Source organism: Diadema setosum, chromosome 17 (assembly GCF_964275005.1).
Source record: "Diadema setosum chromosome 17, eeDiaSeto1, whole genome shotgun sequence".
Lineage (NCBI taxonomy): Eukaryota > Metazoa > Echinodermata > Echinoidea > Diadematoida > Diadematidae > Diadema > Diadema setosum.
The window spans coordinates 16,937,467-17,055,771 of NC_092701.1; the positions used below are offsets into that span (position 1 = coordinate 16,937,467).

Sequence of the window (118,305 nt, forward strand, 5' to 3'; positions counted from 1 at the left end):
CTTTGAAGCGAAACAAAATATAGCCAACATCAAAATGAATCTTCATATTGCTAGGCAAGACGGCAGCGTGAAACCCAAATCCATCAAAGGCACAAAAATTAATGCACCTGCGGAATTCTTTTCTATACATCAATAGAAAACTGACACATTAATGTTTGAATAATTACAGCCAGTTGGAACTCCATCTCTCAAAATCTCTTTGATCAGTCCCTGTGGTAGCCTCTTTTCTAATGTACAGTGTATCAACAGAATTCTTCCAGAATAGCAAATTTACATATTACACCAACCAATCACGACTAAGGAAAAGAATTTGACCTGAGGTCATAACAAAGTACCAATGGGAAGTTAAAAAAAAAAGGTGAGCATGAGCTGGACTTGAACATGAATGGGAACAGAACAAAAGGACCATGAGGTGTGGAGGTGAGTGGAAGTTAAAGAGAGTTTTGGGATGTAATAGACACATGGAAGAGGGAACAGGAAAGTGGTCGTGTAAATGAAAAATAAGCCGAATGTGGAGAATTAATCAGGAGCATGTGTGGAAAGTAAACTATAATTATGAAAAGCTAAAGAGAACCGAGTTAAATCTACATGTAATATACAAGCTTTTATTTCTCAGACAAATTATTAACACTCTCACGCTATTTTTCAATCTCTATACAGAGCCGCGCAAGCTTTCAATGAAGCAGGGGAGAGAGCGAAAAAGAGGAGAGAAGTCGAAAATGTCACCGAAAATGAATCGGGTAAGTTTTTTTTTTTTTTTTTTTTTTTTTTTTAAATTATCATTATTTTAATTGACTGGAGAGTGGATGTGTGTGTGTGTGTGTGTGTGTGTGTGTGTGTTTGCGTGCGTGTTAGTGTCTGCATTGCAAAGTATCAAAGCATCAAAGTATCACTATGTGTGATACTTTGACACATGCAATGTCATGCAGTTTTGACAACAACAGACTTTGGAGAGGGATGTAATATAGATCGCATGGCGAGAGAAACAAGAGTTTGGCAACGAACTGCACATGGATGAACCGAGGTTCCATCGAGCCAATTAAATGCGTCACAGCTTGAAAAGATGGCTTGTTAGAAACCGATTTGTTGTCGCATTGTACGTCAGTAGAATGGTTGATTTATTCCAAATAACGCACTCGTATAAACCTTCGTGGGAAAATTCAATCATTTTAATCGCTTATGCTCTATCAATTTTGAATCATAGGTGATTATAAACGAGATCTCGTCGCTGGATGGCAATAATCGTAAAGAAAGGGAGATAAATCTAGCGACAATGCGCCTAATACATACTTTATTTCAAGTCTGTATAATTCATCGACTAGGGGCGCGAAAGGTTTCAAATGCACAGAGGACGTGGGAAAATAGACGGTTTGTGAAGAGGACTAAAATCATTCCAAAGCTGCAAGAGCTGGCTTCTGTTTTGTCCATTTTCTCAATTCGTAAGAGAGGCAGTACACTTATCTTGCATTTAAATCTATATTTCCTTTGTAAGAACAAAGAATGAAACGGCCTCCAGACGCCAGGAGAACCGATTTGAGCGCTTCACCGATTTCTTCCTTTACACCACAAAATCTAATCGTCCTTCTACTTTTGGTAGTGTAGTATACGGCGAGGATTACTGTGTTGAGTTGGCTCGTGGCAGTGTGGGAGGAACTGCGAAGCTCCTTGGAGGATCGAAAAACAATAGCGCATAGTCCGTCAAAACGACTTCCAACTTTAATTTCAACGGTACTAAGGGACTTGCCAAATATTGATATGAATATGACTCAGAAGCCGTGGCATATTTCATCCTTTCCCCAAACATTAAACATATTTTTGATACTCTATCTTGCATTAGATATCACGTAACCAAACCGGCTGAGGTATCTATCAGATAGAGCGCGTGCTATTATGAGACAGTCAGTCTCGTTACGTCATTGATTATCTGACATCACCCAATTTCCTAGTTCATAATGCTCTTATGGGACGTCACTTGTTATTAATCGTAGAGACGGATTGGAAAGTTAGTATGCTGCCATATCTATCCCTGATAAAGTCTTTTTGCTGGCCTAAGTTCACTGACCTTTTTCTGACACTATTCGAAAAACAATGAGACTACTAGGGCGTTTGAGGCGTCACCTCACATCGGGACGGTATCTCCTATACGCACCCTAATTATACGATTATTGAAGAATCGATCGGTCACCTGTCCAATGCTTCATACTAAAACCTGTAACATCCAAGAGTCCATGCTTGTGTTATAAAGGTACATTCTACCGTTTCGAGAATTTGTGTTAAATAGTCCACAATGCCTCATTGAGTGCGTTCATCGATACATAGAAAGCGTACGATAAAGTTACGTAATAAAGCTGTATAGAAAGCCCAAGTCGTTTCTTTGGAGCGGTTTGAGGAGCAGGTGCCAAAACATCGATTTTGCTTCCATATCAATATGTGCTTACAAGCATACTACTTGAGCACAGTAAACCTATGGTGACCCATGTTTAATGTTGATATGACTTTGATTACAATATTCAGAAATTCAAATGCACCAAACATTTCTGTGCTCAAGCTGAGCCACTTGTTAAGTTCGATGTCTTTAAGTTCCTTTGCAGTGCATAAAGACATGACACCAAATTTCGCACTTTATAAGGATACTAAAATCACGAAATTGTTTTATATTTCTATTACGCATTATTAATCATAAAATGACTTGGCATTTACATCATAATTGTCAAGATCGCAAAACGAGCATTAAATGACAAGTCCACCTTCATATACATATGGATTGAGTGAATGCAGCAATATTAGGAGAACACATCATTGAAAGTTTGGGGGAAATCGGACAATCCGTTCAAAAGTTATGAATTTTTAAAGTATCTGCACAGTCACTGCTGGATGAGAAGACTACTACAGTGTATGATGTCACATGCGTACAACGCTATAAGGAAAATATAGAGAATTTCACAAAATTTTGCTTTTTGAAAAAGGTGTACATTTCCTCGACTCGTCACTGACGTATGTTGAGGGTAAAGTTATTCCCCCTTGCCTTCTGAAAGAGGGAAGTTTAGTGTATTTTTTATTATGCGAGAAAAGTGAAAATATGTTGAATTTTCTTTGTATTTTCTTTCTATCGTTGTACACATGTGACATCACAAGCTGTAGTAGTCTTCTCATCCAGCAGTGACTAAGCAGAAACTTTAAAAATTCATAACTTTTAAACAGATTGCAGGGGCGGATCCAGGAATTCCGTAAAGAGGGGGCGTGTAAGGGGGGGGGGGGCGCACGCACCCCTCCCCCCCCCATTTTTTTCTTTTTATTTCTTTTGTTTCAACAAAAAATAAAGGGGGGGGGGGGCGTGCGCCGGTTGCGGTCCTCCCTGGGTCCGCCCCTGGATTGTCCGATTTTCCTCAAACTCTTGCTGATGTGTTCTATTAATACATGCTGCATTCATTCAATCCACATGTCTATGAAGGTGAACTTGTCCTTTAATTTCTAGGGGCTAACGTTATCGACTGATGTATTTTTCCAATTAATCGCACGAAATAATGATTTTCTTGACACTTACGGAGGAAAACTTCCTCTTTCGACAAATTACTATGCACATAAGGTTAGAGAATACGTTGACGTTTGTCCTACATGGTTCGTTGTTTACTGTGTTGAATGTCCGAGGTCCAATGAACGCAGTAAATAATTATGTCTAGTTCTTGAAACTGATGATAGACCTTTTCGGTTTGGGTGAAGGGCTGTGGTATATACACATTGTACCTAACAATAATTTATATAAGGCATACCAATGTACTTGACTCATTGCATAACCTATTGAATCATCTTTTCTTCTTATTTTGGAAGTCCCCCATCCTCCAGTTATCGCCGACATTAAAACCGGATGTCTACAACTGTATACGCTGTTTTAGAAGACATACAACTTCCCCCTTTTTTTCCCGAGTCACATTTTCTCTACTTGCTCTTGCAAATGTTTGCAAAGGGATTTGAAAAAAAAAAGTTTTCGAGCCCACAGCAAACAAAGACTGCAAACAAGAATAACAATACCGGAACACATCCAAGAACCTCTAAACGCTATGCATTCATGACTGTGACGACGGTACTTGCTTTGTGCAATTATTGGTTGTTTACCATGATCGTTATGCGACAATTACTGTAAGCCGTTATTGTGAAAAACAGATGGTAGATGTATCTTGAAGATTCCATTACAGAGAACGAAAGAGAAGACACATTCCAGAACGTGACGAATAAGGACTTCAATGAATTTCACGTCTGTATCGATTTTTGAATGAACCCTTCAGTCTTGTAAATACCACTTGATATGGGCAGACATTGTGGAACACGAACATTGTCTTTTGAGTAGTAAAGCTTTTACACGCGTTCCGAGAGTGACAGGTGCAAGTCCTTGCCTGACATTTAGGAACTTAGAACTATGCCTGTGAACATGAATGTCGTTTTAACAATGTATAGTACTCGATATTGATTGAAGACTTTTCGTTGTGTGCATGGTCATGTAAAACATTACCTATCTTAATCATTTCACCATGATCTGCATGCAGCGAGTTCAAAATACAAAAGAAAACTAAACAATAGAAGTGTAGTTTAGCTTTATAGGAACAGAATGAGATTAAAGCGACACTTACCAAATTTAACGCTAATTATCGGAATAAGACATAGTTTCGACTCCAAATGAAACATTAAATACTTGAAATTTGGATATGTGCATAAGTCAGCAGTATTTGTATTCACGTTGTTCGTTTGTTTTGTATGTGCATGGGTATGTGTATTTGCACGTGTAGATCCGCGTTCATTTGGCGTATGCCTTTTCTTAAATTTCACTTCGATGTGCTCCCAGCCGAGAGGGAGAGTTTATCCCAAGAGGTCTCATGAATATTTATCCATTACATTGTAAATCATATGAATTTCCTTACAAAGATGTGTCTGCACAATTGGCTGCTTGCATGAAATGATTGTGAATAAGATGAATTGTCACTGAAATATAAGGGATGTATGTGCTTTGAATTGGGGCAGCGAATGAAAGTAAACTGTAAAAAAAAAAATTAATACATTTATAACAACAAAAATGAGAAAATACGCTGGAGCACCCTTTACATTTAGTGGAGTTCTTTATTTCAAAAATCAAATATGCCATATTAAAACGTAGAAAGCTAACGTACGCAAATGTGTGCATTATTGCGAAATGTAATATTTTGAGATGACCTCTAATTATTATTCATTCAATTTCATTAATTTCGATTTGCGCGTTACAATACCGAAGAAGAATGTTTGACATCCCATTGTAATGTTGTAGAACCCAAATTTGTGTTTGTACAGGTTACTATACTGCATCTATAATACCCCCTGTTGTATCTTCTATTTTACCCTAGACGCCAATGGCAATGCAGCTCAGCCGGTATTCATCACAGAAGACAATTCAAACGACACGGGAGTGACGTCCGAGAAACAGAACGAGAAACCGGCCGTTCTGGCGAACGGTACAGGCGAGCAAAATGGCGTTTTACCCGAGGAACATTCAGAGGAGAGGGACGAGATCGCTGATAGAGTCACAAAGATTCAAAGGTTAGGAAACTTTGCTAGTAACTGCACATGGATTATGTCAGTCACTGCGTCACGTGACAAGTACTCATCACAACTAAAACATATCGGCACCCTAACATCAACATAATAAAACCTGCCTTAACGGCTACCTGTCTTTTACGGCTACGAAAATGTCCCTATACTACATTGTCTTAACCGGCCACTTTTTTCGTCTACCTTGGGTGTTCACAATAGACAGGTTAACTGTTCATATATATATATATATATATATATATATATATATATATATATATATATATATATATATATATATATACATTCTTAATGATAGTGATCATTATTTCAGGAATCGATTTCTAAAACCGCGCTCTTTTTGTTGAATTTCGAATGATGGATTGCCTTGTAATTATTTCTGCAGATTATTACACGACACACAAACACTACTCTATCGATTTTTACAATGGAGTATGACAACCTTGACAATAGATTTCCCTCTGTCTGTTGCCTAACTCATTAACCGTTATGGATCATCACTGCAAGTTCCTAATTGAATATACTGCATGCGTTCTCCGTCGATGTAACACACGCGAGTAATTAATCTACACTGTATTTGCCTCTCTCTCTCTACACAATGTTGTGTGATATATGAAAATGGCCATGAATTTTGTCACCAGTAACATCTATAACATGATTCTATTGTTGAAAATGCCCATGTTCTATTTTACATAGCATTGCTTTGTGATGTTGGATAAGAGCGCTCCTCAGCTAGACGCTATCACGTTGCCATAGTGACAAGACTCAATTTAGATGATTGGATGTGCATCAATGAATTTGTCCCTCACAGAACAGACTGCATAAAGTAATGCGCAAGCTATGATAATGTAGATGCAATGCTAAGTTATTTTCTGGCTATGGCACGATGGTATGCCAGTTTGACGATGATACATTCCTGAATAGGATGCCTTTCAGGGGAATGACTGGATATTTTATGGAGAGGAAATGTCAACGGTATTTGTGTAAAAACTAATCGTCACCAGCTCTAAAGAGGTACCTGTACATGTTACTGAGAGAATTACTGTGTATTCTGGGTTAATTGCCGAACGTCATCCATATTATCAGTGACGAATGACTTGTTGTGGAAACGGCGACATGAAGTGTCATAGGAAACTGGTGCACTAATGCATTAACATGGTTCAATAACTGACACCGGACGCCAGTAATGTATTACACTCGCATAATATAGTTATAAAGAAAACACTGTTTGTCTTGTTTCAACAAACCTGCATCACATTTGTGCCAACGTTTCGAATTCAGATGCAGCGCCTGTGCTTTGCGCGAGACATTCTCCAAGACACTGATGTTGTCCAATTTCAGGATGTGTTTGTTTTTGGTTTGGTTGAGAGAGTTTGGCTGTCGTCTGGGTCTTCAATTACCGAAATTGTTCAGCAAGCAAGCGAGAACCGAGCTGAACTAGAACTTGATAGATGTCGCAGCCTTGACTTTCTGCGCGAATCGATGCGCAGATCAATCAACGTCTTATTGACAATTTCTCGTCCCTCTGTGAACACTTGGTGATGATGTTTATGGCAACAGATACCGCCATCGCTAAACTTCATCCTACTTCTCGTCAGCTTCGCCACAGCTCTTGCCACTGCCATTACTACCATAGCTACCATATTTACCATTACTTGCAGCAACAACAAATGGTCGCACCATCACATCTTCATAATCTCTTACTTATCCCCAGCCATCGTTACCATTACCAACACGGCACCGCTCCTCCTTTCCAATCATCCAGCCAACTGTTCATCACACGCACCACCGAAAAAGCCACAACCATTGTAACGTCCCTCAACAAGAACAACTTCCTTCCCACAACAGCTGCCACCACAACACTCGCCATCAACTCTTCTATTTCTGCTACCAGTTGTAGGCCTACCAGCAATAACCCCAACAGTTTACTCACTGTCATCCTAAGTTCATTAACGCGACCAGTTTCCTTGCATCCACTGCGGAATAACCACTTTTTCATCATTCATCGCACCATTTCAACCACCATCACCACCACTGAAACAATAATCATCAATCCCTGACATACATATATATCCAACCATTGCTTTGACCAGGGAGGCGAATCCCTGCTTTGACTGATAGTACACTGTTTTTGCTCCTTTTTGAACGGTTGTTAGGTGATTGTGCCTCTGTTGCTATGACGCGTCGTTCACAGTGGACTGATTTTGAATTTTATCTCTACAGTGTGTTTCGCGGCTTCCAAGACAGGAAATTACTCCAGAAACAAAATGACATGGCCATCAAGATCCAGAGGTAAGTCAAATAATAATTCGTGTTATATACTTTTAAATATCTATGTTATAGACGACATGAATACAATATTTCGTTTCATTTTGCTTTTCTCTCTTTGTTTTTTTTTCTTTGAAATCCAATAAAATGCACTATTCTTATTTTCCCCATGCACTTTTGTCTTTTAAACTGTTGAAAAGTCTTTTTAAGTGCAAAGCATATCTGGGAAGTTGCTGTGATACACAAATTAATTTCTCTTTCTTCTCTATCTGTTGGCAAAAAAGAAGAAGCTTATACGCGCATTCTTACGATTTCATAACAATACAATTCATATTAATGACAAAAAAAAAAAAATCAACAACTATGGAATCATTTACCTATTCCTTTCCCACTGAGTATTAAATAGATGAAATTCGTAATGTAAAAAAAAAGTGTTCTTCATCAGTGGTATATGTTTGTTTGTTGTTTGTTATTCTCTTCATTGTTATCATGTTGTACATGTAAATATTTTCATTTTCCACTTTTTTTTTTGAAGCGCAATGAGCACCGAGAGATGGACCTGTGTGCTGTACAGATATAGCCACTATTATTGTTATTGTAATTATTCTTTTATTATTATTATCATTATTATTAGTTTATTATTATTGTTGTTTTTATAGTTATCGTTATCATTAGTATTACCATCATCATTGTTATTAAATATGGTATTCATCACTATAATTAACTTTTCACATTTTTTTTTTTTAAATCAGGCAATTTCGCCGTCATCGCTCCTCAATCAGTACCGAGGGTGATATATCAAGGACCGTGACACCAGCTCCCACCAAACTACCTCCCATCGCTCCCTCGGTACCAGACTTCGATCACAAACCAGTTAAGAAACTAACCAAAGAGGAACAAATGAAATGTAAGTGATATTTCAAATATTGATTGCCCAATAAACCATGTCTGTTATTTTGACAAATGAGTAAAAAACAAGAACCGTAAGAACATGAAGAAACGTATATCATCAAATAATCATTAATGATTAATCTAGGAGCGAGGAATAGATATGTTTTGTCCTACAAATATTCATTTATAGATGTCACAGCTATGTGTGTGAATTATGCACAAGTGTGTAGAGGAAACTCTATCCTCAGTAATCAATAGTATGGTATAATCAAGAAGGTACTCGTACCTCTTTGGTATGATATCACGGTATGTTCATTGATGTATAGATTAGATATACAACGCGTAGGCCTATATGATGGTTCATGTTTTTACATTGCTTGTACAACTGTCAAAGCGTCAGCTTTGGTGGAAGAGATTTACAATTAACCAAAACGGATTGTTTAATTTACAGTATACAATATAAAGGTATAGTTGGCATCATCCTATATGTCAGCATTTTGTTGTTGTTGTTGTTGTTGTTGTTGTTGTTGGTAGTGGTTTTTAAGGGAGGTTAGGTAAAGTGAACTGCAGAGAAATATTGTTCCTCCATTATGTAACATTAAATGTGATGTGACTTTTTGGTGTACTGTTTCCTCACTGCAGTATTAGCGGAGAGAAAGGAACAGAGAAGGACACGAGCAAGGGCGTGGCGTGACAAGGCGGGTTTGGAGGCAGATAAGAAGGAATTCAAAATTGAAATCGGTATGTTTGCTAAGGTCAGAACTTAATCCTAATATGTGTATAGGCCTACATGGATGAATTCAAAAACAAGAACATTATATTGAGAACACTGGGGTTCCAACGATGAAACCTCTGATACGATTTTGATTGATTTGTTTGGGCTATTCAGGACTTTTGGTGTCATGGGCACAGACATTTATTTGTTTATTTTTTCGTAAGAGGTGGCTCCTGCTTCCTCTTTCTAAACACACGCTGAAAACTACGGAGATTTGCAGTCGAAAGAGTGACCGTGCGATCTTTATGGACAGATATGAAAGGTCAGGTATATGCATGTGCAACGTAATGAGGTTTGTCAGGAACAATTTGACTTGCGGTAGGATGATTAAATACGATCTCTCATCGTGAAACACGTTTGAAAAGGCATCATGTTTTCTCCTTGTTGATATCATCGAATGTGCAACAGCATGATTGTTAAAGTGTTCAACATACATATTGTATTTCTGTATAGCAGTATTTAAAGATGAAGTTTCTGGAAATATAATACACGTGCATGTGAATTGAGTAAATGAAGCAATATTAGTTAAACACAATGGAGAAAATCTGTCATCCGATGAAAAGTTATCAATTCTTAAAGTTTCGATGCCGCCAATTCGGCTGGACGAGAAGATTATAACAGTTCTTGATGTAACTGCAGAATAACGACATATAGTAAATGTAAGGAGAATTTAGAAAAAAAAATCTAATTTCAAATGAAAAGCACACATTGTTTTGACTTGTTACTGACAGTATGTTAAGGGTAATATTTTCCCCTTCATTCTTAAGAGGTACGCCACTTTATAATCTTTCATTATGCTAGAAAAATTACATTTTAAAAATTCTCTTTATATTCTCTTTATATCTTTTATCACTTGTGACATCACAACGGACTGTTGTAGTCTTCTCATCCAGCGTTAATTGGTGGCAACAAAACTTTAAAAATTCACAACTTTTCAACGGATTGTTTAATTCTCCTCAAACTTTCTTTGATGTGTTTCACTAGTTAATAATACTGTATTCACCCTAACCACATCGAGGAACTTCCTTTGCGAATCGTGTTAAAAAAAAAAAAACAACTCTGGCCACTTTGTATTAATAACTATATAGAAGCACTGTCATTTGCAGCGTTAAACTTAATCAAAAGATATTCCATTATCTATAATGCCCATAAACACAAAATGCATGCCAACTCCACCTCATAAATGTTTAGTGGCCCATCATAGCACATATCAAATTGTGAAGATTGATTCAAAATTAATGTCTGAGCATGCCATGCTGCTCCCGTATCTCAAAATGTTAATTGCATGCTAAAAGTCAGTTCCTTTGTGGAAATTGACCAGCGGATAGTGTTGAAGCTTTGTTTGTCGATTCCATGGCAACTAAAAAACAGACCCCATGTTTCTTTATCACTCTTCGAATGTGGCACAATGTTGCATGGAAAAGAGCAGCTTTGTGTCGACGCCATAGCGCATTTCATTTTGCTAGAGATACGTGCGATGATGAATGCGAGCGTGCATTAACAATATTGTGGAGTACAAACAAAGCACATCGACCGCCAGACATAATAATTGAAATCTATCAATGATGAATACCACTGCGTAAGAGAGAGAGAGAGAAGGTTGGAGACAATTAGAAAGTTGCATAGAGGAAGAGCTGGAAAACTTGTGAAATGAAAATATTCTAAAATGATATATAGACATAGGCGAAAGTTAATAGCGGATGATGGCGATGATGATGATGAATATGATACAAAAGAAAAATAAAGGCAATTGTGGCGATGGAACGAACGACATATCAAGGGAAAGGAATGTAGATAACTGGTGAATATTCATTGTACGGATTAGCACGTGGTAGGATAAATAGAAAAAAAATTGTCCATATTCTTTTTATTTTATTTTTTTCACAGTCATCAGTATCAATTTATTCAATCATGTTCCATGGCACCTACAAATTATTATGCAGACCTGATGTGGAATTGTGGTGCAAAAGTAGATCTGCGTTGTGATGTGTCAGTACACATAAACACATACAAAAAGTCCAACATGTACATCTAGAACAGATACTAGTAGTACCGTACTGGATTTGTGGGCGATTTTCTACCTGTGTGGTTGATGTATATTTCTATACATTAGTTGGCGTTTCTGCATTTGGGTTCCACTAGGGTAATTTTCCCACTATGTAGTACAATAGTGCATTCCCGAGTATGGATCCCGATGTGGGCAGCGAATGAGAAACGAAGAACCAGGATAGCTGCCGATCGGTTTTTCACTGTTCCGCATTGATCATGCCATGCTTTATGTCACTTTTTTCCCGTTTCAGGCACGAAAACGAAACAGGAGTTTGGTGTTTTTCAGTCCGAAATCACGGAGTTGCAGTGGTACGCAGAACAGCAGCTGGAGATCACAGAGTGCGGTGGACCGGACTACCAGCCTCCCAGGGTACTGGTACGTACAGAACATTGGGTCTGTTCGCCCTTCCCTGGTATCTCATGCCTGTACCAGCTATTGGGCCTATGATTATATAAAAGCACGTACGCACACAGAGATCATTCATATACAAGTAATATAAGTTACAAGCATACACAGGAAAGGGAGAGGGAGACACCCGAAATAAAAATATACGTATAATATTAATGTTCAAGACCTACATTTCTTTTTCATTAAAAAAATAATTGGAAAGAGTTATAATAATGATAATGTGCCCTTCGTCTCTGAAAATCATAAAATTGTTTGAAGACTGATTATTTATTTTTTTTTTGAAGACTGATTATTTGATTATTGCTTACACACATTCGTATATTAATTTTTCATTCCAGCTCATTTCATCCAATGTTCCAAAAGCTGACATGCTACAAGCGACGGCGCATGAAAAGGGTGTTCTTGTCTTCAACTACGTAAGTAGAAAAGTGGATTTCCTCCAATTAAATATCATATTATAGATATGCATTCTTGTTTAACGAGTGGTAATCGCGATCATTGTTGTTTTTTACTCCACAGGATAAGTAGACAGCTGTTCTTGAAATGTGTATTGATAGGTTTCGTGATGTACTTGTTTTGAGTGGTTTCATGCTCCGACCAACAGAAACACTACAGGATAGTTCAGTTTCGTCATATTGTTTGCATTGCTTTGAATACAGCAGCGCACATGCTGTTTGGTACTTTTTTGATGTAGGGCCTACCGTGCAAAATCACATGCTGAGGGTAATAAATGCAATTTAGATTTAATATTTAGTGGATGGATGTGTCATAATATCTGCGAAGGGCTGGTACCTTTATTCATTCAATAAATCAACTTTGCATATGCCAGAGGCTGAACTGCAAATGATTTGTCAAAATATGATGTGGCTATAGCATTCGAAAAAAAAATACTGTACATAAGTAAATCAAACAAAATAAAGTACAATTCAATATCAAATTAAGTATAGTCTAGACGGGAAAAGAAATTGTAAAAGTATGAATGCGATGAGTACTACGTACACTAAACCACTTTTTTTGTGTGTGTCTTTTGTTTTCTTTTCAGGATTTCAATAACGATACATTCGACGCATTATTAGGTGAGTTGCAGTATTACAATCAAGACTATTCAAAGGGTTGTTTCATCATAACTATAATTATCATGGTAATGAAAGTTGAAATGATTGTAGTTAACAATGTAATAACAGAAGACAGGGAAACAACCAAGAAGCTGATAACGCAAAAGTCTTTTATGAGCTAGCAAATTTATTTATGAAATGGGCCCCAGGTAGGCTATCCCGGAGTTGATCTTTATTCATTATCCCAAAGATTGATGTACATGACGTATCCTAACTATGCCTGTTCCGTTTCTATTCCCGGAACTTGAGCGATCTGGAAATTGTATATGCACCGGTATTTCAATACATGATATTTATTTTTATATCTTCCTTTCTGTTAGATACCGATCTCTATTTCTGGAAGAGATCGGTGAAAATCACAATAGAATGAACTAGCTCTATTCAGGACGATTCGATAAAAGTGATAGCACCGTCACAAATACATACTTTGATAATCAATTATAATGTAATTTTGGATTCTCTTATGGCAACCCACACATATTTCGAAAAGATGTAATGATGTAAACTATTAATGACTGTCATGTTTGTATCTTTTCCCAGATGCCATCAGGGTAAACCTACAAGCTTACCGACAAGGTTGCAAAGCAAGATCATTGTGCATATATGCTTCGGTGAGATCTCAATGTCAGGATTAAAGAAGCTTTGATTTCAGTCTAGGCATATTCATTTTTTTTTCAAGAAAACATATGAGATTATTTATAGTGCATTCAATTTCTCCAAAGCCTCAATTTACAACAAGTGTTCTTCATAAATATGAAAGCCAAGACAAAGCACTGTTTTGATAAAGAATACCAGTACAATGACGTTCAAAAAAAAAAAAAAAAAAAAGAGCCGTCGGAATAGGTAAACTAACACTTTTCTCTGTATTCGTTATCTTAAACCTCATTTCCAATTATATAAAAAGCAAATCAACTTATAATTTCATTCAGTTCACTGAAAGAGCATATCAAAGTGATACATGCATCTCCATTGCAGATTAAGCATTAAGTATATATAAGTAACAGAAGGCCATTGATGGTTGATTCTTTCCCCGTATTTTTCCTATGATTAGGGTGGGCCGGGATATCTGTATATACTAAAGAAGAAAGTTCTGACAACGGCGAAACTGAAGAAGGAAAGCGAAGCCGACCAAGTGAGGTAAGAAATCAACAAACAAACAAACACACGGACATTGTTGTGCCTTTTATATTTCGTTATTGTAAAGTGTTACAATGTGATTTTATTTTGTATGCAAAGTACTTCATATTTTCTGCCAGAACTGAAACGAAGTCATTAGGTTTCGCCAATTTTGTCAATCTTCAAGCGAAAAAAGTAGCTGAATATGTGTCTGAAAACTACAGAGGTTGTGTCCATTATTAAGTAGAATCGTATTCATATCATTTAGAGTGTTTGTAGCTGCCTGTCAAATTGTATTATTTGACTTTATATATTATAGGTTGTGTGACATTTATTGGTAGCTAAATGTTGATAAGTGATTGAAATTTCTTTGTGGAAAAATATGTTTCGATTTATTATCAAAGAAGTAGGGGCCTACTGATGTTGATACTTCGTGTGGCTTGATACCATATTATTACATTACTACATTTTTAGCTCACCTGAGCCAAAGGCTCAAGTGAGCTATTGCGATCGCCCTTCGTCCGGCGTCCGGCGTGCGTCGTGCGTCGTCCGTCGTGCGTAAACTTTTTACATTTTCATCTTCTTCTTGAAAACCCCATGACTGATTTCCATCAAACTTGGCAGGTAGCATCCCTAGGGGGTTAGGAACTCAATTTGTTAAAATGGGCACCATGCCCCACCCAAGGGGCCCCCAGGGGGACCCAATCCCCTCAAAATTAAGGAATCTGTAAAAATTTTCTTCTCGAGAACCAGAAGTGATAGAGCTAAGTTAATACTATGAGTTAGTACATTGATGACTGTAGTTTCAAGTTTGTTCATGGCAGAATCAGGGGTGCCCCCCTTGGGACCCAGGGGAGGGGGGTGGGGAGCGGTCCTAATGGGGCCTAAATTGTACATTTTCATCTTCTTCTTGAGAACCCCATGACCCATTTTCACCAAACTTGGCAGGTAGCATCCCTAGGGGGTTAGTATCTTAATTTGTTAAAATGGGCACCATGCCCCACCCAGGAGGCCCCCAGGGGCCCCAAACCCCCCAAAATGAAGAAATCTTTAAAAATCTTCTCTAGAATCAAGAAGTTATAGAACTAAGATAATACTATGAGTGAGTACATTAATGACTGTAGTTTCAAGTTTGTTCATAGCAGATCCAGGGGTGCCCCTCTTGGGGGCGGGGGGGGGGGGGGAGGTACAAATGGGGGCCTGAATTGTACATTTTCATCTTCTTCCTGAAAACCTCATGATTGATTTTCGTCAAACTTGGCAGGTAGCATCCCTAGGGGGTCAGGATCTCAATTTATCAAAATGGGCACCATGCCCCCAGGGGCCCCCAATCTCCCTAAATTAAGGAATCTTAAAAAATTTGGGCCCTTTTTTTTATTGTACATTTTCATCTTCTACTTGAGAATGCCTGGTCAAATTTTAGTAGAGCTGTGAATAATTTAGTTTAGTGACTGCGTGAAAGGTGAACTTGCGATACTCAGGTGAGCGCTAGACCCGCGGGTCTCTTGTTTCTTTTATTCTAAAAAATATATTTCGAAGATATCGCCGTGTGAAGTAAAGGTTACCCTGTATGTATGAAACCTCATATCAAATTTGTAGGTTTTGGAAGGAGGTGGGTAAGATGATGAGTCGAATCAACCCGGAGGACACGGTGATTCATATCATGGGATGCAACCTCCTTGGCAGTGAGAGTGGCTTGCAGGTAAGCACCGTGATAATATTTGTCAGCCCTCCCGATTACTCACCCCCCCCCCCCCCCATATGCAGTCCGCGCAATATTGTCGGTCTATGTTCACTTGTCGAGGTGATTGATTCCACTGGCTTCATTAAGTGTAGTTCAGTGACACACTCTGTACATCCATTTTGAAATGCAAATGACAGCAGTAAATGCATGACGCATTATTAGCACGACATTTGTCACCTGGTTCTGCAAGCTAAAAAGTCTAAGAAGATCATATTTCTTGTGTCCATGCGGTACTCTTTATTGCAAGTATTTACGTATTGACGTAAGTGTTGTTAACCAACGACACAAGTCATGTGATACCTGAGCATATATCGCTCATTATTGCACGACACACAATCATGACCGGAAATTAAGGTATGAAGCAATGTCCATCAGTCTCATTGTAACACCTCTCCTCGATAATCATACAAATCCAGCTCAGAGTAAGTGATTTATGTCTATCATGAAGACAACTGAGTAGCTATGTCTTGTACTGTAAATCACGCAGTTTCCAAGTGAAGAGATCATCTGATTTTGTGCTCGATTCACACCGCTATCTCTTGCAGATTGCCAGTCTTACTCGTCAGCTGGCACAGTGCACTCCCGTTATAACAAACATGGCTATGACGAAACACTCAGTATAACGAAGTAAAAATTGTCTGCATATCTTTGTATACTTTATTGTTCGGCCCCAACGAAATTTTGATATGAAGAAAGAACACTGTCTGTGCTGAGGATTTCGTTATAACAGGAATCCCCTGCTAGCATATTATGAAAACTTATCTCGAATGATTTGGGTTTTTTTTAAGCTAATTTTATACAAGAACGTGATACTGGTTTACCGTTCTTCACACTGAGGTACCGAGCTACCTTCAGGAACTATTCTATTAGTATAAATACAAAGCAACTAGATTTCTCCGTTCATCCACTGCTCATACCCTTCGAGTTCCCCGGACCCATCATTCATGGGGCAACACAGCTTTCACTCAGTCTGGCTCTTCTGTCTGGAACTCATTGCCTTTGAAACTATATTAAGAATGAAGACCTCTTTCCCTCTGTTCAAAAAAGAGCTCAAATCTTTTTTGTTCCAGTAACGTTGTGCTTTCTTTCAATTGTGGTCTGTTCGTGAATAAAGCAATGTGAGAGGAGGTCTTACCTTTCTGCACCAGGAGTGCAACTGTGTGATAGACATGGTGCATTAAAGACTCGATTATCATTATTATTATTATCATTATTATTATTATTATTATTATTATTATTATTATTATTATTGTTATTATTATTATTATTATTATTATTATTATTATTGCTATTATTATTATTGTTATTATTATTATCATTATTATTATTATTGTTATTATTATTATCATTATTATTATTACTGTTATTATTATTCTTATCATTATTATTATTATTATTATTATCATCATTATTTATCAAAATTTGACTTTCTACAGCTGTTTGACTACTTGGAGGACATCATGCGGCCAAATATCGTGCGGTTCGAGTCCCCATTGGAACTCACCGGTGAAGGTAAAATTTTCTCTTTAGTCACTCGACAAGACATACCCAATGTATAACAATTTTTGACCTCGAAGTAAAGACGGTTACAGCTCGTTATTCCGAAGGTTCGTTATTCCGAAGGCTCTTTATTCCTAAGATTCGTTATTCCGAAGGTTCCTTGTTCCGAATTTCATTTTCGGATTAACCAATCTTCGGAATAACGAACCTTCGGAATATAACGCCACAAATTTTCGGATTAACGAACCCTTTTTCGTTTTCGGATTAACGAACCTCTAGGTATAGGGAATTGCGTGTTTCGGATTAACGACCCTTCGGCATAACGACCCTTCGGAATAGCAAACCTTCGGAATAACGAACAGCACCCGTAAAGACTGATACCTCGGGAGAAAGTTAACATGATAAGGCAAAGGCAAATAAAAGAGATTATTAACATGCAGAACAAAAGTGAAATCTTTCAAAATTCTTTCGTTCCGCGGTATGTACGTCACTAATGAGGCGCTATGTAGAAGCTAAATTCAAGAACTTCCCAGTCAGATTTCAGGGCATGACCAACAAGGAGTAGAACATTCTTATTTACTTAAGAGAAGCCTAACATCCTTATTTAGGCCTACTTAAGAGAAGCCTACATCTCAAGAGTATACATTACAAACTGACACTTGTACAAACCCAAGAACATTGATGTTTTGGATGAGCATGAACAATATTCCGAAAGAAAACTGCATTTGAATCACTTGCTTTATGGTACAGGTGCCGAAATGATCAGCTCGTACTTCAGCCCTGTCAAGTACCGCCTGTGGAAGTCGACCAAGTACTCGAAGTCTGAGATGAAGCTTCCACCGTCAATGAGGTGATGCTTGGATGGACATCAAAGAGCCAAGAATAACAGAATCTCCGATCCTGCCATGGGTTTGATCAAACGATATGCCTTACAAGTCTAGACAAAGGAACTATATACTAGCAGTCTCGAAATAGCAAGAGATATTGAAAGAAAATTGATGTATATAATGCATACTTTCTGTGTTACAGAGTACAGTGTGGAGGGGAGGGGGGGGGGGGGGAGAGTATTGGAAAATTTTCTAGTTTTCCCGCCAATAATCCATTAACCTTATGGAAGGTTGAATGGCGTAGGTGGCAGCGGCTGTGCGCCGCCTTCTGTCTCGAGATCCAGGAACATTCTGTTCGCAAAAGGTGAACTGATGAATTAAAATTGAGGAGATATCTGGTAATTTATAGCCAGAACTCTTCGAGCACAATCTATAAGACTGGAATGAGATTCCGACAATTTATTATGCAAGAAACGTACAATGATCTCGATAGTATACAAAACATAACTTAGCTAAGGTTTCTTGGATAACATGATAGAGTCTACTTACATGACGTATTCTTCTTAGTAGAGACCGTCCTCCTCCTCCTCGTCTTCGCAGGGTTGGGTATCCATTGCCATTAGATACCATGCTGGTATTAAAATCTCCCCGTGCTTGTTACAGGGAAATTGCTCGAGGTCCGGTATGTGGGCCCCGATGACACCAGAAAACGCTATATACCCTTCGGTTATCTCGTCCAATTTACTGTTGGGGGAGGGAGTCCTCTCGGTTGGCGCTGAGGGAGGGGATTTTTTCTGGTAGCGATGACGGTGGGCTTCTCTAAGGTGGCGATGACGGTATGTTTTTCTTAGGTGGCGTGGACGATTTAGGGGTGCGGATGCTCCCTTCCCCGAGGATCCACTAGATAAGTTAGACGCTTCCATGATTAAGGAGTTCTGGCAAACTATCAAGTTGGTTTGTAATGGTTTCGGTTGTTTTCCTTAATTGCATAGCCGGTGACACCCTTTGTTTTGCACTCCAGGTGAGAAGCGAGTATTGGAAAATTTTCTGGTTTTCCCGCCAATAACCCATTAACCTTATGGGGTGTTGAATGGCGTAGGTGGCAGAGGTTGTACGCCGCCCTCTGTCCCGAGATCCAGGAACATTCTGTTCGCAAAAGATGAACTGATGAATTAAAATCGAGGAGATGTCTGGTAATGTATAGCCAGAGCTCTTAGAGCAGTTACCAGTACGTGACTCGGCATGGTGTGTCGCATGTTCGAGAAGTATATAACTGACCTTAACTGCGTTAAGTTCAATCTTGGAACAATTCCGTGAAGATGAAGGTTCAGATCTCGTCTTTCGACTTGTTCAGATCGATCTTATCCCTCATCCTCTATTGGGCTGTCTTTTCTGTAAATAAAGGAGGAAGGGCAGTAGAATTGGCATTTTGTCGGTCTTGCAGGGTAGCTTCAAGTTCCGTAGTAGTGATGTGTATTCTGACATCTGGTCACTATCACTATTTCAGACCATGAATGGTTGGATAGAATTTGTTGGATCGCCCCCAACAAAGGCTTGAGTAATTTTGTGCCCATCTTCTTACACCTCTTTCAGATTCCTCTCCTTCTCCTCCTTTGCCCCTTTCAGTTTCCCATATCATAGGGATTGGGTGTGTGTGGGGGAGGGCTGGTTCTATTAAATCGAAATTCAGCTCCCGAACACAGTTTGGTGTTTGACGTTCTAACACCGCTGTCTTGTAGGTCGTCGTACAAGCAGGGATGCGAGACGTTCTCTCACCTCTCTGCTGCAACAGAATTCGACACCTCCTGCACCCTCTTCTTCCCCGGCCTTGTTCTCCTCCATTACTACCTATCTTCCCTATATCCCTTATTACGGGTATATGAGGTATCTTTGGGTTGTTTGAGGTTTGAACAGAGCATCGCAATCTAACTCCCGAACAGAGTTAAAGGGACTGTACAGTACTGGTTGAGGTGGGGATTCATGTTTTGAACATTCGTGAGATAATGAGAAACCTCTTATGAAATATGAAAGAGCATGTAATCTTAAGAAGGATTCAACGTTTATTTGATGAAAATTGGTTTTCAAATGGCTGAGATATCCAAAAAAGTGCTAATAAGAAAAGGCGACAGGCCACGCCTTTTATTAAGATCTCTTTGTTTCACCTTGTTTTTGGATGCCTCGGCCATTTCAAAACCGATTTTCATCAAACAAACTTTTGATACCCCTTAGAATTGTATACTCTTTGACATCTCATAGAGTGGTTTCTGAATATCTCGCAAAACGTTAAAAGCTAAATCCTCACCTCAACCAGAACTGTACACACCATTTAAGGATGAATTTTTTCTTCGTTGGCGTTCATCCTGGTGACATGGTGTGATGAATCGAGGCGATTTGTATTTCTTACACCCTCTTTTACCTCTTCTTCGTGTTCTCCTCCTCGCGAGGAAGGAAAGAAGGGGCTGGCTCTAACAAGTTGAACTGAAGCTCTTCCCCTCCCTCTCCTCGCCCCAATCACCATTTCCCCTACATCCCTTACCACAGGTATGGGGCATGAGGGGGAAAGGGCTGGCTCAAAGAAATCATCAAAGTTTGACTCCCTCACGCAGCTTGGTGTAAACTCTACACCGCTCTCGAGCTCCAGCTTGTTCGTTTATTATGGGTTAATAATCATAATGAAAGCCACATCATTGATATAATGCTGCATCTGACCGGCGAGATGCTCGTAATGAGCTCTGTGTTTGTCACCAGCAAGAGCTCTTACCAACTTCTTGTTTAAAAGAACTAGCGGGAGAATATCGTCCTTTATGGTAAATATGGAATGGCCGGCCGTTCTCCCAGTTGAGATAACCACTGCCTCCAAATCCACCTTGACAGAAGGCAGAAAATAAAGGAACTCCCGTTCATCGTAGTATAGTGCCATGATAATACACGGAAAGTACCGATTGAATTCTGCTTTCGTTAAGTCCGCTAGAAGGACTATTCCACTCAGCGCGTCTGGATCTGTTACAGCAAAGACAAAGCACCGAAATATAAACGGGTAAACTAACTTAAATAAGACGTATTCCTGTTCGGTATTTTCATCCCGGATTCTTTTTATTTGCTTAGTTTGTTCGTAGGATGGGCAGAAGGTGCAGAAAACGTATACCATCGTGATTTGCTTCCCTATATATATATATATATATATATATATATATATATATATATATATATATATATATATACAGTATGTCTCAAAAAAATTACAATCAGATTTTTGCATTGATTACACCCAATATGATTAAACTGTCTAAATGCTACTTCAGAGTCTTAAAATATAAAATCTTAGCTCTATTAGTTGCAGAAAACCCCATTCAATTTGGTTAAGCGGTCACAGAGAAATATGGATTGTTGTAAAGCATGTCATGAGTATGATTCTTCCAAGTTTAGCACTTCGATGCTCTTGTGTGTGAGTACAATAGACAGAACTTGGAGGGAAGAGATTTCTGACATCCTCTACAAAACTCTTCATTTCTCTTTGCCACTGAAACAAATCGAATGGGGTTTCCTGTAAGATGCGGGCAATGAGTTATAGTTTCATACCCTTAATTTGTATTTAGATTAATTCACTATTTTTAAAGATATCAGTGCGGAGGGTCCCGTTGTATTTTTTTTTTTTTTTTTTTTTTTTGGGGGGGGGGGGGGGGACATACGGTATATATAATAGCGTACCTGTGCTTTGGCATTTTGTCCGCTACCAGCGGTTTCACGCTGCGGCGATTTTCACGCAGACTTGACTTTCAAAGTGGTGTGCTTCTGTGTTTTGCTATAAGTTTTTTTTTTTTTTTTTGCTATAAGTTAGGACCTTTTGTTGGTAGACTTCTGAAGCTCATCAGCAAACACTCCCCCAAAGGGCACAAACTGAACCCAATATTTAATAAGAACCCGATAAAAGTGAGCTACAGCTGTATGATAAACATAGATGCAGTCATAAAATCCCACAACCAAAAGAGTTATCAGTCATTTCAAGTCACATGACGACGGAACCCAAACCCAAATGCAACAGCCGCCAAAAAGACCAATGCCCGCTGAGGGGAAGATGCATGGAAACGGCTCTTCAGCTTAAGACATGACAAGGTGGAAAAATGTTGCAACGGACTGGCGGGGAGTACATTCAAAGATAGATACGGACACCATGTTAAATCGAGCAAGCATGAAAAAAATACAAAAATGACACCCAGCTCTCAAAGTACATCTGGAGCCTGAAAGACAAAACATGCAAATTTCACACTAACGTGGGGCACCTTTCCCCTCCCCCCCCCCCCTCCTCCACACACAAACTGGATTATTCAAGTTGTTCGCTTGAGCTGTTCAAGACGTTTTGTGGCCATAGCTCTATTTTACATCTTGAGTGATTTCACAAGTACAATTTGTCCATTTCATCGTAATGAACTTACATTATACTTCAAGATTTGTCATTAAGATTCTTCTGTTCGTCTTATTTTTTTCCTTGTAACCTCTTGGTCTTTTTTATTATAGTGCTTACACACACACGTATCTTCATTAATTTTCTTACTCAGGATCATTTGAGAGTGTGTGAATGCGTGTTGGCAAAATATGTCAGGTTTCTTCGGATAGTGTGTGAAAATAACACACCAAACATTTCTCAGTTTACAACTGCTAATTGGTCTTTCATTTGTTTTATACACAGCGCACATTGCCTGTGCCATAGATTGGGACCTTGTTCCCAATTGCCTCAATATCTGCGATATGCAAGATACATTTCAGCAGGGTTTAACATTTATGGTGACCCAGTTGCCCGAGACCACTACACATTGGTGTCGGGCAACCAAATTTATCTTTGGGTGATCCGGGGCCCCGTTTTATCAAAAGATAAAATCGATTTTAAAATTTCCTTACCACACAGGCTGCCATACACTTACAGTTGAAATCAAATATATAATCAATTTTAACTCTTCGTAAAACAGGGCCCCGATCGCGCAACCAAGATTAAAGAAAGGATTGCTACTTTTGCTACTCATATTGCTACTTATACTGGGGCACCAAATTTTCTGGATTTTAGTGGCAGATGATCACATATGTAACATGTTTATCTATGTAACAGCAGCAGGTATATTAAAAAAAAAAAAAGAATGCAAATTATTGCATTTTCGTAACCATCAATCAACCTCTGGCGAAACTAGAATTCGGGTGAAGATGTTTGAATGGAGTGAAAACTGTGATATTCGTAGCTTCGAACCTTCTGTATCCCTTGCCAGTAAATATTGCGGGTCATGTGAAAGATATGACTTTTAAAAAAGATATGAATGATATCTTATTGGATCATTATTACCATGCCATGACCTTGTTCACATTGTTGTATTTGTATGTTGTGTACATAATATCTGTTTGTCAAAATACTTCTATCAAAATGTCAGAGCTGATAATAAAATGAATATTTTCAGTACCTCAGCTGTCTCTATTGTGTCACATTTTGTTTAATACCCTAAAGGATTAGTGAGGAGTATCAATGTAGCCTACACACTACATTCCAGTCATGTAGCTGATGGCGTGACGGGTCTGTTTTACACGTACACAGCATGAACTAAACACATATGTAGCTCGGTACACATAAGTTTGGTTGAGACTTAACTTTAGATTTCTAACATTTTTTTTTCTTTTTGTGAGATAATGATAAATCTCTTACGAAATATGAAAGAGCATGTAATTCCAAGAGGGATTCAACATTTATTTGATCAAAATTGGTTTTGAAATGGCCAAGACCAAAGCAGAGCAATTCTAATAAAAGGTGGGACCCACCATTTATTAGGATCGCTTTGTTTCACTTTGCTTTTTGATGTTCCGGCCATTCCGAAACCGATTTTTATCTAATAAACTCTGAATTCCACTTCGAATGATATGCTCGGTATTATGTCATACGTGATTTCTTGGTATCTTGTTAAAAGTTAAAAGCCAAATCCTCATCTCCACCAATACATGTACTACATGTATACCATTATGCCACACACTTGGGTGTTTGATACGGGAAGCACATTATTTACTACAGGAAAATGTGTTGCACAATCCCTCCCTCTCTCCCTCTCACTCACTCAAACACACACACACACACACATACCAGCAATAGGTACATTATGGGAGTACCCCGTTGTTTTCTCCCATAAGCAAATAGTCCCATAATGTGATTTTTACCTCCTAGTGTCTGACTCAAGAAAGTGAAACAGAAGATAAAACCCCCACAGTATACCTCTTGATCATCCACTTTACCACATTGTAAAAATCTGTCATGCACAATAAATGCACTCACAAAATGCACTATCAATAATATGGGGTCTTACCCCTGCTGTCCAGTGTGTGTGTGTGTTGTGTGAGAGAGTGTGTGTGTGTGTGTGTGTGTGCGCGCACGCATGTGCGTGCGTTACCTCTTATGAAATACAATATAATGTAAATATATGAAAGAAAATGTAATTCTTAGAGGAATCTATTTGATAAAAATGTATTAATTGATGAATTTACTAATTTGATGAAAATTGGTCTTGAAATGGCTGAGATATCCAAAGAAGAAATCCTAGTAAAATGTGACAGGCACGACTTTATTAGGATCTCTTTGGTTTTCTCTCGTTTTTGGATATCTCAGTCATTTCAAATCCTATTTTCATCTAATAAACTTTCAATTCTCCATAAGAATTGTACGCTCTTCCTTCAATATTTCAGAATGGTTTCTAAATATCTCACAAAAAGCTGGATCCTCACCTAAACCAATACTATACCATCCCTTTATTGTGTACCATGCAGAAACAATACATGTAAATGAAATGAAATGTTCTAACAGATACACACTTAAAACGAAACATAAACTGCGTGTGACATGACACATGAAGGGTATTTTATGTGTGTGGTAGTGTACTATGTGTGAGTGTGTGTGTGTGTCATGTAGAAATGAAATCTCTCACCACAGCCATATATCATGTTACACAACATCATCACTGACAGTAACCACCATGTTATGACTCTCTACAACCATTTTTTTGCTATAATGATGCAAGACTTTGTTTTATTGAGAGCCTATTCCACCTTAACTCACACTGGCAACTATGGAGACACAGAGATTAAACGGAAAGAGCCTATGGATTGAGTGAGTGAAAACTGGCTGATATACAGAGCCGTACAATTACCAGCAAACCTGTGACCTTGATTAGCTAAGAGTCATTGTATCTTTCCAACAAATGAAAAACAAAAGCATCAACAGCGTACACCTGCCAGGTATAGATCATCACACACACACACAAACAAACAATATCACAGTTCATAAATCTGGGGTTTAAGTACAAATTTGTGTCAATAGTACGAGTCAATGTAAAGTGCGCTGAAATGCAGTACCGAATTGCGTGTTAACCATGTGTGTAAGTGATTTATCATATGAAGTACAAGAGCAAGTTACTTTTGTGGTGATCATTATATTGTGAATAGTATTCAATAATAAGAAAACACTATTTCAGCTTATTTTAACTTTTAGATAACAAGGAATAGGGCCACGCAGTACAACTTCTTGAGCCCCAAGTGATATCCAGAGTGCATACACTATGTAAATTACATACAACTGAACCATGAAAATCAGGGTTAAGTTTTTCTTGCTACTTTTGGTTATTATACAAGGTGCTCAAATAAGGTTTTTTTTTCTTCTTCTTTTTTTGCTTTGTTTTCATGATGCATGCACATTATACATACTACCACCTATGCTAACTTTCACAAGACAACTACAGCACTCTCTCCTAGACTAGCTTATGTTGTTCTTATCTCATTCCACAAGGTTAAGTTTAGTATTAGTACTCATCAAGAATACACAATGTTCCACCACAACCTGATCCCAGTTCACTCTGAGATCTCTACAAATAACATACATGGGCACGCCAATGAGTCCACTATGCAACAGATTTCATGGAAATAACTTCCCACAGACTGTAAAATCGGATAAAATTAAAGGGCCATACACGGCCCAAATTCCATGTAAATTCTTCTCTGGTCAGGTGTGTACATCCCTGCCAAAGAAAACTAAACCTAAAATACAGTGCATCAATACATATGAAGAATACACATCAACCTGAATACACACAATGGCTCTGTAGCATATTACACGGATAATTTTCCTGAAGTGCATGGCTGACATACATAGAGCAGCACAAAACAAGGAATACATAAACATGGTCTGAATGAACTTAATGAATACATTTGATAACTGCTAATGACTTCTTTCAATGAGTCCTGATTTGCATGAATTATAATTCGCTCTGATATTTTGCTCAGTTTACTTTCAATTGATAACATTTTTATATCAAAAAGCAGTGACGACTTGCATCATTTTGCCTGAAATTCTTCAACACAGCATATCATAGAAGCTATCCATATCACAACTCGACATTTATTGACATGGTTGGTGTCGGGCCAGAGTGCTTGAATCTAGGGTCCCACTCTAGTTTTTATGACATCATTACAAACCACACCCACATAGTCTCATCACCACAGCAACCACATCCACTGCTTGGTATAATTTTTAGCTGTATAAACAGTATCATAAAAGACACTATAACATGAGGCTCTTATATATTCAGCAAAACCTAAGACACAGAGATTTTGATTTACTGGTTTTCACACAACACTTCAGAAGAGTTGTGGATATCTGGAAATCTACCTAGGCATAGCCAGTGTGGTCTACATAGAAAAGGTGGAATTCTGACAGGAAAAAAACAAAACAAAGCAAGACATTCCAGGAAACTACTGAAGCACAGAAAGGAAGATAGACGACAAGCCGTTCAGTGTTGTGTGCTGCCATTTTCATCTTCGATACATATTTTGGGATTTCTGGTCTTTTTTTTTAATGCTTTCACATAAGGATGATTTCACGATTTTTTTTTTGCCTTTGAAGGTAATTCCATTGAAATGAAGTTTGTTAAAGTTCTCAAACATCATGTAGACAAATGCTTATCTAATTTGACAGGGTTAGTGTTTTGTCTCGTACATCTTTTGCAATTGTTTACAATTCCTAAGGTGAATGAGTAGACTGGATAGATATGATGCTAGGATGATTTTTAATCTATAGATATCAGCACAAGATTGGAGGCCAGTATAATCCCGGTTTTCCTACACTAAACTTATGAACACAATTCATAATACTTTTAGTCAGTTTCTCGAAGATGTAAATGGCAGTGCTGGAAACGCTCCCACAACAACAGACCAATCAAGAGTTTTTGGCCACAACTGGTGTGTGCTGGTCTGAACTTATTGTCTCTTACACAACTACACCATGATCTTGGAAAAGATAAAAACCCCACCCTGGCCATCACTGCTACCCTCGGGAAGGTGCAGGGATTGGGAGGGTGGGGTACTAGTTCTGGAACATGTTGTTGGTGAATTTGACGTAGTCCAATGCCCCCGGGACCTCTCTCCCCTTGCTGTCCTTGTATGGTTCCATTCGTAAGATACAGTACTCTGCCAAGTCGGTTTGAAGATTCTGTGATGTACAAAGAAATCATAAAAACTCTGACATATAACAACAACCCTTCAAACGCAAGCGAGCAATTATCAGAAATAGAAACTTGGCATCAGTCATCTCGATCTCAAAGACATGTGACCAATAACAAGCCTTCAATGGCTTTTCTTGCAAAAGTGTAATTTACAGGAAACAAAAACACTTTAAACTCATGATAATCATCACTAATATATCATTTTATATCCAATTTATCATGAATATTGATACCAATAGTAACATACACAAATGTGACAGTCTCCATGAGTAACAGAGGAAATTATGATACTGACTTTTCTTTATAAGTTCATCTGGGTATGACAAATACAGCTGTGACCAACATCCCTGTTCAGCGATAACATTTGTGCCTGTGATATTCTATGACTTTTCTCGCCTGTCTATGGGAGGGATCATCATGAACTGCAACCACTGTGTGATTTACTCTAGCTGGTATCTGTTCAATTCAATTTTAACTATGAAGTGGGGTTTCTTGTTTTAAGGCCAATAAAAAAAAAATGGTCTGTGCAAATAACAAATCTTTAATCTGCATGAAGGGGGATATATATACACATTCCCTGTTGATTAATTGTCCCTACAGTTGTGACATTATCAACTTGTTATACAAAAACAGGGTGAATAAGCATATACAAATGAGATGAATTCATGCAACATAAAACATACAACAACAAAATAGAGTACAGATGTAAGAAGTTCAATAGAGGTGATTTGACAAACGGAATGGTCCAGTAAGCATCGTCATTGGGGAAATAAACAAAACACACTTTTTAATTCAAATTCATGAAATTCTTCCATCGAGAGGTTGTTTTTATGACAAATTGCCCTACATCGACGTAAATAAGCACTGAACTGATCAGTGTTTTAGTAGTAGCCATGATGAAAGAAATCATGGGCGTATGTACTGACATCAACGTACTGACATCTAATAACAGACATCGACATACTTTACATCGATGTAGGGCAATTTGTCAATCAGTGGCATAAAAAACACTTCTTAATGTTCAGGAGAGCCATAAAATGTGGCAGCAACAGCACTGTAACAAATGGGATTGCGTTTCCTTTGACATGCCTTGGGGGCCTCATGCATGTTGTATTGACAGCTGTATTGACAGCTAGGACTTGAATTACCCGATTATCTCACAATTAATTCCAAAAAAGTGATTGTCATCAAAATCTAAGACACAAGATTTTGTCACCCAGTGATGATATGGAGTGTTATAAGGTGAGAAAAGTTGAGATAACCCTCTGCATGCTACATTAATAATCACCTTTTATTACACCCATTGATGATATGTGTGAAATATGTGCACATTCACAACTCAATGGCAAAGAAAGGGTTAACAGACTCACAGCATAGAGCTCTTGCTTGGTGACATAGGGCTTGCCCTCGGCACTGAGAGCCCTGAAAGCATTCTCAATCTCATCCTTGGATTGGACGTTCTCCGTCTCTCGGCTGATCATGAATGACATGTACTCCTGGAGACTCACAAAGCCATCCCTGGAAGAGGACAAAACAGATTCGAAGTTTCATGGAAAAAAAAAAGTTGACATAGGAAAGCTCTCTTCATATGGCTATAATACATGGCAGCATACTGAACCTGTTGAGGACGGTTTGATTTTGCTACAACACGCATTTCCCAGAGACGATTGCCCGAGTATACTCGGGACTTGTCCTCGAAGGGTTACTATACACCTGTTTTAAGCAACATCCGATACCAATCAATAAAATCTGAACCACTACGTGCATGAATTTCTTGGCAAAAAAAAAAAGAAAATGAAAAAAGGAGCTAATATTGTGTGGTTAGGACGCACACGTCTTGTAGCTCACATCATATCCCAAACATAGCTTGGCTTGCTTTTTATTTTGATATGACACACAATGTGATTTGAATGTGGCTTTGGGACTATTAACCCGTTGAGGACGGGGTGATTTTGCTCCAACACACATTTCCCATAGACAACTGTCCGAGTATACTCAGGACTTATCCTCAACGGGTTAATCATCATTTCTACTGAGGAGAAAAGGAAGGTACTCATCAATTATCCACTTTCACTCAATACTGGACTATAAACCACAGGTCTAAGGAAATACTGCCGTTGACGCAACTGAGACATAAATGGAGGGAGAGGGCGCCCTCACCTGTTGGGATCGACGATGTCGAGGATGGAGAGGAAGACGGGTTCCTCTTGACCCTCTTCCACCATGGGCAGGTCATAGCCCAGTGACCGCAGGCAGGACTTGAACTCTGTGTGGTCAAGCTTGCCAGATTTGTCCTTGTCGAAATGCCTAGGGAGGAAAAGAGAAATGGGTGGATATTAGGGTAAATCGGCAAGTTGGGCACAGAAGATATCTGGAAACAAGACATAAGTAAAGCAGCTTCATAAATATATACCTGCTTAAACTGTCAACCAGGGTTGCATTCTTATTGGCTAACAGGATTTTGTCTTGTCAAAGAGGTTCAAACATTTAAAGTTACTTATGAAGTGTGTTCCAATTCTTGAAGCTAATAAGGTTTAAGAGTTTCCTAATCTCACAATGAATTTAGACAGTCATATTTCTTTCTATCTTTCTTTCATAGAATGGCAAAAAGATTGGAACGCTCTGACAAGTAATATTACACAGATTAAAAATTCTGATACATTGAAGTCACGCTCCAGCGTCACCTCCGTTGTGATTAGCTGCACATCACACCACAGTGCTGAGTGATACTCTATCCAGGGTTTTTCATGCATATTCAATCCAGATCCAGATCCGGAAAAGAAACATGTTTTACAATCAATTCGTAACAGATTGGCACACCATGGACCATTGAATGTTTTGACAGACTACAGAGAACAAAAACGAAAGAGGGACATGGCTTTAAACATTCATTGATAAGATTGTGCCAAGTTTACATTTCAACATTGAAATCATATACAGAATCCTGACTGTCCACTTCAACATCCACTACATTAACAGCCATCCATAAAATTTAAAGAGCAGGTTGGAAGCCTGGTAGGGGAATCTTACTTGAACATCATGCTGAACTCCTTGAGGGACTCCTCACTGACTCCTGTGGTGTTCCTGCAAGGAAGAGACAACAAGGTTGACAGTGTTACCACTTGTTGTTACACATTGCTTGTTACAGTCCGATGTTACTCATTCCCCACTGTCCACTTTGGTTACTTAGTAAAATTGCACCGAGGGTAATAGAAATGATGATGCTAGTTGATAGGACACATAAATTCTTCACAGTGAGATATCTATGCAGAATCACCCCACCATTGACCTTGTCTCAAGAAAAAACAACAGCAACAAAAATAAAAAACATTGCTCATACGAATTAGGTATGGCAGCAAACATAGAAATATACAGGTCAGTTGAAAAATATACAAGGCATATTATATGAATATATTTATGTTCATAATAGAAAAAAAAAAAGGCTTCTCTTTCCTGTAACTATATATAACACATATATAAATGAGAATAACAAGACTGCTGAAAGGATTACCAAAGACTTACGCTAGTCCATTTCCCACTTACCTGGCTTGGATCTGTTGTTCCAAGTTGTGAGTCATACGCATACCAAGCTGGTCTAGCTGGTCCCACTGTTGGGCCAGTCCCACGGTGGAGTGTTCCGTGTACCTGTGGATGTCCATCAAGACAGCAACATCATTACCATGTCATGACATGGATGACGTCATATTGTGATTTCATCCCACTAGACTGATAAATCTGACACTACATGTAAATAATCAAATGCAGACAAAGCTAGAATGACCATTTAAAAGATGCCAACTTATGGATAGGTTTTTACATTACCCAGCATCATCTAGAATGAATACAGGTATGTGGCGTGCACGAGTACTATGTTATACACTTACATAACACACTACTACCTGCGTACTTGTACTGGGGGCTGTTTCAGACGATATAGGGAGCTCTATGATCTTGACACTTCTTTAAACTATATCAAATACTGAAATTTGTCACAATGTGGAAAAGTTTGGGGCTGGACTGTTTCTAAAATCTATGCTGATGCAACATAAATACACTTGCTCCTAAAAAAAAAAAGAAGGCCTAATTTACACTTGGAATGTGATTTAATGTACAATAACATGAAGAGCTCCCTTTAAAGATCTGCATTCCCTCATTTTTAAAAACAAGTCTTTAAGTCATTAAGACCTTTGCTGAAAAAGGAAAAAAAAAACATGAACAAGACTAAACAAAACAATCCAGGCACTCACAGGAAAAAAAAAAAGAAATCTTGTGAGGTATTCACTGATTTTGACGACAAATTGTAACAGGAGTAGCACTTCACAACCTTAATTTCATCTATTTTTGCCACACTACTAACCGGTTGTCTAGAATGAGGCGTTCTTCCATCTTGGCTCCAAGGTCTTCAATCTTCTTCAGGGTGCTCTTTTGTGCTCTCACTTCATTGATCTTAGCCTGAGAGAGAAGTAAAAAACAATTTAAATCATTAAATCATACGATCACTGATACAAAACATAGGAGAGACAAACTAATACCTTACACTACCAAGTATCGTTTGCTATTTCCAATGTTGATAATTGAAATGCTGATTATGTCAACACACATATATGCAAAAATACAAAACAACAAACAAACAAACAAACATTGAGGTGGTGTACAAGCTCAATGATCATTGATGTATGACCACTATTTGGATCCTCTTTTCTTCTCCCAGTACAGGGGATCCTCATTTTAATGAGGTGCTCTGTACAACTTACATTTCCTCATTATACCAGGTAACTCATAGTGTCAGGGATAAAAACAAACAAATATAAAAGGAGAGGGACCTGCTAAATGACCTCAATGTATCAGGTATCTCGCTACAACTATATATCCAATCTTGCTATAATGAAGTTTTACTGTATTGGCGATACAGAAGACCTGTGACCTCACTACATGTCAGCTTTACTATAGATTCATTATGCACTCCAGGACACTCTCATTGAAGGTCATGATGCATACTCTGTAACAAGTGGGGTTCTCACCTTGAGAGCTTCCAGCTGGGACTCCAAGTTTCCAGACTCCTCCACCATAGCCACCCTGTACAATGACACATGAGGAAACAATGAAAATAGGATCGTGCACCACTCTCACCTCACAGTGCTCATTCCAAGGACCACATGCTCTTGTGTTGCATTCACTATCCACAATGCATGCTTGTCAGTGTTACAACAGCCACGTGTGGTTTGCAGTTTAATCTCAGTCCATGGTGTAAATCACAATGTAGGACCAACCCTGAACACTGTTTGTATCAGTGACGTTAATATCAATACAGGCATTCATGGATCAATAGGAAGACCATGGTACATGTTTGGCTGATTGAAAGTGAGAATCGACAACCAGACTATGATTTCAACAGTTAGTACTATGTTAGTCAGATGGCAAATAAAACTTTGGCAGTTTTAAATTTGTGATACAGGTGTCATTGAAATTATGTTTGAAAAAAATATTTAAAAAAATAAAAATCGGTATTACATCTCATGTGAATTGAAAATGATTTTACTCCAACCCTTTCAAAAGGCAGTAAAAATACAAGACTGTATGCACATTGCCTTGTGAGCACATACTGGTACATACAACTAGTGGAATCAGAATCATGGCAAGGTATCCAGTATCTACTATACTTATACTATATCATAAAGCCACATCAAGTGAGACATAGCTGAATATCAGGGTACTATGATCTAACATGAGTAGTTAGTACAATCAGCTACAAGAATGTGACTAGCATGACAAATTAAGTGGCAGTTTGATGTCCCGCTGTACTCTGTGTAAAAACAAACACCTACATCCATAACTATCAAATCAGTGTTTAAACATACATGACAAGATTAAATTCTAAAGGGACATGATGGTGTAATCCTGGGCACCTGCTGTCACTGTCAAAATCAAAACTGAAGACAATGTTAGTGGTGTTAAGACTTGCAGGCAAGTGGTGATTGTTGCAGTCTCCTGTTGATGTTAACAAAGTTGCCGAGTTAATGACATAAGACAAATTGTTGGTCTGCCTTCAAAGTTAAGCAAAGCAAACCATGCTTTAGAAGCAGACCTCGGAGAAGCTGGTTAGAATGCAGAGGAATCCAAGAAACAATGTTAGATGAATGGAGGAAGAATACAAGAAGGAATATTGATAGAGTCTTTTACCAGGCAGGTAGGGAGGGAGTGAGAGGAAGGCTGGGGAGGGGGGGGGGGGGGAACAATGCCAGATGAATGAAGGCAGAAGGGAGGACTAGTCTTTTACCAGGTAGGTAGAGAGGGAGTGATTGGCAAACTGGAGGGAAGTAGGAAGGATGGGTAGACCAAAAACAATGATGGAAATCAAGATGCAAGAAAAACAAATGAAAGTGATCATGTCACAAGCAGCAGTTTCAAAGGAACTTCAAAGAAATTTTGTTATCTAACATCCATGCCATGCAGACAGGTAGTGTAAGTTTGATAATCTGCTCTGCTGCTATCAGGGACACAAAGTGTGATGAAAACCATATCTATCTTCACAAGGCAACTAAAGAAGGGATTGTGCCATAATATTAATTTGTATTTTGATGGAGGATTAGGTGAAAGCAAGCATTCTTTGATGGTTTATTGGAAGATCTGCTGGACGGAGAAATCTGAACTTTGAAATCTCCAATTCTTCTGTTACAAAAGGGTCAGTGGTTGTGAAACCTAACACCAGCACAAATCATGAGCGCTATCGCTAGCACATTGTCCATGGATTTGTCTACGGGCTTGCCTACATTTAAAGCAGATATATCATCCATTCTGTAAGCAGTTACTAAATCTACTGAAGAATTATTTCTCATAGCATTCAGAGCTTAGGGGAGGGAACAGAGAACTCTAGTCGGAATGCATTCATTGAAAAGAAACCAGAGTGCACTGCAAGATGCAAGAAGGGTGCAGAAGAAAGCAATGCTCTATTAACCGCCCAAAGATGATCTCCTTGCTGTTGATGGCATTTTAGGGGGTTTGACAAGATTTATCCAGGAGAAAGATGTGACCGACAGGCCCAAGTGAAGGAGGAGGAACCCCGTCGTCATGACGACAGATGTTGGAAGAACAGAGCAAGAGAACATTAGTGATGAGCACACCCAAAACCAATATATTTCCAGCATATTATATAGATAGGATGTTGAATGAATATACTGTAGCCATAAATACCACACAATATGCATACAGTTAGGTAATTGTAAATTGGTGTCACTCTCATGTGACTTGTGACTGAAGAAAGATGTCACTTGGAACATATGTGTACACACTCAACAGTCATTGACTTCCTTTGCACTGATATTTTCATACTTAGAAACTACTCAGGGAGAAATCTAAATACATATGGTTTTTATAAGCTTAACAAATTTTACAAGTATCCATGAAGAATACAACAAGTTTCCAGAAAGAAAAAAAATTGCAGACTAGCATCATCATTCAACCTAAAGAGAGGACATGTGTCATTATGTGACCATGATAAACAAGGTTCCTAGTCACTTCATAGCATACAACAGGCCGAAATATCAATATACAAACAAAGGGAAAATATTCCTTGCAATTTCTATCCTGGGGATTCCCTCCTTTTCAAAGCACTTACCATATTCCTATACAAACAAAAGATTATTGTAACATTAAAATTGGTAAAATCCCTTTCACACAACAAACATGCAGATAATTCTCATCCCACAATACTGGAGTGCACTGGGTCTTTGAAATCTCTATTACATCAACTAAAATACATGTATACTGACCCGTAAGGCAAATTTCTACCTAACTCAACTTGTGTGATGCCATCCATGAATTCCACAACAGATTTAAAAAAAAAAAAAAAAAAAAAAAAAAAAAAAAAAATCTGTTGGGGGAAAAACTGTGGTCCCATTCCCAGATAGAGAGGTAATATTTCTTGACACACATATAGTCATGGCTAAATGATGCCCACCCAATTCACTACATGAAAAATATTCTTTTCCTCAATCCTACCCCTACTACCCCCTCCCCCCTGAGGGAAAGAAATTAGATAGGAAGGCAAGATTTCTAAACCCACCTGGTCTCCGTGATCCATTGGTGGAAGGCGTTGGCCTGCTGGGCAAAGCGCTTCCTCAGCTTGTCATTCTCCTCCTGTCTCTCCATCTCTCGGTTCAGTTCCACCTCACGCTCCTTGATGATCTTCTGCAGGTTCCGCCAGGTCTCTTCAAGAGCTTCCATGGTGAACCATGTGTATCTGCAAAAAGGAATTAAAGGAGAAACAAAAAGAGAGTTAAATCTTTCACTGACAGGTCAGACTGTGCAAAAAGAGCATAAGAGGTGGTATACTGCTCTCCTGATAGCCATCATTGATCTAATTATACATGCATCACTGCATACACTGACATTACTGACTTTGTTTTCAAGTTCATCTCTCATGCAACTTCATGATCATGTTTATTAAATAATACACAGTGCATCTGACCTTGCATCAAACATTACTCAAATGCTAACCAATCCAGATATTGAAAACCAGCTATAGTATCATTCTCAACAGACTGTTCTAAAAGGTGGTTTTTCACAGGGATACATTTTATGATCTTTGCCATTAATGTGATCAAAAAGTCTTCAATGCAGTACGAAGGACTAGCTTCACTTACGGGTTAGAAGTGACGTTGTAGCTCTTGATCTGCTTGTCGAGAGCAGCTAGCTGCTTCAGGTCATTCTGGGCACTGCTCAGGGAGGCAGTGAAAGCATCATGGGCTTCCTTCAGGGCCTGGATCTCCTCCACCGAGTTACATCTTACTGGGTCTGTCAGGTCCTCCTCTGCATTCTCAAACCAGGAGTTGAAGGCCGATGCCTTCTTGGCAAAGAGGAGGAAGAGGTCCTCCACCTCGCGGTACTGCTCCTGGGCTCGCAGGAGACGCTGGCGACGATTGTTTGAATCCGACAGCAGCTTCTCCCAGCGGTTCATGAGGTTGGCATGGCGCTGCTGGATGGCTGGGGTCTGGGCGTGGTTGGCAGCCACCAGCTGGTCCTTGAGGGAAGTGATCTGCATGATTCCTTCCTTCTCAAAGGCCTGGAGACCAGCATCAAAGGTTTCCTGCTTGGTCAGAAGGGTCTGGACTGATGACAGGTCGCGGCCGTAGTCATCAGAGCGGGCAAAGCTCTCCTTCTCACCAATCCAGGATTCGACAACATCCGCCTTCCAGATGAACTGGAGGAAGGCGGAGTTGTCATCAAGGTTAGCCTTGCGGCGCTTGGCAGCCTCTTCGAGCTCCTCCAGTTTGCGCTGGAGAGCATCGTTGCGCTGTGAGATAGCCTCAGCATTGTGGTTGAGTGCATCGATCAGCTTGTCACCCTGCGCCTTGATGTCAGCAACTCTGTCGCGATGGACGGCGAAGTCTGACTCGAATGCCTTGTGTTTTTTCAGGAGACCTTGCACAGCAGCCAGGGTGTCACCATAGTCCTCGCTGGACAACAGGTTCATCTTCTCATTGAACCAGGCTTCCTCCTCCTCGATGCCAGCCAGGAACTCTTGGTAGGCAAGGGAGTCATCCAGTTTGCGACCACGGTTGTCAGCCAGCTGCTTGAGCTCATCCCAGTTGGTGGCGAGCTGATCCAGGCGCTGTTGGACTTCCTCCCTGTTCAGTCCAACGTCCTGCATGAGAGACCTTCCTGCATCTTGTACTGCCTGGATGGCAGGCTCATGGCTGACAATCTCTGCTTCCAAACGCTTGTGCTTCTTGCGCAGGTTCTGCACGCCTGTCAGTTCACGTCCGTAGTCGTCCGAGCTAGTCAGGAGCTTCTTTTCCTTGATCCATGACTCTTCATCATCGATATCGCGGAAGAACTGATAGACGCGGTGGGATTCGTTCAGCTTCCCGCGGCGTTCAACGGCCAGCGTCTTGATGCGGTCATACCTCTCATTGATGCTATCCTTGGTCTGGCGCATGCTCTCGGGATCAAAGTGACCCGCCTCAATGAAGGCATCAGCCTGGTTGTTCAGGACTTGGATTCGGTCTTCATGGGCTGTGATGTCATCCTCCAGGAGCTGGTGCTTCTTGATCAGGTTGGTAACGGAGGTGAGATCACGGCCAACATCCTCTGAGGCCAGGGCGTTCTCCATCTCACCCAGCCAGAAGTTGATGTCCTTGATGCTGATGTGGAATGTCTGCTGCTTGTTGGCTTCCTTCAGCTTGAGGGCCTTCTCAGCGGATCGTTGGACGAGGTACTCCCACTGATCGCCGATGCCAACAATGCGGGCCTGCACAGCCTCCTCAGTACCAGCACACTGGTTGTTGTCAATCAATCCTGGGGAGATCAACATAACATTTCAATGTCAATACTAACATATTACCATGACAGCTCATATTATACATGCCAGATTGCAACAAATACCCCATCTACTTTACGCAGCATAAATACATTTAAAACGAAACTGAAAGGAATCATGGACACTGGGATTCCTGAATTGAGATAAGCAAAAACACAACCTCTTATAATATTACTTTAAAATCATGCATGCACTAAATTAAGGGGCTAAATTTGCTCTACAAATACGGACATACTCACACAAATAGTAAAGTGCAGAGTCACGTATTGTGTATCAATGGATTCCCCACAAGGTGCAACACTACGTCATTAGAGTAAACCACAACAATCCTGAGCTAATAGAGGCAGAGTATGACCTCACAGAGACGGTACACACATCGCATTATACTGAGAGCCGTCACAAACTCTCTGCCTTAGACGGGCGTTGGCATCACAGCCCAAACAGGATGTTCCTGATTTGAGATTGGGAGACGTGACTTAGTGACACAGCTTCCTAGCTCGTAATTAGTGACTCAATTGTGTCATTATTGGACAACAGAGGGCTCTCTTTATGTCAAGTCTCCTCCATCAAAAGAATTCATCTTGCACATCTCTTCTATTTTCACTTCGATCTCAGACTTTGACCCTTATTTTAATGTTGATAGTGAACTTACTTGGAGCATGAACTTTAACCTCTACCATACCTTGGTCAATAATTTGCTGAAAGGCTTTTGAAAGTTGCCACTCCACTGACATGCCATATATCTAACTGTCAATAACTAATTGTTACCCTCTAAAATCAGCCTTCACATGGAACTGCAATATTTTCAACATGGATGGGTTTGTCTCTTACTTACTGTACAGCTTAGTTCCTAAAAGACTGTTGGCCAAATCCTATTCAAAATATGTTAACCGAGATATACCTCTAGCACTGACATGTAATGTATTTGCATAAAAAGCAAAAGAGAGAAGAAAAGACGAAAATGACAAACAGTAGGGCAGCAATTTATAAAACTTGTCAGTCACTGATATATGTTTAAAGCTACTGCAATCCTTTCATCTGATTGGTTGAGAGTAAATTCCTCGGTGAAAAATCACTGACAAAACACTTGATGAAACGCCCCCACTGGACTCACTCTGTCCAACAGCCATGATGGCCTGGATGCGTTCAGCGTTGGCGGCCACCTCAGCCTCAAAGGCCTGGTGCTTCTGGTGCTTGCTCTGGATGTTGCTGGGGTCCAGGTAGGACTCATCCGTAGCCACCTGGATCTTCTCTGTGATCCAAGCCTCCACCTCATCAGCATCACGGCTGAACTGTTGCAGGGTGTGGGACTCGCCCAGCTTGGATCGTTTCTCGATGAGGGCGGCCTTCAGAGAGTGCCAGCTGTTTATGACAGACAAAAAGCACCGTCAAGAGTGCTATGTCAGTTTTAGTTCACTTCATTTATTCATTTTCAAAAATGTAAAAAAAAAAAAAAATATTTACATATATACATATTAAATGTACAAAGCATATCATGATAATAAAAACAGCAATATACATATTCTAAATATGTCAAAATATAGAATAATCAAAATATAACAGGTTGTAAGGCCAAGATGCATGATATTTTACTTAATTATGCTGAAAATTGATATAATGGTTATGAGTATATGCAACTAGTGTCCAAACAAATGATTAGAAGCATTAATTTACTGCAGTCAAATCTATGTGATTCCAAAAGCATGGTTGGATCAGCCAAGCCCAAGTAGGACTTAATAAAAATTGTTTGTTCACTTGATACATGGAAAGGAGTAGGGTCTTTAGGAGTTATGTAAAATGAAAGCTCCATGTCTTCTCAAAGAAAATTGTTATGCCAGTAAGTCTATGACAAACTTCTCATTCCTACAAAGATGCATACTCTCTTTGATCTTCCATTTCTTTACATTCACAGATTTTATACCATACAATCTTTCATAACATTGCAAAATATTAGTTAAGATTGTGACATTTTCATCCCCCCCCCTTCATGCAAGCAATAGCAAATTCACTCTGCATCTAAATGAGAAATTGATTGCTTGATATTGTGTCTATTTCCTAAATTGAGAGTAATCTCCAAATTACCACTGTAAAAGTGAACAGTTTTATGAGAATAATTTTTCATGGTCAACAATGTTGAACAATCAAAACATTAGATAGTGTTGCACATAACGAGCATAAAAGTAAGCATGCTTATATTTTCATGCTCAAAAATTTTTATGCCATAAAGATTTCCACTTCTAACAATAATTCTATGTTGAGAATCAATGACAATGGGAGTGAATTTCTAGAGGTGGGTCTGGAGATGATGGTCCTCACCGAGCCAGGATCTGGTCCCTCTTGTCGCCAATGGCCGGAGAGTCGTAGTGGTCGTTGTTGATGAGCTGCTGAGCAAAGGATTCGATGGCGTTGATCTTCTGCTCCTGGAGGGTGATGGCCTTATCGAAGTCCTCGTGCTTCTTGATCAGGGCCTCCACACTATCCAGGGAGTCGGTCAGTCCCTCGCTGGCCAGGAACGCCTCTCGGGCTGCCATCCAGGCCTCGGCTTGCTCACAGTCGCGAAGGAACAACTGGAGAGAAGTGAGGATGCAAGAAGGCAGCATGATAATGAAGGCTGATTCTAACATTGCAGTAAACCATACATGGATGGTAACTTGAATAAGAAAAAAAGTTCCGATGGGGCCAGCATGGCAGAGTGGTTGAGATTCCTGACTTTCAATACGAGGACCAGAGTTTGAATCCAGTCAGTGCTTACGTCCTTGGAAAAGATGTTTTTACTCACTATGTCCCTCTTGACCCAAGTGTATAAATGGGTACCTTGCAACACTAGGGTAATAATAATGGCAGGGCCCTCTGGTAGATCAGTGGTAACACTCATCAAGAGCCTACCCTGTATAAAGAAGACCATATTGTTATTACTCGAGTATCACACTGTGCTGGACACTGTAACTTTTTTTTTTTTTTAAACCGCCACACAGGATTAAAACAATGAATAAAATAAAGTAGCAATTTTCAAAGAATAATGTTTCTATGAAGACCTAAGTAATGTCAAGAGACTATGTACCACTGAGCAAGCATGGCAAAAGCATGTGGCTACATCACATTATTAGAAAAAGTTCCCATGCAAGTGGTAAAGAGATTTCATCAGAAATTTAGACTTGAAATTCAAATTCACCTGTAGTTCCAAGCACTGGTCAAGCTTGTGCCTACGGTCGTTCCAAGACCTGCCGAGAGAGAGAAAGAAAGAGGGGGAGGGGGAGGAGATTAAGCCAGAGAGAGAAAAAAAAAGAGGTTAATTTGGCTAACATTGAATCCATGTTACTTTCTCATAAGACATACATTTTACAGAATCTCACAGAGTGATTTCAGAAACTAGCATGTGAAGTTATTGGCATATTCTGTTAAACATCTACATCAATTCAATTTGACATAGCACATTATTTTAATCACTGCATACTGTGGACTCATCTTTAGATAAATCAAACCTTTCATACTTGTCTGACAACTCAGTGCAGAGAGATCACAATGCTAATGTAACTATAGCAACAAGTATTTATATCAACGATGCATTTCAAGAATAGCCTAATGTTTAATACTGCCTTGAGGTAAAATTTTGATATCTGAGACACATTGCACAGAGTGTCATGACCTGTGGCCTGCAATGATTACTATCTCAGAGTACAGTCCTCAAATCTGAGACATACTGCACTTCATTTCATTTTATTACGTCACGGCACCGGGCTAAGCATTCGGGACCTCCAGTCCGACAAGGAGCAATGCATGTGTATTGAGTGAATCCCTCCTTCATCACAATATCAAACCAACCTGAGAAGTGAACAAGGTGTGAGCCAACTTACGATTCTAAGTCCTCTCTCTCCTTGGCCAGAACGTCCAGTTTCTCCTGGATCTCAGGGGCAGCGTAGTGGTCATTCTTGATCAGCTGCTGACCGAAGGCCTCAAAGGCCTGGAAAGTGCCTGCCTTGGCATCCATCTCTGTATGCAGCTCCTGAGAGTGGACAGCGGACAACATATTTTGACCATCACTGTCCCACAATACAACTTCCTTGCAATTAATCCATCTAGATGTCTGAATGTACCGTACCAACTGCACCTCATTTCTATGGAGAATTTTCATCAATACACTTCATGGTTTAAAGCAAAAATACTAATGCTTGTCCTGTCAGTGCAAGAATACCTTGTGAATCTGCTGCTGATTTCAGGGCATAGGCATCATAACAAATTAAAAGAGTGTAGAGTTTCACGTTACAAGTCGATGAGCAAAGCATACAACACAAGCAATCCATTGGAGAAATGGTGGTGGTTGTGGTACCGATATTGATTATTTCCTTTTTGTGGACAGAGAATATTACTTATCATAGGCATTCCATTCACTCAGAGGGTTTGTTGCTGTTTTTTCCCCCTCAAACCCACAAAGATTGACACTTTATTGGAATCCTGCAATTACAATGTCTGGAGTGGAACAGAGCAAAATTAATATACCTTGGACAATAAATGCTGTTTCTTTGCCTCTATGAGTACCCCTGTCAATTTACAACAGAAACAAGGGCCATTCTGAGTATCTAGCAAGAGGTGATTTCAAATGGCAACCCAGTGAACCGCTTCCATGAGCAGAAGAACTCACCTGGTGGCGCTCTAACAACGCCTCGGCTCCTGTCACATCTTTGGCGAGCTCATCGCTGGCCACGAGTGTCTTCATGCCGTTGATCCAGGACATGAGGTCACGGAAGTCGCTGAGGAACCGCTGCAGGTCATAGGAGTCCATCAGCTTGTCCTTGCGGCCGTTGGCCTTTTTTGGGAATCAAACAATGTGAATAATGTTTACCGCATATAGTCTTCATGAGCAATGAGTAACTTCTTACAAGAATACTGTAAACATTGATCTTTTTGAAATGTGATGAAGAAAACATCCATGTATTCTTTTGGTCTTGGAAGAAAATTCATATAAATGTGAGCTTTCACCAGTGCATTCTTTTATAATAGGCTCATTTTCATTCACCAGTATACTGTATATGCCATATATGTAGCAAGTCTTCATTTTTGCGAATTGGGACTTCCCGGTGATTTCTCGAGTGGTTTAATTCGCGATCATGGAGTACTGTACTGAACGGAGAAATGTATACGTGTGTATCACATTCATATCAGGGATCAGAGTCATTATTTTGGCATGTCTTTAATTTCACGACTAGCACCTGACTCGTGAAATTCGCGAAAATAAAAACCTTGCGAAATATTCAGCATATACAGTAGTGCATTTTCATGAAGAACTGCACATACTCTATGCAAGCATTTATCAATTCAATACCTCAACTGTATTTAGTTCTTTTTCCTCCTTAGCTTCCGACAAGCTAGGAACACATTCAGTATTTCCATTCTGAGCTGGTTAAGGTCTCTTACCCTGTCTTGCAGGTTGTTCCAGGCCTCGTCAATCTCGGCCCTCTTGGCCACAATGGGTTCCTCTTGGTCAGGGTGGGTCTGGACCAGACGGTCAGCAGTCTCATCAAGAGCTTGGACCTGTGGGAAGAGTGATAGTACAGACAACATGAAGCAGCTACCAGATAAGGGACACTATTAGTATCCTCAATACTAGCTCTTTGTGCATTAAACATAAGGTATATTACAACAACCCATTGACTTTCATTACCACACTGCTGATAATCATATCATAATCTGACACCTCTAAAAGGTAAACTTTTTCAAAGTTGAACATGAACCTGACTTTCTTTGTGAAAATTCCCACCGAAGGGAATGAATTATTTTAAGATGAATATCTGTCTTACTCCTCATAGTAGTCCTTACGCATGATTACCATTATCACAAAAGCAAACATGTCATGAGCAACTGGTTCCACCAATACTGTAGAAGTGGATATCTTTGTGTGAGTAATTTTTTGTGCTTGGCTGGGAAAGTTGAATTTCACAAATTTTATTCCCACAGACTCAAGACATTAATTAGTGGTACAAACGCATACATGGGAAGCAAAGATATTAGTTTACATTTATATTCGTGCTAGTATCTGGTCGCACAAAATGTGCAAAAAAAAATTCTACTTTTACAGTGACACTTGGAAAAATGAGCTTGGCACAAACCTGTTTGCCGAGGGCATTGAGGTCCCTCTCGAGTCCCTGGTGCTTGCGCTGCAAGGCCTGCACACTGTGGAGGTCATGGCCAAAGTTCTCTGTGTTCAGAGCTTTGTTCTTGTCATCAATCCAATCCTTGGTCTCGTCAGCATCACTGTACACAACAGGGTAGACAGAGGAAAATAATGTTTAACTATTTACACAAAGGAACACAGATGCACACAGCATAAAAAATTCATCAGAAAACAAATTATAACACACTGACTGTTTCATAGCAGAGAGTTTGAAAAGAGTCAAAGTAAAATCATGCACAAGTCACAGTTGTGAAATCACAAGGAGGATGTATCACAATTTATATACTAAAAAAACAAGACATATCAAAAACAAGTCATTTTTATCTAGGATAAGTGAATGTCAAACAGAGATTGCCCAGAGCTCATGTCCAGAGAGAAGGCAAAAGGAACCTTTGTATAAAATATTCTCAAACTGAAAATTGAAGTTTCTGGATCTTCCTTTAAACGTCTAACGATGTGGTGCTTACCGGAAGAAGCGCTGGACCTCATGGGCTGTACCAAGACTCTCACTTCTCTCATCAGTGAGCTTCTGCAGACCCTGCCATTCTGTGTTCAGATCCTGTCAAACAAAGCATAAGAGAAATCCTGATACATGGATGCAGCAGTAAAATGTATGAGCTTCATTCAGCTTCATTTCCAGGAAGTAAATTGGCAACTTCATGAGAGAAATCTGTGCCCCGATCAGTGTGTTATAGTACTTCATGTGCCCATATTTGTCCTGTTAAATTGTACAATCGCCAAATTGGTAGTGCTCAGAGAGAGCGCACAAGAATATTATCTCTAGTTTTAGTTGGGACCGATGTGTCATTTTCCGGTAAAACGTCATGATTTCCACGAGCAAAGTGGCCAACATTTCGAAGGTACCTTCACGTTCCCTGCTGTTACAGGATTTCCTTTTTCATTTGTATTTTAGGGATATCTCCTGTGTTTCAGGCGCTAGCAACAAGTCACAAACGATAAATCGTGGTGACAAATCACATTACAAACCCTCTTGATTACTGCATTTTCGTTCTTATTTTGAAATCATGCTTACCTACCTAATTGGGCCTCTTTTTTTTTTTTTCAAGGTGATGACAGGTTGTTTGTTCGATTTTTTTTGGGGGGGTTGGGTTAGTCAATATGTTGATTTTTGTATCATAAAGAGAAGGAAGCATGGGATATACACAATGCAATGCTGAACGAAAAGGAAATTATCTCACCAACATCTGGCGTAGGTACGACCGAGTAAAAAAAAAAATTAACAAAATGGAAAAAATGTATTTGTTCTCCATTATTTGGTTGTTTGTTACATTTTCTTTGTTTGGTAATGGTGCGTTATATTGCCCCCTTTTTTGTTAAAAATCAGCAAAGCAACAGAAAAGAAATAATCAAAGCAACTAAAGTACAGTGTAGTTCTTACTTTGCCATTGTTTTTTTTTTTTTTTATGGTGGTGGTGGTGTTAGTTGTACGTACGTATGGTTTGTCAATGCGAAAATAAATTAAGGTTCATTATCCGAAACATGCAAATTCCTACAGCTAGCTGATGATGTTCGTTAATGTGAAAAGAAAATATGATGAGGTAAAAAATGAATTTAATTCGCAGTTCAACAGCTATAATTTCTATGCGTGGTGTTTATTATTCCGAAAACAAAATCAATAACCCGACCGTTCATTTTCTGAATCCGAAACATGCAAATTACAAGTAACATGGTTTTCTTTTTTCTTTTTTTAATCGAGCAGTCACCAGTGGCGGATAATTCAGAAAAGAAATAATATGGAATGGAGGAGAAATAATAAAAGCAGGAAATTATGGAATGCTGCACAGTGGCATTGGTCCGACGGTCCCTGACCAGTAAAAATCACTGTCAGACCAGTACCTTTTTCAGGAATGGACCAGTAAAACATGGAAAACCTGGGTACCTACTGGTCCGACAGACAGGTCAGACCAGTAGAAAAAAATCGGTGAGTGTGCAGCCCTGAAATACGTGATTCTGAGTTTGATAATGTTTACTTACTTATCAGGCAGTGGGAGACACTTCAGAAAAGAAATAAAGAAAAGAGGAGAAATAACCTTACTTGAGGTCAAGTTATTGAAAGAAATATAGAATCATAACCATACATTGTACCTGGAAGTGGTCTTGCCTGGGGTCTTCCGACTTGAGCCAGCTTCGAAACATTATTTCCCTGTTCATTCCCCCAGACACAAGACTGCTTATAACCTCCAGGAATGCACCACCGCGTGCAGTTTCTGGTCTCTACCCTGCCCCCTCTCCCTTCTCCACGTCTGGCACCTTGCCATTGTCGAATCTTCTTCTTTCGTTTCTTTTTTTTTTTTTTTTTTTTTGTCAATATGGTGTTCACACGTAGTCACCCTTCTCCTGACTGCGCATTTTTTGCTTGTTTGTTTCTTTTTTTCCCTAAATTCTCATTGCGCTCTACACATGGAGCATGTGCCAGTCACCTGCAGACAGGTTACCACGAGCAGAAAATGGCAGGCAGTTTCTTCTGCTATCACTACTTTTACTGCCTTTGTCACCACTTTTTTTTTCTCTCTCTCTCTCTCTCACACAGCTGAATACCTTAAAATGTGAAAAATAGGTCATAAAGTACACTCAAATGGTTTCAACACTCAAACAAAATACTGAAAACATTTCAAGCTATATCAAGCTTAGACTAAGAAATCTATAAACTGCATTATCACTTCAGCACAGCACAAAACCTTTAGAATGAATGAATCCAACTCACATTGACTTTCTGGACGACAATGTCAGCTTCTGGCACCTTCTCCAGATCCAATGTCTCCAGGATGGTGTTTATCTCCAGGAGACGAGTCTCGTTGGCCTTCAAGTCCTAGAATAAGACAGGAAAAGCATAAGTGAGTACAGATCTTCCACACATATCATTCTAATATCTAGGAACGATTTCTACATGAGAATATATCTGCTCTAGATAGCCAGGTCCTCTTGAGAGGCTCATGTGGCATACAGTGTATATGTACAGAAGTATTAAACCTTAAAATCAGTAGGGAAGTCACTAGAAGCTAGTTGTCTCAGATGGCAAAATGAATAGCTCCTGAAACATTCTTTAAATCTACTGGAGTATTCGATGAAACCTCATTGCTATTCTTTGTTATGATAAATAGGAAATCTGCAGTTTATCATATGAATTGTAATTGCAAGAGTGAGAAAACCTTCACCGTACATAAACATTGTTTAATTATTTAAAAACATAATTTTTGTGCATCACTGGAAGAGGACACTACAAGTATGCTTATAATTTATGGTATCTCTGTCAACCAGCACATAATCATTTCTTGATGTACTGTCTAAATTATAACTAATGCAGAAGACTTCAGACTTCACTATACACAATGACTTTATTCCTACAGTGACAATATTAATTTGATGTCTCTCTCATTCTATGTTAGTTGTTGATACACAAATAGGATGCATTCTACAAGTTGTTTCCAAGGAAGAAAAACAGAAATTGCCAACAAAGTTTTCCCCTTGAAAACAATTCAGCATCAAATCAAATTTGCCTCCATGGAATTGCAGTTTGCAATTCCCCACAAGAACAATGAGGCATTTGTTTAGAAAAAAAAACCTGCGTTACATGGTCTAACCCTGGCTAGATGATGTTTTGAAAGCTAGTTTCCAAACTAGTATCCCAAAGTAAATCCTTAGGCAAGAATGAAAAATGGATGTTTGGATGTTAAGAATTAAATTCACCACTAAGTTTCTAGAATATAATGAAAAACAAACAAAGGAAGTTACTTCACATAATATGAAGACATTAATTGGTATTAAATCTGTATTAATCTGTTGAGGATGAACCGACTTTGATATAACACAGATTTCCTATAGACACCTGCCCAAGTATACTCGGGACTAATCTTCAACGGGTTACAACTACAATGAAGTGACGGCAGGGAAGTTCACATGAATTATGAATAACTTCTATTGATTTTCTTTTAAAAAATGGTTCCTACGATTCAAACTGGAAATGTGAATCAAAGGATTTGATTCCTAAGGCCTTAAAGATATTGCTTCTGAGGAGGCAGGGGTGGGGGGGGGGGGGATTAGCAAATAAATTACATGGCACTCCATGGTAGGAGTGTTAAATTATCTTGTGTGTTTAGAGCTCTGTCTGATCTCTGGATGTGAAGAGTGGAGCAACCATTTTGCTCCCTAGGAACCAATGATTTAGGAGGTCTCTTAAATGAAAGGCCAAGAGGGAACAGATGGAATGAAAGCCTGCATGGGAATTAGGTTCGCTCTGCTTACGCTGGTAAGAGGGACTGTGTGGCTTTATAGCCACAGCTTTCAACAGCTGAGGCAAGGTGTAGAAACTACACAGATATCAATATGTGGTGCTATATGGCTGTAATGAGGATCATGTAACACTGAATACCTACCTGTTGCATCCTATTATTCTTGACTGTCAATATCTGAAACTATACATATACACAACATTGCATCAACTAATTGGTCAACTTTGTCTTTCTTTCTTCTTTTTTTTTTTTGGGGGGGGGGAGGAGTTTTGTTTGTTTGTTTGTTTTGTTTTGTTTTGTTTTTAACTGTATTTTCCATATTTGTCAGATTCATTCATACTGCTAAATTTGAGGGTTTTTTTTTTCACACAAAAAAACACCTATTATCCTCCAGCTCACTCTATTTGCTTTCTCTAGGTATCCCAGTGCACAGATACTTGTATAGTGATATGTGTTATGCAAGAAATCTACATTATAAATATCAGAATTTCTGTCATTACTATGCTTTGAAATTGCATGAATTCCCAAAACTAGTACTGAAAAGCCTAGAATTCATGGGGAAAAGATGTTTAAGAACATGTTCATTGTGAAAACTCCTTAAACTTTCCATGGAGCTTTACTGTGCATTAGTGTTACAGGACGCAAATAATTGGCAACTTTGTGAGAATGAGATGGAGGCGACATACAATTGTTGATGGCATATGCATCACAGCCATTTCTCTACCCACACAGCTCTGCCTTAAACATTCTACATGAGTTCTGACCATATATGCTTCCAATGTATATTACCATTTTTAAAAAATCTTTCTCTCTTTGCCTCAGAGAGCAGTGCAGTGCTACATTTGAGGCATTCTAGACCAAAATGCACAGGTAAAGAAGCTTGACCATGGGAACCCACTACGAGAAGAGATGTATCAGAGGAAGCTACTAACCTTCTGGAAGTCATCAAACTTCTTCTGCAAGACCTCCACCTGTTCCAAGTCATCGCCGACCTCCTGGCTCTCCACAGCAGCCGCCTGGACTCCCAGAGAAACGGGGATGGAGAAATCAGTGAACATTGCTGGTAAAAATATGGCAGAGTTAAAGGGTCACAAGACTTCACCTATACTAGAATTATGTGCTATATTCGGTGCGCTTATTTCTCTAAATTTCTCTACAGTAGTTCTAGGTCGAAACAGATATGATGGGAAATGAGCAGAATTTGAGGGATAATAGTCAAGGTGATAATCAACATGTATTTTGTTTCATACAGTCACGTTAACTATTACCTCTTGCTAGTAAATAAATCTTTAAGCATTGAGTAACTGTGATATTTTCATCCAGTGAATGCCATGTTATTTGCATGATATAAATACATCTTGAGACTCGACATGAAACTCCCATTGTGTTCCCCAGTCTCCATACGAGAGTTCATTGGAACCCCCCCCCCCCCCATCACATCACTTCAAAATTTCTGCTAAAAGTTTACTGACCTTGTCATGGACCCACTGGATGAGTTCGTTGGCCTCTCTGACCAGAGAGTGACGCTTTACCGACTCCTCTAGGGCCTCCTTGCGGTCAGCAGCCTTGTCCAGCAAAGATTGGTATCTGATAGATGAGAGATAAGTATCATACCTCACACATAACATATCATGGCTGGTGTTTGTTTGTTTTTGGTTTTTTTTTTCAGATTAACAACAAAGATCGTCTGTCTCAATCTTTACATGCCATACAACACCCACCTCTTCATTAATCTTGGTAAAATATTGCTGTAACTGAAAAAAATATAAAGCAAGGAAATAAAGGAACCGTGAAAGTAAGTGAGGCTCTAAGTTATAACTATCTTGAGTTTCATATGAGGTCTTCACTGTCTCCAGTTAACTTCACACAGAAGTTCTTCCAACTACTGACAATTAATTAAACCCCTGTTCATCATGTCAGTAGTGTAGTACCATTCACCTACAGCAGGCCTTGTGCTTCGATATACAGTAATTGTACAAAACAAACAAATTTCAGTCTACTATAGTAGGCTGACACATGCAACTACACTGTAGGCAACTACTCGTTGGGTTGTGTTGCACATGAAAACATCCTGGAGATTGGCAGTCGAGGGTGCAAGACAAACCAAAAGGATCATATGTCACTTTTCACTACATTATATGATGATGTCTACCTAAAGAAAACATGTCCTGACATACACTTATGAGTGCATGTACACATTCCTTACATCTTAAAGTGCTGGACACGAATATGTGACCCGCTACAACAAAAGGATCCGAAAGTCGGGGGAGGACAATTTTCTGAAAATGGCATGACATAATTCCCCTACTCTTCTACTTTAATTTCATATATAACACAACTCATAAAAGTACTTGGTTGCGAGATATCGGTAATTTTATTAGCGCATGTCAAGTGGTAGAGGAAATCATAGTTTCGTGAAAAACGGCTTCAAAGTTTTCCGTCCGACGCTATCATGATCAAGGGGAGCCGTGACAGTTTTCACAGCATGACAATAGAAGGTATGCTCCTAGCGACCTCCGCGATGTTCATTCAAGCTTAGCGCCAGCGGTCTACGCACGACCAATCAGTAATCAGGATGCCATGCACTGACCAATAAGATCACTCCTTCGTTTCTAGAGGAGGAGTCTAGCTGCGGCACTAAATCCAAATCTTCGGACACATTTCTGTTACGCTGAATGTCGGAAAATCAAGTCCCAGAAAAATTCTGATTTCTTGCCTTTCCTTTTATCATTTAGCTTCGAAATTTCGGGAGATGATAGACAAAACATTAGACTACAAAATTATGCAAAAAACAGAAATCTGATAGTTTTGACCAATTTTGATGATCTGACTTCAAACTCATTTTTCTCGGCTCAGCCGTCAGCGACTTTAGGATCCTTTTGTTGTAGCGGGTCACATATAGTATGTTCTTATTGATTCATTTCCTATATCATACAGTGTACATCACATAAAATACTAATAAAGATCTTGAAACTCAAAGAAGGCAAGCTATTCACACCAAAACTGACACTGAGCCCTGAAAGATGCCAAGAGTGAAGTATCTACTCACGCCTGCTCGATGTTCTCCTGCCTCCTCATGATGTTTGCATCCTCCACCAGGTTGGCTTGGGAGGCAGACTGGGCGGCGTCCATCTTCTTCACATAGGCTGCAGGCACAAATCCTTGCCGGTCATTGACCTCCACCTTCCACCAGTCCTGATCACAAGAACGCCAAATCAGCATGGTAAACATTTGTAGCAAACAAGGATCACAGTCATACTTTCTTTCTTTTTTTTAAATAATGATCCATTCAATCCAAGGAAAATGGTTATATAATAGCCACATATGATTACTCCAAAGGTGTACATAGAATAGTTTAATGCAGGTGAATAGTATGAGAAAAACATCCTATATTTGGTGTATGCTGTGTATACTGATAATATTGATATAAACATTGTGACAAAGACTGCCATAATGGCCCTCATGTGTCAAGCCATAAATCATTTAATTAAGAAATTGTCACATTGACAGCAATTTTATCCTCACAGTTTTGTCCCAGTAAAAAATCAAGATTACAAAAATTCAGGAATCATTACTGGTTCAGTCTTAACATTATTCTGTGTCAAAGAAGACTTCACAACGATGAAATGTTGATAGAAAATTGCTTGCTATCAGTTTCTGAACATGCAGGTTTCAAACCTGACTGTGCTTTGCTTGCTGATCAATGCATCTACTCTTGTAATTCACTGCCTTTAAATGAAGATTACAACTTTACAGCTTTACAGCTTAACAGCTTTACTGCATTACAGAGAAGCACATGTGGCTTTGTTACAATAGTCAACCTGAGTTGGCTGGTCTGACTAACCACAGGGCATAGTTTTGAAGGGGTTTAACATGTTTCAATAGCCTCATCACTGCCTCACCTTGTTTGTGCTGTTGAGCAGTACAAGGACATCTCCCTTCTTCATCGACACCTCACGAGGGCTCTTTTCCATGTAGTCATAGAGGGCCACCACATATTCCTTGCCGACATCCTCCGACACGGGGATGTCTTGTTGCTATGGGATACGAAGAGTATCAAACAATTGCAGGCATTAGACAATATCATCCATGACACTAGCGAAGACATGTGCTGGTACTTGTATAACTTTCAAGATCAATAGTGAATTTGACAAAATTACAAGCCTGCTAAACTGCCTGTAAAAGAAAATCTCGACCACCTCTTACATTGCTTTACATCACAATTACATGTGGAAACAAGAACTATAAACCGCTGAAGGGGGTCGGTAATTGCAGCTAACAACATTGCATAGTTTTACCATTATTCTGTGAAGTTAAGTTAAATGTTTCTGAAAAATAATAGTGAGACACACATATAAATGAATCAACTCATTAGATAAAGCTTTAATCCTTTACATTCAAAAGAACTCTACAATCAATGTTTCACATTATTCCTACTTTATTAACAAACTAAATCACTCTGTAAGGGGGCATAATTTTGTGTCTAAATTATGTCAAGCAGAATCATTCTCTCTAAAAGAAAAGAAAAAAGGGCATAGCTTTGTGCTCAGGAGGAATCAGGGAAATCCTGTGACAAAGTCTTCCAGTGAAACACAAGCTGACCCAGTGGGGTCTGGTTGACTTGCCCATCATACCAACTCCCAGCACCATGAACAGCCCAAACCAAGATTGATAAGATAAGGAGTACCATGAAAAAAAAAAAAAGAGCGGACAAATTGTTGTTGCTGTCAGGACATTTTTCTTTCCAGTTAGCAATGCAACACATCCATGCCTTCAAAGGCTTGTCCATATTTTGTTACTTCATTGAACACTCTAAAGATTGTAGGACTTATTCCTGTTGCCAAATTACACTGCACTTGTCCTTTTGATCATTCACTGGCAGAAAAGCAAACTAGAATACAAGCATGCATTGGTCAATAGCAATCACTGGTTCGCTTGGCATCTTGTTGCATGATCATCATACAGACATTCTTGCTTGGCAAGAACCTGTTAATTATGCAGGAATATGAATTGATAACTTTGTTTTTTTCCGAAGATACTTTGGCCAAAGTCTGCAGTGTGTAATTTCTTTTGCATCAAGCATGGTTTGATAACTGCTATTCATGATACAGAGACATTTAGGGAGTCATGCAGGGTATTAAAATTATTACATTTGGTATATACTTTAAGTGGCTTTGGTCAAATAATAAATAAATCATGTTTTGCATGCTGTTAGAAGGCCATACAATCTGCAACCTACACCTGACAAAAAAAAAAAAAAAAAAAAAAAAAAACATTATCGTAACACCAACATACTGGTGCCCTCTGCACAAATCAAAACTTTTGGTGCAACATGTGACCTCAGCAAACCTGGTGAGAGCCAGCAGTAACAATCCTCAAAACCGTTGATAGGTGATTAGAATATAATCATTTACAATTTATACATACACTCACAGTACACAAGATAGTATAACATAGGTCATGTTAAATCCTTGGCCAGTGGAAAAAAAAACAGAAAAAAATGAAGACATTTATAATTTACATCTAATGATGAAAGATTTATGTACAGTGTATGTATGGAGTAATATAATGACATGATTTCACAGAAGATTGGGATACTGTTTCTTCCCCACAAGACAGAGTGCACTAATATAGGAGTCCCAGTGTTGGTTGATCTTGAACTTTAGATGACACATGTGTACCAGTATGTAGTAACACAGAATGAGTTCTTTCACCTACGATGTGATAATATGTCCACAATGTAACAAGGTGATTGCCATCTGAACAGAAGTTTATGCAATGTTCATACACACAAACTTACAAGCCTAGAAATCCTCAGTCGTTCAGCATTTACTGCTGTTGCCATTCTTATACCTACATCCATAACAAGGCCAATGTTTCTTATTTAGAACAAATATTGTTAAACAAACACCCACTAATTATAACAATGAGATTTTGAAGGAACTTCTCCTGTGAGAGAAATGTCTTTAACGCAATTCACTTTGTCCTCATTATCACTTGGCTTACTTATCTGTACTTGGTAACACTTACCCCGAACTTTTTACTATTTGATATACTCACTGCATATCTGCTGACAAATATTGGAAAATTGATAAAATTCAAGTTCATATATTTACTTTTGCTTCTTTCAGACATTGCATTAGAGCAGCGCTTTCTACAATGCAAAACGAAATCAGCACCAGTGCGGCAATCAACGAGAGTTTAGAAAAAAAAGATGATAACCTTTATACTCTTCATATTTTCTTATAGAGTAGTAGAGGATTCTGCCAACAGATAAACAAGGCAATATATACAGAACAGATAACAAATCAGATTAAAGCAGAGATATTCTAGATATTCCACGACAGGAATATGTGGCAGTGTAAAGACAAGCCAATCTTGTTAGTTGGACTAGGTTCTTTTGTTTTGTTTGCAGGTGTGCATGTTGTTGCTTTATTTCATTTTAAATTTGCCGAAATCAACCCAGACTACTGGTACATAACATTAACTTCGAGCAACAGGAGAAACAATCCCTGAGTCTCAAGACATGTGCTGCTGCCTAAGCTTGAGGGAAAAAAAAAGACAGTCTTGATGTAGCAAGAAGAAGGGAACATTTACTTCCACTGAGGTAAGTTGCCACAGCATTGCTGCATCCTGTCACAGAGCATAGGAAGAAATAAATCCTTGCCACAACCCACCACCGCACATCTTGGCAACAAGAATTCTCATCCCCCCCCCCCAAAAAAAAAAAAAAAAAAACGAAAAAAAAAAAAACCAATCATCTATCTGATATGGGATGTGTCTTTTTGTATGTCTGTTTAGATTAATCATAAATCATCCATGAAAGTTGCCCTAATACACTTTGGATCGATTTTTACTTTCGTCTTTTGTTGTTTTGTTTTTAGATATCACATCAAATTCTCTAACACAACTGTAGCGTCAAAAATCCAAGTCAAAATATGTTGCAGTAAATACTTGTCAATATACATTACTGATCATTTTCTGATGAGGAATTCCTTGGAATTGATAATGATAACAAACATCGATTCAACTCTTTTAACAAATAACTGACAACAATGAATGGAATGATTCATGTAGAGTATCAGTAAACATCAATCTACTTGTGACAGAAGGAATACAATTCGTTGAAGACCATGAATCCCACTACTGTATAAGCTGTTATTTTCGCAAATTTCGCAAATCAACAGTTGGATCGCGAATTTAACAACACGCGAAAATGTCTCCATGCGCCCTGTTGATAGTGCATTAACATAAACATCGGCGTCGATTCGCGAAAACAACATCTCGCAAAAATGTCTACGGCCTCGTCATTTGCGAAAATATCTATATGCGAAAATAACAGCGTATACAGTATATGATACACTCCTGGCTGTATAAAGACATGGTTACAGAATGGATAACATGTACATATACACTTAACTATTCAGCAAGAACTTCAAACATGAATTAGACCTCAACTGTCTCACAATAACTATCTTTGATTGACATACATCTGTATGTCACATCTTGTATATATAAAATTGTGACCCCTGAACTCACAATTTCTGCCAACTTAATACAGGTTAACAAGCTTCACATAGCTCAAGTGCTTTCTTGTGGAGAGGCAAGTGGATTATATGGGTGTTACACAATTTCAGCACCAGACAACCCATTTTTGTGTATGCTTTTTTGTTGCTCATTACAAAAACACTGTGAGAATGCTCCTCCAAACAGTCTAGATGCATTCCATGTTAGTAAAGAGGTCGCCTACATGTATCATGGCTGGCTTGCACACAACACAACTGGTTAGGCTCCAATTATTCTTGCCATACTACTCTGGCACTTACCCATAGTACAACACTCTGTACACATCCATAAACCAGGTTCACTGTACTATTCACATCCCAAGAACGGAGAATTATATCCCAAAGCTATGTGAGCTATGCTACATGACAATCAGGGAATTCATATAAAAAGTTGGTTTTGTGTTGCAAGCCTTTTTGTTCATTTTCCCCAGTATCTCATCTTTCTTGTTTACATTGTTACAATGGAAAAGAAAACAAATTTTGCTCTATATTAATTCTATGCATGATGATGGCATAAAATTACCAATGAAAAGTTCCTCAAATTTTGTTTATTTGTTTGTTTGTTTGTTTTTGGGTAGTAATTATGTACAACATTTGTACTTATGCCTTTTTCAAGTTTTTCTTGCGATTTTCTGAGTTTAGAGAAAATAAATTCCACAAATACCACTCATGATGTATGCTTCCTTAGTCAGCAGACATTCCTATTACTTGAAACCAATAATAATCCAAGGAAACCACATCTCTGAATCACGTAGCATAGACTGATCATTGTTCTGAAACACAGCTCTGATACACCTCATGTTTACAGTCCAAAGTTCACAGTGATGTCATCACCAATCGTTATAATTCTAGTTGCTGCAACAAAGACAAGGTAAGTGTTAGAAAAGATGTCTCAACGATGGGTAAGTGCTGTGGTGTCAAAGAAAGTGGTGTGAGTGGCAAAGTCTGTCTACTCTCTAGCGATGCACTACAAATCTAAAAGGAGTTTTGCACGCATGAATGAGGGGCTGGCTACTTGGATTTGAAAAACACCGTCCAATAAATATCAAGGAAAGAGCCAGAAGCGCCTGGTCACTCTCTTTCCATCTTTTCGCCACGACTTACATTTCCACGCTTGGCGAGGAGAGGATCATACTGAAAGGACGACAGAAGAGACGACTCGAAAAATGGAGATGAGAGAGTTCAGTTTAAACAAGAAAAAAAAAAAAACAGACAGAAAAAATCAGCTGGAAATATATAGCTGGATAGCAACTACAATGTAGGTGAAAATAGAAGAAGAAATAGTTAGGGAGATGTTACCTTTCCTATTAGTCTAACCTAAAAGAAATAAACAGTCAAAATATACTAACCATTAAAATCTATCAAATATGTATCAATTTCCATCACAACATTAGGAATTATCATCAGCGTTAACTTAACATGAGTTAGCATGTAAACAAGTATATTATTGCCTGATGACCAAGCTGGCTACCAAACTGACAAAAAATTTGTTTCTTCTTCAAAGGAATGGATGTAAAGAAGCTCTGTACATTCATTTCAGATGAAACTGGGAAGTTTTTGTTTGAAGGCCAACAGTCGGGCCTTGCAGGAGAATTCACAATGTCTCAGAGCCTGACACCATCTCATACACTGTATGCTTGAACACACACCAAAACTCCCTGCTAATTCAACTAATATTCAACACATTAATCTGATCCTAATTGTCACCGTTCTCTTTAAGATTCTTCTTCCTTCATGATACACCTCATCCACGCAAAGGTAAAAGCTTAAGTGTTAGCAGATTTATTGTGACATGAAGCAAATATTGGACGTAGAGAGATAGGGGTGTTTGTCTTACCCGACAGCTCTCAGCCTGCTTTTTAAGTAGGTCAATGGTGGTGCGGTAGGCAATCAAATCTGCCATCAGTGTCTTGTGCTTCTTCAGCTGGGACTGTGGTAGGAAAGAGGAGAAAGATAGGAACAATTACCAGTCTTCTTCAAATTCAAGAGATGATGATAAACTTGGTTTAGTCAAATATAGCGAGAAGAATGCACAAAATGTTCTCGAGTCTATGCATGCAATGACAATGAGAAAAATACTTAATGAAGACAGCACTACCAGTGCACTTTGACCCCAACACATTCATTCAATTATTATGACACTTACTATTGGTAATCATGTTACTCCTCATGACATTAGCATTGCTATATTTTCTTGAAAGCAACAGCTGTTGCAAAGGGCATGCATGGACAATCTATATGAAAGACTGACCCATGACATTGTAATTACAAAACTGGCGAATCACCTCCGGAGTTGATTTTTCCTGTCATAGTAACAGTATTGAGAGTAAGTTCTTATAATTTTCTTGTCTTCATATGCAACCAGGTCCTGGTCTTGGGACTTGGAGGTCTAGACTGGACTATTTGGAACTGATTGGCCCTTACCTCAGCACTGTCTTCATCCTTGCCGTAGTCCTCACTGGCGACAATGGGCTCTTTTTCTTGCATCCAAGACTCAGCCTCATTTGCGTCAGCGAAGTACTGCTGGGCCTCAAGGGAATCCTCAAGGTCCTCCTTGCGTTGAGCTATCTTGTCCTGAAGGGGGCAAAGTGGATATGGCAGAACATTCAATCACTTATTGAATCAATCAACTCTGATCAGTTTAGTGCATTGTGTTATATGGTCAATTGACACTACTTGCAAGCGAAATATACACCAGTCAAAAGCACGATATTTACTTCATTTTCAATCTCACAAATCTTACATTTTACTCAACTCAAATACCATGCACAAATCAAACGCTCTAGTAACTGTTCAGAATATAGCACAGTTTACAACGTCCTGGTGTTTATTTCTGGATGTGTAATATGATGTGTAAGATGGCATCTAAAATCCAAGGAATTTGTGCTCACCTTCAGATTCTGCCATTTCTCCTCAAGTCCCTTCACCTTGGTATTAATGTCATCAGAAGCAAAGTGACCTGAAAGAAAAAAAAAAAACACACAAATCCTGAGTCAGTATATGCAAGTTAAGAATTAGTGTAGATTTGCTAGAAAAATCAAACTTCATACATATATTATGAACAGATTATGGATCTTGGTTCATTTCCCGTATCACAGAAATCATTAAAGCAGGTATTTTGGACATGAAAAATACAGGATTTTCTTGTAAAAGACATCTGTTTATGTCTGCATGAAGTCTAATCTTTTCAGTGACTTACAGCTTACTGAGTGAAGTATCACAATTAAATGACTGAGTTAAAATGCAATCATTGTCACTTCATTGTTGGGTCGAGCCTTTCCGGCAACAAAAACGATGAAAAAAATCTTTTGGTCAGCTCAATGTTCATTCATAGCAGTGCCAAGAGTAGACCTCTATCATGATTAGGTCACGTACTCTCAACATGTTTGTGAACGATTGTACTTGTTGCTCGACTTGAAAGATGGAAGACAGAAATCTGATGACATCTAGCGGGAAATCAGATGGTACCTTCATCCACCATCTGCTGTCCAGTCTTGCAAACGATCTTGATCCTCGGTTCGTGACCCTGGACCTCCGTCTGCAGGGCCTGGTGTTTCTTGATCAGGTTCTGCACTCCGATCAGATCCCGCCCGCGGTTCGTGGAGGATGCTAGCGGCTCCTTCTCGCGAATCCATGACTCCTCGTCGTCGACATCGCGCAGGAACTCGTGGAGGCGGTGAGCAGCCTCCAGCTTCTGCTTGCGAGCCTGCAGAGGAGCCTGTGCAGGGGAGCAGGAATGGTCAAAAGGGGTTTCCGTTTCAATTCCAGTTTTAGTAAGTTTTCTCTCACCCCTTACACCCCTCCTTCTCTACTTTGCAAGTGGCAGATCTCTACCTTTCCTGATTTCCACCACAGAGACTTTTGGTGGCAGCTGTGTAAAAGTTGCATTGTTGTAGCTTTCACATCACAGGAGGTGATTTTAAGAAAGGGGAATTTCATTCCTAATGGTATGACTTTCTCCTTGAAGTTTTTCAAGTACACACAGGATAAAAGCCCATCAGTTCAGTCATCATTGACACTGGTGGCAGACAATTGGTGGCAGCTGTGTAATAGTTACATTGTCGTAGCTTTCACATCACAGGAGGTGATTTTAGAAACAAGTGGAATTTCATTCCTCATGTATGACTTTCTTCTTGAGGTTATTCAAGCTCACACAGGATGAAAGTCAGTTAGTTCGGTCATCATTAACCCTGTCTATGATAGTGGTGTCTTTCACTCAGGGCATTCATACCATGGATGGCAATACACGACGATTTTCAGTTTCAACCTTCATCCCCCCTACCCCATCATGAAAAGTATGTTACTTTGGACTTAAGGGACCTCATCTTTGTCATTTCTATCTTCCTTAAAGTAATGAAAGTCACTCCCTTCTTCTTGAGTGCCAAGGTTGTCATGACCACAACAATCATCATCACCATCATCATCATATTTATCACCATTATCATCTCCATCATCATCATCTCCATCATCATCATCTTTATCATCATCATCATCATCATCATCATCATCATCATCATCATCACCATTAACACCACCATTATAGTCACCATCATCATCATGACAGACACCATCTTCAGTATAGACATCTTTCCAACTGTTTATTTGTGCTAACTAGGTGTGTCTCCTTTAGTAATCTATGCCAGGTCAGCCTGAAGCAAGCATCTTACCTTGAGTGCCTCCACCTTGGTGGCGACAATCTGCTCCTTCTCTGTGATCTCGTTGGCGCCAAAGTGGGAGGCCCGCGCCATCTCGGTGGTCTGTTGCCTGGTGGCCTGGATGGCTGTCTCCTTGGCTCCGATGTCATTCTCCAGGAGGTCCAGCTTGGCACGGAGCTTCTGCACAGATACAAGATCCTGGAGGGGCAAAGATAATGTCAATCATTAGGAATGATTGTGAGTGGACACATTTCTTCTTGACCCACAATGCAATGCTCCACTGATCAGCTTAGTTATTTCTTTCATTCATGGTAATTGTAGCTTTATTTCTGGCTTTCATAAAGTTGTTGCAGAATTTTGTACAACTGAAGTCTCCGAAACAAGAGGCCCATGGATTTCTAAAATCGTGCATCAATTGCCACTTCTGAACACAGATCATGCAAAGATTGCCAAAACCATGATTACCGACACATGCAATAGAGAGAAGTGAATAAAACACAAAAGGCCAAATATCCATGATCAGATCTCAGAATCTATTTATTCATTACATCATGATAGACATCTAATCCCTATCCATAATCTCATTGAAAAGTCATCTTTAAGGCTAACAGACAAGGGAACATGAATCAAAGTACAGCTCACCTTTCCAATATCATCTGAGCCAAGGATGGCATCAAAGTCGGTCAGGGAGGTGGCAATCTCATCAATGTTACGGGTCACTACAGCAGCTTCTGTGGCCTGGGAGAGTTTCTGGGCTGTAGGGTTATTTCACACAAACAAACATTAAAAATGTTATAGGGTTGACAGTTTGCTTTTTGTAATGCTTACAACAACACAATGTGCATAGAGTTCTGTTGCCATACTATAAATTACAGTAAACCAATTGATACTGAATCAAGAAGATAGTATTGCATTTCTGTGTTACTTTCAAAGCATCAATTCCACATAACATTATGCGACCAAGTGAAAAGGGTATCATACGTAATGTAAACATCACTGTAATGTGTATGACTTAATCACAACATACACATCCACATATACAGACGCAGACAGACAGACAAGACACACACATACAAACACACACACACACAGATACTGCTAGATGGGTGTCACACCATATCCTTGTATGTGTAATCTTATTCTCATACGTTTAATCTTTTGCATTTCCAACCAACAATAAATTCAAAAGATCTGACAGGATGTGTTATAATATGGTTTACATAGTTATTAGTATGACACATGTACATTCATAATGGCTTTGTGGTACAATCAGTCCAGGATGACAAAATGACATTTGTCATTGTCTGAAAAACTAACTAATCACTGCACAGAAAATAATCACAGGATTTAAAATGAACAAACAAACGAACAGTAAGTGAAGACAAGGAAAGACCAAGATTAGTGCACAAGGAACTCACTCTTCTCCTCAGACTGGTTCAGGAGGGTCATCCAAAGCTCATTGAGGCTCTCCAGGCGACGCCGGATCTCGTCCGAGTTGTAGTGATCCTCGGCGATCATGGCGTTACCCTCGTCCCGAACCTTACTGATGCGCTGCTGGTTGGCCTGGAGCTCGGATTCGAAGACGGCATGCTTCTGGGCTTTGCGCTGCAGGTTGGTGGGGTCCTATACCAGGAGATGGTACACAAAAAAGAATATTGGAGATAATAAAGGGGGAGATAGCATCAATCAAATGCCATCATTTTAAAGCTTGATTCAGAAGAACTATTTCAAGTTCACGCCAGAACCCAGAAACTTGGAGCAATCACAAGTAACAAGATAATGAACTTCAACAAGCACAATGAGGCACAATCAATGGCAGCGGTACGTGCTATAAAAGCACCATATCATTATTTGTCTTAGAATTTAATTTCTTTGCACTGGACAAGAGGAAACTCAAGCTAGCTCTAAGGATAAGGGCATGATGTTGGAGTATACATGAAATTTACACAGTATTGGTAGGTGGCTTTGCTTGAATGAACAAGTTTTACTCTGCACTGTATGAAAGCCCTAGATTTGCATCATCTTAAAACTGTGAAGGATTGCACAAATGACCACAAAATATCTGAATGACATGCATGTATATTTTAAATACCATGAGATCATACTTTTATCATGTGTGAGAATTTCTTGAACAGAAATGGCGCAATGATTGATCTCATGATTTTACAAGCAATACGATCACACAAATAATTTTGTTGCTTATACTGGAACCATTTACAGCTTTGTTTTAATGCATATTTAAAAGTAAACTGACATCTAGGTCATGTCTATTCTAAGCTATTTCATATCACCAGACCACTCTCCTGAGTGCATAAACACTGCGTCCTTTCTCTCCACTGAGATATAAAGGAGACTGAGACCAAAGTTGATTTACCTTGTATGATTCATCAGAGGTTCCCTTGACCTTCTCTCGGATCCAGGCCTCCACCTCGTCAGCATCCCGGTCAAACTGCTGGTAGCGGTAGGAGTCCTCCAGCAGTCGGCGACGACGGCTCGTCTTGTCAATGAGGGCAGCGCGACGCTCCAGAAGCTGAAAAGACCCGGAAGAAAAAGGGATGAGGGTTCAGAGTGTGTCAGCTTACTTCCCGACATTTTCTTGTATAAATAAAATGGATAAAAAACATAAGCATTCCCCACTGGTTTTGGCAAATGCAAGTATTTGTGAGATGACTGGGGATCAGGAAAGAGAGGGCTTGAATTTATCACACAATTTGTTTGACCTCACAGATACTACTGCTCCTGACAAAAGTTCAGCTGATGGTTGGTGCAATATTTAAAGGTACTGTACATGAATACCCCGATATTAAACTACACAATAGCTGCATGATGCTTACAGCAAATTAACTTTCCACAACCATTTACTCTGTACATTTCTGCCCCCCCCCCCCCCCCACACCTTCACTATATGATTTACTAACCCACTGCTGGACAGGATATTACATGACCTCATATAAATCTTGTGTTCATGAGATTGAAGTTATCAGCTAGTTTCAAATCATTTGAATCAAATACAGGTAAGGGGGAAAAAGGTTTGCGGTAACATCATGTGTTATGTCAAACAACAGAGAGATTTATTGAATCTCTGAACCATCAAACAGATTTGTTGGTCCTTTAGACCATTAAATAGATGGGGCTGTAATACAATATGTAGCTGCTGGTTATTGCTACTGACTCTTATATGCTGTAATGTATGATACCCGGGCACCTTGTGTAATCTTGGGTTGGCTCTTTCTAATCACGCCACTCTTCCGCCGATCCGTCTCCCGATTTCCATCACTTCCATTCACACTTCCCACATCAGTCATCACATCGATCATCTCATACTAATGCTCTGTACACACTTGCTCTGCTCTGGCACGGTACGGTACTCACAAACTTGCAGCGAATCACGATCAAGTAACTGTGCTGTGGTGGTACGTGTCCACTGTGTTCTTTAATGCATCGTTTACCTCGTGACTCACAATGTTACACTTGACTTGACACGAGCATCAATGAAGGCAGGCCTGTCAAACACGATGAATTCTTCACTGCCTGTCTGTTCTACATCCTTATATGATTACCGAGCAGAAAAGGTGAAAAGGTGGAAAAGCGGTACAAAGTGGGAAAAGCAGAGATGTAGGTTGAAAGATTGTGCGCCTCCCCCGGGTCACAATCACAGCATCCCTCACCCGGTTCTTTCAGCCAAGTCCTCTCTTCTCTTTATACGTACTTTTTTAGATCTGACCACAAGGTGGCGCTATTCCTGTTAAATCTGCAGTAACACAATATATAACATTAACTTACCTCATTCCTGTGCTGGTCTACATCAGGTGCTGCATAGTGTTCACTCTCAATCAGCTTAGTGGCAAAGTCATCCAAAGCCTGCATTGTGACAGAAAAATTTATACAATAAATAATGTGACTCCTAAAAGTTTATGAAGACCGATATCTATATCAATTATATTCATATTTTTCATCTTTTTCTCTCATTCTGTACTTCATATCAACATTTGCTATCCACCATCATTTCATAGATTTCATCATGTCACGGCATAATAGCGTGCGATTGCGCAATTTCTGAGTCCATCATTACCAGGTACATGCACATCATCATTTTTTCTCCCATATCTAGTCAAATTGCATATCTGGATTCGCTTATCAAGACGGACGTCAGCCCCGACATGGCCGAATATCAAACAGAGGTCGGACTGTAAGATGGAGTGGGAGAAGACATAAGGTAGAGCTGGACATAACGTTCATCTCCTTGTTTTCATAACTCACCTTGATCTTCTCTTCCTGGGCATTGAGAGACTTCTCAAAGTCATCATGTTTCTTGATCAAAGCTTCCACCTCATCGATGGAGTCTCCAAGGTCCTCATTGGCCAGGAATGCCTGCCATGAAGAGACACACGTGAGAAGAATCCCACAGTAAATGTAAATAACATTTAATTGCTTTCCACCTTGTACAAGTTGCTATGCTTACAAAGATTAGCTCACAAGCTTATCTTTTTAATTATATGCAGTTAAAACATATACTTATTGCTAAAACTATTTAAAATGATAAATGTGACAATCTCCAGGTTATACTTCAACAAAATACAGAGAACTCTAAAGCTTACAATTCAAAATACCAGCTGAAATGAACAGAACTGTCTTGAAGATTATTCAGCAATTACTGCAGTGGAATTCAACAGTCCTGCATGTAGGACTTTTGTAGTCATAGATATATGGTTGGTATAGAGAAATTACATGACTCATACATTCTATAGCATCATTTCATCTTGTGATGTCACACACCAAACTAAAAAGACCAAACAAAAGTTGTTTTGTCACTGACTAAATGTTGATATCAAACATGGAGGAAAGACTTCTCTTTTTCTGAAAGTTTAGACATTATGAATTTCTAGGAACAGTTTCTATCAGCAGAGGATTCAGTTGGTCAAACATGAATGCCATAATGTCATCAACAGGAAATGTCAGCTGGTATGTATATTATTCCTTATCATTTAAAATCTAGCAATCTACTACAGTTGAACCTCTATTATCCGGCCTCCCTTTATCCGGATCTCTCTATTATCCGGACGCAATCTCGCCGTGATTTTTTTTATCTTTTTTTAAGAATTACGGGAGGAAAGGGGGATTCCCAACTCCTTGAGAACTCCTACACAAACACACATGAATTACATATACTTGATACATTTCTTAATAATTATTTAGGTAAATCATCCCAAGAAAAAAGAAAATGATTTCATTCTTGCAAACACGAATCTCTATTTTGGGGTTTGTTACTGAGTGTAACAATGAAAAGGTTGCGGTATACACATTACTACATGTTGTACTACAATGGGCTACATCAGTACATGTGTATGTATATGTACATGTATAAAGCATTGAGTCTCCCGTATCCGGCCAAATCCCTTATCCGGATGAGCCCCGGTCCCGACTTGTCCGGATACGAGAGGTTCAACTGTATATACAAATTGTTATTTGCCTGAAAAATAAACTATTACAATGTATTTAATATTGACAATATTTACAACACTCAAGGGGAGGGGGGGGGGGGGGGAAGAAAAGAAAAAAGAAGGAAATAGCATTTGGCTATGACTCTTGACACTCCGCACATACCAAACGAGCAACCTACCTCTTGTTTGGACATCCATGTGTTTGCTTGCTTGGTGTCACGGTAGAAGAGTTGGAGGTCCATGCACTGCTCATAGGTGACCCGACGCTCCTCCCACAGGTCTTCTAGGGCTTTCTTCTCATCAGCTAGGGTCACAAGCTGCAGGAAGCAAGGCAGAATCAGGTCATTTAGCAGAGTGAATATTGATGGTAATCAATTTAGCACAGCCACAGAGCTGACTACATGACATGTCTTACCTTCAACTGAAGAAATGTATGCCAAAATTTTGTAGACAGAAACACACATACATACATAATATGATAATATTTAGACACTGAATTTTTATGACAACATACAAACTGTCATTATGTCTACCATTCATTGGATGACATCACATCAGTCATAAAATTCTTTATCACGAAGTTAAGCAGCATGTTACATTACATCTTTTCTAATTTCTATCAGTACAGCGACATCATGATCCGTTTCCTTACGACAGTCCAAAAGATTGTATGATCCTTACAACACAGTAAGGAATGAATGCAATAAGGTCTGCATGTTAAGGCCATTCTGCCAGTAAACTGCAATACTGTCATGGTTTGGGTCACCACTACTCTTCAAAGCTTCATATTGTTCATCCACGGAAAGTCTCACTACTTACCTTTTCTTTGACCTCCTCAGACTGTGGATGGTTCTCATCCAGTAATTCCTGTCCCTCCTCGGCACACTGTTTGAAGCTGTCCTGGTGGGCATCAATCTCACCCTGTTGCCATAGAAATGAGATAATGTCATCTTTCATTCATTGTCCATAAATCTAATACCTCAACTCAGCATTCCACCCTTCCACACTGTCTTCAGACTGACACAACAAGGACACATTTCCATTTAAAAATTTGTACATCAAAGACAGAAAGACATTTCATCATCAAACCTTGACAGGGGGACTCAAAGCTACTCAGGGCATCTTTCCAACAGAGAAAAATAAAACAGCTTTTGCCTAACAGACACAAAGAACTTTCTGATGTTTCACTTGCAAGGTGTTGCATAGCTGCATCATGAACAGAATCTTCTGACAAATTTGGCAAATTAAGGAAGATATAAGCATGAATAAGATAAAGACAAAAAAAAAATTCCTACTCACTGGAACAAACCGAACAATATGATATAATCACACAAACAAAACATACACGACAAAACCTTTCCTACCTTGTGCTCTTGGTGGCGCTCCATCAGGGCCTCAGCACCAGGAACATCCTTGGCAAGTTCATCAGCATTGATCAGGTTCTTCATGTCACTGATCCAGGCGATGGTGTCACGGTAGTCAGCCAAGAATCTGTGCATCTTGTAGGACTCCTCCAGCCGCACTTTACGCTCCTCAGCCTACAAGACGGCAAAAAACCACCGGGTCAATTTTTCTGTCAATTCATTAATCTGCACATCTTAATGTCATGTTATACACATTTATCAGTTCACATTCATGTCACACATTAATTCACGCTACAATACTTTAAACATATCTGGTGATCAATACTTTTTGGATACATTTTTGTGATGAGATAACATTAGACATTGCAGATGAAGAATACCATACTTACTATACATTCTCATGACAGTGGCGAATCCATGCCTAATAGCTGCATGTCATCCTGCACTAGGAAATTTTTTCTTCAAACTTAGAGATGCATGAAGTTTTGACCCAAACTGACCTTTGTGCGAAGGTTCTCCCAGTTGTTGGCAATCTCTTCCTTCTTGCATTGGATCTCAGGGGCGTGGTCTGTATGGATCTGTTCCAGGCGGTCCGCCTCCTCGCACAGAGCATCCACCTATTGGGGTAATGAAGAGGAGGTAGCTAGTTGCCATGGTAACTGCATCCATGAAATAAGGTCTCTATTTTGGCATCTATCACTGGTGCTTTTAAATGAAGGTACCCTTTGTTGTTCTTCTTCAAGACAAATTTCTTGCATAGCACACTCAAATCGCATTTAAGCAAATAGATGTGAAAGTAGAGCTGTATCTTTTAATCAAATGATAGGAAAGACATATCTTTCGCTGCAGATGCCATTCACTCCAAACAAACATAAAAAACCAATAAGTGATATGATCTTGAGTTGTATGCATAGTGTTTTTCCTCATTGCTTGATCTTTGCATTTCATTCACTCTCTTTGAGCTTGCACAGTATGCTGCCAAGTCCAACTATTGCATAACCGAGAAATAAACATTTAATTGTGATGACCTCTGACCTTGACTTTCAGGGCTTGGAGGTCACGCTCCGTCCCCTCATGCTTCCTCTGTAGAGCCTGGACACTGGCGAGGTCACGGCCGTAGTCATCGATGGACAGGATAGAATCCTTCTCATTGATCCATCCAATGGTCTCATCAGCATCTCTGAAAACAAACAAACAAACAAACATACAAATGTAGAGTGAAAACCCATCATCAATTGTTACATTAAAAAGAAAAAAACAACTACAAACCCTACAATCAATCTGAAATTGAGATCATGCTGGGATCAAGCAATACAATTTTCCTGTACATTCTCATATGTACATTATCTCAGCTCTAACGTGTAAAAACTGCTGTAAATCATTGTAAATCACAAAATTAAAAAACATATCTACACTGGGCAGTACTGTCTGATCTGTACCAAGTCTTAACTTCCACACTACTTTTCTTCAGAGTATATGAAGCTCAATCAGCTTTGAACACAGGAATAACAATTACTAAACTGGAATACCATGCCAAGTAAGCAAAGTCTGGTTTACTGGTATTGCCATATACAGCTAGGTATCAATGATTAAGTTTGAATTAAATAAAAAAGAATTGAATTCCAATATCTGATTGTTAAGATGTCTGACCTGTTGAATCTCTGGATTTCCATAGCTCCGAAGAGTTTCTCCTGTCGGATGATGGCAAGTTGCTTGAGTCTTTCCCAAGCATCGTTCAGTTCCTGCAAAGAAACATCAAAACATCTTTTACTTGAGCCATTAGAAAAAGATAAGTATTTTATGACAGAGCTGCAATATGATCTGCAATTCACTCTCTATGTTCACCCTTGCAACCCCATTAAACATTCGGTGATAGAAAATATAACTTATATTAGGTAATTATGATATTAAACTAAATCATATCATACTAATGTGTATCAAGAAATCAAAATACACTCTTAATTTCATCACATTTTGTATTTTCTTTGTATATTTTGTTCATGAGAAAGTAGCAGAAACAAAATATGAGATGAAATGAGATGATACCTGTTGTTTGGCCTTGATGGTGTCAGTCTCTGGGTGACCCTCCTCCACCAGGGTGTTGGCCTCTGAGTTCACCTCGGCAACCCTGTCCTCATGGGCATTCAGATCCTGGTAGAGAGAGACATCAGGGAAATGGGAATAATTTCTCACATACATCCTCTATCAAAGAGTAATCTATTTATTACTTCCAAACTTTTTTGCACATTTCCCACAAAATGAAACTAGTGCGAAAAAAAAAAATCCCTTTTTTGGGGGTTACTTCTCGTATGTACTACTGTTTAATATTTTGATTACTCATATTCAAAAAAAAAATGTGAAATTCATCTTTCCTGTTAGGGCATGAAAAATTACTTGTGCAAAAATTTCCACTTTGAAAGTTTTTTTTTTCCCCTATCTCCCCTACAATGTGAAAATCTTGTTTTTGATCAATTTCACTTTTGATTGAGAGAACTGCATGGGTTAGATAATGCCCGACTGAGAGAACAGTCCTGTTGTGTTGCAGTGAAAGGAAAGACTGTTCTTACACACAACATGTCTTCAGGAAACACAGCGTGATGCACTATTCAAGTTTCACAGAGACGTTACCAGTATTTAAAATTGAGTAAAGGCAATACATTGCATTTAATACCTGCAGTCACAACACAATAATTGCTCTAACGTTTATGTCAACTATCACTTAGTCAAGGGTTTACTTTTAAGTCACTGTATCATAAAAGCGACACATAAAATATTGAGAACATGTTGCTTGAACACAAAACTGAGAGCATGACTTACATTTCTAACCAATCCTTGTCTTTTGTCTTTAATTTTGGGAATAGAGAGAAAAGAAAGTTTATGTATTGTTAACCTTGAGATAGTCACCTCAGAGCACTGTTTACAATCATCTTTACCTGATTTTCTGACCCCAATGTATCTCACCTTCTGGAATTCATCAAACTTCTTCTGCAGAACCTCCACATGTTCCAAGTCAACACCAGTCTCCACTGATGCAGCAAATGGTTCCTGGATGACAAAACAAACAACAAGAATTTTTTTTTTCAAACCATCTCAAAGGCATGATTGATGGGCAACAAGCCATATAATAGACAACTACGTATTTGTGGAATATAACCTCATCAGTGGAGTTAAGCCATGATCTGAATCCCTGTGTCTTTAAGTACCTTCGTGTAATATTGTAAGGATGTTGTAGTTTAAGTTTATATAAGCCATTGCACTAGGCTTTTGAGAAACCTGTCGAACTAGACTGAACTTCAGGCATGCCTCATGAAATCCTGTACATCCTAGAATCTGAATCATCTACACAAAAATATTGAATCCCTTTTCACAAAGTGGGTATGGAATATGGAACCTACAGTAGTAGCAATCTGAGAACATGTGCAAACATATTTATGCAAAGACCTTTGGGAACCATCAATGTATCATAATGCAGAAAGCAGTTTCAGATACATGATATGTTCAAGTCCTTTTGTTATGAACTTGACCCATGATTAATCGCACATTTGCGTTGTTCTAAAAAAGTACAACGCTCTTCTGAATAACTTCTGCAATGAAGAGTTACAACTTTCACAATTTAATCTCATTTTCGAATTAATTGCATTACTAATACTATTGCATAAACTTCCATGATAACATTTACTTCGGGGAGGCCTTGTGACTTGACCTTTGACCTCACCTTGTCTTGAATCCAGTACATGACCTCCTCACACTCTCTCAAGTAGTGGACCAGTTTCTGGGCCTGCAGGAGTTTGATGCCCTTCTCTCGCAGTTTAGAGAGCAGCAGCTCCCAGAGCCTGTGGAGCTCTTCCAGCCTGGCGTTGATGACGTCCGAGGCAAAGTGCTGGTTGTCCACCATGACCTTACCCTGCTCGTCCAGCTGCTCGATGACATAGCTGTGGGCGATGACCTCGGCCTCAAAGGCCTGGTGCTTCTGGAGCTTGGCCTGTTAATGGAGGGTGTGAAGGTGTGAATGGTGGGGTGATGATGGACTGGAATGCTCTTGGCAAAGCAACAAATACACATTGAGCATCACATACATATTTCAAGGGACAAAGAGAGAAAACATACACAAAATATATATGTATGCAACACGTCAACACTAGACACACTATTACAACACAAAATCCCAAACTCAAATATATGCGACTTCATTGAAAGACCCTTTTACATTCACAAATGTGCTGCGGAACATAATGCATGGAGAAGTTGATACGTGTACACTGCCAATATTCCAAGTTGTTCACCACCGTCTGATTCTGAAGAATGAATTCCATATTATCCATTTTGAAAATCACGGCTAGAAATCTAGCTGAATGTGGTATTTTCTAGAAACACAGAGGCATGTGGTCATCCCAGATATTCATGCATGGAACTCAGGCAGTCATGTCTACAACACTGTGATGATTCAAGTCAATTCACACATCTAGCAAAGGATTATCTCTTAATGTTCTGGTGATACTTATGGATTAATAGTAAGGTGAGGTGCCCTCACATGGATAGTTTTCTGTGAATTTGCAGGATATAATTTGACATGGAAATAGCATGTACATGTAGTATATAACATGAGATGTATCAGACATAACATTGTTGACACAATGCATCAATACAGACAGCAGTTGTTGAACATAACAATGAAAATCACATTCAGTGTACATTATATATTCCCCAAATGAACCGTTCAATGACAGGATATTCATAAGGATGATTTCAATTATATACCATGTAACACCGGAGTGAAGAAGTCCAATTGAGATTGAATATTTCACAAAGTACCAGTACAATTTACAAACAGAAAAGCCATGTCATCAGTAATTGCATGTTGATGGGGTGAGGGACAAAAGAAAAGAACATTTACTGTCAGTTTAATATGTTATCAAAAGTAATTGTATTCACCAGCAAAATATTGCTTTTACCAAAATACAGCCCTACATATCTGCATCGCTATCGTAATAGGTTGCTTCTTGTCAAATCTTTAAAACAATATGCCATGAGAAAAAATATTTCATATCAAAATCTATTCAAACCTTGCAGCTATCATATGTATCACTTTAAAAAGGTCTGATTAAAAAAAAAAAAGAACATGGACAACTCTATTTCAAAAGAAAACAACCGAAGTCAGGAAGAACTTTTGTATATTAACTAGGGAAAATTAATAAGTAAGTGCAGTTCAGCTTGTTTGTAGCTTACCATCATGGGGCCATTTCAAAGTCAATTTTTATCCCGGGCTTTGCAACTGGAAAGTTTATTTGTGTATAGCATCACTTATAGCAAACAACTCAACAAAGAAAAAACAGCATGCTGTATTTGAGGCAATTAATTCAGAATTACTGTAATTTAACTCAAGTAAACTTTGATTCACCAAAATATACCAACAAAACCTTAAAAGAAATAAAGATAATCATTAAAACTTTGGCTTAAAATAGCAACACATTATGAAATCAAATTGCATTTCTGGTATTCAGCATAGTGATGAGCACACGTATAGCACACAAAGTAAAACACTCACAAATAGCTTTTAGCCACTTAAAATCTCTTCAGCAACAAATAGACAGAAAACATTCATTATTCAACAGCAACAAATATTCAGAGAACTTGTACACTCACAACCATTCACCAACCACAGCTGACATCACTGCTAATATGATACAAAAATCATCATTATACAGTTTTCTTTGAGGGTACAGGTTTTTCATCTTAAAGCAACTCACGGTAAAACGTCTGCTCAGCACTTTCTGTACTGCATACCATTTACAGTTTGTTCATGTTTTATCAGGTCTATCATGATCTAGACTCTTTTCAACATCATCTCCGAGATGTAATGAATATATATTCAATTAGTGAATTGAAAGAGATGGGATGACAATTCTATCACACACAGATATAACTCTTGTCTGTGGCAGACAAATGAAAAGGTCAGAGATCTATTGTTACTAAAAATGCATTTGTTAACAGGGTCACTCTATGAGTGCCATTAAAGCCAGTTTAAATATGAGAAAACAACCACATGGAGAGAAACAAAGAATAAACAGTTTGCTTCATCCGCAGAGACACCAACTCTCCTGCTTGAATTTGAATGTCTCCATTCTGGCTGTGTGTCTCTCTGCTTCTAAAAGAAAAGACATATTTTCTCCCACTTGAAATTTTACTTTCTCAAGTCCAACTCATCATATGTGTGGTAAAATAAGGGTAAACACAGTGTAGCACCAGAGAATATCTACATATAAACATAAGAGTTGCAGGGCTCTTCAATGGGCCCTGGACCAAATCACATTTGACCACAGTCTTCTAATGACTGCTATATTTTATTCAAGAGCTGTAACTTACACATTTCTCGTCCCAATTTGATAACATCTTAATGAATTTTCACAGATCTCTGTACTAATTTTTTCATAGAAAGGTAACTTGACATGAGCATTCTGGCTTCCTCTAATAGTACAGATGCGTGCACATAACGATCCACATTCCATAACTACATGTACATGTACTCACGGGGGTCTGATGCCTACCGTATACTGCTAGTAAATTGTCTTCCTACAATTACCACACTACTTGTACATAACACACTTTACCATTAAAACAACATATTGAATGCATTCTACAGACACTACACACTCTACATCACACACATAGATTTTTGTAAACGAGACTACTCTATCACTATAATGTTTGACACTGTATGAAACATCATCTACATTCTTTCTCTTCCATCCAGTAATACATGTAGGCTAGCGGGAAGTCCATGTGTGGGGTCATGCAGATGCCACTTGAAACTATTTTCAGGCAGGCTAATCATTCCTGTCCCCAGGTTGACATCTAAGCAGACTGTCTTATGGAGGAACAGTTTGGCTTCGGAAATTCTGAGCTCTCACAAGCTCAGCGGTGATCTCATCACCACAGGTTTTACAAGACACGTGCTACCACAATTAACTCACCCGACCCCGCAACTTACGGTACATGCACATGAGCAAGTACAGTACCAGAGAAGGTCATGTGCTCATTTGTTCACTCTCTCAAGAGAAGACTGACAGTAGTTGTCTGTATTTTGCAATGCCAATTATATCGGTAGAGATCCAGCTTCAGTTTTCTACAATATTATATCACAAATTTTAAACAAAACTGAATGTACATCAACTTCCTCAATGTGTACAAAAAAAAAGAACATAAAAAAGTAAATATATCTGTTGTCCTTAGTGCCTGAGAGAACCTTCAAACAATGTTCATCTGGCTTCTGATTAAAAAGTGGTTTTACAGGCTCATTGCCATGGAAATGTTATATGAAGCCACTGGTTTGTGGTATATAATGATCCTGAATTACGATGGATCAATCCATTAATGTGAGAGCTGTTTCCACTATGGACATCATTAACTTCCGCTGTTCTGATATGACTAGTCTATGTACACTTGTTTGTCAACAATGCACAAGGCTTCCTACTCTAAAAATCTAATCTAAAAATCATTGTACTCTAAAAATCAGCTAAAGACACATCATACCTATAGATGCTTTAGAATATCTTCAGGTGTACTCCTGATTTGATATTAGATCAATCAACCAAACAGGGTTTTCATTTTAAGTGTCTAGAGGAATTGACTTTCTCTATAGATTTGGAAAATATTGATACTTTCTGTTGAGCATAGTCATTGAAAACAATAAATACTTTGGCAATTGGCTCTTCATCGATTTAACATTGTAGTGGGAACACTACATCGTTGTGAACGGATAAATAGTTGAATTGCTTATTCTGAGATACAGTGTCCCTGTAGATGTCACTGTTGTCATCGTCACAACATTCTTGACATTAATAATCTTCTCTCAAATTCGTACTGAGCTGGCACATCAATTTACCATAATTTCTTTCATTAAGAATATCTTTCCCTCTAGGGAAATCTTTTTCCCCATGTGAGCACTAATATTTCACATAAAAAGAATTTATTTCTTAAAGTAGATGCTCATGATATTGATATTCAATGTGTCTGGCACTTTTGATCAACACTAGAAGTATTATGCAAATGTAAATGCACACTGCTTGTTGGATGAACATTGAAATCCCTCTGTACACACAGCAATGCATTGTGAAAGTTTTCATTCTTACTGACTTCAAGAAGTTTGTATGGCTGACATTAACTATGACTTAAACATACCATAAAAAAAAAATACCATCTCACAGACTTATGATGGAAACAGCATTTTACTATGATGCATCGACTATCAGCTCAAATCATTGAAAATAATGCCTCCGGCACCCTTCAGGCAGAGGCATACAAAGCCCACTTGAAAAATGTGTATGTGGAAAAAAATCCTTGCATCCTGGTATAAACAGAAAGTTGGTTTAGCCCAGCATCATCTAATGTGGCTTTACATGACATTACATCTATTTTATTCCTCCAGAAATGTTAAATCATTACAGCATCAGTGAAAAACAAACGAACAGTTCAAACTGCTTGTATTCAGGAAATTGCAAATATTTGCTTTTTTTTTTAGGCTTACGTGAAAAACAAGTTTTCAAGCTGTCATTTTACAACAATCTATATGACGACTTTTACTCTTAGCCTGGAGTATCAAATTTTAGAATGAATACTTTTTTGACACTTCAAATGAAGTTGCAACATAAACATGCATGACTTTCATTACCAATGATTCATGCTGGTGGTTGCAGCTGTGCCCTATAAAAAAATGAAATTTTAGTTTATGTGTGTGTAGGTTCATCAAAAAAACTGAATAAAATTATATGGGTATTGATTTGACAAGTGCACATCGTGGCGTATCTAACTTACTTGAAAAAAAAAAAAAGGTTGATTTTCATGTTTTGAGACATGCAGTTACAGCATGCAAGCAACAAAACTAAGACTGAAGGGAAATCATTTCAAAAAGAGAAGAAAAATTCTTTTCAGAGCATAATTTTGATTGACTTGGACAACTCTCTCTCTTTCTATTTTTTTTTTTAAAACCTCTGAGGGGAATGACATATGAACCAAACAATGTTTCATACACCTGCATAGTTGAAAAACAAATCTATGCACATGAAAACATATCATACAATTACCAAAAAAAAAAGAAAAAGAAAAAAGAAAAAAAGAGATCAATGACGACAAGCTTGAATTGCAGAACAGACAGATAACACATAAAACCATGAAATCAAGACACATGGACATGAACATGTTGTCTGGAGCTCTCATGTCACATGTCAAAGGAACAACCGTCAAGCAAGCATACTTGGCATCACATTTGGATAAATGGAGGTTTTCAGCGAGACGAGGAAAGGGGGAACAGAAAGGGTGTGGTGGGGTACCTCCCGTCACTCTCCTACCTTCAAATTTCTAATTTGGGTATAATCCTGGTAGGGGACGGCATTTTTCAGGGGCAAATAGGACAAGAAAATTAGATTCATTTATGACGATCGGTAGACAGAAAAAGAGAATTTCCTCCAGAAGGCTAAAAAAGGGAAGAAATGTAGCAATAAATTTGCTTGTCAGCTCTAATATTTGTCAGGAAAAGGCAAATACTGGCTGAGAAAACAATACTCATAGAAAAACCTTTCTGGCATATCGACATCTTGTATGCTGTCATTCTACTGCTTTATCGTTTCTTGTGTCTATTTGTATTTGCTTGTGAATCAACATCAAGACTCCAGTAAACACTGTTGTTTCATGTCATACATTTCATTCTCCTTTGGGCAAAATTTGTTGGACATGATTTTACATCAACTGTCCAATTTGAGATTATTTCTAAACACTGAATATAATTTTTTTTTTATTTCTATAACATGATAGACATTCAACCTCACATAAATTAAGATCTTTTTTAAAGATCATATACTTCTTAAAATCAAAGCTCTTGGGCACAGAAAGTCATATAAATGTTCAAATCCAATATCAAATTTGCATTTAAACTGGCTGCAACTTTAGCCTACTTTTTTTTTTTTCAAACTATGTGGTTAACAGTCTTGAAACAAAATATGGCATCTGTTACTAATTCATGAAATGATCATAGATAAGACACAAACTTTGTAATTTTACAAGGATAAAAAAAAAAAAAAATGAAGACAGGAAAAAGATGTTTCACCTGCAGGTTGACAGGATCTTTGTAGCTCTCGTCGGAGGCGGTCTGTAGCTTCTCCAGAATCCATGTCTCCAGTTCGTCGGCATCTCGCTTGAAGAACTGGAACTGCCGTGCCTCCTCAAGCTTCTGCCTGCGCTGCCGGGCGAGGTCCTTGAAGGTCTGGTACCGGTTCAGGACCTGCTCTCTTCGCTCCTGGATGTCATCGGCTGTCTCCAGAATTTTGATCTCCCCCCGCTCCGTCATCTTGCTGCTTTACTTTGGACTTCTCTGCAAGGTCGAAAAGAAACATACCATTCATGTATAATGCAGTGATGAACATCATCAACCTCCTACCACTCTTTCCAGTACATACTGTATATATATCATCCACAATCACAGGTTTCATAAGTGTCTCGCATCACTGTAACATGATGATGTGGACAACACTGAGGATGTTCGGTCATCATTTACATCATTCTCCTAGTTGTCAAAAACTGAAATATATTTTCAGACACAATAAGCAGGCTCTGCATTAGGAATATTGGTGTATTAAAATAGTAATCCCAACTTAGCAATGACTATGATTGACAAACTTGAGCCAATCTTCTTATAAATAATTCTGATTGGCATGTATGTATAACTGTAAGAAATCATACTCACAACAGCTAATAAATCCCAATTATGACCGAGTGCTGGCAAAAATGGCAGTATGGTGGTAATCTTCGCACAGATGGAATATTCCAATATCGCCTGACACTGCAGCAGCACACCTTGCCCTGATGCCACATACACACACACACATCTGAGCGGCCAACCTAGGGACGCTTAGCCCATGAGTGAATGCCGCGCTCAGCGCCTGATTAAATATGCTTGGGTGTGACTCAACACTCCACTATTCTGAATGCAGGGGAGTAAGATCTAGTCTTGCCTTTGCAGACCCTACCAAAAAATTCTGCCAAGAAGATTGTCACTGGCAATGGAAGAGCTGAAAATCATCTTCTGCATCCAAGACAAGAAACGGTGGAGTATCACACAAACTGGTATATCACTTGTCCACAATCACCCACTTTGTTGATTTTTTTTTTTCCTACAAGGGTAATTCCATGAAGTTGGGGCAGTGTCCATGTAGCATCGTGATATTTAAAAAATACATTTCAGCATAACTCAATATTAATTATGCTATACATTTATTGTTTGTAGGCTTTACATTTGCATTGAGGCCACACATTTTCCTGGAAATTTTGTGCCATTCAGACTCAATTTTGATGAAGTTATTAAACAATATGTAACAGTGTCCTGTAGCATCGTGACGTGTCCATGTAGCATCGTGATATTTTAAAATTTGGTCCTGAGAGACAAATTATGGCAATTAGCTTGACCAAAATTTGATGCAATATGCATTTACAAGATATGAATGAGATAGCTAAATATCTCAAATTTCCTGTACACAGTTTTAATTTTAAAAGAAAATTACAAAATGTATCAGGATGCTATGCGGTGTCCTTTTTTGTTACATTTGGTGGACACCGTGTAGCATAGTGACACATTGTGTAATTTTCTTGTAAAAGTAAAACTGTGGAAAGGAGAGTTAAGATATTTAACTATCTGACTAATCTAGTAATTATGCATTAACTATCTGACTAATCTAGTAATTATGCATATTATATCAAATTTTGGTCAAGCTAATTGCATTAATTTGTCTCTTAGGACCAGACTTTAACTATCACGATGCTACATGGACACGTCACGATGCTACAGGACACCGTTACATATTGTTTTAACTTCATCAAAATTGAGTCTGAATGGCACAAAATTTCCAGGAAAATGTATGGTCTCAATACAAATGTAAAGCCTATAAACAATATGTGTATAGCATAATTAGTATTGAGTTATGCTAAAATGTAACGCTTTGTGCCCCAACTTCACGGAATTACCCACAAAGAAAACCCACACAAACAAAATCCTTGAAATCAAAGCCAGACAAAACAAAGATTGTATATTGTACAGCACCACAGTAAATTATCTGCATGTATGACTGCATATATTTGATAAATATTCAATGTTTTTCTGACATTGGTTGGCTGCATCATTTCTTAGCATTTATAAGTAGGCCTATCATCAGAATACCCAAACCAAAACAGACAATTGATCCAAAAAAAAAAAAAAAGATAACATGAATAGTTGAACAGTTTTTCTTAGTACACCCATCAGACTGTCCCTCCTAACATGACACTGATCTTACTCATTACCTGATAAAGATGACAATTTTTTTAATTTTCATTTTCAAACCTGCAAAATTTGGTTGAAAATTGTAAAATATCACATTGCCTTTTACACTGTTTATTGTAAAGTAGAATTTCTGCACAACTGTCACACCCATCCCAGTACAGGCAGGTATATATATTGGCCTGAGATACACACATCTGTTCTGAGAACAGATTGCTTTGGAGAGCATTGCTGTCAGCATACCAATTACAATGTACTATGTGGACAGCACACACTCATGTTGTACAAATGGACAAGCAGGTGCATTTTACAACTAGTCTACCTTTGATACTTGGATGTTGTTTTGTTTTGCTTTTTGGTAAAAAAAAAATTATACTAGTCTCCATGAATATCCTAGTCAAAACTTGGTTTCAATATTCTGTTCATTTATAGCAACCCATAGGTTTTCATCACATGAGTACATGGAATTCATATTGCCATGTGATCATTCAAAAGCGAAATGTGCATGGACCCAAACATATCTGTCCTATGAACTCACTCAGGAGTTAATTATTAACTTTTATCTATATTCTATCTTGACCTCATCGAAGAGTCATAGGCGATGCACAATTTATAAAACTACAAATATGAACAAGGTTAAAGTCCGCACATAGATCTAGGAAATCATCAGAGAATGCATTATATTTCTAAGCATAACTTTTTCTCTAGTATGACAAATACAAAAGAAAATCAAATTACTTTTGAGCAGAATTGTTCGGTGACCACTGCACTGATGTAGGAAGCCCAGCAATGCATGAATTAATTCCATAAAAAACATTGATTGGCTGACTTTCAACATTAAGGATATTATAATGTCTGATAAGCTTTTGAAGTGCAGATAGCAACTGGCAAAACATTTGCTAAAAAAAAAACAATAATAATAATAAGCAGAACAGTTTCATATATATCTTTGGGAACACAATTTCTGAACTTATTAAATTGTTTTACGAAGGAATTGGTGAGATAATCTGAATTAAAACTCGTAGAGTTACAAGGTATGGTCAGATGTCTAACTGAGAGAAAGCTACAAATCTACACTGAATGTGCCTCTGAATGAATAACTCTTTCTCATAAAAGGTCCCACATGGTTGTCAATGAAAGATTCAAAGACTGAAAACATTTTCAATCTTTTGCAAAGGTATGTCAACAAAGATATAAATGAACCTGAAAAATCAGCAGATATGTGTAAACATTGTACCTCAACAAGATGCACAACATGGAGTATGGTTTATAACTTACCACCAACACTGGAAGATAGTATGAACAAGGAGGTACAATGTATACTAGTTACGATACTGTGGGGTATCCACCACACAGAGCACCAGTGATCACCATACACTACAATTTAACTGTTTTGACTACGTGGATGTCAAGATACCCCACATCACTTCTCTATCTCTCTCTCTCTCTGTCTCTGTTGTGAGTTGTCCTCATCCATCATCGACATCCCCATCGACGAGGCCAGAAGTAATTGGAAATGGAATTTACAGGCTGATATTGGAAAACTATTCTGGGCTCCACTCCCTCGGTTGAAGCCTCCTTGCATGAAGAAAGCCAAGTTTATTGAAATTCACAAACCCTTCTCACCTTCACCTACTCAAGGTAACAAAATGGGCTTTGGATTCCACAGTCTTGATGTGTTCCCGATATCATTTTGGAGGCTACTCTAGGTATCCAATAAGTTTGCTAGATTTTGCATGATTCAGTGTTATGAAATCTAAAAGGTCTTGTCATGCATTTATGAAGTTCATCTGTATTTCATCTATATCCCATTATAACTGACATTTGTACATCGTAGGGCTATACACAGCAGACAGAGAAAAATATGAGCATATCCTTACTTGTTCAAAGACTTAAACTGAATAGGTCAGACCTAGTTTTGGAGTCATTTTAGGTACCTCCAGTTCATATTTACAAAATCCTTTTCATGGGACTTTAAGGTTGGCCTGCAGATAAGCAATGAACTAGGCCCTACACCTTATATTTAGAACATACCTGGAATGTCCTGTAATTAATGGCATAGCATTGCCTCTAGTGTATATGATATCTGATGAAAAATGCCAAGCTGTCCAAACAGGCAATGACTGTGGTATGGTTACACTGTGTGGCTTGACATTTACGACAACATCACATTTAAAAGAAACCTGCATTCCCATTCATTTGAATCTGACATCTTTCTTGAATTTATTTTGGGAAAAAATGGCATTTATATTTTTAGAATTTCATCTATTTCTACAATTCCATTCAATTCAAAGTTTCATTTTCAAACAACAAAAGGGTTAAAAAATACAAAGCATACATTAAGTCGTAAGAAATACAAATGCAGTGTGGATCACAGAGTAACTGTATGGCAAACTGTATACTTATGGTCTATATAATTTTTTTAAAAGTATATTTTATATCATTTCCTGAAACCATGTTCATTTATTCTTTGCCATTTCTTTTTTTTTTCTTTTTTTTTTTGGGGGGGGGGGGTTTAAATGAAAATAATTTGATGATTCTAGAAAAAAATTCTCCAAATTTCTAAATAAAGCATTGATCTCTCTCTTTCTGAGAGCTCAGTGTATACTGATGCTATAAAATGGCTGACAGTGCAGCGCCAAACTTGCAATCGTGAAACAAATTACACTCTGCCTAACAACAGCACATAACAGAAATCTTGCGATGCAAATGTAGTTAATCATGCAGGGGAACCAACCTGTTTATACCCTTGTACAGGCACAAGGGAAAGACAGGCGACAGCGTGCGAAACTGACATTTCATTTAGCCGCTACCGTGCTCACGGGAGTTAGGTAGTGATAGTGTAAGGCAATACTCAGTTTCCCCACTGCAATGGAAAGTAATGAACCAATGCTCAATCTCATTAACATCATGGGAGCAGGGATCTGCAGGACGAAGTGGAATCCCTTTGGCCTCAAACACTCGTTACAGGTGTAATTCTGTGTTTGTTACTGTTCAGGGGGCATTTCTTTGGTTTATACACTTACAAGAAATGGTTTTCATTTGAACTCTTTGCAGGTACTTTTCATTAACTCCTTTCGTCTTGTAGTCAAACTCTTCACTCTCTTGTACAAATGCCTATTAATTTTCCTTTATTTCTGTACATTGTATTTTCCCTCCTTCAACATGCATAGAGATGCTTAGTATTCTTTTGTGAAACATGCACTGTATACAAAATGTTTGAATATTATTATTATTATCATTGTTATTATTATCATTATTATTACTTTATAATTATTACTGAAGTAAAAGTCAACTGAATAATCATTCTTCAATTGGCATCAGTAAAGTACAGATCCATTGTTCAGATGCTTCTGGTAAACATGTCTACAGATGTAGATGCAACATTACAATAGATAACTTCCTGTCTATCAGGTTGGCTCATGCTAGAAGTAAATGTTTGATAAGCCACCTGTCCTCCACAGACAACAATAACACGCAAGACAATCTATACAGTACCAACTGCCTTGGTTTTGAACACATTTGCAATAGTAAAAGGGACTGGATAAAGAGTCTAAGTACAGTGGCATTGACATTATTTTTTTTTTTTTCACATACAATGTAGTTCAAGTTCTGCAAGGAGCACTTTCATACTGGATCCCTAGTATTTTCATAACTTAATTGCAAATTACATACCTTGGACACATATCATTTTAAATACTGGTAATGCAAAATAAAGGACTAGATATGGTATAAACTGCAATTACAGTTGCCAGTGTGACTTATTCAACATCATTTTCTACACAATGTCTGTACATTCTTTTTGTTTTATTGTGACTGTAAATCCTTTTGACTCTGCAAAAAGCAATAAAAGATTTAACAGCATATCATAATCACAATACTCATTCACATAAAGCATTTATAATGTGCCACATAGTTTGTATTTAATATACGAGTTACTAAATCAGAGTCACAGACAAACTGGCAGAGAACACGTCAAAGGAACACAGCTATCATATCACTATGTAAACAATACACTGTAGCCTAGCAACATCCTGCTTGTCCCCTAGACCTATCCAGAGGAAGTGACCTATTCCGAGGATTTTACTTCAAATGATGCCAAAGGATCGCTGAACTCTAAGAGGAAGGGACAATTAGATGACATTTTTAAAACTCAATAAACAAAATCCTCAGAAACTGCCTTCGAAAAGAAGGAACACACATTTACACAACACACAAAATGTATTTCCTGCGGCTTTTTTTTTTTTTTTTTTTTTGGGGGGGGGGTGTTTTTGTTTCTTTCATTGAGAACCACTTGACTTCTTTTGTTTATAAGATGCATCTTTCCCTAGTACACGTACATGTGCACAGTGTTGGGGTTTGTTTTCTTTTATTTAATGGATAACCATACAGCTATTCATACGAGTACAAGAATCATGGAACCCTACACATTAATATAAAGTACAGTTGGGTATGTTCTATCTCTATCTTTTCAAATGACTTATGGTAGACAATACCAAGTCAACAAATCGCATTCATACATGTATCACATTTTTTTTTCTTTTTTTTGTAACACTGAATGAAGAATCAACATAACTTCAAGGAAAATTTGGTTGATACAGCTCTCTGCAAAATTAATAATTTGTATTTCTTCTTTGATACCACAAAAGTTAACAATGCAAAATATGATCACAGGAAACAGCCAGAGAATCGGAATCTTCACAGATTTTCAAGACACTAACCTCTATAGTCACACTTGATCATTCTTGTTGGTTTGTTGGTACAGATCGAAAGACTAGCATACATGTACACCTTTGGCTCACCACTCTTAAATTCCTTTATCCTTTTTATGAAGGGCAATAAAACACTTCAGTTCACATACCCCTTGGTCTTTGCTCTTTATAACTATACAAATCTCTCAAAATCCTACAATAGTGTTTGCTCACACTTGCCCTACATGACCTATCTTGCAGTTTATTATAATCATACCACTACTGTATACGCCGTTATTTTCGCGAATTTCGCGAATTGCAGTTGGATCGCGAATTTAACAACACGCGAAATTGTCTCCATGCGCTTTGTTAATAGAGCATTAATGAAAGCGTCGGCGTCGATTCGTGAGAACAACATCTCGCGAAAATGTCTATGACCTTGTCATTCGCGAAAATATCTGTACGCGAAAATAACGGCGTATACAGTATTTCTTGTGATGAACTGGAATCTTGGCTACAGGTTTAACCTACGCATATTCTGCAGAATGAGAATAGAATAGCAAGTGAGTTTCTTCAGGAGAAAGGGAGAGAATGAAAGAAAGGACAAGGTTGGAAATATCTTTGTAAAAGTTTCAGATTGAAGATCTAGGTGACTATGACATTGAGATACACTTTGATTGAGGTTTTCATTTACAGTATACGATACCAAGGAGCTTCCTTGAAGCTGCTTGATGATACCTCAAAACATTCTTAATTTGTCAAGATACAATGCACCAAGAAATTAATGCAAATGAATGCATGGATTACCAGAAAACATCATGTCTTCAGATCCAATAGCTAGCCAAGACCAAACTTTTGAACCAACTGCCCATTTTTCCTCATACTTTGCCGATGCCTTCTAATATTGCTGCATTCCCTCAATTCACATATATATTTGGGTTTAATTCTCCTATCTTGCTTACACCACTACAGGCACACATAGCATTTTTTTAGCAAGAAAGTAGACTCAGCAATGGGTTACATCCTAATCGAAGCATCCTGTAGACCTACTAACAGTCGATCCTAGGAGGGATGTGGACACAAACTAAGGAAGGTAATTCACATTGCAGTCCTCAAAATATTTCTTATCTCAAGAGTCATCTGCTCAGTAAAGTTCATGGTCTTCTCAAAGGGACATACAAAAATAGCATCTCCTTCAACAGTCTCTCAAATACTATATTTCACCAAATGCTAGGCACATATTACCAAAGGGATCATTCTTACATTACTTTGTTTATCTCTTGCCTCTCTCCAATACTGATTACATTCTTCCTCAACATCTCAAGATAACAGAATAATGGAGTGGGTAGTGTGCATAGGACTCATCTGGACAAATCACTCTTTCTGGCATGAATTCCAACTTCCATATATCCACTTTTCCTTTCTAATCATTTCAGCAGCAATTTTAAGCATTAGTATCACATTTGGCCAAATCATTCAACAGGACACTACACTGTAGGAGTATAGACTATGCGATTTGGCTTTTACAAGATGTACGTGTACATTTTACACCTACATGAACAGCCAAGTTGCATAGCCTTTAAAAATTAAATACATAACTATTAAAAATAACAAAGAAAATTTGCATCCACTAGTCTATAGTGTTCAAAGTGAGAAATAACAATATTTCGGGATATATATTTTGGTTAATGTTACAAATGTGAACATTATAAGCTAAGAGTGTCTTACACTGTACACAGAAGTTGTATTCATCTACAGCACATAAAGTGCTAGAATGTTACATGTAAATGGCTTAGAAGGAGACACATCTAGCCAATGCTACTTAAAACCAACAGTGAAGTGTAAAATGGCACCAACACTGTTGTCATCTTAGATACCGATTCCAGAAGCAGACATGGAGAAACAATTTCTATCATAAACTTCAATAATGCCTCCGGCAACACTTCGTGGCTGAGGCATAAAAATGCAACAGCACGCAAGAACAATACACAATATCATCAACAGACTGCATAAACAGAGATTCATAAATATCCATCCATGAAAAGCTCATATTTCCAGCCTGAATGAAAACACTCCATCCTCAAATATTCACCATCATACACATAAAGAGCATATCATCTCTTCATTTAGAAGTAAAACATAAAGTAAAATATGAATATGAAACAGTTTTCAACAAAACCTACCTGCCGAATGTGAGATGGAATGTCTATGGTTACACGAGGTACAGAAAAGATGAGGAGAATAGGACAGGGGGCCAGATGTAGCTTATATTCAGGGCAGAATCGAGCCAACACACACCACTGTGTAGAATGCCACTCCCTTTGCCAGGCAGATTCACAAGAAGAGACAGGTTATTACCGTTGGAGCTGTCTGTAATATTTTATCAGCCTGGCATTCTGCATAATATCACCAACCTCCAATAAGTGTTCGCCCTTGCTCCCAGAATGTATGCATAGCCAATGGGGTTCCCGCTGTGTGTGTGTGTGTGTGTGTGTGTGTGTTTTGTGCGCCATACGTTTACCATGCAGTGCACAGTTTATGGTATCATTGCCTTGCACTGAAGTGTGTATACGTGTGTGTGTGTGTGTTCCAGTAGAGATTTGAAAATGCCCTCTCTCCCCCTCCTAATAAATGCATCATGTGGCATGTGGAGACTCATCTTCATGCTTACCATAAACCTGTCAGCAACATGTATCTTAGAATGTCACAGAACAGTTTCTGAGAAATTAAGAAAAAGACTCAGATACTAAAAGATCTACAATATTGTATATTGAACATGTATAATGTTTGTAATGTCAATATTCAGAAATTAATATTATGTTTTCCACTGATTACAAATGACCTTGAGTCCTTTCTAACATAAAGCTTGTATCAAAATGCTAACTGTATGTTAGAAGTCATGACATTCACTGTACATGCAGTCTTTTAAAATGAGTACATACCTCAATCTGTTGAAGCAACAGAAATTAAAAACCCTTTCAATAATGCATAATTGCAGATAAACAAATTGCAAACAATATCCATCATGACACACTTGAAGACAACTTTTACAAGTACTGGGTGCCCCTCATGGCATAAGACTTGTACACAGTCCACAAAATTGCACTATATTTGGAGATTTATGTAAATTAAAAATGAATGTACACCGTACTTTACTATATACATCTGCTGTCAGATGATACTTTCTAAAGATGACATTATTATTTCTCTGGAACTACAGATATTGTAGACTGGGGGAGACTGGAGATTCAACACTACATACTGTATAAAAACGTATGCAAAATTCATAACATTTACGACTCTTAAAATATTAAAACATCATCAATACTGAAAATGAAAACTGGTAGAGCTGCATTCCCAGCATATGATGTACATTGTACACATCAAATTCAATATAAGTGGGTCTGAAGTTGGCAGACTAGAGGCACTGTTGTTGTCAGGAGGTAAAGAAATCAAAGGTCAGTGAATTGAATTTCATTACCTTCACAGGGTTGGGCAACGTGGTATTTGTTCAAGACATCAGTTACATTTTTCCTCCATACATTTTTTCATAGCATATCAGATAGAGAACTAAAACGTGCAGGCCATAGAAAAGAGAGATGATGGTCTTTTCAGAAACATTAAACATATGTATGTACATGTTCATGTAACTCTTACAGTGTATCTGCCCTGTTGCCTCATTGCATGCTCACTAAGTTTTCAGAGGGGTTTCTGTCTCTTTTTTTTTAAGTTATAGATGATGATATTAAGAGATGAATACAATTTGTCAGTCAATGCAGAATTCAAGTATCACTGGTATAAAAATAAATGACTGAAGATTAATTGATTCATAAGCATCAAAGCTGTTGAATCATTACCCATCTAAAGATTTTACATGAGACATGTACAAAGTGTACAACAGTGATATTTGAACCTCATTCACTGAATGATAAGGGATGAGATTTTGTAGGATATCAATTGCTGATGTGTAGGGTAATGTCATGGCTTAGCCATTTAAAATTCCAAAACATTTCATTACATTCAGTTCATGTGTTTTTGTTTTTTACCAAGGAGCTTCAGGCTCCTTGGTACAAAACACGCATGAGGACTGTGTGCTGGTTTTTTTTTCTTCTTCTTTTTTGCACCTAAAATTTGTAGTAATTTGTAGTAATGACCACCTGCAGTTCATCACATTTTAAAATGTGTATTTGGCTATTAAGGTTATTGGAAATTATGTTTCCATTTCCTGCACATTCAACATTTTACCTCAAGTTTTTACCATCAAAAGTATTAGGTAACTTACAAATTATACTTTTGAATGTAGGATATGCATTTTGTCTTCATTTCGCTCTGTATCCATATGCCTTAAGAACTCAGCAGAATGGATTTGGTGCAAATATACAATGTAAGTCATATTCTTCTTATTATTATTAATTATTATTATTATAATTGTAATTATTATTACTATTATTACCATCATCATCACTTGTTATACCGGTAATTATTACTACTACTACTACTACTACTACTACTACTACTTCTACTATTACTACTACTACTACTCCTATTAGTGTTATTATCATATTACTCTCCCATCTACTTTATACAGGTATATACTTTGTGGTGTTTTCATTTTTGTATTTTATATTTCATAGTGTTTTCATTTTTTATCACGTAAAACGTACTGCAAACGCACTGTGCATCATCTCCAATGTGGTATATCGCCAACTACAAACTGTATTCCCCTGAAAAGGGATGATTCTTTCCCATTCTGTCAATGTGGTTCTTGATTGTGAATTCACCCACTTGCGAAATCATCTTTCAAAAGTCAAAGTCACAAAATATTGCACTAAAGTCCTACGTCACAAAATACTGCACTTGCAAATTATATGTTGCAGACAGTAATCTTTGATAGTTATACTACACACTTGAAGATCATAAATACTGAAGAGTTTGCTACATCATGTAGTACATGTATATTATGCAAAGGCATTGTGTCATGTAAAGACTACAGTCAGCATTACAATCTGACACATGTTTAGTGAGAGAAAATATACTATTCATACTACATTTTAAATGTTAAGAATCTATAATTTACTTTATCTTGATATGAACCAAATGCACAGTAAAGAATGAACAATGTAGCTCTATGAAAAACAGAACTAGTATGTCCATGTGCAATGCAAGAAATTCTAATTTAAGGAAATATAAACTTTATTTCATAATACGATTATTTTTAAAATAGGATTATGCTGGAGTAGACAGAACATTTTACATATGGAAACAGCCCTTGATATAAGTTGAATATTTATATGACAATTGCACCTGCTTTTAATTTCACTACCATTTTGTAAAAGTAGATGTTGTAATATAGTATGACAAGTGGCACTGCAATTCCTGGTGAAGTTTTGAAGGTCTGTGACTTGAACATTCTATATTGTCTGATCACACTTGCTACTACTGCTAGAGTTCTTATCACTCACTATACTATAAGAACTTTGCTGTAGGTCTACAAAAATGAACAAAACTTGTAACTTATCATCTACTGTAACTGTAAATTTTTCTGCACAGAAATAACTGTCTGCATTACAGGCAAATCACAATCAATGCAAATATGGCACAACAGCAATTGATGTACAGTGACAACTAAAAAACAAAACAAAAAAAAAACATGTTATGTCAAAGGCTAATGTTTTCTAGTGTAGTGTACCTCTATGATATCAACATTAGTATAAATCATGGCCATGTCAGAAAGGGGCCCTGACTCACTTGCCCTGATCACATCAGTATACATTCAGTCATTCATCGGTATTCAACACATGGCACTGGGCATCACTATCACAACAGCAGCACTACAGTATGTTATGTACGCACAGGAAATATACACCACACACACACTGCACTGACATGTAGCGGTAATTACTTTACATCTACTGTGGATAACCACTGCCTAGCATAAAGCACTAAACATCTGCCATCAGCAGTCGTGCAGAATGCTAATGCACATACAAATGTATCATATTTACTGTTCAATTATGATATTCTCATAGTACGGTACTAACATGCATACAGTATCAATGATGCTTGTGTAGTGTTTTGAACACTTAAATGAGTGGCAAAAATTAATGTTCACAATATTCATAGGAAAGTAATCACATGCACAACTGTAAAAGATTACAACTGCATACATGTAGTACATTCATTGCACATTGTACAAGGAAATGCCTGATGGAAAATACTCAAATACACCTTGCTATCATTCAATTAGGCAATCTCAATATTACTCAAAACTAAGACACATACAATTTGTATATCTAGTCATTTCAGGTATCAAACATACCGTAAAAGCTGTTATATTTGCTTATATTTTCATATATATATATATATACACTATCGAGAGATGTTGTTTTCTTGATTCCGTGACACATACATGCTATTGTTCCCTTTGAGACCTTACTGTATAATGGCAACATTTTTGCATGTTGTTAAATTCATGGCCAAATTTAATTCATGAAAATTAAACCCTTGCAAAAATAACAGCTTTTACAGTATTCCACAAACAGCAAAAACGGAAAAAAACTGTTACGTAATCACCCAGGAGTACAACGTGAAAAGGCAATACAACAATTGCTCAAGAATTGTAAGAAATGTAATGTAGTGTGTATATACATGTCTATATTTTACTGTCATCTATAATATGTCTTCTGTAGTTTACTTAAATCAGTACATGTATATGGCTAATCAACATCTATTTGATTATCAGACTAGGTAGGTGTACTGCACAAACTCTGGCGTATCGGTACATTTTTATGACTTACTCTTCTGCTCTACAAGATAGAGGATGAGATATCCCAGCAGATAACAGAGAGCATACAGCGTGCCAAGGAACAGGAGCAGCAGCAAGAAGAGATCGGGATGGTCGTCTAGAAATGGGCAAACTGGCATAACCCTCTTCGTATCAACGCTCCAGAGAGAAAAAACAGAAGCAGGCAGCACTCAATCTCAGTGATGCATGAGTGCGGCGGACAGAAGAGATATATGCAAGAAACAAGCAGATGAGAGGAAAATGAGACGGGGGGTGGGGTAGGTGGGAGAGTTTGGATAAAGGAAAAAGAGATGCTCAGTGTTTCAGAGGAAATAGCTCCAAGGAGCAGAATTCATCCATCATAGAATCTTCTGGTTTGGAGGATAGTCCTTGCCAGGTGAGTCCATTGTAGAATCATTCCCCTTTTTTTCGCTGGTGGAATACCGCCATCCACTTTTCGGTCTCTCACCAGTCTCACCAGCGAGACATGTTAATGAGCCTGGAGGCTCACTGTATACATGATGCACTTGATAAATGCTCTGTCTCTTTGGCGGCCACCGGAGCCAGCTGACAAGATCACATGTTGCAGGATGTGTGACGTGGATCCTATCAAACAGCCAGGATTCAATTACATAACAGCCACTTTTCCCTCCCCTTCACCAAGGAGCAACTACACAGTCACTCACATTCCTCACATGGCATGTATTACAGCACCAGAAATCTATAGCTTGGCATGGGTTGTGGTTAAACTTCACGATGCGAGCGAAAGAGGAAAGTGAATACTGTTGCTCCTTCTTTCATTTGGCAGCATTTGCTTCGAACGCAAACAAATGTCTTCTCTGCCTCCTGATCAGTCCACTCTATCTGCTCACAAAGGCTGAAGCTGAGGTAGATGTAGATCAATGGTAACCTCCAGCAGTCGTCTTAATTCTTTCTCCCTCTCATGCTGTAATATTTTCCATTACCACTCTCCTCCACAATATCATGCACCCAATTGCAACAAACGCAAATAATAAGCTTTGCAGCTATAATGAACTACACATGCCAGCATTCCACACAGATCACGATTGTTTTGTGCCTCGAGAACTTAACTGTGCGCTATTTGTTTATGGAGCTCAAAATAGTCAGAGGCAGAAGAGGCGAATGGATGGTGTTGAATGTGTGTGGCGAAAGGAGATATGTGAGGAGGAGCTAGAGTGAACCTGATCTTGTATCAGGCAATGGGAAAAATTGACAAGTAACAAAAGGTCTTAGACAGAGTATAAGACAGAGAGGAAGAGAAAGAGAGTAGAGACATTACTAAGTACAGAAATAACAACAACAAAGAGATGTGTGCAACATGAAAGGAAGATGTACAAAGAGGTATGTTGAGAGGTAAAATTGAGGGAGAACTGACGAAAATGACACAAAGTTGGCCCAGAACCGCATCATCCAAGTGAAAAGAGCAAGAAAGATGAAGGCCATGACTGAATTCAGGCCACAGACACACAGACTTTAGGATGATGTGATTAAAAAGACAGAGAGGAGAATGAAAATCCATGTCTTCACAATAAATGAGGACAAAAATAGGAAAAACGCCACTCAGCCTTTAGAAGATGGCAAGGGTGTGTGTATCTGGAACACGCAAAAAGCAATACTAAGGAAACGAGGTCAAGATATGCCAAGCTCTGCTGGAGTGAAAGCAGAGAGGATGACATGGAATGACAAGGATATTATTTGGCTAACAGTGTACAGATATTAGAAAGGAGAAGAGAAAACTAAACAACCAAAGAAAGCACTTGTCTGAGAAGGATCTACAAGATGCTTTAAATGACATCAACGAGGTGGAAACTTCCACAATGGAGAAATATCCTCGACATTTGTTTGTTTGTTTTTCAAACACACAAAACAGCATATGGTATGAAAGAAATATAGATCTTATGTAACTGGTATCCAAGATATATTACAATCCTCTCCTCAATACCCTTAAAGGCATAATTTACCTTTTGCAGATGAAACAAAAAACCCAGCTTTAGTGTTTCAAAATAGTTTGAAAATGTGAGTTTGGGATAGAAACAACCAATGTACAAATTTGAATAATTGTTAACTATAGAATACAAAATGTGAAAAATAGATAATAAAAACGTTTCTATACTAAACCGTCTATGTTACGGTTTATTTCAAGAGCAAAATAGTGATATCTCCTTTGATATACTTTAGACTTTATTGCCAAATTTTTACATGGTAGGATGTTTTGTGATACAACTGACCTACACATATAATGCATCAAATGTGATATCTCGAACATTTTTTTAAATCACTGCTCCTGATGATAAAGTTACCTTGAAAAGTAATTGTACATACTGTACATTGCACATGCTTTATGCATGACATTGTATCAACGCTGATTACTCTACAATAGTGATTAAAACCTAGAGAACATACTTTACAATATAAGAATCCGGAAGGTAAAAAATAATGGAGAAAAGAGAAAATAGTAAAGAAAGACAAATATCAAGGGAAAAAATATGAACAGCAAAACTGAAAAGATAGAAGAGAAACAAGTGTACATCTACAGTGATACTTGTACATCATATACAGGTAGGGGAAAAAGGGCAGGGTTGCAATTGTGAGGGCTCAGCGCTAATACTGTTGCCATGGGAACCATGACGTCAGGCTTTCCCCACCTCATGGTTGGCCACAGTGTTTCTCCTGTCTTAAATGAGGCAGGCAAACTGTCCTTCATGCAAGAACACATGGAAAGCCATGGCTCTGCACAGCGGAACTACAATGTAGTTGGAAAAAAGCCCTATCCACCATCGCTCCAATACAAATTGAATTAACATACAGCCCTATAAATCTGTGTATAATGTACACATGTACCAGTGTTTAATTTGTTACATTTATGTTATAAATGTCACACACAGTACAAGGAAAGGAATGATGAGTCCTGGTATATGATCTCCTGCATTAAAGGTTTTATCCAGAGTTTAAAAAATACAGTGTACTTTGAACACTTCATTTGCTCTCTGTATGAGAAAACACAGATTGTGTTCATGTACATTTAAAGAACAAGTTCACCTTCATATACAGTCTGTATGTGGATTGAGTGGATGCAGCAATATTAGTAGAACACATCAGTGAAAGTTTCAGGAAAATCCGACAATCCGTTCGAGAGTTATGAATTTTTAAAGTTACTGTGCAGTCACTGCTGGATGAGAAGGCTACCACAGCTTATGATGTTACATACATGTGTATGTAGAACGATATCAGGAAAAGAGAATTTCACAAAGTTTTACTTTTTGAAAAAAGTGCACGTTTCCTCAACTTGTCACTGACGTATGGATAATATTCTTTCCCCTGCCTTCTGAAAGAGGGAAGTTATCAGTGTTCTTTTATTAAGCAAGAGAAGTGAAAATATGTTGAATTTTCATTATATTTTCTTTAAATATCATTGTACACACCTGGCATCACAGACAGTATTAGTCTTCACATCCAGTGATTGCGGAACTGAAACTTAAAAAATTCACAACTTTTGAATGGATTGTCCAATTTTCCTTAAACTTTCTCTTGTGTGTGTTTTACTGATATTTACTGTATTCTCTTCATCCACATGTACATGGTTAAGGAGAACTTGTCCTTTATCCAGTGTGCAACAAAAAACTTGAGAAGCTGTAAATAACACAGGACTAAAGATCTGTCAAAAGCAGCCAAATACTTTTAACAAATGCTACATGTGTCTAGCATACATGTAGTGCAATTGCCCAAATCTAATCTGTTCTTTAACAGTAAATAAGACATTCAAAAAAATCATGTGCAGGGCAATTCCGCGGTTAGTAACGTTACATTTTAGGGACATTCTCATGATTTAGATTAGAAGCATTTCTCTATCTGTGGATGTGAAGTCTCATTAATGTCACCAGAGATCATTCTAGTGTAGACCTAGAACAGAGCAAAGAATGAAATCATTTCATGAATTATTTTAGAAGAAAGGTCTGATTTTAATGCCGGTTAGTAACGTTACAAAAAAAGGACATAAAAAATTGATGAGCATCTTTGAACAAAAAGTTTGCTAAAACTGGTATAGCTTGAAATATATCAACACTTATTTTTCATTTCTAGCTGTAAGGGCAATATCTACCCCAAATATCCTTTCTCATTGTAACTTTGTTTGAAAATTAAGTACAAAAATCATGGTTAGTAACGTTACGGTTAGTAACGTTACGGTTTGTCCAGTGATTACAGAATTGTGTGTTAACTCAAATCATTACATGTTTCCTCATGAGAATGCAAAGTTAAAGCTAAGAAACATCAGATAAGACATGAAACTCTTATTTCAATCATCAAACTCATGCAGTATAGTACCATTGTACTTGTACATGTTAAAAAAAGACTAGAAAAAAAGTTTGCTTAAATTAAAAACTAAAAAAAAAGTTCCACTTTTAAAGACTAGGTCAAGTGATATCCACAGTTTCATAACTTTGCCAATCACTGTTCATCATGACTCACAGTAATTCACAAAAGCAGCCTGTTTTATTGAGCAAAACAGTTAATGTGTTCCTTATCAAGAGTACCTTTAATAAAGGGAAAGAAATCAAAGAGCAAAAACTAATGTACCAGTATGTAGTATGTACAGCATAATGCAATGTTTTATATTATTGTGAAAGTAGTTAAAGTCATATGATATTAACTCAAATAATACAGTGTATTAGTTGAATTCATGTTTATTCAAGTCTAGAGACATGTATTTTTTTTTTCTTTTAGACCAGTTTGAATGTCTAATCTCTGCATTGTTCTGAAAACAAAAGTCTGTTCGCTATACCTGAAGCGTAATTAACCCCGACAAACCATTGTATGATAATTTCAAAGTGGGACAGAAAATTTAAAGTGATGGCCTCAATTGTTTTTAACACTACTTTCCACACAAAATGCTCTGCTGGCTCACAGATTCCATCCCCATTCAATTGCCCCTTCCCGTGGGAAGTGGTTTAAAAAAAAAAAAAAAAAAAATTGCTCAATGTGCACCTTGTGAGCCTTCTGTAGTGATGCGAATGCTGCAGACCCCCCCCCCCCCCCCAACATTTCCGGCCACGATTCCGCAACGCGCAAAGATTTTGCCACATCGTTTCATGACTTTTTTCATTGAAGTCTCCCGCATATTTTGAGACCAAATTTGCTTGGTCCGGGTACACCGTTCTGCAGTTATGTAATGTTTTGCATAAATGCATGTCGACCTGAAAACAGCTCAAATTCATGATATCGTGTGCAAATCCAATGCAAATTGTGTTTTTTCGTTAATTTGATAATAATTAGATTGTTTCAACCTTTGACCAGTGAAATTAATCAATTGTAATGTAGATAAGCTTGAAAAAGTGCCTGCAACAAATTTTGGCAAAAAAAACAACCAAACAATAGAAAACAAAATGTAAAAAAAAAACATTAAAATACATAAGAAATAAAAAAAACAATAAAAGACAAAAGAAACTGATTTTGATTTTGCAATTTTTTTTTGCAAGAAAATTGTTTGATGTGTCTTGAGGAACTCTCACACAAAAATTTAGCAATCCTTCAGTCTTTTTTATGGAGTTATAGGTGAAAATATGATTTCATGCGTAAATTTGCATATTTAATTTACTAAAAAAAAAGCCAATATCTTTTTACTGTATGACCACGTAATCTTGTAGTTGACATCTGGCTCTATCATCAGGCAAAATTTTGCCAGACCAGGACCTGTCCATTGGAGTCTTATTCACTTATTTCATGGTTAGTAACGTTACAATACACACAGGCTGTGGTTAGTAACGTTACGTGGTTAGTAACGTTACACATTTTGACTGCCGTTATTTCTAACTTCTATAATGATTAGTAATACTTATTTTTATATTTCAATTAGTCATTGGACACAGCAGGAAAAATTGAAATATTATCATTCATAGACACTTTATACTCTCTGGAGGTAAATAATTTCACTTTTTGGTTAGTAACGTTACATGACTGTCCGATGGTTGGGGAAATGCACACATGTTTGCATTTCGAAGACATGTAAGTTGATTCTACTTAATCTATCCATGAAAGCACTGTATCGCCTCTAAGAATTCAATATTTGTGGCTAGAAAATGGCATTTAACTTGATTAGCTATCTTCTTTGCCATTATGGAGATTTTGCTGATGAAATTCAATCTGAAAGATTACTTGTTCAAAATTGGTCAATTCAATACCTAAAACTATCAAGATACCCTGAAAAATAGTTTTTCCTGAATTATCAATGTGTTCTTTCTGAAGTCAAACACAAAAATCAAGGAAAAAACCAAATTGAAATTTTATGGTCATGTCCCTCTAACTGCGGAATTGCCCTGCAATAGTTTTACACTGTAAAATAATGACCAGTAGCACCCCTACCATCTCGCTGTGAAATACTGTATGTGATGGTAGCACTTCATCACACACAGTTTGATGAATAATAAAATATGAAAATAACTCTAAAAAGTTGTGAACAGATTTGGATGGTAGTACTTCATCACACACAGTGCATGATTCTTGATGAGTACAGGAATATTTCAGTAATACTTATCAAAACTAAATCAACTGACAATGTATAACAAATGCATAGGCATACAAAAGTTGTTACCATACTTCCAAAACATCCTCTCTCACAAGTAAACAATATTTTACAATAGTTACATGTACCTCCGCTGAGGTGGTTATGTTTTTGTAGGTACCAGTATTGGTTTGTCTGTTTGCAAAATAACTCAAGAAGTTGTAAATGGATCTAGGTGAAACTTACAGAAGAACTTGATTATGACACAAGAAACTACAGTTGTAATGATTGAATTTTGGCAGTGATACGGCCCTCAATCTAGATCCAGGAATTTTTTTCTTAATATTTCTTTGAAGGATTATAAGCAAATACAGTAGGGCTAACAAATGAGGGAGTTCAAGCTGCGCGTATTTCAGGTGTGTACATACTGTACATGTATAAGCACACTGGTGATAATCATGCGAGGAAGCTGATGAGGTATACATTAGACTTTAGAACTTAGGTGTTTTTATCACTGAGAATTACGGTAAAAGTGGATATTTTCGTGTGAGTAATTTTTTGTGCTCGGCCAGGTAAGATGAGTTTCATGCATTTTGAATTCCACGGAATCAAGACATCAATTACTGGAACAAATGGCAAGGAAATATATTTGCATACTTACAATATTTACGCACTAGTTTCTGGTTGCACGAAATGCGCCAAATCACAACACAGTGAAAATTTCCACTTTTACATTAGAGTGATTTTTAGCATGTGTGAGCTGCTTGGTGGAGGTCTGCGATCCTCAAGTGCTTTTCTAGTTTGCACATTCATGGCTTTGCAAATCCTTTGAAAACATGTCATGTTCACACACACCAGTGCAGTAGTGTACAAAAGAATGCACAGCTGTACAAACCCATTCTCTACAAAGTTGTAGCACTGTCTGTAAAAGTTCCCTCATCAAATGAAAATGCTCAAAATTTAGTATTTTGTTTTCAATTGTTATTCACTGTTATAAAAAAAAAGAATCCAATGATCAGCTATTCAGCTGTAAAGACTAGTTTAAAAACATTCTATTTCCATAATTTGTGTATGATTCAAATAAGATATGTACATGTACAACTGCACATGTGCATGTAGTTTAAGAATAACATACAATGTATGAGCAAAATTGGACAACATTGCTCTATGGGGAAAAGCAATGCTACAAAGAACTACAATGTAAGTTTGAATATCATAGCTGAAACAATGAGTATTTGGGGCAAGTCAGATGATGTAATGACTCTCTAACTTTCATTCCTTCTACAGCATACATATAGATGTATTTATAGACACTTAACTTCTGCAAATCTACCAAATGAGGGGTCATTACTGATGAGCCAGATAACCACCTGTCAGTAAATCTCCCTCTGACTGCCTCTTAACTCTTTATGTGCCACGTTCCCACGTCCGACTCGGTCGACGGCGTGCCAACTTCGCATATTCTGCTCAACACACAAAGCCGCTTAAACCGATCGAAAAATCGCTAATCCCGCGGTACAATGAAAGCGTTTCTCGCGCTTTTGTTCCTCTCACGTAAGGCTCGCGTTCTATGTGGTGATTGACTATCAAGCGGTGTTCCCAACTAGATTTGCGTGTACATTCTAAGTTTCTGTTACGGTTTTATGTGCAAAAGTCATGCCTTTACAGTAATGTAGCAACTTGTCATTAAAAAGAAAAATTGAAAATAGATTTGTCATACAATTTGTATCGAAGCAACATTTGGCATTCCTCTTTAACTTTGCTCACTATTGTGTCCACCTTAACAGAAATTTGTAGAAGTTATACAAATTGGAAAAACCGAATTCTTTCTCAAAGCATGACTACCTTCGTGTCTCAGAATAACGTGGCACACAGGGGGTTTCCACCATGGCACATAAAGAGTTAAGTACGTACAGCGTGTGCTCTTGCAACTGATACTTTTTGCATTTTTTGCAGCATCAAACTGTATCCTATTTCAATCTTCCACTCCAAAAATAGATACCAAGTACCATACTAAACAGAGATTTAATTTGTTATGACAAAGTTTAAGAGACTTGCAAAGAATAAGAATGTTTTTACCTGAATTTTGAAAGGATGTTCCGCCTTTAATAGGCACATGTACTGTACTGCACAGTAGTTTCACAGACATGATTTTGTGTGTAAGAAACAATGATAAGAGGAGCCAGGGTGAATCCCTCTGAGGGCCACAAAACTCATGGCAACATACTTGGATCACACAGAATGTAGTTCATGTACAATAGCACAAACTGTTTAGAGTCTTTATTCGGTTTAAAAAAAAAAAAAATAAGGGAAGCACCAGAAAGAGAAGCGTGGGATAAAAGGAGATGGAGAATGAGGAGGAGGAGGAGAAAAAGAATTTACCGGTACCGTAGATAAATGGAATGACAAGAAGCAGTCAAAAAAGATCTAGCATCATAATTTCTAGTTAAACTACCATGAAAATGATTTAGAAAGGGGAAAATTATGCAAATAGTGATGAAACCAGAATACAAATGCAAAAACAGGGGTCGCACTTAACTTTTTTTTTAACTAGCCAGGCGGACAACTTAGAATCAATTTTGACACTGTAGCAATATTTTGGCTAGCCACACGGACTAGTAACTTCAGAATTTTACGATTTTTAACTAGTCCGACGTGATTTTGGGTGGCCAATGGCCAGCGGACCATCGCCAATTTCGAACCCTGAAAAATACATTCAATGTGTCTCCACGCCACAACAAAGAATTTTCAGTGACAATATTACCTGTTCTCAGCTTCTGACACTCCTGTGACTTGGTGGAAATAATGACATCCAATCATAAACCAAATGAACCAGCTCAATGGCTTTAACTAAAGCTCCTATCCCTCAGTGTATTATCAGGAAGACATATGGTTAAGAAAGCTCTATACTAGCAGCTAGTCACCGTCACAAATGTCAGGTGACGGCTCTGCTCAGAACCATATCCTCAACTGAGCAGTCCTGGCGCCGTTCTTGAAACTGCCTGTCCTTTACACTGCATGAATCATTGCCTCATTACTCTTGCGGTTCAGCACACTTGCTGCTTGGAGGTATAATACTAGAATCTGAGAGTCTGCAAGAACATGCATAATTTGCATGAATCGGTAGACATGCTCCATTGAGCAGGAGCTAAAGGGTTAATTCTCATTATTTGACTCTTCTCTCTCCCTCTCCTTTGAGCCATACAACTGTAAAGCTTGAGAGGAAATGGGTAATTTCCCATCATTTGCATACCTGCACATTATGTAGCATGAGGCACTGGGCCTGGGTAGTAAAAAGACAGGAAGTGCAGAATACACAAGAAAAGTATTCCATTCACACTATTTTAGCATCTCACAATGACTCTCATAGTTCCTCCGGCAGTTACAAGTCTGTATAATTATAATCATGTGCTTGTATATTTTCCTCTGTTCTCAACTGTTACCGGTAGTTTATGATCTTGTATTAGCAACTGCACTCTACCCTTATGTTGGGATAGCTAGACACTATTCAATCACTGCAACTAATTAGAGGTCTACCAATTGATACGATGACATAATGTGGTCAGACTGCCTGTACGTTCAAAAGCACCATTTTGCTACATGTATAATGTAAACCTGTGAGTAAATTCCGGAAGTGATTTTAATTTTATGGGCCTCGGAGCTCTGAAAAGTAGATCTAGGTCTCCTGCTCATGTCATGTGTATGTTGTACCTTGCATCATATCAGTTCGGGAAACCCACTCACAAGGGGGGCCCCTCCTTATAAGTAACCTCTCCCCCTTATAAGTAACCCCGTCCCCCTTATAAGTAACCCCCGGGGCACCCCTTATAAGGAGTCTCCACGCTTTTTTGCAATGCAACGCGAAAATGAAAGGACTGCGGCAATTCGCTTGATTATGTCCATAAGGCTTCACAAGTTTCCTAGTTACTCACGAAATTTGAGCAAAATCGGTTTGAGGCATCATATCTAAAATCATGGATTTAAATGCGATGTCAAACGACCCATGCGAATGCTGAAATGCGAGCGATTACTGGCGTGAGTGTCGCCAGGCGCGGCGGCGCGGCAATGCTTGAGTGCAGACGTGGCGACTGAGTACGGAGGTCAGTCGCCACGTCTGCACTCAAACATTGCCGCGCCGCCGCGCCTGGCGACACTCACGCCAGTAATCGCTCGCATTTCAGCATTCGCATGGGTCGTTTGACATCGCATTTTAATCCATGATTTTAGATATGATGCCTCAAACCGATTTTGCTCAAATTTCGTGAGTAACTAGGAAACTTGTGAAGCTTTATGGACATAATCAAGCGAATTGCCGCAGTCCTTTCATTTTCGCGTTGCATTGCAAAAAAGCGTGGAGACTCCTTATAAGGGGTGCCCCGGGGGTTACTTATAAGGGGGACGGGTTACTTATAAGGAGGGGCCCCCCTTGTGAGTGGGTTTCCCGAACTGATATAAAACAACATCGTGCATGAAACTACATCAGGGCTGCCAACATTGGAAACTACTTGAGAGTGAGACTCCCATAGACCAATGCTATAATTTCGGAGTCAAAATGAGTGAGATCAATAGAAATGCATGCAAATGAAATAAACTTTTAGAGTGAGAAAGGACCAAAATGAGTGAGTCTCACTCTCAATGAGTGAGAGTTGGCAGCCCTGCTACATGTAAGTTGGTGTGACATCTAACCAACATCAAATAAAACTGTTCAGCCATGGCCCATGATCAATTACCACAGTATCACACAAAATGCACCATTTCACTTTTTACTAGACATCTAGGCCTACATGTCAATCACACATCCTCATCCAGCATCATCAGTTTCCCTCAACATTGCTCAACATGCACTCTTAGTCTTATTTTACAAGAACTGACACCGACCATGCCGACTGTAGTGAAACAGGAAACTCTTTTCCAGGGATCCCTTGCACTGTTTTGTTGCATAGAACTTTCCTTGGTGTGCATCTTCAGTCATGGTAGCAACAATTTCAAACTAGACTCGGAATTTGTCAAGACTGACAAATTAGGTGATCCGATTTTTTTTTTTAATCAATGATTCGAGTCCTGATCGCAATAGGCATGACCATATAGATTTTATCTGTGTTTAGAGACATTGGCCGTGTGATATTTGGATTCTCATTTAGAAAAGAGAGTGAGGTCTACCATCTTTGGTACCAAATTCGGTATAAACCAGGGAGGTACCTCCCTGGTATAAACTATAACGAAGATACAGAATGAAGTACATTTGACCATTGACCCAACTTTGCACAGCCAAGATGGCATCTGAGCAAAAAGTGGTTATTTTGTGAAATGATCCTTGTAACATGGTCTTTACGTGTGCAAAATATGGGAAAGATAGGACATGTATTCACCAAGATACAGGTTGAAACATTTATGACCTTTGACCCTAATTTACATACCCAAGATGGTGTCTGATCAAGTAGTTGTTATTTTATGAAATAATGTACGTGACATGAACTAAACATGTGCAAAATATGGGCGTGATAGGGGCTGTTTTTCTTGAGTTATTGCAAAGAAAGTTGTAGAAAGAAAGAAATATCTCAATACATCGAAGATAAGTTTGATTTCAACCAAGTTTCTTGACGTGATCTCGGCGTCGTATGAAAAAATGGAGGGTATAGTCACGATAGCCCAAAGTCTGAGCTACAACATATTAAAATCTGGGAGAAATTCACAGAAGAGTAAGTGAGCTAGTGTTCGATAAAGACCGTCATGTCAATTTTCATTTCCAGAAAAATTCCCTCCCATAGAGATAACACGTAAACTGGTTAAATTTGACAAGGTTACATTATATCTAATTTCAAGAGGTGAAGACATCATCCGATTAAAACTTTGATTGAACAAAACTTAAAGAGTATTACATTGGCTACAACATACTAAAATCTGGAAGAAATTCACCAAAGGGTAATTGAGTTAGTCGTCGATAAAGACAATCATGTCAATTTTCACATCTAGAAAAATTCCCTCCCATAGAGATAACACGTGATAATGAAGATAAAGAAAGAAGTACATATGACCTTTGACCCTACTTTGCACAGACAAGATGGCGTCTGAGCAAAAAGTGGTTATTTTGTGAAATGATTCTTGTAACATGTTCTTTACGTATGCAAAATATGGGAAAGATAGAACATGTATTCACCAAGATACAGGATGAAACATTTTTGACCTTTGACCCTAATTTACATACCCAAGAAGGTGTCCGATCAAGTAGTTGTTATTTTATGAAATAATGTACGTGACATAAACTAAACATGTGCAAAATATTGGGCTGATAGAGCTTGTTTTTCTTGAGTTATTGCAAAGAAAGTTGCAGAAAGAAAGGAATATGAAAATACATGGAAGATAAGCTTTAATTTCAACCAAGTTTTTGGGCAAGATGCCGACTCCGTATGAAAAAACGAAGGGCACACTTACGATAGCCCAAAGTCTCAGCTACAACATACTAAAATATGGGAGAAATTCACCGAAGCATAAGTGAGCTAGTGCTCGATAAAGATAGTCATGTCAGTTTTCATTTCCAGAAAAACTGCACTCCCATAGAGATAACACGTAAACTGGTCAAATTTAACAATGTTACTTTTAATCCATTTTTACGAGATGATGCCGTCATCCAATCAAAATGTTGTTATTATATTACCGAAAGAGCATTTAATAAGCTACAACATACTGAAATCTAGGTGAAAATTGGCAAAGGATTAGTGAGATACGCTCGAATGAACTTAAAATTTGATGACGTCATTTTGAAAATTTACTTTTTTTACTTTATTAAGAAATTTGATATCTTTTAATCATTTTTTCAGCATCGTCAACCCATGAAATGACATGTACAACTCATCAGCTTTCAGAATATGTAAAGAAAATGGGGGGTCACCGTCCATCCTGACGAGTAAAATCGGATTTAAAATTGGCGGTTTTTTGGCATTGTTGGACTGTATATCGCCATTGACGCGCGCGCGGAATTTCAACTTTGACGGGTCTGTATGACGTCATATTGAGTCGGATTGACTTGAAACTTGGTAGAAATATTCCTTGACATTTCAGGCATCCGATAAGTGTGAAAAAACGGGAAATTTCTATTGCATATGAGCTCTGCGTGCGTATATATGCGCGCGCGTACGTGTCCGTCCAATTTTTTCAATTTTTCAAAAAATGCTCCAAATGGTCTGAAACGTGTGCAAAAAAAATTTGAGCTCGATTTGAGCATACAAATATTTCTACGCGCGCGTACGCGCACGTTTTAAGCGTTAATATGAATTTTGAGAATATGAGTAGAATCCGCATAACTTGAAATATATGTGACGTAAATTTCATTGAAAAACTCCATTCCATTAATGAGATATGAATGAAAATGTGCTTTCATATAATGACGTCATAGTGACGTCACGGTCGACTGATCACTATGATTTTATTTGACCCGTCGTCTTTGGGACATGATACATATATGGTATAATTTTGACATTGATAGGAAGAACACTTTCTGAGCTAATCGATACACAAATTTTGTCCAGAAATAAAGAAAGAAGAAGAAGAAGAAGAAGAAGACCCAACAAAGAATCCGTACAGATACAGAAGGTGATCCGAGAGGATACTCGGATCACCTAATTACTAGCAACCTATCTAATCATTGTACTTGAAATATACCAGATCGGCGCCCTCAGTTGATGAGTTATTGTGTTGTTGTTTTCATCAACTTACACTTCACGAGTAGGCCTAGTAGCGTCTAATCTCTGCCGTGTTGTGCTTCCTAACAAGGAAAATTACGCGCCCTAACAAGGAAAATTACTCATTTGAAGGAATCTGAAGTGACCTTAACTTCGAGTTTAGGGCTATCCTGGGTTTTAGGGGTCTAAATTATTTTGGGCTGCTAACTTTAATTGTATTAAAAGTTGTATTGGGAACCTGTAAATTTAGTGTAATATAAAGTTAGGCTTCGGTCTCAGGGAGAGAAGAGTCGAGCCGACTCAGAGTGGTACTAGGTTTCTAGACTAAGTACAATTGTACTATCGACTGACCAGCCGCCCAATAAAGACCACGAAATTTCAACTTGAAAGTCACGCATCTCTCCATCTCAACTGCAACATTCCGGCAAAATGAAAGTATCGGGGCCTTGCCTTGCTCACATGAAAACATTATTTCATACATATAAAGACTTACCGCCCTTAACGTTTACTCGAAAAAGAGACCAACGATCAAACGTGCACCACTATTTCTCATTCGATCTGGCGAACGTTCTCAGGTTCTTATGTGATGTTATATGCAAAAACGTTACAGATCGCATTGCACAGGGATAATACACTTGAACAGCTCGACGCTCAACGTTGATTCATTTTTCTCATTCCCTTGTAATTGCGAACATCTAGCGGTGTGGTATTCAATTTATTAATCTTTTAAAGACTTAGAATGCTAAGTATTTAAACATTACAATGCCTATTACCTAAATGTACGATTAATCATAAAATTAGTGTTAGCATGTTATTTTCTACTTTGTATGATGGATCAGATAAAATCAGCAGACAAATAGGAAGGGGAGTAAAACTAGTACTGTAAATAGCCAAACACGGTAGCAAGCCTTTACCCCACCCTCTACCACAAATCCAGCTGTGTAACCCGGAAGTGGTGCATCAGGTCAAAACGATTCCTGTAAGTGTACGTCGTGTACTGCATCACTGAGTAGTTCTGCCTGGGAATAACACGGGTTGCATGAAGGCTGTGTGCTATGTGCGACAGGGGATGTATCGACTAAACTTACATGCTAACGTATTAAGACCTACTATTTGGGAACGAACTCTATTCTCGAAAGGTATCCATAGCATGCGATGCTACGGTGATCCAGCCATCTAGGCCTACATCTACACCGATCTATTAAACGACGTAAGTATGGTAAATATAATGAAGAGTGTCGAGTATCCATTATAAATGCACAATTGCATTATTACTCCATGACTCAGAACTGAACCCTCGACTATGCCTGTGTCTGTGAGTGTGACTGAGCTGTGTGCGTGTCATACGCTCGCTGTATAAATTGGTAATTGGGTCCACAATATCAATAGATTTCTAATCGAGACTAACGGGTTAGACGAAACAGAACGAGGTGGCAATTGTGCGCTTATGGCCCTATAATGAATGATAATAGGCTATATTATCGGTGTGAGATTTTACCCTAATCGAGCAGTGCGTGCGAATTCAAGTACAGACCTCCACAATGGCTCCATCTATCATGTCTATTTCATTTCTTGACCGAAAGATCGGTCTGTATCTGTCCGTCGAGGAATGTTCCGCGGAGACTACGTCTGGCTTCAGGGATCCCCTCCGTATACAGACCGAAGTCAATGATTGCGGCTCCTGTGTGGAGCAGTCGCGCACAGATCAAACGTTACGATAAACCAAATATCAGACAGCTTTTTTACATTCAAAACAAGTTTGACATGACATGACACATTATGCAGCAATATTTGGGATAAATTTCTCAATTGTGCAATCGAAATACTCACATAAACTCGGTTATAACGCAGAAATTTTATTGATATCGCAACATCGCCGTTCGCACGCTGTAAGTCGCCATTTTGAATCTGTAAGCCAATCACATGCGAGGTACGTGTTTTAGTACAACAAACACGTAGAAGCTACCTCGCATGTGATTGGCTAATAGATTCATAGTGTATGTTTCTGCAGTTTGAACGTGACGACGCGACAGGCTGTGTTTTACGTTGAAAATTCTACTAAAATGTGGGATTATTCATTAATCTGGTGAGTGTAATGTATTCTTAAAAAGCTAATTTAACTATACAAGCTTAAATTTGCCGACCTAAGGCCGTGAATTAGACGCAATCGAGAAGGGTGAGGTACCTCACCCAATTTTCCATATAGACAGTGGTTAAGAACATCCACACAGCAATGGGTACTGCAACCTTCCGTCTGTCTACGGAGGACAGCGTTAATGGCAAAATATAAAAAGAGTCCTCCGGACAGACGGATCTTTCTGTCTATTCCATTTCATACTTGCCAACTCGGCAATTGTGCACTTTACGGCCCTATATTATCGGTGCGAGATTTTACCCTAATCGAGCAGTGCATGCGAATTCGAGTTCCTATCAGGCACCGCGGTTCGACAGCGGGTCTTCCGGCACTGTACTGTGTACATGTGTGTGAGATTTCGTGTTGGGATGCATGCAGTGTGTGTGAATGTGTCAACGTGCGTGTGCGTGATGAAGGCTCTTACGGTACGCCATATGGTTGCTCTAACGCCCTTCCCTGCCTGTGCGGCGGGGCGTGATCGAGCGCGGGTTGTGCATTGATTGGCACACAACTGGAATGCAACGAGTGGTAAACTTCTGTGCTTCAATCATGATTTTAAGTGAATGAATTTTGCGTGATATATTAAGCAGGGTATCGCTAATTAACCTATTGCGGAGGGCATATGCCCGCTGCGGCCTTGGCGGAATTATTCTGTAAAATAATAATAAAAAAAGACGAAAATCTTATCTCGATTCGTCAGTCTGTAGGTGTTTATTTTGTCTACACAGTCAACCAGACGCCGTGCGAAGTGTGTATAGCTACTGATTTACGGGCAGCCACTACATGGACACACACACAAGCGCAAGCCTTGCCCGCGTGGTTGGTTTGCGCGATCCCTCAGCTAGCTCCGCAGAAGCACCGTGAGTGAGGCGGGCTTTTAGTGACCTTATCACTTGTCAAACGGCGTTCCATACAGCAAGAGAAGCTCGCCAGCTGCTCAGTGCGGAATGGTTTATGGGATATCACCTTAGCACACGGCGAATGAGGTACCGATAATATAGGGCCGTAAAGTGCACAGTTGCCACCAACTCTACCGCATTTGGCGGTAGACTACCACTTTTGAAAGATTTCATTAGCATTCAAGCTAGCGCTGCTCGCATAGGCATCCTGGATTCTACCGCTTTCTCAAATGAAAATGTTGGCAAGTATGCTATTTAAATTACCTAGCGTAGACGTCTAGATCGTATCAGGCACCGAGGGTTCGACAGCATGTGTTTCAGTACTAACGTCAATTACCATTAAGTCGCCACTATTACCTTATAGCGCATGGTGACATTTTCGCGTGTTGTTAAATTCGCGGCCCATGTGTGATTCGCGAAATTCACGAAAATTAAACCCTGGCAAAAATAACAGCTTACAGTATAACTTTTAAACGGATTGTCTGATTTTCCCCAAACTTTCACTGATGTGTTCTACTATTGCTGCATTCACTCAATCCACATGTTTATTAAGGTGGAATTGTCCTTTAAAGTCAATGGGTGGCACAGTACAGTCAGTCAAGGATCATATGAAAGCGATTGGTTAAAGTTGTTGGCAGTAAAATGATCGATTGAATGTGTGCTTGTCACAGATTTTAATAGTGCATAATATGGCAAAGGTATGTTTTATGTGATGTCAGAGGTGCGCAATGGTACAAAAACTACAGCTTGATCATGAGTTTAACATGGGAGTCAATGTTAATTGGTGACATTAGCTATGCAATATCAATTTTTGCTCGAGTGAAATTGCACGGCTTAACAGTGACAGCATGCAATGGTACTTTTAGATACATGTCATGCGATGAACATTCGACCGGATAGCTAGAATCTTTAGGTGTTGTATAATGGTTATTTTAAGATTTCTGCATGTAACTTATGTACTGTACACGTGTATTTGTACACTACCGGTACTCTGTTCAATGTTATGAATATGAACACAATATCACAGTTTATGAATTATTACCCTGCAGCTACAGTACCTCTGACCTGTGACCCTTCTCTGATGCTAAATTCAGTAACTGCTATTACTGTCAAGTTTTAATGTGACTGGAGTGTGTTTACATTGTAAGTGTAATGCCATATGTATAGTAGAATCCTAGACTATATCATTATTAAAGTGAAAACAAAGTTCTGGTAAGGGCCTGAGAACCCGTCTGGCACCATTTCATATTTGCTTGCAATATATCGAAAGAGTCTACAAAGAAACTTACCTGGCTGACGCGGTTTGCCGGAATGATGAGTCGTTTTGGAGTATTTTGAGAAAAATAATAAAAGTCGGTAGACCGACTTTTATTCCAGAAGGCTCCAGACTAACTCGGTCTCAGGAAAACTCGACCCTATTTCAGACAATTTACACACAGTTCGTGATCGCCATCATGTTCATCAGTTCTCTACGCGTACCAAACGAGGCCTTGATGAGCAGACAGGAAAGTGCGTGCTAATCCTGTACAAAACAAATGGACAGCGCGCGGTCCTCAACCTCAGTTGCTGAGACGCGCGGTCTTTGAAGTTTTTGTTGTTGTTTATCAAGCGTCTTTGATTGTTTTTAGAGGGGCTTGAGAGGCGCACACTAATTTTGCATACGCGCCAAAGAGGTCTTTGATGCGCGCGTTGTAACAACTCGGACCATTACTGCGAGTAGCCAGAACGCTACAATGTAGTTTATACAGGCCGCTCCCGTATGCATAGTACAAGGTACAACGCTGTACAATCCAGAGGGTAGGGACAACCAATACAACTCATCCCGCCGTCAAGCAAAGCGAGGCCGAGTTATCCCCGAGTCCGAGTCTAGCCTGACCCCGTTCGGGTAAGTTCTGAGACTGAATGTTTTTGGTTAATATTTCCCATTTTCGTCGTTACCCATCGAATATCTTGTTATTACAGCGTTATTCCGCACATTTCCTAGGCATACGTTCACATTTTGGAGCAAAATTTGACAACTTTTGCAGGCGTACCAGAACTTTCTTTGGGCTTTAATGAATATTATAGTTGTTCTATTCAAGACATAGAGTGCTATCCAGTATGATGTTTTACCCTGGAAAAAAAAGGAAACAAGAGAAGGAATACTTTGTTCTGGGACTATATCTTCAATGAGCTTTGCAGTGCCTTAGCTGTGATATATCATGTTCTGTTTTTATGCCTCCGCCACGAAGTGGTGCCGGAGGCATTATGTTTTCGGGTTGTCCGTCCGTCCGTCCTTCCGTCCGTCCGTAATGAATTTTGTGGACAAGGTAAATATCGAAACCTGTTGAGGTATCCCAATGAAACTTGGCATGTATGTATGTGTATTAGGGGGTGAAGTTGTGCCTATCAACTTTTGGGTGCACATGCTCAAGGTCAAAGGTCAAAAGGTCAAGGTCAAATATATAAAATTTCACTATTTCCACCATATCTAGTGAATGCCTGAAGATATTTTCTTGAAACTTAGTGTATACATGTATTACCCAATTAAGATTCTCTGGTGAAAGTTTGGGTCATGAGGTCAAAGGTCAAAGGTCAAAAGGTCAGGGTCAACTACATAAAATTTTACTATTTCCACCATATCTATTGAATGCCTGAAGAGATTTTCTTGAAACTTAGTGTATACATGTATTACCCAATTAAGATTCTCTGGTGAAAGTTTGAGTCATGAGGTCAAAGGTCAAAAGGTAAAGTAAAAATATTAAAACTTCTTTTTTTTCTCCGTACCTTGGAAAATTGTTCAAGGTATCTTCATGGAACATAGTATATACATGTACTGACTGGAAGTGATTATCTAGAGAATGTAGGGTTCATGGGGTCAAAGGTCAGGGGTCAAAGGTCAAGTGCAAGACTTCAAAATTTTACTATTACCCTCATATTTATGCAATGCCAGCAGGGTTATTTTTTTACACTTGGTGTATGCGTGTGTAACCTAATAGAAATTCTCTGGAAAGTTTTTTTTTCTCTTTTTGCCTCAAAGGTCAAAAGGTCAAAGATCAAGTGAAAGTGCTGAACTAACTTTTTCCTCCATATCTCGGAAGTGGCTCAAGTTACCTTGAAACTTAGTACATATTATGCATGTTCTACCTGAAAGTAATTATCTTATGAATTTTAGGGTCAAGGGCCAGATGAAAATGGTAACAATTTACTATTCAATTCAGAAATTGCACTTTTTCTCCACACCTGTACCTTGAAAATTACTCAATGCCTAAATGTATGAATGGGTCAAAGGCAAGTTAAAGTCCTTAAATCCCTAGATACATGCTCTCCTATTCATCCAATTAAACCTACGTCAAGGAAGGTGAACATTCAACACATTTGTGACAAACTTGTCATTCCAATATTTTACCAATTTTGTGAAAATGTAATCACACAGTGTCCACATGTACTATCTAGACCTATTGGGAAAATCATGCATTATGGCGGAGGCATACCAGTCGCCAAAGCGACATTTCTAGTTTCCCATGATATGATCTTACCCGAGCTGAAGTTACACGTGTAGGTTTTCTCTCACTTCCATGATTTAGATCATTTTTTTTTCTCATATTTACAGTGTATTTGACGAAATGAATGATGATGTACACTTGTATACTCTATTAATTCAAAACTTGAAGTGACAAATTTGATAATCCCCAGGAGCTAATGATAGCAACCAGAGAGGTTAACCTGTGCACACAAGTGACATACAATGTACAGTACATACAACATATCAAGATGATCATCTGTATGTTTGCTTTGTGAAGTAAACAAAGAAGCTTTTAGCAACAGACCAATTCAGCTGATGTTTTAAGATGTAGGTGTTTAAACTATAAAGAATATTGAGTGTATTGATGTACAGATACATGTACATGCTTATTAGTCTATTAATTTGTTTGTTATTTTTTACATGATGGTTGAATTTAGGTGTTCAATTAGTAATAAAATCTTAACATTTTCATTTTAAGGAATGTCCTATGATGCATAACATTGTCATTCCTGTAATATTATCATGTCCAGAAAAAAAAAGAAGAAAAAGAAGTGAATATATATTCTTTTAATCTAGAGGATGATTTCCCCAAATGAGTTTCAAGTTTTACATGTAACAGGGGTCAGGATTAAATGTCAAGGTGATCATCTGTACAGGAAGGTTTGCTTTGTGAAGTAAACAAAGAAGCTATTAAACAAAAGACCAATTCAATTAAACTAAGAGTATCGAGTGTATGGATATGCAGATCTCTACATGCTCCAACACCAAGTTTATATACACTATTGAATATCAATTGAATATTGTATTTTCTTTTTTTTTTTTGGTGGGGGGGGGGGGGGTTTGTCTCGCCCGCATAGCAGAAGCAAGACAAATACATTGTAGGTGTCACTTTTCCCTCAGCATTGTCGTCGTCAACAATTTGGTGAACTCTCTCCCCAAAGCTTTGAGCTATGACCACCAAACTCACACTACAGATACATTTAAACCTGAAAATGAAAGTCAGGTTCGACCATGGGGACAGTCCGACAAGGTCAAAGGTCAAAAGGTCAACAAACTTTACCTGATATTAAAGCACTGTACACATACACTTTTGTACATGTAGTATAGTGTTGTACTTTCAATTACTTTCCATAGCTTTGAGCTATGAGTATGACCACCAAATTCATACCACAGGTATACAGGTATCACCTAAAGATGCCAGTCAAGTTCAAATATATGGATAGATTCCCACAAGGTCAAAGGTCAATTAACTTCTCTGAAAAACACTAATCAGAAACTGCCATATGTGGTTGCGACATCACTTGACGTTTGCCTTTTTTTACAAGTTATTCGAAGTCCAATTTATTGATAACATGGTATGTTAATCTGAAGGAACAGAAGACTGAATGTATACAAATTCACAACTGTTTATTGGTCTAATGTCTTTCGGGAGGTGTCTTTTTTTTCCCATAGCCATGCAGTGAAATTTGTACCACTGGATTTTTTGTTTGTTTGTTTGTTTTTTGTTTTTTTTTTGGGGGGGGGCCTATTAGAATTAAAGGGGCATAGTCCCGGTAGTGTAGAGGGCGCTGTTGATGATACTACCGATCACCGTTAGCAATGATACGAAGATTACCGAAGTTGAGCTGTCATCAAGAGTAAAGTGCGTAGGTGTTGCTAAGTAACGTTGCCTTCGTTGTCTTCTCTGCGCATCGCGCAGTCTGTAGTAATGCCAGGGTGTGTGCTTATGTGCTTGTTATTATGACCTCGCAAAAGAAGTTTGCTAAAGCCGTCATCCCCCTCAGCCGAATCATAAGCCGAACTGTGATCCGACCACTGACTACAGTGAATCGGACTTCTTCGGACTCGGGGAAGTGGGCCAAAGCGTAAGCGCCAAAAAGGAGTTGATAGCGTAGGTCTCTATAGGAAACTTGCGCCATGCGCCCACGTACGCATTTGACTAAAACACCGGGACCATGCACCTTTAATGCAGTCAGCTTGCCATTTAGAAGCCAAGCTTGAGATGATTTGCATCATGTGCTCTGAATACATAGTTTTTATGGACCTTATGTATCACAAGATATTGTACATATAGAAATTAATAATTTATCAGAAAATGACTATTTGATTGCTTGTACTTTGCAGCATTAGTAGTCTCATTTTATTGCTTTGGTGTTTTTGATATTTTGGTGTCTTTAATAGAGGTTAACAGTGTACAGTGGTGTATGAAGTTTGATAAACTACAGTTATTAACATGTTTGTGTTTATTTCAGACAGAAGAAATACAGGTCACTGAGTAAACTTGATCTCAATCTACTGTAGCTGCAATAACCGCTGAAGTACATGTACAGTTTGTACAGAGATGCCAAGTTCAAAAATTTTTTATGAGTGAGATTTTCATGACTCGGCGTTTCGGCGCTCGCGCGCATGCGCGCGCGAAAGAGGAGGGTGACACCCCTCCCATGGTATGGAGCTTTTTTGAATTATTAGCTCTTAATGATGCGATCTGGTGCATACTATTTTTTTTATTAATTTTGAAAGACAAAAGGGAAATATACCTTCAATTGCAACTATCACTTGAATCCTTTGAGCTATACTCCTTATTTTTGGCACAAATTGCAGACTTCACCCGATGCGTGAGAAAAATGGGTGCGTGAGATCGTGAGACAGGCCCTAAATGCTTGAGTCTCACGCAGAATGCGTGAGACTTGGTAGCTCTGTTTGTACATGACTTTTATTTTGTACACTCAATATCCTGCCCTGTTACCAAGTCAAGTCAATCCCCTCCTTTTTTTTCCTCTTTTTTTTTTGTCATTGATGAGGGTCACATTTTCAGAAGGGGAAAACTGCACCCTAAGCTTTTAAAAGTATCATTTCTCTCTAATTAGTCTTTCAAAGTGTGTAGAAGGGGTTTCAAGTGCATACATGTTCAGTACAGCTATGCTTGCTCTCATGCCCAAAGCAAATATTTGGCTCTTTGCTGTCCATTTGCTGAAATGACTGAGGTTTCTACCTGACAAGGTTACACATAAGCCGCGTTCACACACACCCAAAATTAACAGTTTTTGAGAATCAGTTTTGCAACACCATATGAAAACTGTTAATTCTTATATGTGAACACACACATACACAAAAACAACAACAACAACAAAATCATCAACTCTTCAACTCTAGAATTATGCTCCAGTCATTGTTCAGGTATTTGATAATCAGAAAATCAAAGCACTTCATTTGCAGCCTAGTAATTTTTTTTTTTTTTCCGTCTATGAATGGTAGCAGATAAAACTGGTTTTTTGCATCATGACTTAAAAGCTGACAAATCCTCTGTGTGAATGCGGCTGTAGAGAAACTGAAAGCAATCTAACATCAGTGATTAACAATGCAATAGTTTCTAGCTTCATTGTACAGTTGTGTATTATACAGTCTTTGCAAAGCCACAAAAGGGTAGGTATGCAATGTATTTTCATCCTCGCCAATATGAGACAACAAGATATGGATCAACAGTGCTGTGTAGTTGTATCTGAATAGGCTGTTATCAGTGTAACATCATTCTCTCTCTCTCTCTAAGAAATTTTTCAAAACCGTCAGGGTTGTCTGATTACAGTGATTAATGAGAAAGAGTGGTGCTTGAGCTGTTATTTTGATGAAAACCTACTCAGACATTACAGAGAGTTACAGTAAGTTGAGCCAAATTAAGCAGTAAAAAAAAAACAAAAAAATACAGAACTTGTTAAATCTCATCAAACATTGGTCATTCCCTTTTCATGCTGTAGAAACATTTCAAAATATCCTTAGTCATGAGCAGACTTGAATACTAGATTATAGACAGAAGCAAAGATCTGGGGGGCATTTCATGAAGGAACTTGTTGGATAAAATATCTGACAAGTCAATTATATCCGACAAGTTCAGAGAAATCAGCCAATCAGACTAAAGAGTTTCTCAAAACTTGTGGGATATAATTGACTTGTCAGATATTTTATCCGACAAGTTCCTTCATGAAACGCCCCCCAGGGGGTGTTTCATCAATTTAGTTAGCGCTGACAAGTTGTCAGTCTCTGACAATTTCAGTAAAATCCTTGGTTTTGATTGGCTGAGATGTTCTGGTCACTGACTGTTACCATGGTGATTGTCAGAGACTAAAAACTTGTCAGCGCTGACAACTTTCATGAAACGGTACACAGATAGTTATTAGTAGCTACATGTATACAGTGTACACTGTGTATGTCACTGTCTACCAACCAATAAAGTATGCATTAATCTCACCATGGACCTACAATGATCTCACCTAATCGTACAGCTTATTTTCTGACCTCAAGCTTAAAGTGTGCCAAATGTTATATGGTCTTATTTGGTAAATTATAGGAGTTAGATATTAATTTTCTCATTCTTTTTTGTTGTGTTTCATTGACACTACTAATGATGCCAATCTTCACTCGTGTGGCGCTGCCGCAAAATATTTATTGGCACACCTATACAATGACAGCAAACCAGATAAACACTCGGGGAGGGCTCAGTTTGCATGGGATAGAGTGTGCTGTCACTGGCAGGTGTGTTTTTGAAAGAGCAGTACAATGATAATGCACTTTTCCACAGTGTACGCTGTACATTTACACTGTACTTGTACATACACAATTGTACATGTACAAATTGTATGCATGCTATGAATGTCGTTGAGATGCAAGTTTGCTCAATATTTTTGTTGACACTCCATTATTTGATGAGCTCCTTGTTAGCATGGAAGATTTGCACACTGTATGTAGGCCTACATGTACAGCACAGCACTCTGCCTCAATGTTACAGTTTTCTCCTCTCTTCTTCAATCCACTCATCTCTTGTAATGAAGCAAAATTCCCTAAAAAAGTACTTCTACATCTTTCTGTAATTGATTTGTATACACCTACACAATAATGCACAATATTATGATGTACATTTGTCAAGTAACACATTTTAACACAGTGCATACGGTGTATATGTAGGTTAGGTTTTAATTTGTAGATACAACTGCAACTGATCTGACATAAACACTTACAGTATTTGACCTCTAAGACATGTAAAAGTTGTAGAAAACAATATTTCTGGGAATTGAATATTTGAGGCAGCCTAACCTGGCTGTCAAACAAGGAGTTACCATGGCTAGGTTTAATCTAATTCTGAACCATGAAAGAGTAGTTAATAATGATCTGTGGGTTCTTTACAATCTCCCCTGTTCCCGCTGACATATGGCTGTCACATCACTATATCTTAGTACAAATGATGAATTCTCCATAAAAAACATACCGGTACTCCGGCTTTTTGAATTTCCAACTGAATATAGATTTTAGTGGAGTTTAATTATCTGGAGATGGTAAAATGCATTTGTGTAATATTCTTTTCTTTGGTTAGATACTGAAAGCAATTATTTATTTATTTATTTAATTATTCATTCATTTATTTATTCATTTATTTATTTATCTATTTATTTATTTATTTATTTATTTTTATTTATTTATTTTTTTAGAGTGCACATAGTCTGGTGGCAGATACTATTTGCTGAACCATCGTTCATTTTCATCTGATTCTACTGTTTTCATTCGAGAAACAAAACTGCAACAAATGTCAGTAAGACAGATGTGCAATTACCAATATTTGACTAGTATTAGATCATGAGGAAAAATGTCTGGCTCAAAATGTGTCATCCTAGGGACTGAATCTGAGAATACTCGGTAGGGGATTCACAAACCCACAGCGCTATATCTTGCACATTGATCAGCAAGGTTTTGTTGTTATGAACAGAAATAATAATGATGAATATCTTACTTCTGTAATCTGGTTATCGTTTTGGAATTTATATCATTAGCATCCACAGGTACAGTAGCTAAACCAAATGGACTTTTATTTTTGCTTCTCTCTGTCCCCCTCCCTCCCTTCCGCATTCCCTCCCTCCCTCCTTTCCTTTCTCCCTCCCTCCTTTCCTTTCTCCCTCCCTTCTCCCCTATCTTCCTCCTTTCTTCTCTCCTCCCTTCCTCCCCCTCCCTTTCTTTATTCCTCCCTTCCTCCTTCCCTCCCTCCTTTCTTCCCTCCTTTCTTCCTTTCCTTGCTCCTTCATTTCTTCCCTTCCTCCTTCCCTCCCTTCCTTTTTCTTTCCTTCCCTCCCTCCCTTCTTCCCTTCCACCCTCCCTCCCTCCTTCCTTCCCTTCTCCCTTCCTCCTTCCCTTCCACCCTCCCTCCCCTCCTCCCTTCCTTTCTCCCGCCCTCCCTTCGACCCTCCCTCCCTTCCTCCCTCCTCCCTTC

The 118,305-nt window shown here is 38.4% G+C and overlaps 2 protein-coding genes across 2 annotated transcripts; one reads left to right on the forward strand and one right to left on the reverse strand.

Moving 5' to 3' along the window:
• The first annotated feature begins 385 nt into the window (after nucleotides 1-385).
• LOC140241214 (NMDA receptor synaptonuclear signaling and neuronal migration factor-like) lies at nucleotides 386-18,481 on the forward strand. The gene is made up of 14 exons (XM_072320969.1): nucleotides 386-420; nucleotides 661-740; nucleotides 5,370-5,562; nucleotides 7,798-7,866; nucleotides 8,595-8,749; nucleotides 9,376-9,474; nucleotides 11,809-11,933; nucleotides 12,305-12,382; nucleotides 13,009-13,042; nucleotides 13,622-13,692; nucleotides 14,133-14,218; nucleotides 15,797-15,899; nucleotides 17,378-17,453; nucleotides 18,192-18,481. The coding sequence occupies exons 1-14, from the start codon at nucleotides 386-388 to the stop codon at nucleotides 18,293-18,295; spliced, it is 1,308 nt and encodes a 435-aa protein (XP_072177070.1). The 3' UTR covers nucleotides 18,296-18,481.
• A 7,281-nt stretch (nucleotides 18,482-25,762) lies between these two features.
• Nucleotides 25,763-106,150, reverse strand: LOC140241045 (spectrin alpha chain, non-erythrocytic 1-like). The gene is made up of 45 exons (XM_072320814.1): nucleotides 106,011-106,150; nucleotides 77,645-77,908; nucleotides 71,261-71,527; nucleotides 70,507-70,590; nucleotides 69,592-69,696; nucleotides 69,196-69,287; nucleotides 68,581-68,725; nucleotides 68,046-68,162; nucleotides 67,546-67,719; nucleotides 67,001-67,102; nucleotides 66,361-66,498; nucleotides 65,001-65,111; nucleotides 64,524-64,601; nucleotides 63,115-63,270; nucleotides 62,159-62,363; nucleotides 61,383-61,495; nucleotides 60,753-60,938; nucleotides 59,554-59,803; nucleotides 58,977-59,044; nucleotides 58,510-58,659; nucleotides 57,923-58,015; nucleotides 57,190-57,219; nucleotides 52,423-52,557; nucleotides 51,570-51,715; nucleotides 49,993-50,107; nucleotides 49,453-49,536; nucleotides 46,996-47,100; nucleotides 44,738-44,829; nucleotides 44,206-44,350; nucleotides 43,514-43,630; nucleotides 42,741-42,905; nucleotides 41,956-42,104; nucleotides 41,274-41,322; nucleotides 40,418-40,668; nucleotides 39,216-39,463; nucleotides 36,426-38,079; nucleotides 35,846-36,022; nucleotides 34,739-34,759; nucleotides 32,805-32,859; nucleotides 32,141-32,235; nucleotides 31,327-31,428; nucleotides 30,814-30,867; nucleotides 29,944-30,090; nucleotides 29,154-29,301; nucleotides 25,763-27,770 (listed from the first exon to the last, which is right to left on the reverse strand). Exons 2-45 carry the CDS (start codon nucleotides 77,882-77,884, stop codon nucleotides 27,645-27,647), a joined length of 7,284 nt encoding a protein of 2,427 aa, XP_072176915.1. The 5' UTR covers nucleotides 77,885-77,908; nucleotides 106,011-106,150; the 3' UTR covers nucleotides 25,763-27,644.
• Between the last annotated feature and the right edge of the window lie 12,155 nt (nucleotides 106,151-118,305).

Coding starts and splice junctions, on each gene's coding strand:
- LOC140241214 (XM_072320969.1), top strand. CDS start 386: ATGGGAACAGAACAAAAGGACCATGAGGTGTGGAG. Junction 5,563..7,797: donor AGAGTCACAAAGATTCAAAG/GTTAGGAAACTT, acceptor TTATCTCTACAG/TGTGTTTCGCGGCTTCCAAG. Junction 11,934..12,304: donor ACCAGCCTCCCAGGGTACTG/GTACGTACAGAA, acceptor TTTTCATTCCAG/CTCATTTCATCCAATGTTCC.
- LOC140241045 (XM_072320814.1), bottom strand. CDS start 77,884: ATGACGGAGCGGGGGGAGATCAAAATTCTGGAGACAGCCGATGACATC. Junction 58,660..58,976: donor AGAAATGGCAGAATCTGAAG/GTGAGCACAAAT, acceptor TGCCCCCTTCAG/GACAAGATAGCTCAACGCAA. Junction 42,105..42,740: donor CGTTGTTAGAGCGCCACCAG/GTGAGTTCTTCT, acceptor GTCCACTCTCAG/GAGCTGCATACAGAGATGGA.